General features: G+C 46.4%; 1 protein-coding gene across 1 annotated transcript; it reads right to left on the minus strand.

Annotated features, from left to right (window-relative positions):
- Positions 1-1,094: 1,094 nt before the first annotated feature.
- LOC144479886 (CMP-N-acetylneuraminate-beta-galactosamide-alpha-2,3-sialyltransferase 4-like) lies at positions 1,095-94,377 on the minus strand. Its single transcript, XM_078198925.1, has 11 exons — positions 94,342-94,377; positions 87,229-87,316; positions 86,475-86,522; positions 79,396-79,455; positions 78,867-78,967; positions 68,191-68,251; positions 54,387-54,482; positions 52,438-52,627; positions 17,650-17,781; positions 8,408-8,557; positions 1,095-1,184 (listed from the first exon to the last, which is right to left on the minus strand). Exons 1-11 carry the CDS (start codon positions 94,355-94,357, stop codon positions 1,095-1,097), a joined length of 1,032 nt encoding a protein of 343 aa, XP_078055051.1. The 5' UTR covers positions 94,358-94,377.
- Between the last annotated feature and the right edge of the window lie 49,802 nt (positions 94,378-144,179).

Consider the following 144,179-nt stretch of genomic DNA (forward strand, 5'->3'; position numbering starts at 1 on the left):
GACTGTCTGTGCGGAGTCTGCACATTCTCCCCGTGTCTGTGTGGGTTTCCTCCGGGTGCTCCGGTTTCCTCCCACAGTTTGAAAGACGTGCTGGTTCGGTGCATTGGCCATGCTAAATTCTCCCTCAGTGTACCCGAACAGGCACCAGAGAGTGGCAACTAGGGGGTTTACACAGTAACTTCATTGCAGCATTAATGTAAGCCTACTTGTGACACTAATAAATTAACTTAAACTATTCTATGATCCTCTCACTGCTGGGTTATTCAATGGCATTTGGATTCCAGCCATTTTGTTTCGAAAGCAAGTCACTAATTTTCTAATTTTAATGAACACATTTCTTTGGATACCTGAGAGATAGGAAACATTCCTTCATATCGCTTCCTTCTGAAAGTTAAAGAAACAATCGGGTGGAATCCCCAGTATGATTTCAATTGTTTAACTCATTAAGTTGCATTTTCCATGATTACAGTGTAAAGTTATTGTTAACCTGTTCTTCAGCAGTCAGTGCGCTGTGTTGCTCCATGAATGATCGGAAAGGAATGTTCCATCTCCTCCCTTTGCAAAAAAAGTTTACTACTGCACATATGTTGCTGCCATGTAGTTACTTGTGCCAACATCATTGGTCCTCCAGAAGCCTAAGCTAACGCCCGGGAGGCATGCTTTCAAATTCCACCAGAGCAGCTGCTGTGATACTCTAAAACTTTACAAGTCACCAATTAGTCCCCAGTGGGAATATTGTCATTTTAAATTTTAAATTTAATTAATAAATCTTGTATATCATAAAGTTTGCCTCAGTAATGTTGACAGTTGGAGCTCTTCAGTGAGATCCTTGAGGGAAGAAAGTCCTTACCTGGTCTGGCCTACATTTGATTGGAGAACCAAATTAACGTGGTAAATTTTGAGCTGCCTACAAACCTCAGAATTCAGACACCCTCCACCAGAGTAAGACGCAAACAGGGGCTGAGCAGGGTGGGAATAAGACACTCAGAGTGGTGAGAGTTTGAGTGTGTTGGAGGGGAGGGTATAGATACAAGTAAACTCTAAATTCTCAGCAGCCCTGTTGAAAGCAAATCATCTCAATAATGTAAAGGTGGTCACTGTGCTGCAGTGAGATATTTGATAATGCCAGCATTCCGGAGCTTCTTCAAGATCAAGCCTTCATGGGAGACATTGTGCACAGTTTTCTGAAAAACAAAAGTAATCAGAATGATTAAGTTGGTCACAACTCCAAGTGACTAATGACAAATGTACAAAGGCTGAAGGGAAACCAAGATCTTTGTCAGTTCCGTGAGAAGTCTCACAACACTAGGTTAAAGATCCAATGGGTTTATTTGGAATCACAAGCTTTCAGAGCGCTGCTCAGGTGAGTCACCTGATGAAGGAGCAGCGCTTTGAAAGCTCGTGATACCAAATAAACCTGTTGGACTTTAACCTGATATTGTGAGACTTCTTACTGTGCCCACCTCATTCCAACGCTGGCATCTCCACACCTTTGTCAGCTCTGACGAAGAGTCATCTAGCATTGAAATGTTGGCTCTCCTCTCTCCCCACAGATCCTGTCAGACCTGCTGGGATTTTCCAGCATTTTTCTGTTTTGGTTTCATATTCCAGCATTGCAGTATTTTGCATTTAACTAGGATCTACATACTTTTGGGAGTCAGAGCAATAAACTTTAATGTCCGTGGCTGAGAAAATAAAGCTGCTGTGATACTCTAAAACTTTACAAGTTACCTATTAGTCCCCAGTGGGAATATTGTCATTTTAGCAACCACATTTTCAGAAGTATGTGAAGGCCTTAAAGAGTCTGAAGAGGAGGTTTACCAGAGGAAGACTGTGAATGAGGAACTTCAGCCATGTGTGGAGAGTGGAGAAACAAGCAATGTTGGAGCAGAGATTATAATTTCAAGGGTTATGGTAATGAGATGGTAATGTGTATCATGATGTAACAGGGACATCAGCAGTCATGTGCCAGAGACTCTGTTAGAAAGAAAGATGGAGTAGGCTGCACACAACAGAGATGTACTTACTGAATCGCTTATCATATCAAATGAAACGGTTTTGAAGAAACCTATCTTGTTTCTCCTGAGTCGAGGGAAAAGTTTCCCAGTACAGATTAGGCCACGAGTTAAACTATATAACAAAGGTTAATCCACCTAACCAGCATGTCTTTGGGACTGTGGGAGGAAACTGGAGCACCCGCCCCTCCCACAATCTGAAAGACGTTCTGGTTAGGTGCACTGGCCATGCTAAATTCTCCCTCAGTGTACCCGAACAGTTGCCAGAGTGTAGCGACTAGGGGATTATCACAGAAACTTCACTGCAGTGTAAATGTAAGCCTACTTGTGACACTAATAAATAAACTTTAATAACCAGACGGAACTGATTGAACCGAATTGTCAAAATATTCAACGTGGAGATGAGGGGGATTTTTCTAACACGGGGAGTTATTCTGGTCGGGATTGAACTGGTTGGAAATGTGGTGGAAGCAAATTCAAAAGCGAACAATTCAACATTTCAAAGGAAATGGGACAGATAATAGAAATGGAAACCTTTACAGAGACACGGCTGGGAAGAGGAGCTCGGTTATTCCCATTGGGAAGCTCTTTAGCAGAGATGCTACAAGCACGATGGGCTGAATGGTCTCATCCAGTGCTATAAGATTCGATAAAATTGAGTAGGAGTGAATGCCGCTCTCCTGTTCAGAGATTGTCCAGTTTACTGCCTGTCTCTGAGAACCAGACGCAAACCTCAATCTGCTTTTAATCAAACTGGACCCGACAACAGGAACATTCTAGAACTGCTGTTCAATCAAGCACTGAGCACGTAGGCACTAAAATGAATAGTGTTATGTGGGACTGTACAGTGAGCAGATCAGGTCTCCTGCGACAGAAAGAGTTGATTGGCAGCATTGGCGAGTCACCATCAAATCTAACAAACTATTTGTTCCAAAAATTGGTGTTGTTATAGCCAGGTGTCCAGAGCAGATTGTGCACAGAAAAAGATCCAAGATCAGTATCTAAACTGGTTTTAAAAGAGGAAGTAAATAAGACCCGGGAGATTAAAGTGAGTTTGGAATCACTATTTTCTTTTACGATGATGACTGCCAGAGTTTTACTGTGAAATTATTTATTTTTATTCGAGGCCAGCATTTGTTGCCCATCCCTAAATGCCCTTGAGAAGATGATGATGAATCTCCTTCTGGAACGCTGCAGTCGATGCTGAGTAAGTGAACACACAGCGCTGCTACAGTGAGATACAGGATTTTGACCCAGCGACAGTGATGGACAGCGATATAAATGCAGGTCAGGATGGTACATGACCTAGAGAGCAACTTGTGGGTGGTGATGTTTCCATGTATCTGCTGCCCTTGTCCTCCTGGATGGTAGAGGCTGCAAGTTTGTGAGGTGTTGTCAAATGATCTTGCTGAGTTGTTGCAGTGCATCTTGTATACGGAGCACACTGCTGCCATTGTCACTGTGTACTTTGCAACAATGCTGCCAAGCTAGGAACAAACAAAAACAGCTGCTTCTTTTCAAACCCGCATCACTGTCGCTGAAGTGGAACCATCCTTGTTTGCCTTTCTTGATCGAAATCAATAGCTTTTGGCAACACCATGAGTTCAGTTTCCGCATATCCCCTGATAGTCACTATCTCCCTTTCTGTGTCATGCTAGACTATCCGATCTCCGGTTTTGGGTGAACAATGGACAGACCAATGTCATCATCTTCTGCCTCCGTCACTAAGACCACACAGCCCGTTACCAACTCCATCGCCCACTCGGCCCACTGTCTCAGGCTGGGACGGAGGATCACAGCCTCAGCATTCTGTTTGACCCTGAGCTGAGCTTTAGCCCCCGTACCCCTTTCACCAGAAAACCCAGCAACCTCCATTCCTGCTCTTAGCTCAGCGCAAGAGCCACTGAAACCCTCATCAAAGTTCTTCTTAACTCCACACCCAACTATTATTGTCAGGTCTGCTGGCCAGCTACTCATTACAAACCTGTACAGGGTGTGCACTTTCGGGTAATTGGTGTTGCCTTTTTATGTCTTTGACTTTAAAAAAAAAGCGAAAGTCCAGAAATTCCAGGTGTGTCTGCATGACTTCCCATGAAAGAATGCTCCTTCATGCACACATTTCAGATTTATTACCCTGTTTACTTCACAATTGCAAACATTAAAATCCATTTCAGTGAAGTAAGAGCTTTATTTTTGCTCAATTCATTATGTTTAGATTGTGTCTTTAATTCGTTCCAACACTGAATTTACTTCATGTTTAATAACTGCCCATTATACTATTTTACTACCAATCAGAGCATCAGGAATTAATAAATATATCTGAAAGCAGCTTTAAGGTGTAAGTAACACTCACTAAATTTCAATTTATAATCTTCTCTCCATCTATAGCTAAAATATAGGATAAAAGATTGGGATTGGATGGTCTTATCATAGGGCTAGCACAGACACAATGGGCCAAAAGGCTTCCTCCTTCTATGATGCTCTGGGATTCCATTCACCATCCTCCATTAATGTTACTTCATTCAAAACTCTGTTGCCAGTATCCTGCACCATCATCCAGTCACCATCAATTCTGGCCTCCCTGATCTTGGCTCCTGGGCCCCTGTGCCTCCAGTTTAAAATTCACATCCTTGTGTGTAAATGTCTCCATGTGATTTCCCTTCCCTAACCTTGTAACGTCCTCCAGCCTTCAACCATTCCTAGCCAAAGTCTCTATTCAGCACGTAAGTGTCCCTCTCTTTTCCCGGTCAATAGAGTTTCACCAGCATTTGCCCAGACCCCACACTCTGAATCTCTTTCTTCATAAGCCCATTCATTTTTAAACTAGAATCATAGAATTCCTACAGTGCAGAAGGAGGCCATTCAGCCCATCGAGTCTGCACCAACTCTCCAAGAGCATCTTACCCAGGCCCTATCTATGTAACCCCACATGTTGCCCCTGCTAATCCCCCTGACCTATACATCCTAGGACACTTGAGCATGGGCAATCCACCTAACCTGCACATATTTGGAATGTGGGATGCAACTGGGGCACCCGGACTGAACCCACACAGACGTGGGGAGAATGTGAAAACTCCATACAGTCAGAGGCCGGAATTGAACCGGGGTCCCTGGTGCTGTGAAGCAGCAATGCTAACCACTGTGCCACCGTGCCACCCTTCTGCTCCTTTAACAACCCTCTTTAAATCTCATTCCTTGGACCCAGGTTTTGTCAGCTCCTTCCAATCTTCCTCAGCAACTGTTTTTTCTCAGTGTGTCTGTGAAGCACCTCTGGCCAATTTTGACAGTAATGTTTAACTGAGATCAGTTTTTTAAAAATGGCCGAAATCCTCCTTCCTTGTTTGCGGCTGGGATTTTCCAGTGCCGCTGAAAGTGAATGGAGTCTTGGCTGGGTGGGACGGTAAAATTCTGGCCAAAATTTAAGAAACAACAAAGAGAGACTAAGAAAGCGATAAAGAAAGGAAGGATAGACTATGAAGCTAGGCTAGCAATTAATATAAAAAATGATAGTAAAAGTTTTTATAAATATATAAAAAGGAATAGAGTGGCTAGAGTGAATGTTGGACCCTTGGAGGACGAGAGGGGGGAGTTAATAGTGGGAAATGAGGATATGGCTGAGTCTTTAAATAAGTTTTTTGTGTCGGTCTTCACGGTGGAGGACACAAATAGTTTGCCAAATATTAACGATAGAGGGTTGGCAGCAGGAGAAATACTTAATACGATTAATGTTACCAGAGAGGCAGTGCTGGGTAGACTAATGGGACTGAAGGTGGACAAGTCCCCGGGTCCGGATGGAATGCATCCCAGGGTATTGAAAGAAATGTCAGAGGTAATAGTGGATGCGTTAGTGATTATTTATCAAAACTCGTTGCATTCTGGGGTAGTGCCGGTTGATTGGAAAACGGCTAATGTTACGCCGCTGTTTAAAAAAGGAAGGAGACAAAAGGCGGGTAACTATAGGCCGGTCAGCTTAACGTCTGTAGTAGGGAAAATGCTGGAATCCATTATTAAAGAGGAGATAGCAGGGCATCTGGATAGAAATGGTTCGATCAATCAGACGCAGCATGGATTCATGAGGGGAAAGTCGTGCTTGACGAACATGTTGGATTTTTATGAAGATGTGACTAGGGCGGTTGATGGAGGAGAACCGGTGGATGCGGTGTTTTTGGATTTCCAAAAGGCGTTTGATAAGGTGCCCCATAAAAGGCTGCTGAAGAAGATTAGGGCACACGGAGTTGGGGGTAGTGTGTTAAAGTGGATTGGGGACTGGCTATCCGACAGGAAGCAAAGAGTCGGAATAAATGGGTGTTTTTCCGGGTGGAGGAAGGTAACTAGTGGCGTGCCGCAGGGATCGGTACTCGGGCCGCAACTGTTTACCATTTATATAGATGATCTGGAGGAGGGGACGGAGTGTAGGGTAACGAAGTTTGCAGACGACACAAAGATAAATGGAAAAGTGAATCGTGTGGAGGACGGAGAAGATCTGCAGAGAGATTTGGACAGGCTGAGTGAGTGGGCGAGGATATGGCAAATGGAGTATAACGTTGAGAAATGCGAGGTTATACACTTTGGAGGAAATAATAACAAATGGGATTACTATCGCAATGGAAACAAATTAAAACATGCTACCGTGCAAAGGGACCTGGGGGTCCTTGTGCATGAGACGCAAAAGCCCAGTCTGCAGGTACAACAGGTGATCAAGAAGGCAAATGGGATGTTGGCCTATATTGCGAGGGGGATAGAATATAAAAGCAGGGATGTCTTGATGCACCTGTACAGGGCATTGGTGAGGCCGCAGCTGGAATACTGTGTGCAGTATTGGTCCCCTTATATGAGGAAGGATATATTGGCATTGGAGGGAGTGCAGAGAAGGTTCACCAGGTTGATACCGGAGATGAGGGGTTTGGATTATGAGGAGAGGCTGAGGAGATTGGGTTTGTACTCGTTGGAGTTTAGAAGGATGAGGGGGGATCTTATGGAGACTTATAAGATAATGCGGGGGCTGGATAGGGTGGAGGCGGAGAGATTCTTTCCACTTAGTAAGGAAGTTAAAACTAGAGGACACAGCCTCAAAATAAAGGGGGGTCGGTTTAAGACAGAGTTGAGGAGGAACTTCTTCTCCCAGAGGGTGGTGAATCTCTGGAATTCTCTGCCCACTGAGGTGGTGGAGGCTACCTCGCTGAATATGTTTAAAGCGCGGATGGATGGATTCCTGATCGGTAAGGGAATTAAGGGTTATGGGGATCAGGCGGGTAAGTGGTACTGATCCACGTCAGATCAGCCATGATCTTATTGAATGGCGGGGCAGGCTCGAGGGGCTAGATGGCCTACTCCTGCTCCTATTTCTTATGTTCTTATGTTCTTATGTGTGGAATTAAATAGAGGTCTTTGAAATGTGGATGCTATGGCGGTGGTAGCGCAGTGGTATTGTCACTGGATAAGTTACCCAGAAATTCTGGGACTCGGGTTCAAATCCCACCACGGCAGACGGTGGAATTTAAATTTAATAATGCATCTGAAATTATAAAGTCTAACGATGACCATGAATCATGGGGTTGAGGAAAGTAGTAAGAAGTTTAACAACACCAGGTTAAAGTCCAACAGGTTTATTTGGTAGCAAAAGCCACAAGCTTTCGGAGCCTTAGGTTCCTTCTTCAGGTGAGTGGGAATGAAACGTATCAGGGGAGGCTATGTCTTAGTGGTATTATTGCTAGGCTAATAATCCAGAAACTCAGCTAATGTTCTGGAGACCTAGGTTCGAATCCCGCAACGGCAGATAGTGGAATTTGAATTCAATAACAGATACCGGCAATTAAGAATCTACCGATGACCATGAAACCATTGTCAATTGTTGGAAAAACCCATCTGGTTCACTGATGTCCTTTAAGGAGGGAAACCTGCCATCCTTACCTGGTCTGGCCTACATGTGACTCCAGATTCACAATAATGTGTTTGACTCTGAAATGGCCCAGGTCTGGACAGTAAATTCTGGCCTAGCCAATGATGCCTAAATCCCATAAATGAATTTTTAAAAAGACATTGCTAAGAACTCCACAGACATAAGAGTACCAGAAATTGGAAGAGGAAAAGCAACTCTTATAAACGTGATGTTCAGAAAAGAAAATGTCAGGATTTTAGCCATTTGATTAGAGTTGAAAAGCTACAGAGATGTCTTCGAGTGGACAAATTGGAAGGCCACAGGAAAAGGGGTCGAGCTTGATATAGTTGGATGACGGACATCACAGAGCAGTTGCAGATAAACTTCATTGGATGTAAGACAGGTGAGTGTGAGTTGCCATGACAGCGGATATCCCAGTTGGAACAGCTACAAACAACAACAGTAAGATAGAATGTAAAACCATCCACCGGGATTATTTCCATCTGATACTTACAGACATGTGCCTCATGTACAGTCGATCAAAGTAATGAATCAGTCCATTTGTTTGATTCAGCGGGTAACCAAATCCAGCAACGTGAATTTCATCGCAATAGTTCAGACCCAGCGTGATGGCTAAAAACCCAGTGGTTGGATGGGATCTTCTCTGTGGATGTAGAAAAAAAATTGTGTGGGAATATGTAGCAAAGCTAAAGGCTTCAACAATGTGGCCCTGTCTCCAAATGCTGTTGGGATTTCAGCTAAGTGTAAGAGAGGCAAAAAGGCTGATGGGAAATGTGGCTGAGTGACAGGGACACAGTCATAGAGTCATGGAGGTTTACAGCATGGAAACTGGCCCTTCGGCCCAATTTGTCCATGCCGCCCTTTTTTTTAAACCCCTAAGCTAGTCCCAATTGCCCGCATTTGGCCCATATCCCTCTATACCCATCTTACCCATGTAACTCTCTAAACAGTTAAAATGTGGAGATGCCGGCGTTGGACTGGGGTAAACACAGTAAGAGTTTTAACAACACCAGGTTAAAGTCCAACAGGTTTATTTGGTAGCAAATGCCATTCCACTCACATTGTCTGTATCTTTAAGACCTGATTAGCTGTAAAGATTCACATTCCAATCAGTATTCTGTAACTTGATTTTGTGTCTCTGTATGCCCTGTTTGAGAGCAGTTATCCACTCCATCTGACGAAGGAGCAGCGCTCCAAAAGCTAATGGCATTTGCTACCAAATAAAACTGTTGGACTTTAACCTGGTGTTGTTAAAACTCTTACTGTGTAAACAGTTAAAAGACAGAATTGTACCCGCCTCTACTACTACCTCTGGCAGCTTGTTCCAGACACTCACCACCCTCTGTGTGAAAAAATTGCCCCTCTGGACACTTTTGTATCTCTCCCCTCTCACCTTAAACCTGTGCCCTCTAGTTTTAGACTCCCCTACCTTTGGGAAAATCTATTGACTTTCTAGCTGATCTATGCCTCTCAGACACTTCAAGGATTCACATAGGAATGTTCTGCCGCAGGAAACAAGACAAGAGGAGGTCTCTGCACTTCAAAAGGTGGTCGTTATCAGGTGGGGTAGTTGGGCGCAGCACGGTGGCACAGTGGTTAGCACTGCTGCCTCACAGCCCCAGGGACCCGGGTTCAATTCCCAGCTTGGGTCACTGTCGGTGTGGAGTTTGCACGTTCTCCCCGTGTCTGCGTGGGTTTCCACCGGGTGCTCCGGCTTCCTCCCACAGTCCTAGGTGGATTAGCCATGCTAAATTGCCCCTTAGTGTCAGGGGAACTAGCTAGGCTAAATGCATGGAGTTACGAGGATAGGACTTGGGTAGGATTGTGGTTGGTGCAGATCGATGGGCTGAATGGCCTCCTTCTGCACTGTAGGATTCTATGATTCTATGATCGTAGACAATCACCCACCCATCACATGGGAATGCAAGCAGACACACAGTCCCAAGGAAGAGATAAATATTGTCACAGACGTAGCCAAATTAACGTCAACCTATAGGTAGAATTATTGTGGAAGGGAGCTTGAAGACGGGTGCTGGATCCCCGTTGGTGCCTGGACAGAATGATTAGTCAGTGACATTTCCACAACTTCCCTAGAAGCCATTAGATAAGTATAGTTTGTTTAAACCCATGCTGATGAATCAGTAGTGGGAGCAAAGGAAGGTAGAATCATTTGTGTGTTTTAAACAGGGTATAGTAGACTTTGCTCTTATAGCGATAGGCATTGGGGTTTTATATTTTGTTTAATAAAGAAGTGATAAAAAATGGTGTTGCGTCTGACGATCGACTGGAGCGAGGGGTCTCAGTCAACAACAGAGTATGAATAGGAAAGAGTGAATGAGGGACAGAGAGGGAACAGACAAGACCAAAAAGAGGAGGGATATTTCAAATGATAAAATGGTTCTGATCGACCTGGAATGAGGAGTGCGAGGAATGAAGAAATGAGAAGTGGGACAGCTGAAGTGAAGAAACGCTAAAGAAAGGCCCAGAAGACAGGGCAATGGGAAGGAATAAGATTCAGAAACATCAAGCATTAAGCCATGCTTGGGGTTACAGTTTTCCGGATTAAATGAAGATCAAAGGATTTGGGCATGTAAAGAGATCCATTGTTTTGAGGTTCAGGGAGGAACAAGTAAGTTAGAACGGGCCGAATCTTCCAAGGAGTGGCAACCATTGTCGAATTGTATCTCCACCCTATTCCCTCACCTAACACCAGAGCTCCACTTTTCTTACCCAGAACTGAGCCTGCTGAGAAATGTGGAGCATTCCGACACCTGGAGACCCTCCCTCGTAATGGAGGAGTGTTAGGTGAAACTAAGCTCAAGGGCATGTACCTTTTCACGGCAAGTTCAAATGTCCCAAAGAAATTCGAAAGAGAAGCGAGGGGGAGAAGGTGAGTGATTGAGGGGATAGGCTGGTTAGGGGATCAGAAGGGTTTTGGGAGGTAATGGATAATCCGGAAGGTAGTCAGGGGTTGATGGGGTAGTTGGGTGTTCAGGGGGGGCTAGTCAGCTGATCAGCAGGGTAGTTTGTTGGTTGGAGTGGTCGTCATGTGGTCTGGGGTTCGTGAGGGGAGCTGGTGGTTGGGGTGTAGCCGGGGGTGGGCTGTTGTCAGGGTAGGGTGTTGGAGATGGGGATTTGTCAAGCGGAGTCACGGATTCTAACTCTTTCTGGGTAACTATTCTGTTAAGTGAGTCAGAACCAATCAAAGTTGAAACTTCCCAGGCAATTCCCGTGAATTCCAAGGGATTCCCCAGCGCATCTTCCAGAGCGCGAACATCCAGAACAAATGAGTTTTGACTTCAAAGCAATATGGATATGGCTCAGATCTTACAGCGTCCAGATTTTCGGACAAAACCCATCATAACCTTTCCACTCACAACCCTGTGACCTACCCACCCTCTTACGCAGCAGGCATAATACCCAACCGACTCATTTACCCACTTACCGCACTGTTACGATTCACTCACTCACTCACACCTACTGACACGATGAAAAGCTATTTAAATGCCTCACCTTTTTTTACTGTGTTTGTGAATGGGGTGGCACGGTATAACAGTGGTTAGCACTGCCTCACAGTACCAGGGATCTGGGTTCGATTCCCGATTTGGGTCACTGTGTGGACTTTGCATGTTCTCCCCGTGGCTGCGTGGGTTTCCTCCGGGTGCTCCAGTTTCCTCACACGGTCCAAAGATGTGCTGGTTAGGTGGATTGGCCGTGCTAAATTGCCCCTTAGTGTCAGGGGGACTGGCTGGGGTAAATGTATGGGGTTAGGGGGATAGACCCTGGATGGGATTGTGGTTGGTGCAGTCACGATGGGCCGAATGGCCTCCTTCTGCACTGTAGGATTCTATGACTCTAAGTCTTATCATATTATGGCAGCCATTGCTGTCCGACGGGGTGTGGCGTATCTTTCCCTAAACATCCTGCCCGACAAGGGAAGACTCCAGGAAGGAGCCCCAGCCCGAATTCCATCGTAGTGTGATGCAATAGGAGTGGAGTGGCAAACCAACATTGATACAGCCCCACTTCAAAGAGTAAATCTCCAGCTTCCGATTTGATTTGATTTGATTTATTCTTGTCACATGTATTGATGCACAGTGAAAAGTATTGTTTCTTACGCACTATACAGACAAAGCATACCGTACATAGAGAAGGAAAGGAAAGGGTGCAGAATGTAGTACAGTCATAGCTAGTGTGTAGAGGAAGATCAACTTAATGCGAGCTAGGACCATTCCTGATGGCAACAAGAAAGAAACTGCTCTTGAGTCGTATTCTCAGTCTTTTGTATCTTTTTCCTGACGGAAGAAGGTGAAAGAGAGAATGTCCGGGGTCCTTGATTATGCTGGCTACTTTTCCGAGGCGGCTGGAAATGTAGGCAGAATCAATGAATGGGAGGTTGGTTTGCGTGATGGTTTGGGCTGCGTTCACAACCCTTTGTAGTTTCTTGCAGTCTTAGACAGAGCAGGAGCAATACCAAGCTGTGATACAACCAGAAAGAATGCTTTCTATGGTGCGTCTGTAAAGGTTGGTGAGAGTCATAGCGGACATGCCAAATTGCCTTAGTCTTCTGAGAAAGTAGAGACGAGGAAACTTCCAGTGAGCAATCCCCATGATAAAGAGAGATGAGAACCGTGACATTGGGGAGAAGTTGTGTGCCATGGTATGAGACTAGCACTGAACTCTTGGACACATTCCTGTTTGATTTTTATTTGTCCTGGAATGTGGATAATATTAACAAGGCAACATTTATTGTCAAACCCTAGTTGCCCTGAGGAAATTAAGAGTTAACCACACAGTGTATGACTGGAATTATGTGTTCACCACATGAGGAAGGAGTGGCCAATTTTCTCCCTGAAAGGATATTATTAAGTAGTTAAGCTTTTTAATGACAATCTATCAACGTCAAGCAAATCTATTGTGGCTTCAAGCTAAAAATTAATACATTTACTGAATTTGATTTCACAACAGGTGATGAGGGATTTGAACACATGCGTTAACTCAAACCCAGAGGCCCATCAATGATATTCAGTGCAGGCATAATGGGCCTAATGGCCTCCTTCTGTGCCATAAATATTGGGGGCGATTCTCCCAGCCTGCTGCGCTGCTCGAGTAGCACAACAGGCTGGGAGACATCAGCGGGGACTGTTTCGCGGGCTTCCCATTGGGGGTCACGGCCTCCGCATGTCTCCGGGAACAAGTTTTTTTGGTAATCATTTCCGGCACAGAGCTGCCGAGCATATGGAAATTATAATTTCCATTCTGATTAGTGGGCCTGGGACTGAGGTCTCCGGGCCCGCTAGTGTCTCCCCTCCCCGCCGGCAGTGCTTCACTCCAGCGGCGTTTATTCCTGCTCCCCGCTGATGGGAAACAGACAGCCCGACCCCGACTGGAAGGAAGAGAGGCCATTGAGACTCCACCCCAGGAGGTCAAGAGTAAGGGGAGGTGCCCCTTGGACAGTGCCAACCTAATACCCTGGCACTGCCCAAGGGGCACCTTGGCACTGCCCACCAGGGATCGGGCAGAGCCAAGGGGGCAGGGCCAGAGGGGGCTACTGGAGGGGATGAGGCCTATTGGGGGCGATCGGTGGGTGGGTTTATGTTGCAGCTGTATAAGGTGCTGGTGAGGCCACACCTAGAGTACTGTGTACAGTTTTGGTCTCCTTACTCGAGAAAGAATATACTGGCACTGGAGGGGGTGCAGAGGAGATTCACCAGGTTGATTTCAGAGTTGAGAGGGTTGGCTTAGGAGAGACTGAGTAGACTGGGGCTATACTCATTGGAATTCAGAAGAATGAGGGGAGATCGTATAGAAACATATATTACGAAGAGAATAGATAAGATAGAAGCAGGGAAGTTGTTTCCACTGGCAGGTGGAACTTGAATTAGGGAGCATGGCCAAAAATAAGGGGGAACCGATTTAGGACTGAGTTGAGGAGGAACTTCTTCACACAAAGCGTTGTGAATCTGTGGAATTCCCTGCCCAGTGAAGCAGTTGAGGCTACCCCATTGAATGTTTTTAAGGCAAAGATAGATAAATTTTTGAACAGTAAAGGAATTAAGGGTTATAGTGAGCGGGCAGGTAAGTGGAGCTGAGTCCACAAAAAGATCAGCCATGATCTTATTGAATGGCGGAGCAGGCTCGAGGGGCCAGATGGCCGACTCCTGCTCCTAGTTCTTATGTTTTATTATGAATTATGTTTCTATGTTTCAACAGCAACTCCACTGATCACTGGTCCGATAACAAACTGCTTTGCTGCAGCAGTAGTGACTACAAGGAGGAGAGCCAATTGGGAAGTAACGGATAAGGTCGGGTAAGTATTTACTACTTTTATCTCTTGTTCAAACAAAAAGCTAAAAAAAGGGCTTAGGAGAGCGAGGAGGGGGCATGAGAAATCCTTGGCGGGTCGGATCAAGGAAAACCCCAAGGCTTTTTACTCTTATGTGAGAAATAAAAGAATGACCAGGCTGAGGTTAGGGCCGGTCAAGGACAGTAGTGGGAACTTGTGCATTGAGTCAGAAGAGATAGGAGAGGCGATGAATGAATACTTTTCTTCAGTGTTCACCAAGGAGAGGGACCATGTTTTTTGAGGATGAGTGTGAGATACAGGCTGATAGGCTGGAGGAGGCAGATGTTCTGAGGGAAGGTGTATTAGCAATTTTGAAAAACCTGAGGGTCGATAAGTCCCCTGGGCCAGATGGGATATATCCTAGGATTCTTTGGGAGGCAAGGGATGAGATTGTAGAGCCTTTGGCTTTGATCTTTGGGTCCTCACTGTCCACGGGGATCGTGTCAGAGGACTGGAGAGTGGCGAATGTTGTTCCTCTGTTCAAGAAAGGAAATAGGAATGATCCTGGTAATTATAGGCTGGTTAGTCTTACTTTGGTGGTCGGTAAGTTAATGGAAAAGGTCCTGAGGGATAGGATTTATGAGTATTTGGAAAGATGCAGCTTAATCCGTGATAGTCAACACGGATTCGTGAAGGGTAAGTCTTGCCTCACAAATTTGATTGAATTCTTTGAGGAGGTAACTAAGTGTGTAGATGAAGATAGAGCAGTTGATGTCGTATACATGGATTTTAGTAAGGCATTTGATAAGGTTCCCCATGGTCAGCTCATGAAGAAAGTAAGGAGGTGTGGGATAGAGGGAAATTTGGCCGATTGGATAAGTAACTGGCTATCTCATAGAAGACAGAGGGTGGTGGTGGATGGAAAATTTTCAGACTGGAGACCAGTTACCACCGGTGTACCACAGGGATCAGTGCTGGGTCCTCTGCTATTTGTGATTTTTATCAATGACTTGGAGGAGGGGGCTGAAGGGTGGGTCAGTAAATTTGCTGATGACACCACGATTGGTGGAGTAGTGGATGAGGTGGAGAGCTGTTGTAGGCTGCAAAGAGACATTGATAGGATGCAGAGCTGAGCCGAAAAATGGCAGATGGAGTTTAACACTGATAAGTGCGAGGTGATTCATTTTGATAGGACAAATTTGAATGCAGATTACAGGGTCAATGGCAGGGTTCTGAGGAATGTGGAGGAACAGAGAGATCTTGGGGTTCATATCCACAGATCTCTGAAGGTTGCCACTCAAGTGGATAGAGCCGTGAAGAAGGCCTATAGTGTGTAAGCGTTTATTAACAGGGGGTTTGAGTTTAAGAGCCGTGGGGTTATGCTGCAACTGTACAGGACCTTGGTAAGACCACATTTGGAATATTGTGTGCAGTTCTGGTCACCTCACTATAAGAAGGATGTGGAAGCATTGGAGAGAGTGCAGAGGAGATTTACCAGGATGCTGCCTGGTTTGGAGGGTAGGTCTTATGAGGAAAGGTTGAGGGAGCTAGTGCTTTTCTCTTTAGAGCGGAGGAGGATAGAGGCGACTTAATAGAGGTTTATAAGATGATAAGGGGGATAGATAGAGTGGACGTTCAGAGACTATTTCCTCGGGTGAATGTAGCTGTTACTAGGGGGCATAACTATAAGGTTCATGGTGGGAGATATAGGAGGGATGTCCGAGGTAGGTTCTTTACTCAGAGAGTGGTTGGGGTGTGGAATGGACTGCCTGCTGTGATAGTGGAGTCAGACACTTTAGGAACTTTCAAGCCGTTATTGGATAGGCACATGGAGCACACCAGAATGATAGGGAGTGGGATAGCTTGATCTTGGTTTCGGACAAAGCTCGGCACAACATCGAGGGCCGAAGGGCCTGTACTGTGCTGTACTGTTCTATGTTCTATGTTCAATTTTATTCATTCATGGGACATGAACATCACTGGTTGGCCAGCATTTATTGCCCATTTATAATTGCCCTTGATTGATATCACTGAGTGGTTTGCTCGGCCATTTCAGAGGGCAGTTGAGAGTCAACCACATTGCTGTGGCTCTGGAGTCATATATAGGCCAGACCAGGTAAGGACGGCAGATTTCCTTCCCTAAAGGACATTCGTGAACCAGTTGAGTTTTTCTGACAATCGACAATGATTTCATGGTCAGTAGATTCTTAATTCCAGATATTTTTTATTGAATTCAAATTTCACTATCTGCCGTGGCGGGATTCGAACCCTGATCCCCCAGAACATTAGCTGAGTTTCTGGATTAATAGTCAAACCAAAATACCACTAGACCATCACCTCCCCTAATTATAGTTTGTAAGGTTTTTTTTGTGGTTTATAGTTGGCAAGGACTTCTTCATTGATCATTTGTTAATGAGTGTGATTGTCCACACAAGAAACTCTGGTCACGGGTCCTGTGGGTTCTTGTGTGTCTGATGAGCCCAATCCTAGAACCACATCTTTGACTGCACACTTGGCAGGTGTTTCTGGGAAGTTGACCCTTGGACTCAGGATTGCTGGGATTCCTTTCTCAGGCACCTTTTCCAGGCCTCCTCTTGCCGCTGGATGTCCTTGAAGAATTGTGATCCTTCAATCAGGAGGCTCCTCCAAGTCGATCCACGTCAAATGTCTACACATCCAGTCACCTCTTCGAAAAATTCAATCAATTTGGGCAGACATGACTTCCCCTTAAAACCATGCAGACTGTTATTGATGAATCCCTGCCCCTCCAAATGCAGATTAATTCTGTTTCTCAGAATTGCTTCCAATAGTTTCCCCACCACTGAGGTTAGACTGATTGGCCTGCAGTTTCCTAATTCATCCCTTGCTCCCTTCTTGAATAAAGTTTTAAAGTTTATTTATTAGTGTCACAAGTAGGCTTACATTAACACTGCAATGAAATTACTGTAAAAATCCCCTAGTCTCCACACTCCGGCGCCTGTTCGGGTAAACTGAGGGAGAATTTAGCATTGCCAATGCACCTAACCACACTGCCTGTCCTCCAGTCCCCCGGCGCCTCTGAGGTGACCAGAAAAGATTTGGCACCATTCTGTGGTACATGTTACAAAGCTTTCCAATGTTAAAACAATATATAACAACCAGTTGTTTTTACTGAAGGTAGATGTAAATGTGTTGGGTTCCTGAATCACTGGCAGCAAGGGGTTATAACAAAGAATTGTTTATTCAGGAGCTTCACAGCTGCCTCAATACTTGTGCTCAGCCCTGCACCCAAGTTTCTCACCATGTGACCCCCTTATGTAGCAGCGCCATCAATTTCCACTCGGTCTTTAGCAGATAAAAAATCTACAACCTTTCCTGTGTTGTTACTAACATTTCCAAACTTTTGGAGATTCGGATTTCTCTGGCAATAAACACCACGTTTACAGATCAGGACAGAAACACAACCTTACCCATCTAATCATGTCCGGTTTCTCCAGTAACTTTGCCGCAGCTTGATACATATAAAAGGGGTTCAGCAACCGCACCTGAGCAGGATCCAAATTCTTTACAAAGGCTGGCCTCCTCCAGAATCCTGACGTTACCTAGTGTGAAAAATATTCCTGCATCAGTATTAAAAAGAAACATTAAAATGTGAATGCACGGGCAGACGTGTCCCAGCATCACCTTTCATCCAAATATGTGAGTAACTTGAAGAGAGGGTTCAACCAGAGCTTTGGATGATCCTTGTCTCAGGCGCTCTCACGCTGTCCAACACATGTGCCAACATTCTAAAAAAGTTTCAGTCTTCTAACTGTAATGAAGTGTGCATCCTTCCTGATATTATTGTGTATTGAGACCGGGGCATCTGGATGAAGCCTGCTACAGTCGTACGCCCTGTGACTGAGACCCTATTTCAGAGCATGTTGGGGAAATGGTCAAGCTGGTATATTATCTTCAGGTCATGCCGGGACCTGCCTCACTGGAATGCTGAGCAGAGTTGCAAAGTCAGGCCGTTAATGGGATGGACAACCAACAAAAGAGGCGACCATCGCAAGACTAGATCATGTCTCACAACTAATAAAGCAAGAGATAATCACAAGATGAGATGATGGGTGCAAACGTACTGGTCATTCATGCCCCTCTCCTGCTGCAGCAAAGCCGGAGAATTTGGCATCCACCCAAATCTCCGCTCACTGCAATGAGATGGGAAAATCCAGCTGGCGTGAACGGTGGTAAAATTCCAGCCAATGTCTTAAGAAGAAAGAACTGGTGCTTCAACTGATTGTCGGCGATAACTGTAGAGCAATGCTCATGACGAGAGGACCTCCAGAGACTACAGCCAAGAGAAGAACCCTAATGTGGAAGTGGCCTGGCCAGCTGCCTGAGTACAGATAATACCAGTTAACTCTGGATGACGAACCAGAGATCAATGTGAGCACTTCGACCACTGTAAATGTCATCCACTTTGGTACCTTTAATGCTTAATGTTTACAATAGTGCAGTAAAGCCAATGGACAGGACCTTACAACGTCACTCGTCTCAAAACCATAAAATCCCATCGAGGTCAACGGACATTACTCATGTTCTGCCCCTCGCCCGCTCCGAATCCTGTGGTGGGCGGGATGGAAAAGGCCTGGCCATTATTTGTGCGCTATTGTATACTTGCCTACTTGGTGCTTATCTTGGGCGGCACGGTGACACAGTGGTTAACACTACTGCCTCTCAGTGCCAGGGACCTGGTTCAATTCCCGGCTTGGGTTACTGTCTGTGGGGAGTTTGCACGTTCTCCCCGTGTCCGCATGGGTTTCCTCCGGGTGCTCCGGTTTCCTCCCACTATCCAAAGATGTTCTGGTCAGGTTGATTGGCCATCCTAAATTGACCCTAGTGTCAGGGAATAAGCGGGGTAAATATGTGCAGTAAACTGAGTGGAGCCTGGGTGGGATTGTGGCTGGTGCAGACTCGATGGGCCGAGTGGCATCCTTCTGTACTGTAGGATTCTATCTATGATGGAAACAGTTGCAATTTCACACTGAAATTAAATCACGTCTTGGAATCATTTACCCGATCACGTTTGTTGTCCTTTAAACAAGGAATGTTATGGCAACAGTGAGATAGGAAGGTCTGTCTGAGTTTGTGATGAAAATGTCTGTGAGAGTGTGTGTTGGAAATGGCTGTGTGAGTTTATGATGGAAATGTCTGCGTTAGCCTATGGTGGAAATGTGTATGTGTGTGTGTGTGTGTGTGTGTGTGTGTGTGTGTGTGTGTGTGTGTGTGTGTGTGTGTGTGTGTGTGTGTATGTGTGTGTGTGTGTGATTGAAATGTCTGTGAGTTTATGATGGAAATGTCTGTGTGGGTGTTTGATGGAAGTGTCTGCGTGAGTCTCTATTAGAAATGTGTGTTTGTATGTGTGTGTGTGCGATGAAAATGTCTGTGTGAGTTTATGATAGAAATGTCTGTGTGAGAGTGTGACTAGTTGGGTTGACTGGGGAGAGCTGGTGGACAAGGTTTATTTTGCCTTTCAGAATGTTTCTGATATTGTATCACGTAGCAGATTACTATGTGAAGTTGAAGTGCAGGTGATTGTAGGTAAGGTTGATAGAAAGCTGGTTAGCAGGCCAGAAGCAAGGTTTTTCAATGGGCAGGCAATGAATAGTGGGGTTCCGCAGGGATCTGTGCTGTGACCCCAACTGTTCAAATTGTTTATTAAAAAGTTGAACGAGGAAAGGAAGTGTACTAACTCCAAGTTTGCAGATGGTACAAAGTTGGGTGGGAGGGTGAGCTGTGAGGAGGATGCAGAGTTGTTTTTGTGTGATTTGGACAGGCTGAGTGTGTGGGCATCTGCATGGCAGATGCAGTATAATGTGGATAAATGTGAAGTTATCAACTTCAGCAGCAATAATAGGAAAACAAATTATAAATTGAATGCGTGTAAATTGAGAGAGGTGGACACTTACCTTGGTGTCCTTGTGCATCAGTCGCTTTATGCCAGTACGCAAGTACAGCAGGCAACAAAGTAGGCAAGTAGTCTGTTGGCCTTCATAGTGAGAGAATTTGAGTATCGGGATAGGAATGTTTTACTGCAATTATATAAGGCATTGGTGAGGCAACATCTGGAGTATTGTGTGCAGTTTTGGTGTCCTTATCTGAGGAAGGATGTCCTTGCTATCGAGAGATTACAGCGAGGCTGATTCTTGGGATGGCAGGTCTGTCATATGAGGAGAGACTAAGTTGGTTAGGATTATATTCACTGGAGTTTAGCAGAGTGAGAGGGGATCTCACAGAAACTTATAAGATCCTAATAGAGTTAGACAAGGTAGATTCAGAAAGAGTGTTCCTGATGGTGGGGGAGTCCAGAACTAGGGGTCATAGTTTGAAGACAAGGGGGAAATCTTTTAGAACTGAGGTGAGGAGAAATGTCTTCATCCAGAGTGGAATGGGGGGTTGTACTATAATCAAATAACCAACGGGAGAGTTTGGTGTCCAAGAAACTGCTGGCTACTTTTTTAACCTCACTTTTGAAATCTGGACCGCTCTCTCTGCGAGTCAGTTCGACGGTGGATGGGAAGGTGCCATCCTGATACGTCAAATCCCGTTCGACTTCTTGAATCAGGTGACCTCCTGGCTGGTGAATGCCGGTCCAATGAGACCAGCACCTCTGGGATCCCATGCATCGCAAATGAGGTGCGAAGTTTCTCTCCCGTTATTGTTGTGGTCGTCGAATGCACCCTATGGACGTCCATCCACTTTGAGTGGGCATCCATTATGGCCAAGAACATTGAGCCCATGAATGGGCCTGCATAATCCACGTTCTGCTGAGTCCATGGTCCACCCGGCCATTCTCATGGGTATAGGGAAGCTGCTGGCAGCAACTTTTGTCCTTGCTGGCATTCCTGGCACCGACCCACAAGCGCCGCTGTGTCTGCATCCATTCCGGGCCACCAAACATAGCTCCTGGCCAGTATCTTCATTATGGACACCCCTGGATGGCCGGGATATTGTTCAGCCAGTACGGCACGGCGGCCCTGACTCGGAACTACCACTCATGCCCCCCCCATAGCAGTATTCCATCTTCTACCGTGAGCTGCTCTCTTCTTTCAGGGTGGAATTGGGGCTGTACCGGCCTTTCTGTTTCCCCATCAGTACTAAGTGTTTAACGTTTGCGAGTATGGGGTCCTTTTTTCATCCAAAGACAATTATCATGTGCAGCCACTGGGAGAATAGCCAGAAAATTCATAGCCATTACCGTCTCTTCTCCTTCGGGTACCATCGGTGGGGTGTTTGCTAAAGGTAGCCTACTTAAGACATCTGCAATTGCTACTCGATTTCTCAGCTGGTGCTCCAGCTGATAGTTGTAAGCTGCCAATAATAATGCCCACCACTGGATCCGAGCCAATGCTATCGGTGGCATTGCTTTCCTCTTAATGATCCCAGTAACAATCAAAAATTTCCACCCATAAAGATATTGATGAAATTTCTTCACTCTAAATATTCCCGCCAACCCTTCTTTTTCAATACGGGCGTACTTTCTTTCTGCTGTACCCAAGATCCTGGAGCCATGGGCTATTGGGCATTCCTCTCCATTCTTCCATCTAGGTGCTAAAACTGCCCTGATGCCATATGGAGATGCATCACAGGTTAGCACTAACTCTTTTCTAGGATCATAATATGCTAAGTCATTCGACGATGAAAGCTGTTGCTTTATTCTCTTAACAGCCAGGTCTTGACGGGTCCTAAGCTTGACCCTTTTTTAATAACTGGGGAACCAAGATGGAGGCCCAGTTTGGTATGAATTTTCCATTGTATGTCACCAGCCCGAAAAATGACCCATAACTCCTGGATTGAGGTGGGAGCCGGGCATCTTTAATCGCCCGCACCCAGTCTTCCAAAGGATGTAGACCTGACTTATCCACTTTATAATCCAGGTCAAGATAGATCATGTGAGATACCAGGAAAACACATTTTCCCCTTCTTAAGCACACGACGGCTCTTGAAAAACAACTAAGGACTTCCTCCAGGTTCTGTAGGTGTTTTTGTTTTACCCTTAATGAGAACGTCATCCAGGTAAATGGCCACCTGAGGTAAACCTTGTAACACTTCTCTCCATTGTTCTCTGGAAGATCGAGCAGGGCGACGATACCCCAAAGGGAGTCATGTGTATTGATAGAGGTCCTTTAGTGTATTGACCGCGGCATATTGCTGCGAACCTTCATCAAGCTGCAACCATTCCAGGTGGATTTCTCTCAGCCAGTTTCACCCCATTATGCTCAGGCCCGAGCCCTCCACTACCATTCATGATAGCCTAACCAGTTGCCTTTCGTAAGAGACAGGAAGAATGGTTGTACCCACAACTCTCAGAGGTTCTCCTGTATGGGTCTTGGCGAAGTCTTGGTTAAGTTTAAGAGTTGGAGTCAAGTACGAATTTTACTGAGCACTGATTCTCCTTCCACAGATATGGCTGCACCTGTATCAACCACCATTAATACTGGACACCCATTTAATCCTACGGTTATCTTAATTGATTCCGATTTGGACATTGCTATGCAGTTTAGTTGTTCCTTGACAGATGCAGGTGAGTCTTCCAGGGTGGACACAAGCCTACATGTAATTTTCCGAAATCTAGGTATTGCAAACTTATTTTGCTGCTCTGACTCTGCATACCGGCAGCAGTTACAATGCCTTGCCGGGCAGGATTCTGAAGGGACTATTGGCTGTCTGATCGAAGTTTGGCTTTGTTTTGTGGTTGTCCTGTGGACAGACCTGGGTTTACTTGTATCTGGATCCTTTCTGAGGGTGGCTGTATAATTGGCTGCACTCAGGTGGCAGTCCCCTAACTCAATTGAACTGGCGTGGGTGTCCACTTCCATCAGGATACCTTGCAACTTATATGCCCATGAGCCACCTATTCCAAAGGTAAGTCCAGTTGTCGTGCCTGTTTGTAGTGCAGTCGGGCGTCTTCCAACAGTTGTTTTTGGATAGTCACGTTATTTACCCCCACATACCAAACGGTCTCTTAGCATCTCATTCAGCATCAACCCAAATTCACAAGCTTCTACCAGATGTCTCAACCTTGTTATGGAACTCGTGACAGACTCCCCCATCTCCTGGATTATCAAGTAAAACCGGTACTTTCTCAGGATCAGAGGTGGCTTAATGTCATAATATACCTTCACTGAGTCAGCCAATTCCTAGAAGGTTTTGGTATCTGGTGCCTCCAGGAAAGTTAAGCTGCGGATAACGGCAAATGCCGACAGTCCACAAGCAGTCAGAAGAATGACCCATTTCTTTTCATCTGCCGCAATGTCATTAGCCCTAAAAAAGTAACAAATACGTTCCACATATTGGGCCCAGTCCTCCACAGGAGAGTCAAAAGAGTCCAGTTTCCCAAACAGAGGCACGATGCCTGAAACAACTTACTCCAAGCAAAGCCGGCTGTTAACGAGCAAGTTCTTTTTCCTCATCGCCACTGAAATAACTCTTCAAAGGCCGGTGTCGTTTACCTGATTCTCTTTATTTACAAACTCCATTTCACTCATAGGGTGCTCCTGGTACAATATCAGAATACAGAGTGCCAGATGATCTGACAGTCCAACTTTCATATACACATGAGACTCCCTGATTGGGCAGGCAATTAGGACCTCAATCAGGGAGCTCCTACTTCAAGAGGCCAACCTCTAGTACCTCATTGAAGTCATTACATTCACTACCACAGAAAGCAGTTGGGGCCAAAAGTTTACTGATTTCAAGAAGGAATTAGATATAGCTGTTGGAGTTAACAAAGAATCAGGGTATTGAATTTGATGATCAGGCATGATTATAATAAATGGCAGAGCAGGCTCGAAGGGCCAAACGGCCTACTTCCCATCCTATTTTCCATGCATTTTTCTATATCTGCATGAGTAAGTGATGGAAATGTTTGAGTGTGTGTGTGCGTGTGTGTGCGTGTGTGTGTGCGTGTGTGTGCGTGTGTGTGCATGTGTGTGCATGCTTCGGCCCATCGAGTCTGCACCAACACATGAAAGGCCCTGACCTGCCCACCTAATCCCACTTGCCAGCACTTGACCCATAGACTTGAATGTTATGGCCAGGTACTTCTTAAAGGCATCCCGCCTCCACCACCCTCCCAGGCAGCGCATTCCAGACCCTCACCACTCTCTGGGTAAAAATGTTTTTCCTCAAATCCCCCCTAAACCTCCCACCCCTCACTTTTAACTTGTGTCTCCTCATAACTGACCCTTCAACTAAGGGGAATGGTTGCTCCCTATCCACCCTGTCCACGCCCCTCATAATCTTGTACACATGGAACATAGAACATAGAACAGTACAGCACAGAACAGGCCCTTCGGCCCACAATGTTGTGCCGAGCTTTATCTGAAACCAAGATCAAGCTATCCCACTCCCTATCATCCTGGTGTGCTCCATGTGCCTATCCAATAACCGCTTAAATGTTCCTAAAGTGTCTGACTCCACTATCGCTGCAGGCAGTCCATTCCACACCCCAACCACTCTCTGCGTAAAGAACCTACCTCTGATATCCTTCCTATATCTCCCACCATGAACCCTATAGTTATGCCCCCTTGTAATAGCTCCATCCACCCGAGGAAATAGTCTTTGAATCAGGTCGCCCCTCAGTCTTTTCTGCTCCAGAGAAAACAACCCAAGCCTCTCTTTATAACTTAAATGGCAACATCCTGGTGAATCTCCTCTGCAACGACCCCAGCCACCACCACCCCCCCCCCCACCCCGTCCCACCCCCAGTGCAATCCCATCCTTCCTATAGTGAGGTGACCAGAACTGCACTCAGCACTTTAGCTGTGACCTCACCAGAGTTCTATACAATTCCATCATGACCTCTCTGCTTTTGTAATCTATGTCCCAATTGATAAAGGCGAGTGTGCCATATGCCTTTTTCACTACCCTGTTAACCTGCCTTTCCATCTTCAGAGATCTATGGATAAACACGCCAAGGTCCCTTTGCTCTTCAGAACGTCCCAGAGTCAGACCTTTCATAGTATACTTCCTTGTCAAATTACTCCTTCCAAAGTGCATCACCTCACACTTTCCAGGGTTAAATTCCATCTGTCACTTATCTGCCCATTTGACCATCTCGTCTATATCCTCCTGTAACCCAAGACACTCAACCTCACTGTCAACCACCCGGCCAATCTGTGTGTCATCGGCAAACTTACAGATCCTACCCCCCACATAGTCATCTATGTCATTTATATAAATGACAAACAATAGCTGTGGTACACCACTGGTCACTGGCCTCCAGTCACTGAAACAGCCATCTGTCATCATCCTCTGTCTCCTTTCGCTAAGCCAATTATGAATCTACCTTATCAGATCACCCTGTATCCCATGTGCATTTGCCTTATTAATAAGTCTCCCATGTGGGACTTTGTCAAAGGCTTTCCTGAAATCCATGTAAACTGCATCAACCACACTACCCTCATCCACACACTTGGTTTATGCTCAAAAACTTCAATCAAACTTGTTAGGCATGACCTCCCTCTGACAAAACCATGCTGACTATCCCTGATCAAACCTTGCCTCTCCAAACAGAGATAGATTCTCTCCTTCAGAATCTTCTCCAGTAGCTTCCCAACCACAGACGTGAGACTCACTAGTCTGTAGTTCCCTGGCTTGTCTCTACAACATTTCTTAAATAGTGATCCACATTAGCTGTTCTCCAACCCTCTGGCACCTCCCTGGTGGCCAGAGAGGAATTAAACATTTCAGTCAGAGCTCCTGCAATCTCCTCCCTTGCCTCTCACAACAGCCTGAGTCACAATTCATCTGGACCTGGAGATTTGTCCACTTTTAAGCCCGCCAATACCTCCAGTACCTTGTCATTCCCGATGACAATTTGCTTTAGGATCTCATAGTCTCTCTCCCCGAGTTCCATAACTACCTCCTCATTCTCATGGGTGAAGAGAGATATGAAGTATTTGTTTAACAGCCAACCAAAGTCCTCTGCCTCCATTAACAGATTTCCCCTTTGGTCCTTAATGGGCCCTAATCTTTCCCTGGTTATCCTCTTCCCATTGATATACTTATAGAATATCACAGGATTTTCCCTACTCTTACCAGCCATGTATGTGTGTGTGTGTGTGTGTGTGTGTGTGTGTGTGAGATGGTAATGTCTGTCTGTTTTTGAGTGAGACACAGCCAGAGTGAGGGTGTATTTTTTGGGAATTGGGAGAAGGATGGGTGTTAAACTTGCAAGGCTTTTGTTTTTTTAAATTCTTTCATCTGGTTGACAGTTTAATAAGGTCGCTGACTCAGCTTACTATGTGGCATTTAACTGTCAATCACCTGAAGTCTAAATATGGTCTAAGGAGGTGTAAATTACTCTATAACTAGTGTGTGTCATTCTAGCTCATCTGAATCATCTTTAAGAATGTGCACTTCCAATGGTCCCTTTCTTAATAGAGATGAGGTGAGTGGAGATGATTCATACACTAGTTAAGGTTCAACAGTAATCATCACCTCTACATGCCCTACCTGGGCCTCGGGTAACTGACGGTTAACTGAAACGCAGTCAGCTGAGTCTGCTCCCTTATTAAACTTTTAAACTTGATCTTACAAAAGTTAAAGAGAAAGACCAGGAGGAGGCAATGGCCTCGTGGTATTATCGCTGGACTATTAACCCAGAAACTCAGCTAATGTCCTGGGGACCCGGGCTCGTATCCCATTATGACAGACAGTGGAATTTGGTGTCAATAAAAAAATGTCTGGAATTAAGAATCTACTGATGACCATGAAGCCATTGTCGATTGTCGGAAAAACCCATCTTGTTCACTGATGTCCTTTAGGGAAGGAAATGTGCCGTCCTTACCCGGCCAGGCCTACATGTGAATCCAGAACCACACCAAAGTGGTTGACTCTCAACTCGGGCAACTAGGGATGGGCAATAAATGCTGGCCAGCCAGCGACGCCCATGTCCCGTGAATGAATTTTTAAAAGTTGCTGTTTAATTCTCAATCAACAAAAGCACACACTCACTCATGATGTGCTCTCTCCCACTGCTTGTGTGCAGAGCACGCTGATTGTGCATTTTGTGCACTTCCAATGAGTGAGCTTTACACATAATCAGTGGGAGAGAGCACATTGTGAGCGAGACGCAGCCAAAGATGCAGCCAGTTTTTGGAAATTGGGAGCACAGTGGGAATTCAGGAAAGAGTTGCTGTTTTGGCTTTTGAAATTTTTAATTTTAGTTTTGCACTGCTGCAGGTTAGGGTTAGGGTTAGAAGGGAAAGAGAGCTAATTGGCAAGTATTGGCCGGGTGAATAGGGTAAGTATTTTTGCGCTTTATAGTTTGTACGGGTACGTCTATAAAACTGAGGGGCACAGATAGACCTTTCCCCTTAGCAGAGGGGTCAATAACCAGGGGCATAGATTTGTGTTAAGGGGCAGGAGGAGACTTGAGGAAAACCTTTTTCACCCAGAGGGTGGTGGGGATCTGGAACTCTCTGCCTGAAAGGGTGGTAGAGGCAGGAACCCTCACAACATTTAAGAAGCATTTAGATGAGCACTTGAAATGCCACAGCAGACAAGACTATGGACCAAGTGCTGGAAAATAAGATTAGAATAGATAGGTGCTTGATGGCCAGCACAGACAAGAAGGGCCGAAGGACCTCTCTCTGTGCTGTAAAATTCTGACTCTATTCCTCTAAGGGCTCTATTCTGTGGTAATGAGGACGAGGAAAGTATGACCCTAAAATAATAGATATTATTTGAATCTAAGCATCTTCCAACAGATTTAATTGAAAGGAGTAATTCATAGCACGAGAGCTCAAAGCCATGGTATGCTCCTCATGCTCCATGTGGGAAGACTGGACCATTTCCAGTGCCCTGGGCCAACATGTGTTCAGGAAGTGTCTCCAACTGCAGCTCCTGGAAGCCTGAGTTTCGGAGCTGGAGTGGCGCGTAGGGAGACTGGAGCATCCGCGAGATGGAGAGTACAGTGGGTAGCACATATAGCAAGGTGGTCAAACCGCAGGCTCAAACTCCACAAGTAGAAGGGGAATGGGTGACCACCCAGCAGAGCAAGAGGACTATGCAGGCAGTGCAGGAATCTCCTGTGGCTCTTCCACTGCAAGACAGATATGCCTCTTTGGATACTGCTGAGGGGAATGGCCTCTCAGGGGAAAGCAGCAATGCCAAATGTGTCACACTATGGTTGACTCTGCTGCACAGTAGAGGAGTAAAAAGTGTGAGACTGTAATAGTTATAAGAGATTTTATTGTAAGGGGAATAGATCGGCATTTCTGTGGCAGCAAAGGAGACTCCAGGATGGAATATTCGGCGACAGGACATTCTGGAGGGGAAGGGTGAACAGCCGGTTGTTGTGGTACACATTGGTACAAACAACTTAGGTAAAAAAAAGGGATGAGGTCCTCAAAGCAGAATATAAGGAGTTAAGAAGTAAATTGAAAAGTGGATCCTGAAAGGTAGTGATTTCAGGATTACTCACAGTGCCACCTACTAGTCAGAGTAGAAACAGTAGGATGTATCAGATGAATACATGGCTGAAGCGATGGTGTGAGGGGAGGGTTTCATATTTGTGGAACCTCTGCAAACTGGATGGGTTACACCTGGATAGGATCGGGACTGGTGTCCTAGGGGGAGTATTGACTAGTGTGGTTGGGGAGGGTTTACAATAAAATGACAGGGGGATGGGAACCTATGCAAGGAGTCAGAGGAGGGGGGAATAAGGAGAAGAACAAAAAACAGGAAGGGGAATAGAAAAAGTGGTCGGGAAAGAAATCAACGGCCAGAATCAATTAAAATCAGTTAAAAGTAGTAGGACTGGAACAAGTAATGTTACAAAGACAAGCCTGAAGGCTTTGTGACTTAACGCACGGTGTATCCACAATAAAGTGGATGAGATAATCACGCAAATGGGTGTAAACAGGAATGATATAGTCAGGATTACGGAGTCATGGCTGCAAGTTGACCAGGGACGGGAACTGAACATCCAGGGATATTCAGTATTTGGGAAGGACAGATAAAAAGGAAAAAGCAGCGGAGTTGCATAGCTGGTTAAAGAGGATATTAATGCAATAATGAGGAAAGATATTAGCTCTGACGATGTGGAACCTGTGTGGTTAGAGCTGAGAAACAAACGTTAAGCGGCAAAAAACATTCGCAGATGAACCACTAAACTGTAGTGATGAGTTGGGAATGGCATTAAACAGGAAATTAGAGATGGATGTGATGAAGAAACATCTGTAATTATGGGTGACTTTAATCTGCTATAGATTGAGCAAATCAAATTGGTAACAATACCGTAGAGGAGGAATTTCTGGAGTGTATCTGGGATGCTTTTCTGGACCAATATGTTGAGGAACCAACTAGCGAGCAGGCCATCCTAGACTGGGTGTTGTGTAATGAAGAAAGAATAATTGGCAATCTAGTTGTGCGAGACTCCTTGCGGATGAACGACCATAACATTCTTCATCAAGATGGAGAGTGAAGGAGTTGATTCAGAGACAAGGGCTGTGAATCTAAATAAAGGGAATGATGATGGGTATGAGGCTTGAGTTGGCTATGATGGATTGGGAAACATTACTCAAAGGAATGATAGTGAATAAGCAATGACAAACATTCAAACAGGAAAGTGACCAAAACATGGATTGCAAGGAAACGTAGAGATAGTAATAGATCCAGGTAAGAGGCAAACAAATTGGCCAGAAAAACACAGCAGAGCTGAGAATTGGGAGCAGTTTAGAATTCAGCAAAGGAGGACCAAGGGATTGATTAAGAACTGGAAAATAGAGTATGAGTAAGCTTGCTAGGGAAAATAGAAAGTGGCCAGGATACTACCAGATCACCCCAACCATCGATGGGCAGAGCGAGCCAGTAAAATCGTGCGAGAGCCGAGAAATCAGAATCACGCCCGATTTCTCACCTCTCGCCATCTTACGAGAGCTGGAATTTTGGTGAGGTCAGCCTCTCGCCAGAAATGGGCAAGAGGCTGAATAAATTATTCAAATTTATTATAATGTGAATTTCCATGTGTTTAGTGAGTCTGGAACTCGCTTGCCATTATGGCCTCATCGGGAGATGTTCTCCCCGGTGAGGAAAATACCTGCTCCCCATGAATACGGAACAGTCATGTTGACCTCTCCAGTGAAACCAGAGGCCATTGAGGCCCCCCGGGGAGGCCGAGGGTGAGGGCGGTGTCCCTTGGGCAGTGCCAGCCTGGCAGTGCCAGCCTGATACCTTGGCACTGCCAGCCTGGCACCTCAGTAATGCCCACTGGGCAGTGCCAGTGGGTATGGCCTATGGGGGCAGGGCTAAGGGGCAGGCATATAGGGACGGGACCCATGGGGGTAGGGTTTATAGGGGTGGGGCTTATAGAAGGGGTGGCCCAATCGGGGGGATGGGGGCCGCTGCGCATTCTGCCTTTGATCGGATCAGGGAGGAGGGGGGCCTGGTCTGAATTGCAATCATTGCAGGGGGTGGGGGGGGGCATGATCAGTCTGGGCAGTGGTAGGGCAGCAGGGATTGAATTTCAGGCAGTGTGGGGCTCGCAATCAGCCGCAGGCCCACGCAATTGCAGGGGGTGAGTTCATAGAGGCTGTCATCAGCAGCAGGAGCCTGACAGATCTCTCTCTGTCTGTAAGATCCCCGCTGCTGCTTTGCGCATGTGCAGAATCAGAGGTCTGCACATGCGCAATAGCTCCATCTGCAGGCGGACTGGCGAATTAAACCCCAACCACAGGCTGCAGCAGCTAAAAACAGTCCAGATCATTTTTCCAAGCACTATGTGCACAAGATTGGGTGTGAAAAGTCACCCAAAAAATGGTATGTGATATGGGTATGTGAGGAGAAAGAGATTGGTGAAGACATATATAGATCCCTTACAGTCAGAAACAGGGAAAATTATAATGGAGTACAAAGAAATGGCTGTCCAATTTAACACATACTTCTTCACAAAAGAGGACACAAATAACATTTCAGAAATGTTGAGGAACACAGGGTTTAGAGAGAGGCAAGAACTGAAGGAAATCAGTACTAGTAGAGAAATGATGTTGGGAAAATTGATGGGATTGAAGGCCGATAAATCCCCAGTGCCTGATAATCTACATCCTAGAGTACTTAAGGAAGTGGCCCTAGAAATAATTATTGTATTGTTGGCCATCTTCCAAGATTCTATAGACTCTGGAATGATTACAGATTGAAGGGTAGCTAATGTAACCCCACTATTCAAAAGAGGAGGTAGCGAGTAAAGATGGAATTATGGACCAGTCAAACTGACATTGGTCATAGGGAAAATTCTAGAGTCCATTATCAAAGAGCACTTGGTAAACAGTTGTAGAATCAGACAAGCAGGTCCAATTTTGTCTTTTCAAAAGCGTTTAGTTCCATGAGTCAGATGGCTATGAGGGATATGGACCAAACGCAGGCAATTGAGACTAGTTAGCCATTTAAAAAAAGAAGGGCGGCATGGACAAATTGGGCCGAAGGGTCTGTTTCCATGCTGTAAACCTCTATGACTCTATGAGAGTCAGCATGGATTTGCAGAAGAGAAATCATGTTTGACAAATCTACTGGAATTCTTTGAGGATGTAACTAGTAGAGTTGATGAGGGGGAGCCAGTGGATGTAGTTTATTCAGATGGCTTTTAAAAAGTCCCACGTAAGAGATTAGCATGAAACATCAAATCACATGGGATTGGGGTTAGTGTATTGTGATGGATAGAAAACTGGTTAGCAGACAGGAAATGAAGAGTGGTAATAGACCAGTCTTTTTCTGAATGGCAATCAGTGACTAGTGGGTTGAGGCAGGGGTCAGTGCTGAGACCCCAACGATTCACAATATATATTAATGAGTTAGATGAGGGAACTAAATGTAATATCTCCAAATTTGCAGATGACACAAAGCTGGGTGGGAGGGTGAGCAGTGAGGAGAATGCAGAAATGCCTCAGTGTGATTTGGACAAGTTGAGTGAGTGGATAAGTGCATGGAGGTGCAGTATTATGTAGATAAATGTGAGGTTATCCACTTTGGTAGCAAAAGCAAGAAGACAGATTACTATCTGTGTGGTTACAGATTGAGAGAGGGGAATATGCAATGAGACCTGGATGTCCTCGTATACCAGTCACTGTAGCTAAGCATGCAGTTGCAACAGGCAGCAAAGAAGGCTAATGGCATGTTTGCATTCATAGCAACAGGTTTCGAGTACAGGAGCAGAGCCTTGTTAAGGCCACACCTGGAATATTGTGTGCAGTTTTGGTATCCTTATCTGTGGAAGGATGTTCTTGCTATAGAGGGAGTGCAGAGAAGGATGACCAGACTGAATCCTGGGATGGCAGAACTGACGTATGAGGAGAGATTGAGTGGGTAAGGATTATATTTGCTGGGGTTTGGAAGAATGAGGAGGGGATCTCATAGAAACCTTTAAAATTCTAACCGGACTAGATAGAGTAGATGCAGGAAGGATGTTCCCTATGATGGGAGTGGCCAGAACCAGGGGTCATAGATAAGGATACAGAGTAAACCATTTAGGACTGAGATGAGGAGAAACTTCTTCCCAGAGAATGATAAGCCTCTGGAATTCATACCAAAAAGCAATTGCGGCCAAAATAGTTTATGTTTTCAAAAGCAGTTAGATATAGCTCTTGGGGTGAAAGGGATCAGAGGATATGGGGGTAGGCAGAATCAGGCTATTAAGTGATCAGCCATGATCATAATGAGTGGCAAAGCAGGCTCAGAGAGCCACGTGGCCTACTATGGCTCCAATTTTCCGTGTTTATGTGCGAATGGGCGATGGAATTTGTTTTACTCTTTCACAGGATGTGGGTGTTGCAGGCTAGGCCAGCATTTATTGCCTATCCTCAATTGCGCTTGAGGGGGCATTTAAGGGTCAACTATATTGCTGTTATTCTGGAGTCACATGTAGGCTAGAACAGTAAGGATTGGAGGTTTTCTTACCTAAAGGACAATAGTGAACCAGATGATTTTTTACGACAATCGATAATGGTCATCATTAATTTAATTCCAGATTTTTTGTTGAATTCAAATTTCATCATCTGCCATGGTGGGAATTGAACCCCGGTCCCCAGATCTTACCCTGGGTCTCTGGTTGCTTGCCTAGTGACAATACCACTACACTGCCACCTCCCCACATGCGGGGTGCCATAGTAGCACAGTGGTTAGCACTGCTGCCTCACAGCACTAGGGACGCAGGTCCGATTCCCGGCTTGGGTCACTGGCTGTGCAGAGTCTGCATCTTTTCCCCCATTGTCTGCGTAGGTTTCCTCTGGGTGCTCTGGTTTCCTCACACTGTCCAAAAGACGTGCTGATTGGGTGCATTGGCCATGCTAAATTCTCCCTTAGTGTACTGGAACAGGCACCAGACTGTGGCAACTAAGGGATTTCCATAGTAACTTCATTGCAGTGTTAATGTAAGCCTACTTGTGACACTAATAAATAAACTTAAATGGTATGTGTGCATGCATAATGTCTGCCTTGGATTTTTGTTTCCTTGTTGTGAATACTGAATCGCAGAAAATCCAAACTAAGCAAAACCAACTTGGGTGAAAGCTCCCCAGATGGTCACTCGGGGTGGCGTGGGTGAGTCCTACTGGGAGCTGGGCCTACTGCTCCCAGAAACCATGCAGAGGGGGCCACAGGGCTGTGCAGAAGGTCAGCCCCCAGGTCTCGTATTTCATCCCAGTTTATTGAGATTTAATTTTAAAAACACTCTATTCATAAAAACCCATTCAATACAGTTAAATCCCTTCAACTACTTAATCCCTGATAAAAACAAGCCTTCCATTCAATGCTTAATCCCTAATAAAACAAACATTTGTATTATTAGCCTCACATCCATGTTTTATAACTAGTCATCAGATTGTGAAATGACAGGTATCCAATGGCAATGATAGGTTGGAAAATCAATCATGCAGAACAAATCCTACAATGGCTCAGGCTTATGTCAACTGATGGAGTAAAATAGCAAGCAAGCACTTTTTTAAAAAAGGTACAGTACACTATTTTAAAATTAAAGGATGGGAGATTTAAATGCCTTGACAGCTTCAAAGTTCCAATTGAGTTTATCCACAATTTATGCACATTCATGTCTATTTTAACAATCCTAAAGGTAACCCTAACTGTCCCAAATGGCACTTTACCTTTTAGAAAGAGCAAAGGGGTCCCTGGACCTATCCAAATTAGATCTCAAATGACTAAGCTGAGTTTTATGCATCCCACTGGCACAAAAGTATGAAGGCAGCTATAACTTTCTATGTAAAGTTTATTTATTAGTCACAAGTAAGGCTGATGTTAACACTGCAACAAAGTTACTGTGCAATTCCCCTAGTCGCCACAGTCCGGCGCCTGTTCGGGTCAATGCACCCTAACCAGCACGTCTTTCAGAATGTGGGAGGAAACCGGAGCGCCCGAAAGAAACCCATGCAGACACGGGGAGAATGTGCAAACTCCACACAGACAGTGACCCAAGCCGGGAATCGAACCCGGGTCCCTGGCGCTGTGAGGCAGCAGTGCTAACCACTGCGCTACCGTGCCGCCCCAGCACGTTCCATGCTGGTTCAGCTGGTTCTGTGAGCCACACATGTAGAAACTACACCCCTCCCACCCCGGTAAAAATGGTGCGTGCTGTATTCGATTAAAGAGCTTCTGAATAAGGGCTACGGTGCCATTTAGGCAAAGTTGGAGACTGTCTTTGTTCCCATGAGAATTCCCGCGTCTGTGTGAGTGTACAATGGAAATGTGTGTACAATGTAATTCCCGGATTCTAACTCGGTCAGAAGAGCTCAGCACCTTAACCAATATGATGCCAGAGTCCCAATTCCAGAAGAGCTGCACCCAAACCTGACACCCACCAATCCTGGTGGGGAGTGGGTGGCGAACTGGGATGGGAGGTATTTTAAAAATCTGCAGCACATTTAAAAGTACAGCTACATTGACCTGGTTTCTCATTTGCTTTTAGCATTTGTGGGGAACGATGCGAACTTTCTTTGGAAAGTTCAGGTACTCTTTTGGGATTGTTAATGGTAGATGTAAATTTTCATAAAAGGTTGATGATCTCTGTGGAACTGTGAAGCTGTTAAATCATTTAAATCCCATGCCCTTTAAATCTAGAGAAAGAAAGCAGGTTACTGTGACTCTCAGTAGAAAGAAATTGGTGCTTGCAATTTTAATAGATGATTGTTGACATAAGCCTGATGGTTATCATTAAAGGATTAGTGCTGCTTGATCCCTTCCACATCCTATTATTTTCAGCGGGGGGTGGGGGGGCCTATACGTTCACAGTTTTATTGACAGCTCTAAGTGGTTATAAAGGGATTAGATGTGAATCTATGATTTGTTTTTATATGGAATTAAATACTTAAAGAAATTGAAGTGTATTGAAATTTTTACCATTTTTACCGGGGTGGGAGGGGTGTAGTTTGTACATGTGTGATTCACGGAACCAGCTGAACCAGCATGGAACGTGCTGGGGCAGCACGGTAGCACAGTGGTTAGCACTGCTGCTTCACAGCTCCAGGGACCTGGGTTCGATTCCCGGCTTGGGTCACTGTCTGTGTGGAGTTTGCACATTCTCCTCGTGTCTGCGTGGGTTTCCTCCGGGTGCTCCGGTTTCCTCCCACAGTCCAAAGATGTGCGGGTTAGGTTGATTGGCCATACTAAAATTGCCCCTTAGTGTCCTGGGATGCGTAGATTAGAGGGATTAGTGGTTAAAATGTGTAGGGATATGGGGGTAGGGCCTGGGTGGGATTGTGGTCGGTGCAGACTCGATGGGCCGAATGGCCTCTTTCTGTACTGTAGGGTTTCTATGATTTCTATGAATCAGCTTTCATCAATCAGAGTTATGTATATATAGTGAAGACTGTAATTGATACTCAGTACTGTACTTTATTTCATTTCTACATGCCTCCTGAGGTTTGCCCATGGTGGATGGATGAGTAAGGGAAAAGGATGGTGGATGTGGGGGCAAGCGTTGGTAAGGGTTGCCAACAAGTTGCATAATAGCTCTAAAAAGCCATGGGGATCAATGGTGAGGTCATGGGTTGCCACCCGTTGGTATTAAGTTGGTATTGGGCAATAAATTGCTATGAGGATGAGTGTGAGTCATAAATTTGGCATTAAGTTGGCATGGAAATTATGAGGGATCACGGGGCATAGTTAGAGGACTTTGGCTGGCAAGAGGGAATGGGGGTTAGGTGGGAAGCATGAAGTAACATCAGTTGGTATGGATGGGCCATGGGGATTGTGTAGGTGATGAGGGAGTGTGAGAGGAGAGGGTTAGGGGGATGTTTCTTGTTTTATCGTTTTTATTATCACTGAGTGCTAATGCGTCCCTTTTGCACAGCTTGCCTCAGCACCCTACAACTTCTCTGGTTGCCTTCACATTGTTCCCCAGGACACAGTGAGCAATCCACCACCCCCCTCTCCGCCACCATCCACCCCACCCCCTCCCCTGTCCTCAACCCCACCTGAACAAAAGTCTGATCAGATGTTTAATGGAGATTTCTGTGTGGTGTGTAATGGAATTGGAAATGCCCAATGCCTTCACTAACCTTTGCCAATTGTTAAATGATATTAAACCTCTTGCAGCACTGCATCCGCACCTTCGAGCTTCACCGGTGCCGTTGACTGCAACGACCACCTGCCCCCGCCGTGCTCTGAACCCTTGTCTGGATGGTCACGCTTGGCTTCCTGAGGGAAGAGAATCTGTCTCTCTCGTCCGGTCCACCTCCTGTAACTCCCGAGCAGCCTGGGGTGCACTCTCTGTCCTGTTGCACAATATCTGGTCTTTCCTCAATGCTGCCCAAGTAGGTTCAGCTCCTTAGAATTCATCCCCACTTTGAGAGGGTGCCGATTGCCTGTCAGTGCTGCATATTCACATCAATGCTGCTGGTCTGGCATAAACGTCGTTCGCCTGGCGAGGTTGCAGCTACTCAACAGTGTGTTGACCTCTGGGCTGCATCCCACAGTCATGAAAATCAGCAAACAGCGTGAGGTTTACATGGTGCCTGGATCACTTGCAAAGCACAATCCTAGCCCTGAGTTTAGGAGAGATCCAATTTAGCCCCTCACTCCTGTTTAATGATTATTCCTCATCTCTATTTTGATTATGAGGACAGATAACAATCTGGTCTGAAAGGTGCACCATGTTGGTGATTGAATTCTGATGGGAGCTATAAAGTAAGTGGTAGAACCATCAGATGTACAGACACACAGAGAGGTCTGAGAGTACAGGTCCACAGATCCTTCAAAGTGGCAGCGCAGATGGTAAAAGTGGTGAAGAAAGCATATCATAGAAATCATAGAAACCCTACAGTGCAGAAAGAGGCCATTCGGCCCATCGAGTCTGCACCGACCACAATCCCACCCAGGCCCTACCCCCATATCCCTACAGATTTACCCACTAATCCCTCTAACCTACGCATCTCAGGACATTAAGGGGCAATTTTTAGCACGGCCAATCAACCTCACTCGCACATCTTTGGACTGTGGGAGGAAACCGGAGCACCCGGAGGAAACCCACGCAGACACGAGGAGAATGTGCAAACTCCACACAGACAGTGACCCAAGCCGGGAATCGAACCCAGGTCCCTGGAGTTGTGAAGCAGCAGTGCTAACCACTGTGCTACCGTGCCGCCCACATGGCATGTTTGCCTTCATCAGCTAGGGCATCGAGTATAAAAGTTGGCATTGGCAAAGCCACATTTGGAATACTGTGTCCAATTCTGGTCGCCACACTACCAGAAGGACGTGGAGGCTTTGGAGGGAGTACAGAAAAGGTTTACCTGGATGTTGCCTGGTATGGAGGGTATTAGCAATGAGGAGAGATTGAATAAACTGGGATTGTTCTGCATGGAAAGACGAAGGCTGAGGGGAGACCTGATAGAAGTTTATAGAGTTATGACGGGCATAGATAAGGTGAACAGTTGGAAGTTTTTTCCCAGAGCAGAAATGACAATTACAAGGGGGCACAAGTTCAAGGTAAAGGAGGCCTGGAATGCACTGCCAAGTGAGGTGGTTAAGGCAGACAAGTTAGTGACATTTAAGACTTATCTAGACAGGCACATGAACAGGCAGGGAATGGAGGGATACAGGCGGTTGGTCTGGACAGGACAATGTGATCGGTGCAGGCTTGGTGGGCCAAAGGGTCTGTTCCTGTGCAGTACTGTTCTTGGTTCTTTGTTCATTCTTGTACATCAATTTTTCAGTCGGCATGGGCAGCACTGGGGAATTATCTTGGCCTTTCACAGTGCTGAGATAAGATTCCTTGGCCGGAATTTTCTGGTCATTCACATTCCCCCACTATTGCCAGCGAGGATGGAGAATTTGGCACTCCGTTTACTGCAGTGGGATCTGAGAATCCCGCCGGTGTGAACGGCTGGAGAATTCCAGCCTAGTGTCTGCAGATGCTGACGTAGGGGTGAAGCAAGCTGAAAGTTGCCCTTTAGTTCAGTGGCATTGTGGAGCAGGAACCTGTCAGCTTCTGGAACAATACTTTCCCCTCGTTTCTAAATATCATGACCACCAGAGTGCACTGTTGGCTGGGCTGAACAAATGTCACTGCAACATGCTGGGAATGTGAGGATGTTGCACGCACTCAGACTGCAGTCAGCCTTCAGCAGACAATGGAAATGTCCTGGGGGAACATATTTGAGATGACACAGAGGAGAAGCAGATCTAGGGCACACATGGTGGCATGTGTAACCATCATCTTTCTCCCTCCCAAACAGTTAGACATGCAAATAAAAGCAAAATACTGCAGATGCTGGACATCTGAAATAAAAACAGAAAATGTTGGATAAACTCAGCAGACCTGGCAGCATCTCAAAGAATCCCTACAGTGCAGAAGGAGGCCAGTTGACCCACTGAGTGTATACTGGTCACAATCCCACCCAGGCCTTACTCCCGTAACTCCACACATTTACTCATGGAGACACGGGGAGAAAGTGCAAACTCCACATGGACAGCGAGCCAAGGCCAGAACTGAACCTGGCGCTGTGAGGCAGCAGTGCTAACCACTGTGCCACCGTGCCACCCTCACGCGGTGGAGAGACAAACACAGTTATCATTTCAGATCTAAATCTGTGTGGGTTTCCTCCCACAGTCCAAAGATGTGCAGCTTAGGTTGATTGGCCAAGTTAAATTGACCCTAGTGTCAGGGGGATTAGCAGGGTAAATGTATGGGGTTACGGGAATAGGGCCTGGGTGGGATTGTGGTGGGTTTATCCAGCATTTTCCATTTTAGTAATTGGATAGCGAATTACAGGGGAGGGAAGAGTATCCATTGGAACATAAAATACTCACCGCTATTTTCCTTTACATACTTTGCGCAGGTGATTCTGTACAACAACAAGACAATTAAAGGGAAGGTTTTCCCCAGAATTGGATGCTCAAGTTACTGAGATTGGACGAGGCCCTGAAGTAAACTCCTTAATGAAGAGAGATGAAGAATTGGAGACAAGGAGTGGGGGAAGGGGGAGAGGTTCTCCAGTCCCCCCCCCCACCCCCCCCCCCCCCCCACCGCGCCCCCCCCCCAGCTAGTGGCGAGAATTGCAATGACGCGGAGAATCAGGAGTTGGACAGATCATGTCGCTCCCGGCCTGCCCTTCTGGTCCCGCCCACAGTGGGAGGCAGCCCGTACACCAACCTGCTAACCATAATACAGTTAATGGGATTGACAGCCCATTCACTGAACACCACCCCCCCAAACCCCCCACCTCCCCCCCGCCCACCATTCACCCAGCCCCCCCCCCCCCCCAGCGGGAACTGCAGTGGCAGCAGGTTTTTGAAACATGTTTCCATTGACAGGTCAATAGATTTCCATTCAGCCTCCAGTCATCTGAGTTTATTTACATTTCACTTCAGGCTTGAATGCATCTCAAGTACTTCCATTGTTCCTAACCACAATGTTTACAGAGACTCTACGCCTGATTGACAGCTGTGATAGACAGGAATGGTGATTAGTCATCACCAATGTGGACATGGTGTGCTGGACCTCAAGGGTCCAAGGAACTGCCACCAACCCCTCAAAAAAGAGGGGCAACTCCACCCACCACTCAAATAATGGGTCGTCCCCCCCCCCACACCATGTGGGCATGAGGGTGACCCGACCTCAGCCTCCCTCCACCCCCTCTACCCCCAAACCCCCAGTCAGGCCCCCTACACTGTCAGACCCCCCATTCAGGCACCCCTTTAGTCCACATGCCTTGCCAATGCTAATGGTGCACTGTCCCCTGGCAACGACAACCTAGCCCCTGATACCTTGGGCCCTGGTTGGGGGGGGGGGGGTGGTCAAGAAGGTAGGTCCAGTGACCATTTGCCCCTCTGACACTACCAGACTGCAAAGAAAGGGGCCCTCAAGGGTACAAGGGTTTGGGTGGGCTCAGACTGGGGGCAAAGAGCTCGATTAGGCCCATAGTGGGAGCCAACCTGCTAATTGTTGTAAACCTGCTAACTGCAACACCACTAGCGGGTTTGACTGCCCAGTCACCACCCCCTTCGTCACTCACCCCAGGATGGGGATCTCGTGGCTGGACTCCCCCTTCTAGCTTTGGCAAGCCTGAAGATCACCCCTGGCATGGTGATTTCAGTAAGAGTTTTAACAACACCAGGTTAAAGTCCAACAGGTTTATTTGGTAGCAAATACCATGATAGGTTTCAGGCAACCCTGTGATCAACATCTGCAATCCTGCTTGTCAGCTGTGAAAATGTCGAGGACTTTAAAGGGGTCTGCTCACACCTGCAGCTTCTGACAGGAAGAAAGGAAAATCCCTGCTGCAGAATGGAGTGCTGCAGTGATTTAAAATCCTGCCAGGTGACCGGAGGGGGGTAGTAGTGCTGAAGGAGGGCATAAAGATTAATGTGACCACTTTAGAATTTTCCCAGCTGACAGGCAGGAATGTAGATGTCCAGCACAGGGATGCCTGAAATGACCATGCCAGCGGTGATCTGCAGGTCTGTCAGGGCCAGAAGGGGCAGTTCAGCCACGAGACCCCCATCCAAGGGGCAAATGGTCACTGGACTATGTTTTTGACCATGCTCGGGGGCCAAAGTGCCAGCTCAGTGTGTTAATGCCAGGACAGGCCAGGGAGCAGTGCACTATTGGCACTACCAAGCTGCGAGGCCAGATAGCGGGTCTGGTTGGCGGTCGGGTGCCGAATGTTGGTCTGAATGGGGGTCTGAGTGGGGAAGGGGGCTGAGTGGGAAGGGGACTGCAAGGGGAGGAGTGATGAGTAGGAGGCTGAGAGGGTGGTCGGATCACCCTTATGCATGCATGGTTTATGGGGAAAACCTGTTATTTGTGGGTTGGAGGGGGGGAGGATACCGCGTTGATGCGGGGCGGGTGGTGCTCCCCTGATCAGGGGGGTGGGGGGGTCACCATTTCATATCTGGGGGAGGGGGCCTGTCTCTGAGCGCGGAGATTGGGGTTTGCCCTTTAAACAGGAAACCTGATCTCTGACCAGCCCAGCTGGGTGGCAGCTTTCTCAGAATGCATGAATTTACATTCATCAGGTGGGTGAATCCCACCCGGCATTCACTGCCAGTGCCAGAAACACTCTTGTTATTCACTGACATGGGAATTTAGTCCCAACCCGGGAGAATCACAGCCATGACCTGCCATAACTGAGAAACCCATTGAATAAGAATCTGTCCCTTACAAAATCTATGTGATGAGAAAACCTGGCGCAGAGTCGCTGAGCAGAAACTGATAGCCAAGTTCTGCACACACGAGGACGGCCTCAACCGGGATATTGGGTTCATGTCACACTATCTGTAACCCCCACAGTTGCCTGGACCTGCAGAGTTTCACTGGCTGTCTTGTCTGGAGACAATACACATCTTTTTAGCCTGTCTTGATGCTCTCTCCACTCACATTGTTTTGTTTCTTAAAGACTTGATTAGCTGTAAGTATTTGCATTCCAACCACTATTCATGTAAATTGAGTCTGTGTCTTTATATGCCCTGTTTGTGAACAGAATTCCCACTCACCTGAAGAAGGGGCTTGGAGCTCCGAAAGCTTGTGTGGCTTTTGCTACCAAATAAACCTGTTGGACTTTAACCTGGTGTTGTTAAACTTCTTAATGAGAAAACCTGACAGGGTTAACCTGGTTAGAATACTCAGCTTGTTTGAATTTAATCTCAGTTGTTTGGGGTTAAGCTCTGTTGTTTGGATATAATTTGGATATAATCCGCTCTGTGTTCCTGCTTTTTAAACTTCTTTCCCAGTGCACTCTGAGGAAGGGGAAAAAGGGTTCGGTGTTCCATTGGAGCAATTCTTTTTCTTTGTAGCAGTAAGTTATATGGAGGGGATGGAAGTGAAGGCAGTGCAATGTACCTCCTGCAGAATGTTTGAGGTGAGGGACACCGTCAGTGTCCCTGCTGATTACACCTGTGGGAGGTGCACCCATCTGCAGCTCCTCCAAGACCGCGTTAGGGAGCTGGAGCTGGAGTTGGATGAGCTTAGGGTCATCAGGGAGGCAGAGAGGGCCATAGACACAAGCTTCAGGGATATAGTTGCTCCAGGGAATGAAAATAGATGGGTGACAGTGAGAGGGGCTGGGAGGAAGCAGTCGGTGCAGGGATCCCCTGTGGTCGTTCCCCTTAGCAACAAGTATTCCACTTTGGATACAGGTGAGGGGGGGCAACCTACCAGTGGTAAGCCGCAGTGACCAGATCGCCAGCGCTGAGTCCGTCCCTGTGGCTCAGAAGGGAAAGGGGGAGAGCGGTAGAGCTATAGTTATTGGGGACTCGTTTGTTAGAGGGATAGATAGGAGGTTCTGTGGCAACAAGAGAGACTCACGGATGGTATGTTGCCTCCCGGATGCCAGGGTCCGTGACATCTCCGACCGTGTCTTCAGGATTCTAAAGAGGGAGGGGGAACAGTCACAAGTCGTGGTGCACGTCGGCACCAAAGACATAGGTAAGAGAGGGGACAGGGATTTAAAACAGGAATTCAGGGAGCTTGGGTGGAAGCTGAGAGCCAGGACAAAACAGGTTGTCATCTCTGGTATGTTGCCGGTGCCACGGGATAGCGAGTTGAGGAACAGGGAGAGAGTGCAGTTAAACACATGGATGCAGGGACGGTGTAGGAGGGAGGGTTTCAGCTATGTGGATAATTGGAACACTTTCTGGGGAAGGTGGGACCTGTACCAACAGGACGGGGTGCACCTGAACCAGAGGGGCACCAATATCCTGGGAGGGAAATTTGCTACAGCTCTTCGGGGGGGTTTAAACTAATTTGTCAGGGGGATGGGAAAAGGAGTTGTAGTCCGGAGGTCAGTGAATGTAGTGAGGTACTGGGAAGGGTATCATGGTCAAAGGTGGGTACCAGCAGACAAGAAGGTGGGTTGAAGTGTGTCTACTTCAATGCAAGGAGCATCCGAAATAAGGTAGGTGAACTTGGGGCGTGGATTGGCATTTGGGACTACGATGTTGTGGTCATTACGGAGACATGGGTAGAACAAGGACAGGAATGGTTGTTGGAAGTTCCGGGGTATAGATGTTTCAGTAAGTGTAGGGTAGCTGGTAAAAGAGGTGGAGGAGTGGCACTGTTAATCAAGGAGAGTGTAACGGCTGCAGAAAGGCATTTCGAAGGGGATCTGCCTACAGAGGTAATATGGGCTGAGGTTAGGAATAGGAAATGAGCGGTCACGTTGTTAGGAGTTTACTATAGGCCCCCAAATAGTAATAGAGATGTGGGGCAAGAAATTGCTAAGCAGATTATGGAGGGTGTGGAGGTCACAGGGTAGTTGTCATGGGGGAGTTTAACTTTCCAAATATTGATTGGAGCCTTTATAGGTCGAATAGTTCGGATGGGACAGTTTTTATGCAGTGTGTGCAGGAGGGGTTCCTGACGCAATATGTGGATAAGCCGACAAGAGGTGGGGCCACATTGGATTTGGTAATGGGAAATGAACCGGGCCAAGTGTTGGATTTGGTTGTGGGAGAGCACTTTGGAGATAGTGACCACAATTCGGTGTCTTTTGTTATTGCAATGGAGAGGGAGAGGGCCATGCGGCAGGGCATAGTTTACAATTGGGGGAGAGGTAATTATGATGCAGTCAGGTGGGAATTAGGAAGCATAGGATGGGAACAAAAATTGTCAGGGAAAGGCACTAATGAAAAGTGGAACTTTTTCAAGAAACAATTACTGCGTGTCCTTGATAGGTATGTCCCTGCCAGGCAGAGAGGAAATGGCCGAGTGAGGGAACCATGGTTCACAAAAGAGGTGGAATGTCTTGTCAAGAGGAAGAAGGAAGCATATGTAAGGTTGAGAAAACAAGGTTCAGTTGGCTCGATGGAGGGTTACAAGTTAGCAAGAAATGAGCTGAAAAAGGGGCTTAGGAGAGCTAGGAGGGGGCATGAGAAGTCCTTGGCAGGTCGGATCAAGGAAAACCCCAAGGCTTTTTACTCTTATGTGAGGAATAAAAGAATGATCAGGGTGAGGTTGGGGCCGGCCAAGGACGGCAGTGGGAATTTGTGCATGGAGTCAGAAGAGATAGGAGAGGTGATGAATGAATACTTTTCTTCGGTGTTCACCAAGGAGAGGGGCCATGTTTTTCAGGAAGAGAGGGTGTCACAGGCTGATAGGCTGGAGGAAGTAGATGTTCGGAGGGAAGATGTACTAACAATTTTGAATAAACTGAAAGTTGATAAGTCCCCTGGGCCTGATTAAATATATCCTAGGAGTCTTGGGGAGGCAAGGGATGAGATAGCAGAGCCTTTGGCATTGATCTTTGCGTCCTCACTGTCCATGGGGGTGGTGCCAGAGGACTGGAGAGTGGCGAATGTGGTTCCTCTGTTTAAGAAAGGGAATAGAAATGACCCTGGTAATTATAGGCCGGTTAGTCTTACTTCGGTGGTCGGTAAGTTGATGGAAAAGGTCCTCAGGGATAGGATTTACGACCATTTAGAAAGATGCAGCTTAATCCGGGATAGTCAGCACGGATTTGTGAAGGGCAAGTCTTGCCTCACAAATTTGATAGAATTTTTTGAGGAGGTAACTAAGTATGTAGATGAAGGTAGTGCAGTTGATGTCATATACATGGATTTTAGTAAGGCGTTTGATAAAGTCCCCCATGGTCGGCTTATGAAGAAAGTAAGGATGCGTGGGATAGAGGGAAGTTTGGCCGATTGGATAGGTAACTGGCTATCTAACAGAAGACAGAGGGTGGTGGTGGATGGAAAATTTTCGGACTGGAAACCGGTTACCAGCGGAGTGCCACAGGGATCAGTGCTTGGTCCTCTGCAATTTGTCATTTTTGTAAATGACTTGGAGGAGGGGGCTGAAGGGTGGATCAGTAAATTTGCTGATGACACCAAGATTGGTGGAGTAGTGGATGAGGTGGAGGGCTGTTGTAGGCTGCAAAGAGATATAGATAGGATGCAGAGCTGGGCTGAAAAATGGCAAATGGAGTTTAACCCTGACAAATGCGAGGTGATTCATTTTGGTAGGACAAATTTAAATGTGGATTACAGGGTCAAAGGTAGGGTTCTGAAGAATGTGGAGGAACAGAGAGATCTTGGGGTTCATATCCATAGATCTCTGAAGGTTGCCACTCAAGTGGATCGAGCCGTGAAGAAGGCCTATAGTGTGTTGGCGTTCATTAACAGGGGGTTTGAGTTTAAGAGCCGTGGGGTTCTGCTGCAACTGTACAGGACCTTGGTGAGACCACATTTGGAATATTGTGTGCAGTTCTGGTCACCTCACTATAAGAAGGATGTGGAGACACTGGAAAGAGTGCAAAGGATATTTACCAGGATGCTGCCTGGTTTGGAGGGTAGGTCTTATGAGGAAAGGTTGAGGGAACTTGGGCTTTTCTCTTTGGAGCAGAGGAGGTTGAGAGGAGACTTAATAGAGGTTTATAAGATGATGAGGGGGATAGATAGAGTGAACGTTCAAAGACTATTTCCTCGGGTGGATGGAGCTATTACAAGGGGGCATAACTATAGGGTTCATGGTGGGAGATACAGGAAGGATGTCCGAGGTAGATTTTTTACTCAGAGAGTGGTTGGGGTGTGGAATGGACTGCCTGCAGGGATAGTGGAGTCAGAAACTTTAGGAACATTTAAGAAGCTATTGGATAGGCACATGGAGCACTTCGGGATGATAGGGAGGAAATAGCTTGATCTGGGTTTCAGACAAAGCTCGGCACAACAACGTGGGGCGAAGGGCCTGTTCTGTGCTGTACTGTTCTATGTTCTAATACGATAAAGAGGATTAGCTCCATGTCCCTGGATACTGTTACCGACTGAAAATCAATTGGTTTCAGTTTTGAACATTTCAATTGATGCAGAATTCACAGTCCTTTAGAGAGAGAGATCCTGAACATTCTTATCTTCTTGTGTGAAAGAGTTAAGAAACATAGAAACATAGAAAAACTACAGCACAAAACAGACCCTTCGGCCCCACAAGTTGTGCCGAACATATCCCTACCTTTTAGGCCTACCTATAACCCTCCATCATAGAAACATAGAAAAACTACAGAAACATAGAAAAACTACAGAAACGTAGTTCTTCTGGACGTCACTCCTAAATGGTTTACCTTTAATTTTAGTATTGTTGTCCTTGTTCTGGGTTCCTCACCAGAGGACATAATTCTTCTACATTTTCCCTACTGAATGATTCAAAATTTCACAGGATGGACAGAACAGAAATAAGGCATTCAGTTCAGCGAGATTGTGCGAGTGTTTATGTAACCAGCAGAGAGGATGTAACAATAGGGTTGATGAGGAGGAGCCAGTTCTCGTGATTTATTGGGACAAGAGTCCTGATATCCCAGGAATCAGTCTGGTAAACTTTCAGAAGTCTTTCAACAAAGTCCTGCTTAAGAGATTAGCGTGTAAAATTAAAGCACGTGGGATTGAGGTAGCATATTGAGATGGATAGAAAACTGGTTGGCAGACAGGAACCATGGTGCACGAAAGCTGTAACGAATTTAGTCAAGAAGAAAAGAAAAGCCTACAAAAGGTTCAGGGAGCTAGGTAATGTTAGAAATCCAGAAGAGTATACGACTAGTAGGAAGGAACTTAAGAGGGAAATTAGAAGAGCAAGAAGGGGTCATGAGAAGGCCTTGGCAGACAGGATAAAGGAAAACCCCAAGGCATTCTACAAGTATGTGAAGAGCAAGAGGATAAGATGTGAAGGAGTAGGATCTATCAAATGTGACGGTGGGAAAGTCTGTATAGAACCGGTAGAAATGGCAGAGGTACTCAATGAAAACTTTGCTTCAGCATTCACAGTGGAAAAGGATCTTGGTAGTTGCAGTGCAGACTTGCAGTGGACTGAGAAGATTGAGCATGTGGACATTAGGAAAGAGGATGTGTTGGAGCTTTTGAAAAGCATCAAGTTAGATAAATCGCTGGGACCGGATGGGATGTACCCCAGGTTACTGTGGGAGGCGAGGGAAGAGATTGCTGAGCTTCAGGCGATAATCTTTGTGTCATCAATGGAGACGGGAGAGGTTCTGGAGGATTGGAGGATTGAGGATGTGGTTCCGTTATTCAAGAAAGGGAGAAGAGATAGCCCAGGAAATTATAGACCAATGAGTCTAACCTCAGTGGTTGGTAAGTTGATGGAGAAGATCCTGAGAGGCAGGATTTATGAACACCTGGAGAGGAATAGTATGATCAGAAATAGCCAGCACGGCTTTGTCCAAGGCAGATCATGCCTTACGAGCCTAATTGAATTTTTTGAAGATGTAACTGGACACGTAGACGAGGGAAGAGCGGTAGATGTAGTTTATATGGATTTCAGCAAGGTGTTTGATAAGGTGCCCCATGCAAGGCTCATTGAGAAAGTGAAGGGGCATGGGATACAAGGGGACATTGCTTTGTGGATTCAGAACTGGCTTGCCCACAGAAGGCAAAGAATGGTTGTAGATGGGTCTTTTTCAGCATGGGGGTCGGTCACCAGTGGAGTGCCCCAGGGATCTGTTCTGGGACCCTTGCTCTTTGTGGTTTTTATAAATGACCTAGATGAGGAAGTGGAAGGATGGGTTGGCAAGTTTGCTGATGACACAAAGGTTGGTGGTGTTGTGGATAGTGTAGAGGGATGTCAGCAGTTGCAACGAGACATAGATAAGATGCAAGACTGGGCGGAGAAGTGGCAGATGGACTTCAACCCAGATAAGTGTGTGGTGGTTCATTTTGGCAGGTCGAATAGGATGAAAGAATATAATATTAAGGGTAAGACGCTTGGCAGTGTGGAAGATCAGAAGGATCTTGGGGTCCGGGTTCATAGGACGCTCAAAGCAGCTTTGCAGGTGGAGGCTGTGATTAAGAAGGCGTATGGAATACTGGCCTTCATCAATAGAGGAATTGAGTTTAGAAATTGGGAGATAATGCTGCAGCTGTATAGGACCCTGGTCAGACCCCACCTGGAGTACTGTGCCCAGTTCTGGTCGCCTCATTACAGAAAGGATGTGGAAGCCATAGAAAGGGTGCAGAGGAGATTTACAAGGATGTTGCCTGGATTAGGTGGCATGCCTTACGAGGATAGGTTGAGAGAGCTAGGTCTTTTCTCCTTGGAGAGGCGAAGGATGAGAGATGACCTGATAGAGGTGTATAAGATGTTGAGGGGTATTGATAGAGTGGATTCTCAGAGGCTTTTACCCAGGGCTGAAATGGTTGCCACAAGAGGTCACAGGGTTTAGGGTTTAGGTACAGAGGAGATGTTAGGGGCAAGTTTTTCACTCAGAGGGTGGTGGGTGCGTGGAATCGGCTGCCGATAATGGTGGTGGAGGTGGATTCGATAGGGTCTTTGAAGAGACTTTTGGATAAGTTCATGGAAGTTAGTAAGATAGAGGGTTATAGGTAAACCTAGTAGGTAGGGACATGTTTGGCGCAACTTGTGGGCCGAAGGGCCTGTTTGTGCTGTAGCTTTTCTATGTTCTATGTTCTAAGGAGTAGTAATAAACAGGTCATTTTCCAAGCGGCAGGCAGTGACTAGTGGGGTTTCGCAGTGATCAGTGCTGGGACTCCAGGTATTCACTTTTTATACTAAGGATTTAGAAGAGGGAAATAAATGTATTATCTCCAAATTTGCAGATGACACAAAGCTGAACTGTGAGGAGGACGCAGAAATGCTTGAGTGTGATTTGGACAGGCTGAGTGAGTGGGCAAATGAATGGCAGATGCGGTGTAATTTGGATAAATGTGAGGTTATCCACTTTGGTAGCAAAAACAGGAAGGCAGATAATTATCTGAAGTTAGAAGAGGAATGTGCATCGAGACCTGGGTGTCCTCGTATACCAGTCACTGAAGGTAAGCATGCAGGTGCAGCAGGCAGTTAAATGATAAATGGTATGTTGGCCTTCATAGTGAGAGGATTCGAGTTCAGGAGCAGGGATGTCTTGATGCAATTATACAGGGCCTTGGTGAGGCAACACCTGGAATATTGTGTGCAGCTTTGGTCTCCTTATCTGAGGAAGGATGTTCTTGCTCCAGAGAGAGTGCAGAGAAGGTTTACCAGACTGATTCCTGGGATATCAGGACTCTTGTCTGAGGAGAGACTAAATTGGTTAGGATTATACTTGTTGGAGTTCAGAAGAATGAGTGAGGATCTCATAGAAACCCATAAAATTCTAACAGGACTAGACAGGATAGATGCAAGAAGGATATTCCTGATGGTGGGGGTGTCCAGAACCAGGGGTCACAGGATAGACCATTTAGGACAGAAATGAGATCAACCATGATCATAAAGAATGGCGAAGCAGGTTCGAAGGGCCGAGTGGCCTCCTCCTGCTCCTATTTTCTATGTTCCTATGTGCTCTATGAGTTTCCACCCATTCCTTCCTGACTTGGCTTGCCACGTCAAAGTTTTGTAGACAAACACTGGATGCCCTCAGTTGCTGCACTCTTCTTGGAACTGTCCTACTTTCATGGTCTCTATCTGTTCCTTGAGTGTACTGACTCTCTGACAGAGTATCTTACCCAGCCCCTGTCCCCCACCCTACCCGCCCAAACCCCAGACAGATACCATGGCTAATCCCCCTAACCTACACATCATGGGACAATTCAGCATGGCCAATCCACCTCGCCCGACCCCAGCCTTTCAGCAGATCTTTCTATTCCCCTTTCTTCCATGTACTCTTATGATTTCTTTCAAAAGCACCTCAGCTATTTGACTCAACACCACCTGTGATAGTGCACTCCATATTCTCACCACTCTTTGTATAAAGAAATTTCTCTGAATTCCTAACTGTGTTTATTGGTAACTTTCCTGTTTATCATGCTTCTAGGTTCGGATGTTTCCACAAGTGGGAATGTCCCCTCAACATCTCCCCTGTCTAACCCATTCCGAATTGTGGAGACCTCTATTAGCCTTCTCTTTTCTAAAGAAAAATAATCAGTCAAAATTTAATCCCACAATGGTGAAACGCTGGAATTAAAGCTGAACCTGCCACTACAACAGAAGCTGAGGTGGGAATTGTCTGAGGAAAAGCCGTCACTGTTGTTTGCAAGGATCATGCTCATTGCCTTTCTTGGCTCACTGGGACCAATAGCTAAAGACAACCCAGAGTGCAGAGGGTCAAATGCAGAGCATGTGACCGTCTATTGGGCGGAGGTTTTAGCAGGAATTCTACCTGTAAAAAGTGAACAGCTTTAGCTTGGATGCGATGTTAAACTTTTAAAATAAAATCTGAAACCGTGACTCTAACCTGCCCACCTCCAGCATTAACAGAGAATTTGAGTGAGTAATTGATAGAAAATGGTTACAACTGCTCAATGGTCAGTTCACAAGGTGCAAAGATTCAGGATGAGTCCTGACATCAGATAGTGGAGGTTAGAAAGAAATTTTACTCGCAGAGCGCTTGGGTCAATGAATTACCAAATGTGGCTTAGTTGAAACACAACTAGTCATGACATATTGAAGGGAGTTAGAGAAGAACAGTAGAGAAGCAATGGAAGGACCAGATAGAGACATGGAACTAGGACAGTTCCAACAAGAGAGAGCAACCGAGGGGTTCCAATGTTCGTATACAAATCTTTGACATGGAAAGGCAAGTTGAGAATGAGTTTGGGAGACTCACGAGTGTCACATCCTTGATCAAAAGAACCAGACAAAGATAAGGTGAAAATATTTTACACAGCGTGCTGTTATAATCCAAAATACATTTACTAAAAGGGTGAGGGAAGAGGAATCAATATTCACAAGAGAATTGGATTGTAGAATTTGAAGGTAACATATTGACAGGGCTGTAGGGGAAGAGTAGGGGATTGGGATTAATTAGATCAATGCACCTAAGTGGGTTGGCACGGTGGCACAGTGGTTAGCACTGCTGCCTCACAGCCCCAGGGACCCGGGTTCAATTCTGGCCTCGGGTGACTGTCTGTGTGGAGTTTGCACATTCTCCTCGTGTCTGTGTGGGTTTCCTCCGGGTGCTCGGGTTTCCTCCCACACTCCAAACGTGTGCGGGTTAGATTGATTGGCCATGCAAAATTCACCCGAGTGTCGGGGGGATTAGCAGGGTAAATATGTGTGGTTACGGGAATAGAGCTGGGTGGGATTGTGATCGGTACAGACCCAATGGGCCAAATGGCCTCCTTTCGGACTGTTGGGATTCCATTCTATGAAGTGCAAACAGAGGTAGAATGGACCAGGTGTCATAGAATCATAGAAACCCTACAGTACAGAAAGAGGCCATTCGGCCCATCGAGTCTGCACCGACCACAATCCCACCCAGGCCCTACCCCCATATCCCTACATATTTTACCCGCTAATCCTTCTAATCTACGCATCCCAGGACACTAAGGGGCAATTTTAGCATGGCCAATCAACCTAACCCGCACATCTTTGGACTGTGGGAGGAAACCGGAGCACCCGGAGGAAACCCACGCAGACACGAGGAGAATGTACAAACTCCACACAGACAGTGACCCAAGCCAGGAATCGAACCCAGGTCCCTGGAGCTGTGAAGCAGCAGTGCGAACCACTGTGCTACCGTGCCGCCCTACCTCTGTTCTTTGATTTGCCCCTCCTACCTCCTCTGGGCGTTACCCAGTCTTCACTTACCAATGTGACTGAGTCATTGGGTGTAAATTCGCCGCCTCCATGTCATGAGGCAGCAACTAAGGCACTTAGCCAATTGGGTGAGGGTTTTAGCGCACCAATGGTTGGGTGCAACTTTTAATCACTCCATGAACAGAGCAGAACCCGGGTCCCTGGCACTGTGGGCAGCAGTGCTAACCATGGTGTCACCGTGCCGCCACTGTGGCTGGTGGGAATCATTAGCATTCCAATCCAGGATACCTACTTTTGTTTCATTGTACACGATCGCCTTTAACCACTGGATGTCAGCTGTCTTAAATGGAACGAGCACAAAGAGGGTATCGGGATTGTTTTCAGCTCTGGGATCTGCAGCCACTGATTCCGGGTAAAATATCCTTAGAGTTGTTTTGTTGCCAACATCATTTTCATAGCCTCTCACTGGAGCATTGTTTAATCTGGGAACAAAGAGCATTTTAGTCAAATTAAGGTGACATTAGAATGTGTGTCACTGGGAAGTTCAGGAGAATGACGTTCTTGGCAGAATTTTTCTCACAAATAAAAGGTACTTTTACGAAACAAAGGCGAGCTGCTTGTTTGAACCCTTATTATATCCATCCTGTGAGTAATGCTCCTTGCTGGAATTCTAAGTTGTAAAACCACACAAGTAAAGTCTAAATATCGCTGTGTTCTTAGTAAATAGCAAAGTCGTATAATAGTACATATCATAAAATTGATTGGTTTATTGGACACAATTACTGGGACGTAATGGAAAAAGGCAGTGGCATAGTGATATACTCACTGGATTCTAATCCAGAAACCTTGGGCAATACTCTGGGAACTCTGTTTCCTGTTTCACCACGGCAGATGGTGATTTTGAATTCAATAAAAATCTGGAAGTAAAAGTCTATTGGTGACCATGAAACCATTGTCGATTGTCGTAAAAACCCATCTAGTTCACTAATGTCTTTTATGGAAGGAAATCTGCTGTCCTCACCTAGTCTGGCCTACATGTGACTCCAGACCCACAGCATTGTGGTTAACTCTCAACTGCCCTCTGAAATGGCCCAGCGAGACACTCAGTTCAAGCGATGGGCAGCAAATGCCAATTATGGCCACATCTCAGGAACAAAGGGAGAACATGATAAACCTCTGAGAGTCTAAATTCCTCATAAGCTCAAAAGTGAAGTTCCAAAAGAAAGTTAAGGTCAAAAAGAAACTGAAGGTTTGTCAATATCACAAAAGAGCAAAGTGTGTCAGGGTCATTGATTAAGATAAATCACTCAATGTCACAGTTCCAACCATTAAATAGAGTTGGTAGTCAAAAGACAGGGTTCACAAAGTCAGAGATGTTGGGTGGAATTTTCCCATCTCACCCGCCATGGCAATTGTAGCAGACCATGGGGGCAAACCATGCAGAGGTCCTGTGACCTCATCTTGGGGCAAGAGCGGCCAGAAAATCCCGCCCGTTGAGAGAATGGCACTAAACTACGGGAATGAATAGAGATATCCAGACAGAAAGAGAAAGAAGCCAGGTCGGTCAATAGAGAGTATGTAGGGCAGCAGAAGAGAAAAGGTATTCTTTTTCATTATTTCTCATCAAATTATTTATTTTTTTGATGTGGAGATCCCAGTGTTGGTCTGGGGTGGGTACAGTAAGAAGTCTCACAACACCAGGTTAAAGTCCAACAGGTTTATTTGGAATCACGAGCTTTCGGAGCGCTACTCCTTCATCAGGTGAGTGATGAAGCACTCCAAAAGCTCGTGATTCCAATTAAACCTGTTGGACTTTAACCTGGTGTCGTGAGACCTCTGACAATGATTTTTTTTTTGTTAAAGGCATACTGGTCTTAAGAAAAATAATTTTTAGCAAATGACTGAAATATTCATCATATATATTTTAGTTGCAATTACAGTCACAACACATTTGGAACCCAACTTGTTCAGCTTGCTTTATTAATCATGGCTCGGTTGGTAGCAACCTTGCCCTTGAGTCTGAAGGTTGTAGGTTCAAGTCTCACTGCAGTGCCTGGCTTAAAAATTCAGATTCAAACTACAGTCCAAAACTGAGGGGATGCTGCACTGTGGGAGTTTCTCCTTCACTACTGAACTGAAGTATCAGCTTAAATGATTATCCAACAGCAAATACGCAACCACTGAGACACTGTTGACACCAAAATGATACAGTTGTGATTAAAGCATCTGCACGTCACTCACCGAATAACAACATCGTATTTGTTGATTGTGTCTCCGAGGGAGCTGTTCCTCAGGGTGTTCCCGTTGCCAACAATCACACATCGTTTACAATTTAACCTGACAAAACAAACATCCTCATTGAAGAAGCACGAGTAAATGTTGTAGTATTCTTTTTATTAAGTCATAATGAAAAGAATACTTTAAAATTAAAAAGTGCCGCTCATGAGAAATTCAAACCCGTTTAAGTGGCAAATTATCTCCATGGAATGTGCTCGGGTCAACAGAGTGTGACAGGTAAATAATTATGCAGGACTTGGGATAGATTCCAACAGAACAGGCTTACTATCTTAATCAATAATTTAAAATATCTCCACATTTCTCTCTGTGGTTGCTCCTACTAAATTGGCCTATATACTCCCAATTAATCCAAGTTCTCAAGCAAGGTACATTAAGCACTAGCCTCTTATGATTAATTGGGATTTCAGATCTGGGTAATTAGGTTTTTAATGACGAGATTAAAATGAGTAACAGTCATTGGGTAAGTGTTCAATACGCACATTCAAACGACATGTTTGCCCAGTCCAAACTTGCTGCGTGTTAAAGCGAAAAGCAGATTGTGCAAGTGTTCTTTTGATTGTGTGTGTGATTTACCCCCTTGGTTACTTCTTACGAGTTGCCTGCTGCAACAGTGTACAAGACAACAATAACTACAACAACAATCTATTTCTGTAGTGTTTTCAGCATAATGAAACATTGCAAGGCACTTCACAGGAACATTTAAAACAAAATATGACCCTGAGCTGCAGAAGGACATATTAGATCAGATGATAGAAGCTTGGTCGGAGAAGGTTTTAAGAGTGTCTTAAAGGAAGACATGAGATAAAGAGGTGAGAGGTGTTGGGAGAGAATTTCAAAGCTTAAGGTCTAAGCAGCTGAAGGCACAGCTGCTAATGGTGAAGAAATTATAATTGAGAAAGAACAAGAAGTCAGGCTTAGAGGAGTGCAGGGGCAGCAGGGTGGCACAGTGGGTTAGCACTGCTGCTTCACAGCACCAGGGGCCCTGGTTCGATTCCGGGCTTGGGTCGCTGTCTGTGTGGAGTCTGCACATTCTCCCCGTGCAATAGTAAATTCTCAACCACCTGCATTAATAAATGACCAGATGTCCGGGTGCTCTGGTTTCCTCCCACATTCTGAAAGATGTGCTGGTTAGATGCATTGACCTGAACAGGCATCAGACTGCGGCGACTAGGGGAATTTCACAGTAACTTCAATGCAGTGTTAATATAAGTCTTACTTGTGACTAATAAATTAACTTTATCTCAGATGTTTGTGGGGATGGAGGAGTTTATGAAGATAGGGAAGGATGGGATCACGGAGGGGTGTGAAAACAAAGATGAGAATTTTAAAATCACCACTTTGTCCAGGAGCCAGTGTAGATCAGCAAAGACAAGGGTAATAGGACAGGGGTAATAGGAGAATGGATCTTGCTGCAAGTTAAGACATGGGGAGCAGAGCACTGAGCTAATATATTGGAGGGTCAGTCCTGAAAAAGTTCTGCAATGTCAGAGGATCAGCACTGAGTGAGTGCTGCACTTTTGGAGTTGTTGTCTTTAAGATTAAATCATGATATAATGTTGGAGAAGAGCAGGAGGCTTTCTCTCCCCGTGCAATAGTAAATTCTCAACCACCTGCATTGATAAATAGAACATAGAACATAGAACATTACAGCGCAGAACAGGCCCTTCGGCCCACGATGTTGCACCGACCAGTTAAAAAAAAAAACTGTGACCCTCCAACCTAAACCAATTTCTTTTCGTCCATGAACCTATCTACGGATCTCTTAAACGCCCCCAAACTAGGCGCATTTACTACTGATGCTGGCAGGGCATTCCAATCCCTCACCACCCTCTGGGTAAAGAACCTACCCCTGACATCGGTTCTATAACTACCCCCCCTCAATTTAAAGCCATGCCCCCTCGTGCTGGATTTCTCCATCAGAGGAAAAAGGCTATCACTATCCACCCTATCTAAACCTCTAATCATCTTATATGTTTCAATAAGATCCCCTCTTAGCCGCCGCCTTTCCAGCGAAAACAATCCCAAATCCCTCAGCCTCTCCTCATAGGATTTCCCCTCCATACCAGGCAACATCCTGGTAAACCTCCTCTGCACCCTCTCCAAAGCCTCCACATCCTTCCTGTAATGTGGGGACCAGAACTGCACACAGTACTCCAAGTGCGGCCGCACCAGAGTTGTGTACAGTTGCAACATAACGCTACGACTCCTAAATTCAGTCCCCCTACCAATAAACGCCAAGACACCATATGCCTTCTTAACAACCTTATCTACTTGATTCCCAACTTTCAGGGATCTATGCACACATACACCTAGATCCCTCTGCTCCTCCACACTATTCAAAGTCCTCCCGTTAGCCCTATACTCAACACATCTGTTATTCCTACCAAAGTGAATTACCTCACACTTCTCCGCATTAAACTCCATCCGCCACCTCTCGGCCCAACTTTGCAACCTGTCTAAGTCTTCCTGCAAACTACGACACCCTTCCTCACTGTCTACCACACCACCGACTTTGGTGTCATCAGCAAATTTGCTAATCCACCCAACTATACCCTCATCCAGATCATTAATAAATATTACAAACAGCAGTGGCCCCAAAACAGATCCCTGAGGTACACCACTTGTAACCGCACTCCATGATGAATATTTACTATCAACCACCACCCTCTGTTTCCTATCCGCTAGCCAATTCCTGATCCAATTTCCTAGATCACCCCCAATCCCATACATCTGCATTTTCTGTAGAAGCCTACCATGGTGAACCTTATCAAACACCTTACTAAAATCCATATATACCACGTCCACTGCCTTGCCCCCATCTACCTCCTTGGTCACTTTCTCAAAAAACTCAATAAGGTTAGTAAGGCACGACCTACCTGCCACAAAACCATGCTGACTATCACCTATCAATTCATTACTCTCCAAATAACTATAAATCCTATCCCTTATAATTTTTTCCAACATCTTGCCGACAACAGAAGTGAGACTCACCGGTCTATAATTCCCGGGGAAGTCTCTGTTCCCCTTCTTAAACAATGGGACAACATTCGCTAACCTCCAATCTTCTGGTACTATACCAGAGGCCAACGACGACCTGAAGATCAGAGCCAGAGGCTCTGCAATCACTTCTCTTGCCTCCCAGAGAATCCTTGGATAAATCCCATCCGGACCAGGGGATTTATCTATTTTCAGACCCTCCAGAATATCCTGCACATCCTCCTTATCAACTGTAATACTGTCTATTCTACTCCCCTGCAACCCAGTGTCCTCCTCAGCTATATTCATGTCCCCTTGCGTGAACACCGAAGAGAAATATTGGTTCAATGCTTCACCAATCTCCTCCGGTTCCACACATAACTTCCCTCTGCCATCTATAACTGGCCCTAAACTTGCCCTAACCAACCTTCTGTTCTTGACATACCTATAGAACGCCTTAGGATTCTCTTTAACCCTATCCGCCAAAGTCTTCTCATGTCCCCTTTTAGCCCTTCTAAGCTCGCTCTTCAACTCCCTCTTAGCCAATCTAAAGCTTTCTAGTGCACTACCCGAGTGCTCACGTCTCATCCGAACATAAGCCTCCTTTTTCTTTTTAACCAACAAAGAAACTTTTTTGGTGCACCACGGTTCCCTAGCCCTACCAATTCCTCCTTGCCTGACAGGGACATACCTATCACAGACTCGCAGTAGCTGCTCCTTGAAAAAACTCCACATGTCGGACGTTCCCAGTCCCTGTAATCTCCTAGTCCAACCTATGTTTCCTAATTCTCTCCTAATAGCCTCATAATTACCCTTCCCCCAGCTAAAACCACTGGCCCGAGGTTCATGCCTATCCCTTTCCATCACTAAGGTGAACGTAACCGAATTGTGGTCACTATCACCAAAATGTGGTCACTATCACCAAAATGACCAGATGTCCATCGTGTTGCTGGTGTTGGAAGCACTGAGCACTAATTGGGTGTTGTGTTTCCAATACTGCAACAGTGACTATACTTAGAACCATAGAATCCCTGCAGTGCAGAAGGAGGCCATTCAGCCCATTGAACCTGCACTGACTCTCTGAAAGGGCATCTTTCTCAGGCCCACCCCATGCCCTATTCCCCTGTAACCTCATGCATTTACCCTGGTTAATCTCCTTAACCTAATTTAGTATGACCAATTTTCACCTAACTTGTAACTCATGGTGAGCATTAGCAGACTGACCAGACCCGGAAGACCATCCTGGTGAGACAAACCAGAGATCAGAACCAGCGCTAAAAGAGAGCAAATGTCCAAATCGATGGCTGCAGACCCTGAAACATCAACCAACCCACAACGACCAAGGAACAGCCTATCCCAGCCCTACTGAATGGGTATTACCAGTCTTTTTAACAACAGTTCAAATATAGTGACAAGGTGTGGGTAGGGTGTAACGAATCCTCAGAAGCCCGTTGTGGGATTCTTTGTACGGTCTGCTTCAGTTCATGCAAAAGACTTCACTTTAAGATATTTCTGCCTATGTAACTAACTATGCTAAGCTTTAGAGCTAACTTGGCCACATTTTAACACTCAGCAGGCATGCTGGGATGAGCTTAGAAATTGACTGCATTTTTGAAAGGTAAACAAGCTTTTCATAAGCCAAAACAAAGCTTTTCATAGCTCAGCTGCAAATTGGCTGTGAAAGTTAGAGACATAGTTTGTATAACAATTTCAATAACATAGATATGAATGAACTTATATTGTAGAGACAGATCTATGTTTAGTCAGTTCAATCCAGAGTATGTTTGACCAGTACAATATTGGCTTTTGCAAGTCTCTCTCTCTTCTCTCTCACTCTCTCTCTCTCTCTCTCAAGTAAACCTTTTTCGCTTTCTGTAATGTTAATTTTAAGTTTTATTCAATAAAAGAAGTTTAACTTTGTATCAGTTCTGAGGAATGAATAGCCCCTGCACCCGTGTTAGGAATCAATAGCTACTTTAGATTTGAGACTATTTAGAGATTTAAGACTGTTTTCTGAAGAATCCTGCAAAGAGATTGTTTTGCGTTGATAAAGTGTTCAATAAAGTTGTGTTCGATCTTCACCTGACTCTTATCCCCTTTGTTTATCTCATTATGTAAGCACCTGAGTTAAAAATGGTTACTGCAAACTGGTCGAGGTTAATCAGGGTTTACCCATATTTTTTCACTCTACAACACTTGAAAATAAACACTAGTTAAAGCTTGAAAACCAACAACATTCTGCATTTATATAGCTCCCCTCACGGAGCAAAGCATCACAAGCTATTTCACAGCAGTGTGATCAGACAGAAAACATTGATCCCAAATTATAGACATGATGTGGAGATGCCAGCATTGGACTGGGGTGGGCACAGTAAGAAGTCTCACAACACCAGGTTACCAAGTCCAACAGGTTTATTTGGTAGCACAAGCTTTCGGAGTGTCGCTCCTTCTTCAGGAGAGTCTCACTTGAAGAAGGAGTGAGACTCTGAAAGCTTGTGCTATCAAATAAACCTGGTGGACTTTAACCTGGTGTTATGAGACTCCTCACTGCCCAAATTGTAGAATCAGACATTAGGACGGGCGGCCAGAAGCCTGGTCAAAGAGCGAGGATTTAAGGAATGTCTTAAGTGGAGAGAGAGAGTGGGGCATGAAGAGGTTTTGGGAGTGAGTCCCAGAGCTTGGAGCCCAGGCAGCTTTTTATGCAAAGCCCCCGATGGTGGAGAATAAGAAGTGGGGGAAGAAAGCCAACCTGAAGGGAGGGAGGTAGAGATTCTGGAAGGTTCTAGGGCTGTTTCATTTATACTATTAAAGGCTGATGTTCTGCATGGATTTACTAAACAGTGCTCAGTGTCAAACAGCTGGTGAGGAAGTCTGGGCTTCATATGTGGGAGATCTTATCGAAACATATAAGATTATGAAAGGAATAGATCGGATAGAAGCAGGGAATTGTTTCCACAGGCAGGTGAAACTAGAACTAGGGGGCATGGCCTCAAAATAAGGGGGAGCAGATTTAGGACTGAGTTGAGGAGGAACCTCTTCACCCAAAGAGTTGTGAATTTGTGGAATTCCCTGACCAGTGAAGCAGTTGAGGCTACCTCATTGAACGTTTTTAAGGCAAGGATAGATAGATTTTTGAACAGTAAAGGGATTAAGGGTTATGGTGAGCAGGCGGGTAAGTGGAAAAGATCAGCCATGATCTTATTGAATGGCGGAGCAGACTCGAGGGGCCAGATGGCCTACTCCTGCTCCTAGTTCTTATGTTCTTACATTGGAACTGGTGATGTGATTTTGAATGATGCCATTGAATCCTGTCAGAGTCAACTTGTACAAACAAAAAATTGGAGCCACACTTCCAACGTTTGTTACAGACAATATAAAAGCTCCATTGTCAAAGGAGGTCAGTTGGCCGGAGAATTTGCCAGGAGAATGAATTGAATTGAATTGAATTATTATTGTCACACATATCGGAATACAGGAAAAGTATTGTTTTTATGACCTGAAAGATCAGTGCTTGAACAAAGGATTACAACAGCAACAAGGTGAAGGCAGGAAAGCAGATCAATAAAGCCTGGACACAAGGTATGAACAAGTTGTTAATCTATGTGGGGGATGGTAATTTGGAAACTTCTGGAACATTGAGTCACGTCCACTGCGTCGATAGTGGAGACATTGGCCGCAGTTTAATATTGCTTCCCAGCGGTGAGTTTGGAGGTGGGGGGAAGGGGAGGGTGGGGATCCCGCTGCCTCCCCGTCTCTCCCCGATTGAGTCTGGGATGAGAAGCCTCGTGGATTCGCTTCCTGCGCAGATGCAAACTGACTTCCTTAATTGGGTGATTAGTGCCCACTTAGTGGCCTTATTTTGCCACCACTGGTATTCAACCAGCCAGGGGGTTACCCAGACGGCAGTACAGAGAGGAAGACCTACCGATTCTTGGTTGGATGAACTAAGATGTTTACATATATTTATTATCTCACAATCTCAACCTAATAATTTCTGTAATACAACACATTGCTATCAGTCTAGTGCACACATCATATCTAAATCATTATAACCTTATGGACCAGAGATAAGATTTATTATCAACTGAACCATGTTCATTATATTCTTCTAGAAATCAATAGGCAACTTCCTCATAAATGATCCATGACAGAGAAAAGGTAAAAGTTGGCATTAAATATAGAGATTGCTGGCGAGATTTATCTTCAAAAGATTTTATTTTCCTGCCGTCCACATCTCAGTGTTCTTTGGAAATTGATGAATTAAATTGCGGAGGGCAATGGCTTAGTGGTATTATCGCTAGACTATTAATCCAGAAACTCAGTTCATGTTCTGGGGACCCGGGTTCAAATCCCATCACAGCAGATGGTGGAATTTGAATTCAATAAAAAATATCTGGAGTTAAAAGTCCAATGAAACCATTATCAATTGTTAGAAAACCCTGTCTTGTTCCCTGATGTCCTTTAGAGAAGGAAGCCTGCCCTCCTTACCCGGTCTGGCCTATATGTGACTCCAGAGCCACAGCAATATGGTTGATTCTCAAGTGCCCTCTGAAATGGCCTAGGATGCCATTCAGTTCAAGGGCAACTAAGGATGGACAATAAATGCTGGCCAGCCAATGATGCTCATATCCCTTAAATGAATTTTTAAAAATTGCATAATGAAGTAATACAGCATATCATTCCTTTCAAAATACCTGGTCCATTTTTATTCTAGGAATGTTTGTGATGCGCGATTAAATCACTCGGGAGGCTGGATCGTACCCGGGAAATAAAGGCTTTTATTAGTAACAAGAATGGAGCACACTATATAACAATACAATCCCAGACTAAAGGGTCACCAGGCAGTGCAGTGACCTTTATACTCCTACAGGTAGGCGGAGCCAACTGGAGTGTACCACAGAACAATACCAACGGGTAGAACACCCCAGCCCTAACCCCAACAGTGACAACAGTAACATATGTACAAGTACCCATAGTGATAACCATCTATGGTTCACCACATTCACCCCTCCTTTAAAACAAAGGCCGGCGGGGCAAAAAAAAACCAGAACGAACTGTCCATATATTCACAAGTTCAGTCGTATTGGAGGGCCGCACTGTCTCTGCGACCTCCTCAACACTGGCGGTAGCGCCGGTTCTGGTGACCGTGATGACCCTCTCTCCAAGGCGGTGTCCAGTGACTCCTCCAGTTCCTCATGGACAGGTGGACCACGAGGTGGCGACAATCTCCTGGACTCAGGCAAGCTGTACATGAGAGTAAGATGATTAAGTGGTGGTCCCGATACTGCCCGCGCCGTGTCAGGAGGGGAGATAAAGGTCAAGGGGTCCCTAACTAGGGGTGTGGGAGCGACTGGGGTTTCCAAGTCCCCTGCAGGCGCCAGATCTCGAATAGAGACCGTGTCCTCTCGCCCGTCAGGATATGCCACATAGGCATATTGAGGGTTGGCGTGGAGATGGACCTGTTCAACCAAAGGGTCGGACTTGCGGGTCCTAACATGCCGCCGCAGGAGGACAGGTCCTGAGTACATCAACCAAGACGGCAATGAGGTCCCAGAGGAAGACTTCCTAGGGAAGGAAAACATCCGCTCATGCGGAGTAGCATTGGTTGCCGTACACAGGAGGGACCGGATGGAATGGAGCGCATCAGAAAGTACCTCTTGCCAACGGGAGACTGGAAGACCCTTAGACCTCAACGCCAGTAAGACAGCCTTCCAGACTGTAGCATTTTCTCTTTCAACCTGCCCGTTACCCCTGGGGTTGTAACTCGTAGTTCTACTTGAGGCAATCCCTTTTGAGAGCAGGTATTGCCTCAAGTCGTCACTCATAAACGACGAGCCCGTATCACTGTGGATATAGCTGGGGTAACGAAACAGGGTGAAAAGATCCCGCAATGCTTTGATAACCGTGGCAGCGGTCATGTCTGAACAGGGAATGGCAAAAGGGAATCGGGAGTACTCGTCAATCACGTTGAGGAAGTACACGTTCCAATCTGTCGAAGGAAGGGGGCCCTTGAAGTCCACACTCAGTCTTTCAAAAGGGCGAGTGGCCTTAATGAGGTGTGCCCTGTCAGGTCGGTAGAAGTGCGGCTTGCATTCAGCACATACCTGGCAGCTTCGAGTTATCGACCTGACATCCTCTACGGAGGAAGTTATATTCCGGGCCTTTACAAAATGGAAGAGCCGAGTGATCCCCGGATGGCAGAGATCATTGTGGAGGGCCTGTAACCGATCCTCATGCACACTTGCACATGTTCCACGCGACAGGGCGTCTGAGGGCTCATTGAGCTTCCCCGGACGGTACATGATATCATAGTTGTAGGTGGAGAGTTCGATTCTCCACCTCAAGATTTTATCATTTTTGATCTTACCCCGTAACATGTTGTTGAACATGAACGCCACAGACCGCTGGTCCGTGAGCAGGGTGAATCGTTTTCCCACCAAGTAATGGCGCCAATGCCGGACGGCCTCCACAATGGCCTGAGCCTCTTTTTCCACTGCGGAGTGCCGAATTTCAGGGCCTTGGAGGGTGCGAGAGAAAAAGGCGACAGGCCTGCCCGCCTGGTTAAGTGTGGCGGCCAGGGCGAAATCAGATGCATCACTCTCCACCTGAAAGGGGATGGACTCATCGACAGCATGCATCGTGGCTTTCGCGATGTCGGCTTTTATCCCTTCAAAGGCTAAGCGAGCCTCTGCTGCGAGGGGAAAAGAGGTAGACTTTATGAGCGGACGGGCTTTGTCCGCATAATTGGGAACCCACTGTGCGTAGTACGAAAAGAAACCTAAGCATCTTCTCAGTGCTTTGATGCTAGTGGGTAGGGGAAGTTCAAGAAGGGGACGCATACGGTCTGGATCAGGGCCAAGGACCCCGTTTTCCACCACGTATCCGAAAATTGCTAGGTGGCGCTTGCTAAATACACACTTCTCCCTGTTGTAGGTCAGATTCAGGTGAGACGCAGGGCGTAAAAATCTAAGGAGATTGGCATCGTGGTCCTGCTGGTCATGGCCGCAGATAGTGACATTGTCCAGGTACGGGAAGGTAGCCTGTAGCCCGTTTTCGTCCACCATTCGGTCCATTGCACGCTGGAAGACCGAGACCCCATTCGTGACGCCAAAGGGAACCCTTAAAAAGTGGTGAAGACGACCATCCGCCTCAAAGGCCGTATATTTTCGGTCCTCTGGGCGAATGGGGAGCTGGTGGTAAGCTGACTTCAAGTCAATGATGGAGAACACCCGGTACTGCGCAATCTGGTTGACCATGTCAGATATGCGCGGGAGAGGATACGCGTCCAGCTGCGTGTATCTATTAATGGTCTGACTATAGTCTATGACCATCCAGGGTTTGTCTCCAGTTTTAACCACCATGACTTGCGCTTTCCATGGACTAGGGCTAGGTTGAATGATCCCTTCCCTGAGGAGCCGCTGAACTTCAGATCGAATAAAGATCCGATCCTCAGCGCTGTAACGCCTGCTCTTAGTTGCGATGGGCTTGCAGCTTGGCACGAGATTCTCGAATAAAGATGGTGGGGTGATTCTGAGTGTCGAGAGGCTACGCGTGGAGCGCGCTCGGCAATTTGGAGGCTGCTGTTCTCCCACTGAAAGTGGAGGGAGTGGCCCATCGTACTGCAGGGTTACACTCCTCAGGTGGACCATAAAGTCTATTCCCAGGAGTATCGGAGCACAAAGGTGCGGTAACACGAGGAGCCTGAAGTTCTCATAAACTGTGCCCCGCACCGTTAGGTTGACCACGCAGCTCCCAAGCACGGTAACAGATCGGGACCTCGACGCCATCGAAATTGTCTGTCTGACAGTCCGTACTCGGAGACCGCACCGTTTCACGGTGTCAGGGTGAATGAAACTCTCCGTGCTCCCGCTGTCAAACAAACAATGTATTAGGCGTCCATTTACCTCTATGCCCATCATGGACTTGTCGAGTCTGTGAGGCTTGGCCTGGTCCAGGATGATTGACGCCACCGTTGGGTCTTGAGTGCAACTGCAGGCAGCTGAGATGGTTGATGATGATGACCCCTGCTGGTCGTCTGCGGTCGGTGCTGACCAAAATGGCTGCGCCCATGGATCGCATGTGGTCGGTGGCGCTAAAATTGGCGGCCCCTGCAGGTCGCACGTGTCTTGCGTCTTCGTCGTCAGGAATGGCGGCGCTCGGGAATCGCACGTGGTGGAAGACCTCGAAGAAGCTGGAGACAAGGAGACAGGCTCTGGAGAATCACACGCCGCGCTGCTATGCTTCGAGGGTGGTTTAGCCCTGCATACTTTGGCATAATGCCCTTTCTTCCCACACGCGGAGAAAAATACCGTTCTAGCTGGACATCGCTGCCGAGGGTGTTTCACCAATCCACAGAAATAGCCTCCTGCCGCTGTCGTCAGGTCCGAGGTTGAAAGCACAATCGCGCAGTTTTTCGGAGCCGCTGGGTAGAATTGAGTCGGTGGCTGTACTTGCCACGATGTTCCCACGTGGTCGGTGGCGTATGTTTCTAGACTTCTGGAGGCCGTTTCCATCGTGTCAGCCAATTCCACCGTCTTAGCTAGGTCTAGGTTACCTTGCTCTAGCAGCTGCAGGGGAATATAAGATGAGCCGATTCCCGCCACGAACGCATCTCGGATCAAGTCGTTAGTATACTGGGCCGCCGACACTGGCTTGCAGTTGCAGGCTCTGGCTAGCTGCTGAAGTTCGCGCAGGTGCTGTCCCGTCGTTTCACCGGGCTGCAGCCGTCGAGTGGCTAGAAGGTGTCGAGCATGGATCTCGTTTGGCGGTTTGTTGTACAGTTTCTTAAGTAGTTCAATGGCCCCTTTGTAGTCTTGGGCATCGCGGATTGATGAGTATACGGTGTCGCTTACCCTTGCGTGGAGGACCCGCAGTCTATCGGCGTTGTTTTGAATGGCTGTTGAGGCATCGATATAGTCTTGAAAACACTTCAACCAATGGTCGAAAGTGTTCGACGCTCCAGCTACACGTGGATCTAAGGTCAGCCGATCGGGTTTTAACATTTGCTCCATGGTTTTTTTTTACCAAAATTGTTACTAATAAAATTGATGCGCGATTAAATCACTCGGGAGGCTGGATCGTACCCGGGAAATAAAAGCTTTTATTAGTAACAAGAATGGAGCATACTATATAACAATACAATCCCAGACTAAAGGGTCACCAGGCAGTGCAGTGACCTTTATACTCCTACAGGTAGGCGGAGCCAACTGGGGTGTACCACAGAACAATACCAACGGGTAGAACACCCCAACCCTAACCCCAACAGTGACAACAGTAACATATGTACAAACACCCATAGTGCTAACCATCTATGGTTCAGTACCCATAGTGCTAACCATCTATGGTTCAGTACCCATAGTGGTAACCATCTATGGTTCACCACAGTTTGAATGTTTTATGAATATGGTTTATTCAAATCTTGTGTAACCTTCAATCCCAATGAAGTTCAGTAAATACCCACTAGTTCTGAAGAAGAGTCATACGAATTTGAAATGTTAATACTGTTTCTCTCATCACAGACGCCACCAGATCTGCTGGTCAAAATCTTCCAGCCATTCCCACCAGCAGGCTAGCGAACAACGGGAAAACCCAACAACAGTGGGGGGACAGGAGGATCCCGCCCCTGCCACTGGCAGCCCAGCTCCACTACCACAAAACGTACCACCATGGGGGAAGTGGGGAGGGGGGGCAGAGTGCCAATCCTGCCCGCTGAGTTTTTACAGCATTTTTATCCCTGATTTCCAACATCTGCAGTATTTTCATAGAATCCTGGAATCCCTACAATGCAGAAGGAGACCATTCTGCCCATTGAGCCTGCATCGACAACAATCCCACCTCAGGCCTTATCCCCGTAACCCCAGGTATTTACCCTAGCTAGTCCCCTTGACACTAAGGGGCAATTTTAGCACGGCCAATCAACCTAATCCGCACATCTTTGGACTGTGGGAGGAAACCGGAGCACCCGGAGGAAACCCACACAGACACGGGGAGAACGTGCAAACTCCACACACACACAGTGACCCGAGGCCGGAATTGAATCTGGTTCCCTGGTGCTGTGAAGTAGCAGTGCTAACCACTGTGCCGCCCATGGCTTCTAGGCTTCAATAAGAGTTCCGCAGAAACTCTGGGACAAAAAAACGTACCAGAGTAGTTACAAAGCAGGACTGTCCATTCCCGTTCCAGGTCCAGGGAAATTTTCAATGGTCAGAACAACTAAACACCCAGGAGGTAATCACAGTGCCTCCAGTATGATGGGATGAATGAGAAAGAGCAACAGTTCACAGAGCCTCTACCTCTCAGCCCTGACAATGGGACAGCGGATCGATTCTGTGCGTATGCTATAACTCCCAGTCAGCATGCCAAAGCTGCAAGAAACACGGGAACCTGACAGCCGCCTACCACTGCTGACAACAAAAATCAGAGATGAGCGCAACACTAAACATTATTCTCGCCACAGGAACACTCTTCCTCGGCCACACAGGACATTGGGATGACCCACAGATCATAACTTAAGTTGATAAGGCCGGACAGACTTTCCCAGGAGCCATTGTCCGGGTTATTTCCTCCATCACACAACATGAATACATCGGGAAATATGGACAACTGCCACTCTATCACGCAATTAACCTCATTCACTGTCCAAAGGTGCTATGTCAAGGCGGTCGAGCCTCCACACAGGGTTATGTTCACTGACATGTTCGGCTCTGCACTGTGAGGTCCAAAGTAACAAAACACATTTGGAACATTGCCCTGAAAAGTAGGATGCTTTTACCTGTCTATCTCGTCTGGCATGTTGGATTGTGTTCGGATCAATATCTTTTTGACAACCGCTTCTGGAAGGTAAAGGAAAGGTTTACCCTTATTACAATGAATGTTTTGGAGTGCGTGTTAACTCCCCCTCTGATTGCTCCTTCTCATCCTGGTAGTTTTACACAAGCCGCTGTTTATGTCATAGTCCTGAAAGTATCCACCACGTTTCAAACGTGATGCAGTATGATGGGATGAATGAGAGATTTGGACACCCTCGGGGTATCACACTCCAAACGTCACATCCCAGATGTCACAGTCCAAAGAGTTAAACAGGTTTTCAAAAAAGAGAAATGAAGACTCGGGCCGGGATCTTACCCCCGTTCGCGCCCGGCAGGATTTTTTCCCATCCCGCTGCAGTGAACAGAGATTTGACTGGCCGCCAAATTCCCCGACTTTGCTGCAGCGGGAGCGTGGCGCGAACGGCAGGTAAGATCGTGCCCTTGCTGCCTCCATTCTGACTTGGGTCATTTTAGCAGCAAACCTCATGGGCAATAAATTAAACTGGGACTTGTGATGGTTTTCCCACAGTGATTAGTGGGGGAGATGTCTCTTCAACAACTGACTAGGCAGCTCACTGAAAAAGTGGCAGAATTGACAATAAAGTATGGTGGCTAAAACTGGCTTAAAAACAGCTAACAGAGGGTGATTGTTCTAAGCAGGTAATTTTAACATTAGTGCGCAGGTTAGCCTTTGCTATTTAATCAGATAAGGGCCCAGAATTTACTGTGGATATAACAGAGGCTTACTGTTATCTCTGTATTATCAGACAGCAAATTCAGTCTAAAGCAGTAGCAAATTCCAGAATCCCAGCTATTCTAGGTTCTGGCTCAGCTGACGGTGCTGCATGTGACATTTATCAAAAGACCAAATCATTAATGTCGCACTAGAAAATGCAAAAACAATGTTGTAAAGGAAAGGCGTGGCTGCCTTTATTCAGGCACTTGGTATGTCATTCTGACCAGAGAGACTGGTGCAAAATATGCACTGTTGGATTAGCTGCCTGACTGAAGTCAGTGGAATTGAAAATCGGGACAGATGTACCAGGCAGCAGATAGTGTTCTTTGATCAAAGGCAAAATTCCCTCCTGTGGAGGAATAGCAAATGGGGGTTTGAGTGAACAACCGGACAACACGTTAGTATTGCTGTGGGTGCAAAATCATGGCGAGCAGTGGACGGCGGAGCTGGAACTCAGGAGCAAGGAGCTTGCAATAATCTATCCATTGCATCACTCCATCGCTCAGACTGCCTATTTCCACCTCTGTAGGGATCACCCATGTCTGTCCTGCCTCATCTCACCTGCTGCTGAAATCCTCATCCATCTGTTGTCTCTGGACTTGTCTCCTGCACTCCTGTTCAGCCTCCCACATTCTCATTAACTTGAGGTTATCCAGTGTCCTAAATCCCAGCACGTCCCATTTCCCTATCCCTCCTGTGCCCTCTGACCTACACTGTCTTCCGGTTAAGCAATGCCCCAAATTTAAAATTCTCCTCCTTGTTTTCAAGTCCCTGTATGGTCTCACTCCTGCCTAACTCTCCCAATGCACGGCCCTCTGGGATATCTCTGCTCCTCCAAATCTCACCTCCTGGGCCAATTTTGATCATTGCACCATTGGCGTCCATGCCTACAACTGTCCAGCCCTAAATTCTGGAATGTTCTCCAGTTTTCCATCCAGGCTATCACCAGAACACTATGTGATAGCCTGTGCCCACAGGTGGCCAACATTTGAGACATGTGTGCACTATTGAATCATTATATTCCCCCTTAGCACAACCTTCACATAATCCTTCCTTTCTTTTTATTCTAATGCCATCTACATAGATTGGTAAGGGGAGTCAAAGGTTACGAGGAAAAGGCAGGAGAATGGGGTTGAGAAACATGGGGCGGGGGTGGGGAGAGAGAGAGAGAGAGAGCTAATGTTCTGGGAACCTGGGTTCAAATCCTACTACAGCAGATGGTGGAATTTTAATTCATTAAAAAAAATCTCGAACGAAGAGTCTACTGATGACCATGAAACCATTGTCGATTGTCAGAAAAACCCACCTCGTTCACTAATGTCCTTTAGGGGAGGAAATCTGCTGTCCTTACCCGGTCTGCCCTACATGTGACTCCAGAGCCACAGCAATGTGGTTGACTCTGAACTGCCCTCTGAAATGGCGTAGCAAGCCATTCAATTTCAAGGGCAACTAGGGATGGGCAATAAATGCTGGCCAGCCAGCGACCCCCATGTCCCACGAATGAATTTTTTAAAAAAGCTACAGTCGAATGGTGGAGCAGACTTGATGCGCTGAATGGCCTAATTCTGCTCCTATATATTATGGTCTTATCCGTCTCTCTCTATCCTTTACACATCTCATTTATCCTTTCGACTGCGACATCCCGGACCCCATGTATCAAATTAGTTCAACCTTCCCTCTCAGAGCGGCACAGTAGCACAGTGGTTAGCACTGCTGCTTCACAGCTCCAGGGACCTGGGTTCGCTTCCTGGCTTGGGTCACTGTCTGTATGGAGTTTGCACATTCTCCTCGTGTCTGCGTGGGTTTCCTCCAGGTGCTCCGGTTTCCTCCCACAGTCCAAAGATGTGCGGGTTAGGTTGATTGGCCATGCTAAAATTGCCCCTTACTGTCCTGGGATGCGTAAATTAGAGAGATTAGCGGGTAAAATATGTAGGGATATGGGGGTAGGGCCTGGGTGGGATTGTGGTCGGTGCAGACTCGATGGGCCGAATGGCCTCTTTCTGTACTGTAGGCTTTCTGTGAGAGCTCGCAAAATGTCTCATGAGTATATTGGTCCCAGCCCTGTTGAGGTGCAAACTATTTGATTTGTACAGGTTCCATCTCCCCCTGAATAGATCTCAATGTCGAAGCCATCTAAAATATTTCTTCCTGAAATATCTTAGAAGTCTTAAAAGTCTTAAAAACCCTACAGTGCAGAAAGAGGCCATTCGGCCCATCGAGTCTGCACCGACCACGATCCCACCCAGGCCCTACCCCCATATCCCTACATATTTACCCACTAATCCCTCGAACCAACGCATCCCAGGACACTAAGGGGCAATTTTAGCTTGGCCAATCAACCTAACCCGCACATCTTTGGGAGGAAACTGGAGCACCCGGAGGAAACCCACGCAGACACAAGGAGAATGTGCACACTCCACACAGATAGTGACCCAAGCCGGGAATCGAACCCGGGTCCCTGGAGCTGTGAAGCAGCAGTGCTAACCACTGTGCTACCTCTCTCAAACCACAGTATTCACCTTCTATTTCTAAACTCACACACATGTGGCTTATACTCCCCAGAGGGACCATCGTACTCACTGGCACTCAGAATGAATACTGAAAGCAGGATGCACTCAGGCACTCCTGCATTTCCTATCTCTTCCTTCTTGACTGTTTGGCGGTTCCCTGTTCACTGTCTGCTGCACATCCTTAAGCTGCACATCTAGAAATGTGGGCCGCGATTCTCCCATTTCGACCCGAAACGTTTCTGGCAGGTCGGGGTGGGAGATACGCGTTTCCGGCCTTGTTCCGGGATTTGCGCACCTGTCGGGAATGCATGCGCATCTCCCAGAGTCGGCGAACAGTCGCCGGTCAGACCACGCTGGAAACCAGCAGGAAGGCAGGTAAGTCATTTAAATCTGCATTTAATATATTTTAAATGTAGTTTGAATGTAATTATCAGGAACTTACCAGTCCCGATTGAATCTCCAACCCCGCCAGGATTACTTCATTCCAGCGAGGTTCAGACTAGCTCCCCACATTTGGGGAACTAGCGGGAGACTCCGCCGGAATGAAGGGGGGGCAATCAGGGCCCCCCAGGGGATCGGGAGGTGGTGGGGTGGTGCACCCTCGGTATGGGCACCCTGGCACTGCCAGCCTGTGCCTCTGACACTGCCCAAGGGGCAATGCTGCCCATGCCCAGGGGGCACCTTGGCACTGCCCACCGGTCATCGGGCAGTGCCAAGGAGGTGGGGCCTATTGTGGGCGGGGCCTAGGGGCAATTGGTGGGGGTGAGGGATCCCGCTGCCACTCTGCAGACAGGATCGGTCGGGGCTGGAGGGAAGGCAGCGATTGGGGCGGGCTGGGGGGGGGGGGGGGGGTGGTCTGCCAGGGGGGGCCTGTCTCTCCTGAAGAGGGGTCTGACCCCAGGGTGAGGGGGTGGGGGGATCGCCACTGCTGGAGGGGGTGGGCCGGACATCGGGCCATCCAGGGCGGGGTGGGGGGGGGGGCGGGTCAGGGCTGGCCCGGGAATTGCTGTGGGGGCCATGATTGGGCAGTGGGGGGGCTGGAGGTGTAGCACTGCGGGGGTCCCGGGCTGGTCACCGATCGAGCTGGCCAGCAAATGGGGAGTCTGACAGTTTGGGGCCACTGCGCATGCACAGAGTTCGTGCACAGAGTTCATGCACAGAGTTCCAGAACTGTCAAACTCTGGTGTGAATAGGCTCCGCCCCCTGGGAGATTCACAATTGGGACCTCTGCAGTGCACAGAGTGGAGGACTTGGGTGAGAAATTGAACTGACAAAACAGTTGGGATCTAGAACAGTTTTCCTGCCAATTCAGCACTTTTGGGAGAATTGCGGCTGTGATATCCCGGTAGTTTAAGTTTATTCATTTGTGTCACAAGTAGGCTTACATTAACACTGCAATGAAGTTGCTGTGAAAATCTCCTGGTCGTCACACTCCAGCGCCTGTTCGGGTACACTGAGGGAGAATTTAGCATGGCCAATCCATCTAACCAGCACATCTTTCGGATTGTGGGAGGAAACCGGAGCACCCAGAGGAAACCCACGCAGACACGGGGAGAATGTGCAGACTCCGCACAGACAGTGACCCAAGCCGGGAATTGAACCCGGGTGCCTGGTGCTGCGAGGTGGCAGTGGTAACCACTGTGCCACCGTGCCGCCTATTCCAAGCTTCATTGTTGCTGTAATGACACCAGCTGCCACTCAACCTGTGAAATCCAGAGCCTGAGACCATTTCGCTGATAATTTTCTGAAAATATGGTTGTTCAAGGCACAAACTATATCTGGAGTTCCCACATGGTGCAGGTTGTGCACACTTCGGGACTGTGGTGCACTGCTATCCTTCAATTATTGGGTTATTTACTAAATTAAGATTAATAAACTTCAGATCCAAATGAACACGCACCTTTTACAAACAAATCAGCTTTTTTTATTTATGCTGTCGTCACTTTGTTTTACTGGGAGGTTAACAAATATCTTTATTTATTATATATACGGGTCAGATTTTAATTTATTGAAAAAATACTGAATAACGAGGGTGAACGCACGGGGTTATGGGGATAGGGCATGTGTAGGATTGTGGTTAGTGCAGACCCGTTGGGCCGAATGGCCTCCTTCTGCACTGTAGTGATTCCATGATTCAAACTCCTCTTTCTGGCTGTCAGAGGTAGTAGTAGAGGCGGGTGCAATTTTGTCTTTTGAAAAGCATTTAGACAGTTACATGGGTAAAATGGGTATAGAGGGATATGGGCCAAATGCAGGGCCTGTTTCCATGCTGTAAACCTCTATGACTCTATGACTCTTCTCACTTCAGTTTAGCATGGTCAATGTACCTAACCCACACGTGGGAGGAAACTGGATTACCCGGAGGAAACCCACGCAGGCACGAGGAGAACATACAAACTCCACACAGACAGTGACACAAGCCAGGAATTGAACCCAGGTCCCTGGCGCTGTGAGGCAGCAGTGCTATCCACTGCACCACCGTGCAGCTCAGCCAAAACTCCATTCACTGCAGCGGGGCTGGAGAATCCCAAGCCCCGGGCAAGGTTGGAAAATTCAAGCCGATGTATTTTATCAAATTGTCTTACTTCAACTTTTGTACCAATAATTAATCTAGTGAGAGTCTGTATAGTTAATCTCTGAGTTGTATTAACTTCCAAATTTGCATGTCCCTTATCTTTCTTACAGGTAAAACAGCTAGCTGACTGTGATATACCAGAGGGAGTGCGGAATGAGGCACACAGCCAAAGGATGAATTCAATATTAAGTCCTTGGCAGCATGGATGACAGGAGGTCAGCTTAGTCACAGGTTCTGGAAGTCATCCAATTTTTAATTTCAAACTTAAACATTTCCTCTTATTTTACAGCGTGTCTCACCAACCACCTCCAGACCCAGGGGCTGAAAGAGAGGACTTTCAAGAAAGAACTGAGAAAACTGAACAATATCCAGGATAATTCAGGATGTGGAGATGCCGGTGTTGGACTGGGATGGGCACAGTAAGAAGTCTCACAACACCAGGTTAAAGTCCAACAGGTTTATTTGATAGCATGAGCTTTCAGAGCGCTGCTCCTTCATCAGGTGAGTGTAGAGTTGGGTTCACAAACAGGGCATATATATTCACAGACTCAATTACAAGATAATGGTTGGAATACAAGTCTCAATAGGTAATCAAGTAGTTGTGAGACTTCTTACTGTGCCTAGGATAATTCAGAACCTCAAAAATCAGACAAACCATCCAACCTTGAGGGTGGAATTTTCCAGTCCTGTCCGCCACGGGAATTGTAGCAGGTGGGACATGGACCATGCAAAGGTCCATTGACCTCAGGTAGGATTTTCCAGCCTCGGGGCGAACGTGGCCGGAAAATCCTGTTCAACATTTCTGGATTTTAACTATGTTTTTTTCTGCACTTTAACCGTGTCGTTTAACTGTTTCATTTTAGGTGTTTAACCATTTATTTCTTATACTGCACCTTAGATAAAATTGGGAGGTCAAAATCAGGTGAACGATCCCGTATCAGCAATGTAACCAGTGTTCATGTTTATGATAGCTGGAATTTAACCTTCTTGCATTACAACGGTGCGTATTTTTTTGTTTCTGCCCTGTTTATTTGAGTTTTATTTCATGTATTGTGTGTTTTATGCTTCATACAGTACAGGCCTAAATCTTCCAGTCCCAGCTGCCGGGGCAATTGTCAGGATCGGACAGAGAATTTGACGGACAAGCAAAAGTCCATTAACCTCAGGTGGAAATATCCGATCCTGGGGCAGGTGAGACTGGAAAATCCCGCCTTCGGAAATTGTTTTTTCACTGAGTGGCACTCACGCGAATCAAGTGAAGAGGCTTTGACAGCTGCTCAGGGAACTGTACAACAGAATCTACCAACTCATTTTCATGTGGGGCCTCTCCCCAGTAACGTCTGGTCAAAGGGGTTTCTCTGCATAACTTTTCCTGCAAGGGATAGATGGCGTGGCATGGGACAGATGGCACGGCACAGTGGCTACAAAAGCAGGTCAAAGGCTAGGAATCATGCAGTGAGCAACCCACCTCCAGACTGCCCAAAGCCTGTCCATCACCTACAAGGCACAAGTCAGGAATGTGATAGAATACTCTTCACTTGCCTGGATGAGTTCAGCTCCAACAACACTCAAAAAGCTTACAACATCTAGGACAAAGGAGCCCGCTTGATTGGCACCATATCTACAAACATTCAATCCCTTCACCACCGACAAGGTAAAGGGGGGGAGGTTTAACACAGATATCAGAAGGACATATTTCACACAGAGGGTCGTGGGGGCCTGGAATGTGTTGCCGGGCAAGGTGGTGGAGGCGGACACACTGGGAACGTTTAAGACTTATCTAGACAGCTATATGAACGGAGTGGGAATGGAGGGATACAAAAGAGTGGTCTAGTTTGGACCAGGGAGCGGCGCGGGCTAATTGTTCCTTGTTTCTCGTTTCAAGGCTTCATTCTATGATCATCTTGCTGGTGCCAGTACAGAGCGAGACTGCGGATAGTTGGGAACCTGTCTCGGGGGCAGGGAATTCATATGGTGTTCATGGAAGTGGAAATGACTAGGGTTGGGAAGCATTTTCCGATCAGGGCCATTGTGATCTCCTGGACTCGTTTCGATCGCCTCAGGGGGTCGGAGAGGAATTTCCCAGAATTTTTTTCCCCATATTGGCCCTGGGGTTTTTCACTCTGGGTTTTCGCCTCTCCCTGGAGATCACATGGCCTGGAATGGGGGGGTGGGGGTGAGTTAATAGGTTGTAATGAACAAAGCATCGTAGCTATGAGGGACAGCTCGGTGGATAGGATATTGGTATGTAGATAGGCTGGAAAATTGGGCGGGGATCCTGGATTCAGGATTCAATCCTGGACCGGGGAGCGGCGCGGGCTTGGAGGGCCGAAGGGCCTGTTCCTGTGCTGTATTGTTCTTTGTTCTTTGTTCTTGACACACAGCAGTAGTAATGTGTACCATCTACAAGACGCATCAGGTCACAGTATATCTTCCTTATGCCTTTCTCAACTCCTGGTTCACCATCAAATAACTATCTGGCACAATGAACATAACTGATCAACCATGGACCCCTTCCTCCCCTTCCCATACCCCTTCACTCGCACTGACCCTTCCCTCTGATTGGCTGTTTCCTGCCTCCTGCCCAGCCACAAAGGCCCAAAGACGAAAAGAGAGAGCGTCTGCTACTGATACCCTCAGCCATGTTTTTGCTAACGTCACACCAGACTATTCAAATGCTCCCCTGCTGTGCCTCCCATTACCTATCCTCAATGAAGCTGAACTTATTGAAATGCCCGCTGCTAATATCTTAACTCCACACCCACCAGCCCTGTGCTGACTGACCCACATTACCCCTGGCCCACCAGGACCTTAATTTAAAGACCTCTTTCTCATTTTGAAACTCCTCTTTGCTCCCTCCCTTTTCAATCCGAACTTGAAAGTATGAGCGCTGTGTGCTCACTGTCCTTAGCAATATTCATCTGGTACACTCTTTGGCCATCAGAGTGTTAACACTGTGTATTCTCTGGGATGACAGTACTGTGGGTCTGCTGACATCAGTAGTGCCGGTACTGTGTTCTCAGATCTCTGGAGAGTTTGCAATGTTCGGAAGACAATAGTTTTATTGCTGATGGTTTCCTGTAAGCAGTACTGTTAACATTGTCTTGTCTGAAATTGTTTGATTTAGCTTTATCAAATCACACATTGCAATCAAAGTGACAATTCTTGTCATTCCAGTTGGCAAGATTAGGAAATGTGAACATTAACAAAAAGTAAACAGACACAGGTCAAAAAGAAAAACTTTACATTTATATCACACACTGAAAGTCGCAAAAGGATTTCTCGCCAATGAAAACCTTTTAGAATTCTCATCGCAGTTATAATGTAAGAAATACAACCACCAAATCATACAGACCTATTTCCCACCACAAACAATACGATAAGGAACAAATATCTTTTAGATATTGGCTGCAGGATAAATATCAACCTGGACACCAGGGAGGACTCCCAGTGTTCTTCCTGGGATAGTACAAAAGATCTTTACATCCATCCAGGGGGCTCTTGTTCTAGCATCTCATCTGGAAGAGGTGCCTCTGACAGTTCAGCAGTCCCACAGAACTGGGCTGGAAATATACAGCCTGGATTTGTGATAACATCTCTGGCAAACATCCACCTCTACAATTTATTGCCCTGAAAGCTCTTCCCTTGTAGCAACATGGTGGAATCTTTTTAATGTGTCAAATTATATCCACTGACCCAATGCCATTATCCCTTTAGGACCCAACTTGATTGTTTGAAAGAAGCTGCGGGGTGAGGGGCTGGGATTGGGGGGCGGGGGGTGGGGGTGGTGTTCTTGAATGTGTGTAGAGTTTTGTCCTGGATTGGGTCTTTTTCTGTCTTTTTGCCTACACCTTGTCATGAGTCAGCATCACTCGTGATTGGGAGGGGGTGATGGTGAGTGAGGTCAGTACTGAGGAGCCTCAAAGCCTTTTCTCACCTTCCTTTTCAGATTTTCAAAACTAAACTCAATTTTCAGCTAACGGCCTGGAACACGCTCCATGTCCTTCCTGCTGGGCTGAGACAAAGCGAGAAGCTTACAACTTGGGGGAGGCAGTGGAATAGTGGTATTGTCACTGAACTAGTAATCCAGAGGCCCAGGGTAATGGTCTGGGGACTTGGGTTCAAATCCCACCACAGAAGATGGTGAAATTTGAATTCAATAGAAATCTGGAATTAAAAGTCTCAAGATGACCATGAAACCATGATCAGTTGTTGTAAAAAACGATCTGGTTCACTAATGTCCTTTAGGGAAGGAAATCTGCCGTCCGTACCTGTTCTGGCCTACGTGTGACTTCAGATACACAGCAATGTGGTTGACTCTTAAATGCCCTCAGGGATGGTCAATAAATGCTGACCCAGCCAGCGATGCCCACACCCCATGATTGAATATTTTTTAAAAACTCAAAAGGAGGCCATTTGAGTTGTCACGTCTGTACTGGTTCTTTCCAAAGCAAAACTAATCCCACTTTCACGGCATTTCACTCCAGTCCTGCATCCTCTTGTATTCTGAACATTCTCAAGTTTTTCCTTTAAAAGATGAAAAGGTTTCTGTTTCGCCCTCCCTGTGACAAAGGATCCAGTGTCTGTGCAGAAAAACACCTCGAAACCTCACTCCTCTTCGGGGCAATATTAAATTGAGGACTAGCCCCCATCCCACCCCCGTGTCACTGAGCTTCACCCTATCAAAACCCTGCCTCATTTTTTTAAAAAGCCTTTATTATTTGATTGGTGAGGTTTATGATTCAGACAGTGGAGGAATTCTATCATTCTTCCCTCCATAAGAAAGACTAAACAACAGGGCATCGAAAGGTTCCTCACCATTTCCCTTAATCCCATATGGCAACGTGTGAAACAGATAGTTTGGTTTTTGCCACCAGTCACCATCAATGGTTAAAAATAAATTGGTATTTCGAATAAATCTGAAAAAGAAAACACAAGATCAGGAGGTGAGAGATTAGAATCATAGAATCCCTACAGTGCAGAAGGAGGCCATTTGGCCCATCAAGTCTGCACCGACCACAATCCTTCCTCCCCAGGCCCTATCCCCACACATTTATCCTGCTAATCTCTCTAATGTACACAAAGACACGAGGGGGCAATTTATCAAGGCCAATCAACCTAACCTGCACATCTTTCGGACTGTGGGAGGAAACACGGGGAGAACGTGCAAACTCCACACAGAGAGTGACCCAAGGCCGGGAATCGAACCCGGGTCCCTGGCTCTGTGAGGCAGCGGTGCTAACCCACTGTGCCACTGTGCTGCCCTGGAGCAAACCATAGTTAGAATGGAGCAGACAGTCAAAATGTAGAACAGTTTAAATCCCGAGGAAGTGAATAGGCAGCTTACTTTGGGAGGGTTTGTTCACTGCGATTGTTTGAGTCCCAGGACGGACATTGTGTGTCTTGGCTGGAATGAAACAAAAACAGGTTTATGCATAAAGAGTATTTGCTTCCTATCTGCTATCACAAGTTGGATGTTTTAACCACATTCACCCACAGCAGAACGAACGGCCTCCCATTTCTAAGCTGCAGTGTGATTACTCCACCAGGCTTTGTCCAGCTGAACTCTGAAAACAATGGGCAGAATCTTGCCATTTTTTGGCAAAGTGCCACCGCGGATAGGAAGGGCAGAGGGGTAGCCCGCTTGCCGTGCCGCCGGCTTTTCCCTACTGATCTTCGGCTGCGCTCGCCCCAATGCCGGAAAATCCCGCCCGAGGTCAACGGACGTTTGCATGGTCCGTGTCCCACCCGTTACGATTCCCGTGGTAGGCGGGAAAGGAAAATTCTGCCCCTTGTCCAAAAAAAAGTGAAGGGGTGGATCTTACGCCAACAGGGGGTGGGGGGGGGGGGGGGTGGCGGAGGGGGGGGGTGGCGGAGGGGGGGGGTGTCAGTTTTTATAAGATTGAACTGCTGTTTTTTTTAAGGGCTCCCTGTTTTAAAAAGGCAAAAAATAGAAACCCCCTCCCCCCCCCCCCCCCCCCCCCCCCCACAGAGCTGTCTCCTGTTCCCCCATCCCCCCCCACCACCACGTGTCCTCACGCCAATGTGAATGGACAATTTATGGTGGGGGGTGGGGGGGGGGGGGCGGTGGGGCTACTATCAGACATGCCCTGTGGATCCAGGACTGGCTTGCCCAAAGGAGGCAGAGAGTGGGTATAGATGGGTCTTTTTCTAAATGGAGGTCGGTCACCAGTGGTGTGCCCCAGGGATCTGTTCTGGGACCCTTGCTGTTTGTCATTTTCATAAATGACCTGGATGAGGAAGTGGAGGGATGGGTTGGTAAGTTTGCCAATGACACGAAGGTTGGTGTGGTTGTGGATAGTCTGGAGGGATGTCAGAAGTTACAGAGGGACATAGATAGGATGCAAGACTGGGCGGAGAAGTGGCAGATGGACTTCAACCCAGATAAATGCGTAGTGGTCCATTTTAGCAGGTCAAATGGGATGAAGGAGTACAATATAAAGGGAAAGACTCTTAGTACGGTAGAGGATCAGAAGGACCTTGGGGTCCGGGTCCATAGGACTCTAAAATCGGCCCCGCAGGTGGAAGAGGTGGTTAAGAAGGCATATGGTGTGCTGGCCTTTATCAATCGAGGGATTGAGTCTAGGAGTCCGGGGATAATGATGCAGCTATATAAGACCCTCGTCAGACCCCACTTGGAGTACTGTGCTCAGTTCTGGTCGCCTCATTATAGGAAGGATGTGGAAAAGATTGAAAGGGTGCAGAGGAGATTTACAAGGATGTTGCCTGGATTGAGTGGCACGCCTTATGAGGATAGGCTGAGGGAGCTCGGTCTTTTCTCCTTGGAGAGACGTAGGATGAGAGGAGACCTAATAGAGGTATATAAGATATTGAGAGGCATAGATCGGGTGGACTCTCAGAGGCTTTTTCCCAGGGTGGAAATGGCTGCTACGGGAGGGCACAGGTTTAAGGTGCTGGGGGGTAGGTACAGGGGAAATGTTAGGGGGAAGTTTTTCACACAGAGGGTGGTGGGCGAGTGGAATCGGCTGCCGTCAGTGGTGGTGGAGGCAAACTCAATAGGGTCTTTTAAGAGACTCTTGGATGAGTACATGGGACTTAATAGGATGGAGGGTTATAGGTAGGCCTAAAAGGTAGGGATATGCTCGGCACAACTTGTGGGGCCGAAGGGCCTGTTGTGTGCTGTGGTTTTTCTATGTTTTTATGTTTCTATAAAATCCTGATAGACATATTTAAGTTGATGCAAATGGGAATCCCAACTTTTAAAGATGGGGGAGGGGCAATCAATCAGGGAAATCCCACCGGTGTGAAAGCTATTTTGGAACTCCCACTCAATTCACCGCCTCCTCCACCATCCCTGCCCCAAAACCACATCTGAACACATTTCAATTCCCACCCTGTGCTCCATCATTCTCACTGCTTCAGAGTAGTTACGGAAAGTAAAGTAAAGGGACCTCACACTGACCTACAGATAAAGTAATCAGGAAAGAGGATTTCTAATTGTTAACAACTTTGTGATTACCCAGAGCATTCGCCTGAGAAACTGAGAATGTCCACCCTACCCCAAGGAGCTCTGCAACATTCGCAATGGCGGCTGGTTTTGCATTTTAATGAATCGTAGAATGGTTACAGCACAGAATGATGCCCTCATGCCCTCAGGAGTAACAGTTCATCCAGTGACACTCCCCTGCTTTTTCCCCATAGTCCTGAAACCTATTCTCTTTCAGATAGTGATCTGATTTCCTTGTGAAAGACTCAATGGAATCTGCCCCTACCACACCCCCAAACCATGCATTCCAGATCCTAACCATTCACTGCGTGAAAACATTTTGCCTCATGGCCTCATTGCATCTTCTGACAATCATCTGAAATCTGTGCCTTCTCAACCCTTCCACCAATGGGGATGATTCCTCCCAATCTACTCTGTCCAGGCCCCTCTTGATTTTGAAGACCTCTATCAAATCTCCTCCCAGCCTTCGTTTCTCCAAGAAAAACAATCCCAACTTCTTCATTTCATCCGTGTAGCAGGAGATCCTCATCTCTGGAGCCATTCACATGAATCCTTTCTGCACTCTCTCTAATGCCTTCATATTCATCCCGAAATGCGGTGCCCAGAACTGGATGTAACACTCCAGCGGGGGGTGAACCAGATTTAACATAACCTACTTTTGTTGGAAGGAATGGGGCAGAGACCATTGAAGAGGTTATAGCTGGGCACTTTGAAAAACTCAAGGTAATCAGGAAGAGTCAATATGGTTTTGTGAAAGGGAAATTATGTTTGACCAATGTATTGGAGTTCTTTGCAGCAGTGACATGTGTAGTAGATAAAGGGGAGTCTGTAGACGTACTGTACTTGGATTTCCAGAAGGTATTTGATAAGGTGCCGCATCAAAGTTTATTGCAGAAAATAAAAGCTCATGGTGTAGGGGGTAACATATTAGCCTGGTTCAATATGGGCTGGCTGGCAGAAAACAGAGAGTATGCATAAATGGGTCTTTTTCCCATTGGCAGGATGTGAGGAATGAAGTCCCACATGGGACTGTGCTGAGGAAGTGAAGGCGTGGCAGCTAAATATGCAGATGACACAAAGGTAGGTAGGGAAGTATGTTGTGAAGTGGACATAAGGAAGTTTCAGGTGGATACAGATAGATTGAATCTGTGGGCAAAGATCTGGCAGATGGAGTGTAATGTGGGAAAAAATGAAGTTGTTCACTTAGGCAGGAAGCAGAGTATTACCTGAACAGAAAATGGCTGCAGAATGCTCAGATGTAGAGGGATTTACTGTTCTAGTGCATGAGTCACAATAAGTTAGTATGCAGGGTTATAGCACGTTATCAAGAAGGCTAATGGAATGCAATGTCACGCCGACTGTCTAAACTACCTTACAGAGGCTGAGCGCCAACTCTCAGATTCTTCTTCCTACCTCTTCCAGGACCTATCCCCACCGCCGAATATCAAGCCACTTTTTCCAGGTCTCTCTAAACAAGCGATCAACATTCTCCTCCATCTTGATCCCCTTTTATAATCCAAATTATTTTGTCCCATACTGCCCCCACCCCCCAACTATCATCCAACGACCTCTTTCCAACCCAACAACCCTCCAACCCCCACAGCTCACCTCCACATGGCCATCTATTTGTCTCTTGTTCTTAAATTTTGCTTTCACAGAATACTGACCCTTGAGTATTAACACATTCTGCTGTCTTATCCTTATGCAGCTATCAACACCTTCTTTAGTCTTTAAAACCATCATTAACACTCCCTTTTTCTTGTGCCCATGTCAGCTTTGTCAAATCTCTCCTGGCTTCCTACCTATCACTGATCTTCCATTTTGCTTCACCGACTCTAGGCCAGACCCCCGAGATGTTGGTAGGATCTGGTCAGGGATCAATCATGTAGACAGAGTTTGAAATTTAAGACACATGCTCAGATAATAAAGCCACAAGATTCCAAACAAAAGTAAACTTCACTGTACAAGGTCAGAAAAGATAACACTATTTATAATATCTATTGTTATAATGTAACCAATGATAACATTGGAATCTGTTATAACCAATGGCAAAATGATGTGCTGGTCACCTGGTATAAATAGAAAGCAGATGGGGATTGTGAGGAACTTGTGTGGCCCAGGGCATGGCCTGTGTGTTGGTGTAATTAAGTTTCTTTATTAAACCTTTTTCTCCGATTTACTTTGTGAAGTTAGTTCTATTATTGCTTGCAACTGAAGTATCCTTATTGCTGGATGAATATCAATCTTTGCTCTAATATTCAAGGGTTAATATGAATTACATGTGAATTAACAGGCAAACTGTGGTCGAACACACAGCACTGTATATTATGTACCAAATGCGACCAAAACAGATCCATGGATTTGTCAACAATCCACCCAGATGTCAGTAACACTGCGATTCAACCAATCTCACTGAAACCCTGTCTCTCTCACAAGGGTTTCCAATCTTCACCTTCAAAGATCTCGCCCAAGAATTCCCTCCGCAGATCACTCCAAGTTGGACAGCTTCACCAATGGCAGCATTTCATTCTTGTCTCCTGCGATTTTGTTGCCGTATTCTGATAAAATTGCAGCTGAATTGTTTCTTTTATGAGTGTAGTGACGGTAAAAAGATTCTCAGGGAGACTTCCTAAAGCTTAGTGTTGCCAGGACAGGACTTTCCAGCTGTTTCTGCTGGCAGTATCTTTCAATCCCGTGAATTGTGAACCTCGCTGTGGGTTCCCCCAGTGGTGAAGAGTGCAACCAATGGGAAACCCCCCTGACAGAAGCAGGAGCAGAAGATCCCCCCCCCCCTCCCCCCCCCTCCCCCCCGCCGGTCAATGACAGGCTGCCTCCGCCGCCGCAAAACATGCCGCAAGTGGGCAGAAAATAGTCAGTGAGCGGGATTGTCTCAACAATCACCAGGCAAGACTGTTCTCTTCCTGTGGGGGAGCACTTCAGCAGTCACGGGCATTCAGCCTTGGATCTTCAGGTAAGCGTTCTCCAAGGCAGCCTTCACAACACACGACGGCGCAGAGTCGCTGAGCAGAAACTGATAATGTGGAGATGCCGGCGTTGGACTGGGGTAAACACAGTAAGAAGTTTAACAACACCAGGTTAAAGTCCAACAGGTTTATTTGGTAGCAAAAGCCACACAAGCTTTCGAGGCTCTGAGCCCCTTCTTCAGGTGAGTGGGAATTCTGTTCACAAACAGTTCTGTTTGTGAACAGAATTCCCACTCACCTGAAGAAGGGGCTCAGAGCCTCGAAAGCTTGTGTGGCTTTTGCTACCAAATAAACCTGTTGGACTTTAACCTGGTGTTGTTAAACTTCTTACTCAGAAACTGATAGCCAAGTTCCGCACACATGAGGACGGCCTAAACCGGGATGTTGGATTTATGTCACATTATCAGTAACCCCCACAGCTTGCCTCCTGGGCTTGCAGAATCTCACTAGCTGTTTTGTCTGGAGACAATACACATCTCTTTAATCTGTGTTTAATGCCCCCTCCACCCACATTGTCTGTACCTTTAAGACCTGGCTGGCTGTAGGATTCGCATTCTAATCAGTATTCTGTAACTTGATTTTGTCTGTTTGCACTGTTTGAGAGCACATTTCCATTCCATCTGACGAAGGAGCAGCGCTCCGAAAGCTTATGGTATTTGCTACCAAATAAACCTGTTGGACTTTAACCTGGTGTTGTGAGACTTCTTACCGAATTCAGCATTCTCAGAGGAATGGTTAGACTCGCTTGCTCGAGATGGCTCTTGCCAAGCATTTATGTGACATGAATAATACCTACCATTTGTCAGCCCCCAAACCAGAATGTTTTCCAGATTTGCTGCATTTGTATACGGACCAGTTCAGATTGAAGAGTTACAAATGGTACCGAACATTGTGCCACTGTCAATGAATATCTGACCTTACAATTGAAGGAAGGTCATTGATGAAGCAGATGAAGATGATCGAGCCTAGGATACCACCCTGAGGAACTCCTGCATGTTGAGAAAGTTAACTTCCAACAACAAAAGCCTTCTTACTTTGTGCTAGTTACAACTCCAGCCAGTTTTACCCCTGATTCCCATTGTCTTCAATGTTGCCAGGGTTTCCCGATGCCACACTCCACCAAATGCTGCCTTGAGGTGACTGTCTGTTCACACATTTCCCAGGAGGCCAAATCTTGGTGGCTCATCCCCAGTAAATTATTTTGTGCAAAGGAAAAGTAATAAAATATAAAAATGTCAAAATATCCTGAGTAAATTTGATCAACTGTTCGAAGGCAACAAGAGGAGTACAGAGACCTGCAAGTTTAATTTCCACAGTATAAGGAAATACTTAGTCTCTAGAAGTTTTACGAGATACTGGGGTTCATGGAAAAGCAATGTTTGGATACATAGGCTGGGATTTTATCGTTCTGCCCGCCACAGGAATCGGAGCGGGTGAGGGGCGGACAATGGAAAAGTCCGTTGATCTTGGGCGGGATTTTGCGATTTTGGGATGAGCGAGGCCATAAAACTCCACCCATAATTCTTCAACGAGGGAGTGGGCTAGAGATTAGGTATAAAATCCTCTATTTTCCCTGTTCATTCAACTTCAATCTGAGGAGTAAGCCTAGCTCAGGAGAAGGAGAGAATGCAAGATTCTATCTTCAGGGGGCGGGATTCTCGGCTTCCCCCAGCGTGTTTTTCGGCAGTGGGAGGAGGCCTGCCGATGGCCGGTGGCGAGATCTTCTGGTCCCACCATTATCGATGGGATTTCCCATTGAATCTTCCCCCACCATCAGAAAAAACCCACCACCGGGCACGTCGTCAGCAGGACCAGAAGGTCCCGCCGGCATGAACAGCCGGAAAATCTCGCCCAAGGCGTCTGCTGCACTGGATGGTTTAAACTGTACAAAGTTTATAAACAGCGATGGCAAAAGGGAAGCAACTGAGAATGACCAAACTTGTTTGTACTCACAGCGGGAGCCTGATCTTCATGTAGAATTTGTTCAGCTGAAAAGAAGACCTAAAAGGCACCGAATATTGTCCGTCAGACACAAGTTACAAAAGTGAGGCAAGGGCAAATTTTTATTTTGTATTAAATAGCAATAAAGAGTCCAAAACATATCTCATTGGTACATTCAGAATTCCCCCTCAGAATTACAGATTCTTTTAACCACCCAATGATGCTGAGAAATAACCTGAAGAATTTTAAAAAAATTGTTTTTCAAACTAAGCTGTGTCCCCGGACCGTTCCTCTTCAACAGCGGAAAACTGAGACTAGGCCGACTGTCCAACCTCCCCATGTCCCCAGAGCCCTACATGTTTACCCTGCTAATCCTCCCAAAACTAGGGTCAATTTATCGTGGCCAATCAAACTAACCCACACAACTTTGGACTGTGGGAGGAAACCGGAGCACCGGGAGGAAACCCATGTGCAGACTCCACACAGAAAGTGGCCCAAGCCAGGAATTGAACCCGGGTCCCTGGTGCTGTGAGGCAGCAGTGTGCTAACCGCTGTGCCACCCCAATCTTGAATCACTGCTCATTGCTATACAACATAACTGCATCATTCCCAAGTCAACTTCCTGAAAAAGAACTTCCTAATTTGGAATTATCAATAAATAACAGAAGTATTGCTTAAAGGTACACTTAACCAGTGCCATCGCTATTTCTGCTGAGCACCAGAAAGGGAGATGTTTACGGATAAAGAAACATTTGAAAGGACTTACCCGAGGAAGTCAGTCTGATGAAAGGCCAAAATGAATAGGATCAGCATGACGTAGACAAAATGAAAGAGACATTTATTCATATTGCAATCTATAAACAAGAGAAAAAAAAACACTTTGTACTTCCGCACACACTCTTCTATATCATATTCACAAGGACACACAAGAAATAGAAGCAGGAGGGGGCCACCAGGCCCTTCAAGCCTGCCCCGCCATGGCTGATCTATTCCAGCCTCAACCCTTTTCTGTGCCATTTCCCCATAGCCCCTCTATTCCTCGATCTATCAAATATTTATCCACCTCCACTTTGAATACTTTCCTACCATCTGCAGTCAGATAATGAACAATAAAATCCATACATCAACCCTTGCAACACCGTAATGTGTAAGGGCACATCCCCTTAAACACTGAACTGTGATTGGTCCACTTCATGTCACAGTGATTGGAAGTGAAATGAAAGTGGGAGATTTGATTTGATTCTGAGTAAATTGTAGAATTAAAATAAGTCTTCAGATCTCACCGGTCGACACCAGCAGTGGCCTTCCATGTCTTATAGAGACTGCGGAGAAAATGGCCGGTATTTTACCGCCACGCCCGCCCTGGAATAGGGGCGGACGCGGCTCGCTGAACAGAATTCTCCGTTGGCCTCGGGGGGGATTTTATGAGCCTCGGCCAAGTGAGGTCGTAAAATACCAACTAAGATGTTGATACTAACCTCTGTCAATCTTGGCCAATAATAAATAGTTACCAACTTTCTTAGGACAAATAATATTAATTGTGGCCAACACTTTGGATGGTGTGACAGCATCTATGGTTCCCTCAAGATAGAAGGTATGAAACATGTATTACACTGCTCCTCATCTCCTCAAAAACATCATCATCATTTTCTGGTTTGTCAATCACCTCTTGTATATATTTCTGACAGGTTACCGATGGTTATTCTTGTTGCTTGAAGGTATCCATTGTGTTTGGTCTGTTTGGATCAGCGCACATCGCTTTGTAGCTGCAACAGGCTTTGCTGTAGTGCACTGATGCTGCTAATGGCCCTTTCCGCACATGCCTTTAAGGATTGATGGAAAGCTGGGAATGTCCTTGGTGCATGCAGAAGGCACCACTTTCCACATGTCTTGCTAATGTCGTTGTGAATGCGTCAACAATTAGGTTTGTACCAAGAACTGTAAGCTTTGTCGATCTGTGAGGATAACTTTGTACTTATGTCCATCCTTAAGTGGCTTCAATGCTGTACGTTTTGGGTGTGTATCACAGATCTTTCTAAAATGCTTCCATGGGAGTGGATGTGATCACCAACTCAACAATTCTGTCTGCTTAGTTCTGCATTTAAAAAATCACAATTGGTGCCCTTTACTCTGCCTCTGCTGATGGAGTGGTCTATGGATTCACATGAACTCTGGTCAATGAATATAGAAATTAAACCTGATTCTGAACTGGTTTTCTAACGTAGTCCATTTATAGAGTCATAGAGTCATTAAGGTTTACAACTTGTCCATGCTGCCCATTTTTTTTAAACCCCTAAGCTAATCCCAATTGCCCACATTTGGCCCATATCCCTCTATACCCATTGTACCCATGTAACTATCTAAATGCTTTTTAAAAGACAAAATTGTACCCGCCTCTACTGCTACCTCTGGCAGCTTGTTCCAGACACCTACCACCCTCTGTGTGAAAAAATTGCCCCTCTGAAGACTTTTGTATCCCTCCCCTCTCACCTTAAGCCTATGCCCTCTAGTTTTAGACTCCCCTACCTTTGGGAAAAGATATTGACTATCTAGCTGATCTGTGCCCCTCATTACTTTATAGACCTCTATAAGGTCACCCCTCAGCCTCCTATGCTCCAGAGAAAAAAGTCCCAGTCTATCCAGCCTCTCCTTATAACTCAATCCATCAAGTCCCGGTAACATCCTAGTAAACCTTTTCTGCACTCTTTCTAGTTTAATAATATCCTTTCTATAATAGGGTGGCCAGAATTGCACACAGTATTCCAAGTGTGGCCTTACCAATGTCCTGTACAACTTCAACAAGACATTCCAACTCCTGTATTCAATGTTCTGACCGATAAAACCAAGCATGTCCACTCTGTCCACCTGTGACTCCACTTTCAGGAGCTATGAACATGTACCCCTAGATCTCTTTGTTCTGTAACTCTCCCCAATGCCCTACCATTAACTGAGTAAGACCTGCCATGGTTCAATCTACCAAAATGCATCACCTCGCATTTGTCTAAATTAAACTCCATCTGCCATTCGTCAGCCCACTGGCCCAATTGATCAAGATTCCGTTGCAATTGGAGATAACTTTCTTCGCTGTCCACTATGCCACCAATCTTAGTGTCATCTGCAAACTTACTAACAATGCCCCCTATATTTCCATCCAAATCATTAATATAAATGACAAATAACTGTGGACCCAGCACTGATCCCTGAGGCACACCGCTGGTCACAGGCCTCCAGTTTGAAAAACAACTCTCTACAACCACCCTCTGGCTTCTGTCAAGAAGCCAATTTTGTATCCATTTAGATACCTCACCCTGGACCCCGTGAGATTTAACCTTATGCAACAATCTGCCATGCGGTACCTTGTCAAAGGTGCCTTCCCAAATTTCTTTTGGGAATCCTTTAGCTCTTCTGCTGTTAATCCTGACATGTTCAGCCTGTGTAGGTCTTCATCATAAATTGCTAGGCAAATTTTATGGCTTGCTTGCCTGGTTCAGACACACTTGAATCAAGGGTTATAGCTCTGTGCGCTGTTTAAACATTGGATAGTCGGTCAGCAGCATCCCAGTTCAAACTGGGGAACTTTGTGGACATTTTGACAACATCCCTTTGATCTTTCTTCTTCTGTAGTGCCTGGCCAGAGTGTCACTGTCACTGTTTTTCTGTGCTCTTCCCATTATACACACAACCTTGCCTGGCCCAATTCTTATAGTGGTTTTGCATTGTTTGCCTTTCCATTGTTAGCTATCTAACTGGCCCACACCCATTTTACTCAGCTTACCTGACTGAGCTAACCCAGTACTAGCCCTCTCAATGCACTGTCCCACTCACTGAACTGGGAGGCTATGTACTGCAATCTCACCACAAGGGATCCCACCTCCTTACGTGAGTGCTATTTCACTGTGTCTTCAAAGCATTTCTGACCTGCCAGCATTCTGCATTTGCAAAGCTCTCCAACAGTGTGACAATCTGACCAAAACACTGAGGATTGCCTCATTTTATGTAGCATGATCTCTATGGCAGGACTTTTACCGTCCCGCCGTCCACAGGAATCGGAGCGGGCAAGGGGTGGACCATGGAATGGTCTGTTGACCTCAGGCAGGAATTTATGTTTGTGTGTGTGTGCCCGTGCGTGCATGTGTGTTTGAGTGCGCGCGCACACGCTCTGCTGAAAAGCAAAGGTAAAACTGAGACTGGATCACATGACACACTTACCTTCTGGTGATGGTCTGCTGCTATCCCATAAAGGCAAATTACAACCCAGTCCCTCTTTACTAACTGAAATGAGCAGGAATTTCTTCTCTCAGAGGCCCATGAATCTTTGAAATTCTCTTCCCAAAGGGGCAGTAGAGGCTGGGTCAATGAAGGCTGATTTGGATAGATTTTTGATCTACAAGGGAGTCAAACTTTATGTGGGGCAAGCAGTTAAATGGGGTTAAGGTCAAAATCAGATCAGCTATAATCTTACTGAATGGCTGAGCAGGCTTGAGATTGAGAGGCCAAATGGCCTATTGCTGCTCTTGTTCCTTATGAGAGTGAGGAGGGCAGCTCACAGTAATGAAGATGTCATTTAGAATCATAGAACTGATTCAGCACAGAAGGAGGCCACTCAGCCCATCTTGTCCAGGCTGACCCAAAGACACCCAGGTGTCCCTTCTAATCCCATCTTCCTGCACTCGGCCTGTAGTCCTGTAGTTTATAGTACTTAAGGTGAAGATTCAGGTACATTTTAATGAGTTTAGAGTCTCTGCCTCCACCACCAACTCAGGCAGTAAATTCCAGGCACCCACCAGCCTCTAGGTAAAAAAAGCTTTTCCTCATGTACCCTCTGATCCTTCTGCCAATGCTGGGCCATTTCAGAGGGCAGTTGAGAGTCAACCACATTCTCGTGGCTCTGGAGTCACATGTAGGCCAGACCAGGTAAGGATGGCAGATTTCCTTCCCTAAAGGACATTAGTGAACAATAGTGAATTAATGTCTGACATAGCTTCATCATTATATCCCTTGTTTTGTATTCTATACCTCTGCCAATGAAGGAGAGCATTCCATATGCCTTCTTTACAACCTTATCTACCTGTACTGCTACCTTTAGGAACCTGCGCACTGGCACACCAAGATTTCTCCCTTCATCTTCCCTTCTCAGTATATTCCCGTTTATTATGTATTTCCTTTTACTGTTTGACCTCCCAAATGCATTACCTCTCACTGATCAGAGTTGAACTCCATCTGCCACTTTCCTGCCCACTCCACCAAACCATCTATATCATTTTGGAGCTTACAGCTATCCTCTACACTATCTACTACATGACTAATTTCTGTGTCGTTTGCAAATTTCCCAATCGTGCCCTCCAGGTTCAAGTTCAAATCATTAATTTGTGACTGGATACAACCCGGAAATTAGAATTACTCATTTTTAAATGCAATCTTCATTCTTGAATAGGCTACATGACTGTATTTTCCACAGCCCACGGAGAATGTCACTGACTCAGAAGCCAAGGAGGTTAGTCAGGGAGACTCCTCAAGTTTAAACAAATAATCAATTCCAATACAAGAATGCAAGAAATCGCATCAGGAGTAGACCATATGGCCCATCGAGCCTGTTCTATCTTTCAATATAATCATGGCTGATCTCAAGCTTCAACTCCTGTCTGCTCCACGTATCTCTTGATATCCCCGAGTGACCATACATCTCCAACTCAGCCTTAAATGTATTCAACAATGGAACAAGGACAATTTCTCCTCAAGTCAGTCCTAAAAGATGGGTCTCTTATCTGGAAGCTGTGTCCTGCACCACACCACCCTCACCCTTCAACCATGTCCTGTGTTCTAGATTCCTCAGCCTGTGGAAACAGCCTCTCACTGTCAACCTTGACAGCCCCTTCAGAACCTCATATGTTTCAATAAAATCTCATTCTTCTAAATTCCAAACACTATAGAGCAGTTGACCCAGCCTTTTAAGTTTATTTATTAGTGTAACAAGTAGGCTTACATCAACGCTGCAATGAAGTTACTGTGAAAATCCCCTAGTCGCCACACTCTGGCACTTGTTCGGGTACATTGAGGGAGGATTTAGCATGGTCAATGCACCTAACCAGCACGTCTTTCAGGCTGTGGGAGGAGACCAGAGCACCTGAAGGAAACCCACGCAGACACGGGGAGAACATGTAAACTCCACACAGACAGTGACCCGAGTCGGGAATCGAACCCGGGTCCCTGGCGCTGTGAGGCAGCAGTGCTGACCACTGTGCCACCGTGCTGACCCTAGGAAAGCCCCTCAGCCCCAGGGATCAATTTAATTAACTCTCACTGTACTGTCTCAAGTGCAAATATATCCTTCCTTAAATATCACAAAGCTGCATATTAAATATAATGTTTTCTGACACTTACATTTCACTAAGCGAATAACAGAAGTAAGTGTTGAAACACTTTTCATCGACACATCTGACTGCTGAACAAGTCCATCGTTGTTGGGATCTACTCTTTGATGCTATTTTGACAATCAATACATATATTTATTTCCATTCTTGTGATACCTCCCTAGGACCCAGCAGCAATATAAAGATTATTGCCTCAAATATCTCCTCTTTTGTCACTTTCTGAGACAATGATCACCTCCCTCTGGTTTTAATAGTTTTGAGTCGCTTTGGAATGTCCATCCCCTATGTTGACATCAGTTCTATTTTGGTAATCATTAGATGGCAGTGACACCAACCAAGAATTGAAGATTAACCTCCAGGTCACTGCCAGTAAACCTGGAGGAAAATAATGGGATCAAATAAACTCGAGTGTGGTGTTTTTCATTTTCCTTTTAACATCCTTGTTAAATAGTTCTAAAAATATTGGAGTTGGGTAATTATAACTGCTTCACTAATGATCATCATGACTTCAATCTGGTCCATTTCCAGTTGGTGTGTGGGGAAGGGGGGGCAGGGGGAAGGGGGTCATGGCAGGGGGTTGAGGCAGAGAGGTGTGGGAAGGGGTTGAGGAAAGGGGTGAGGGAAGGGAGAAGAGGGAAAGGGGTCATGGTATGGGGTTGAGGCAGAGGACTGTGCGAAAGGGTTGAGGAAAGAGGTGAGGGGAGATGGTGAGAAGACAGAGTGAGGGAAGGTGAAGGGCAGGTTGCGTGGGGACAGGTTGTGAGGAAGGCGTGAGGGGAGGTGGTGAAGTGAGTCAGTGTGTGGATGGGTGTGTAAAAGCAGAAACAATCAATAATTTCCAATGGAAATTAAATGGGTACTTAAAGGAAAAAAATAACTTTCCAGGGTTGTGAAGATGTAGTGGCAGAGTGGGACTCACTGGATTCCTCTGTGGGGAGCTGGTATGGATTTAATGGGCCACATTGTCTTGTTCAGTGCTGTAAGTAACTGCGATGAGGGGAATGTTGGATGGTCAAAGACGCTGTCTTTGGTGTGAGATATTGGACCCTGTTTATTCTGTCAGCTTCAGCTAAAGGATCAGTCAGCAGTTAGTTCAAACAAGCACAGCTGAGTTCACCATTGTGTCCTGGCCAATATTCATCCCTCAACCAAAATCAGTTAAATGGATTACCTGGCCATTATCACATTGTTGTGTCAGAACGTGTGATCAAATAAATTGTGACATTTATATTACAACAGTAGGTTCAATTCAGAAAGTACTTGATTGGCTGTGAAGCACTTTGGGATATGCTGAGGTCATGAGAGACACTATATAAATGTAAGTTCTACCATTGTTTCTCCACAAGAATGCTGCATTGGTCACCCCGCACCATCTCATAGCTATACGGTAGCAACAAGCTCCACATGTGTCACCATGGTTACCCATCAATTAAAGTACAAAGTTTCAATAACTCGACAAACTAAAGGAAGACAAAGTCAGAGGCCGTGTTACAAGAAAATCTTCCTACTTTTTATGCACTTCATCGTGATTGGCCAGTCAAGCAACAGCAGAATTCTAATTTCCTGGGATTTACGGGAGATTTCACCTGGAAAAGAAAAAAGGGATTTTTATTTTAAAAAGTTGCCAAAGCAACACAACTTTAGGAATCATAGAGTCATTGAGCAATCAAGTCATTTACAGCAAAGGAGGCCATTCAACCCATTAACTGCATGCTGGCTCTTCACCAAGCAGTCCAGTCAGATCCACTCAATCCCCGTATCCCCCCAGATTTATTCCTTTCAAGTGTCCATTCAATTTCTTCCTGAAATCATTAATTCCTTCTGCTTTCACCATCCTTTGGGGCAGTGAGTTCCAGGTCATTACCACTCATTGCGTAAGAAAGTTCCTCCTCAAATTCCCATAAGACCATAAAATATAGGAGCAAAATTAGGCCATTTGGCCCATCAAATCTGCTCTGCCATTCGATCATGGCTGAGACATTTCTCAAACCCATTCTCCTGCCTTTTCCCCTTTGATCCCCTTACCAATCAAGAACATATCTACCTCCGTCTTAAATACCTTAAATCTGTGTCTCCTACGCCATGTACTGTCAGCTGATGGGATCAGTATTTCTTTGTCTACCTTATCCAAACCCGTCATAATCTTGTACACCTCCATCAAATCTCCCCATCACCTCCTTTGTTCCAAGGAGAACAACCCCAGCTTCTCCAAGCTAAAGCTAACCTTGTAACTAAATTCTGTCAACTTTGGAATCTTTCAGGTACATCCCTCTTGCACACTCACATGCTTTTTAAAAATTTATACATAGGGCCATGGGTGTCACTGGCTGGCCAGCATTTATTGCCCAAGTCAGGATGGTGAGTAGCTTGGAGGGGAAATTGCAGGTGATGGTGTTCCCATATATCTGCTGCACTTGTCCTTCTAGATGGAAATGGTCTTAGGTTTGGAAGGTGCTGTCTAAGGATCCTCAGCTAATTTTTGCAGTACATCTTGTAGATAGTACAGACTGCTGCTACTGAGCGTCAGTGGTGGAGGGAGTGGATATTTGTAGATGTGGTGCCAATCAAGCGGGGCTGTTTTTTCCTGGATGGCGTCAAGCTTCTTGAGTGTTGTTGGAGCTGCACCCATCCAGGCAAATGGGGAGTATTCCATCACACTCCTGACTTGTGCCTTGTAGATGGTGGACAGGCTTTGGGGGAGTCAGGAGGTGAGTTACTTGCCGCAGTATTCCTAGCCTCTGACCTGCTCTTGTAGCCGTTGTGTTTATGTGGTGAGTCCAGTTGAGTTTCTGGTCAGTAGTAACTCCAAGGATGTTGACAGTGGGGGATTCAGTGATGGTAACACCATTGAATGTCCAGGAGTGGTGGTTAGATTACCTCTTACTGGTGATGGTCATTGCCTGGCATTTGTGTGGCATGAATGATACTTGCCACTTGTCAGCCCAAGCCTGGATATTTGCCTGTTGCATTTGAACATGGACCGCTTCAGTATCTGAGAAGTCATGAATATTGCTGAATATTATGCAATCATTGGTGAACATCTCCGCTTCTGACCTTATGATGGAGGGAAGGTCATTGATGAAGCAGCTGAAGATTGTTGGGCCTAGGACACTCCCCTGAGGGACTCCTGCAGAGATGTCCTGGGGCTGAGATGACTGACCCTCCACAACCACAACCATCTTCCAATGTGCTGGGTATGACTCCAACCAGCGGAGAGTTTACCCCCTGATACCCATTGATTCCAGTTTTGCTAGGGCTCTTTGATGCCACACTCGGTCAAATGCTGCTTTGATGTCAAGGGCTGTCACTCTCACCTCACCTCTGGAACTCAGCTCTTTTGCCCATGTTGGAAACCAAAGCTACAATGAGGTCAGGAGTTGAGTGATCCTGGCAAAACCCAAACTGGGCATCACTGGGCAGGTTATTGCTGAGCAGGTGCTGCTTGACAGCATGGTTGATGACCCCTTCCATCACTTCACCAGGTTGAAACCTCATTTTTAGGTAGGCCTGGTGCTTCTCCTGACATGCCCTTTTGCACTCTCCATTGAACCAGAGTTGATCCTCTGGTTTGATGGTAATGGTTGAGTGGGGGATATGCCGGGCCATGAGGTTGCAGATTGTACTGGAGTACAGTTCCGCTGCTGCCGATGGCCCACAGCGCCTCATGGATGCCCAGTCTTGAGTTGCTCGATCTGTTCAAAGTCTGTCCCATTTAGCGCGGTGATAGTGCCACAAAACACGATGGAGATTATTCTCAATGGGATGGTGGGACTTTGTCTCCACAAGGACAGTGTGGTGGTCACTCATACTGTCATGGGCAGTATGGCAACTGGAACTGGATACAAGATTCTAGTTGCAGCCTAAGCAGGGCTTTATAAAAGTTCAGTATAACTTCCTTGTTTTTGTACTCAGTACCTGGATGTGTGAATCACAAGATGCTAATTGGGGCGGCATGGTAGCACAGTGGTTAGCACTGCTGCTTCAGAGCTCCAGGGACCTGGGTTCGATTCCCAGCTTGGATCACTGTCTGTGTGGAGTTTGCACATTCTCCTCGTGTCTGCGTGGGTTTCCTCCGGGTGCTCCGGTTTCCTGCCACAGTCCAAAGATGTGCGGGTTAGGTTGATTGGCCATGCTAAAAAATTGCCCCTTAGTGTCCTGAGGTGTGTGTGTTAGAGGGATTAGTGGGTAAATATGTAGGGATATGAGGGTAGGGCCAGGGTGGGATTGTGGTCGGTGCAGACTCGATGGGCCGAATGGCCTCTTTCTGTGCTGCAGGGTTTCTAAGTTTCTAAGTTAATTGCTTTACTAATCACTCTCTTGATATGTCCAGATACCTTAAAAAAAATCAATGCACATGTGCATTCTTTAGAAATGTGTCATCAAGTCTATATTGCCTTTCCCTATTCATTCTGCCAAGATTAATCATCTCCCACATGTCCATACTGCATGAAATTCCATCTGCCACTCCTTTGCCCATTCTGATAACCGATGTATGTCACATTGCAGTTAATTCATATCCACCCTCACTCCTCCACTCCTCCAAGTTTGGCATCATCAGAAAATTTTACTTCTGTAATCCAAGACCCAAGTTATTTACATAGAGCAAAATAAAAAGCAGCTGTCCTCCCACTGAACCCTTGGGGAATTCCATTGCCTCCCATCCTCCGTCGTCAAAAACAACCATTTACCTCCACTTTCTCTTTTCTGTCAAAGAACAATACAGCGCAGGAACGGGCCCACCAAGCCTGCGCCGATACGTGGTTTCTACCCCTCTGTTCGCCTCCCATTCTCATGTCTATCAAGATACACCTTGAATGTTGCTAATGCGCCTGCTTCCTCCACCTCCACTGGAAGTGTATTCCAGGCGCCCACCACTTTCTGTGTGAAAAACTTTCCCCACACGTCTCCCCAAAACCTTCCACCTCTCACCTCAAACCTGTGCCCTCTTGTAGTCAACCCTTCGACCCTGGAAAAAAACCTCTGACTATCCACCCTATCTATGCCTCTCATAAATTTGTAGATTCCTATCAGGTCACCCCTCAGCCTCTATCTTTCCTGTGAAAATAATTTGTTTTTGCCCAACCTCGTCTCATACCGAATACCCTCCAGACCAGACAACATCCTGGTAAACCTTTGCACCCTCTCCAATGCATCCCCATCCTTCTGGTAGTGTGGCAACTACATAGTGTGAAGACCAAGTGTAGTGTGTCAAAATTCGCAGATGACACTATGATGAGTGGCAGAGCAAAGTGTGCAGAGGACGCTGAAAGTCTACAAAGGGATATAGATAGTCCAAGTGAGTGGGCGAGGGTCTGGCAGATGGAGTAGAATGTTGGCAAATGTGAGGTCATCCATTTTGATAGGAATAACAGCAAAATGGACTATTATTTAAATGGTAAAAAATTGCAGCATGCTGCTGTGCAGAGGCACCTGGGTGTCCTTGTGCATGAATCACAAAAAGTTGGTTTGCAGGTGCAGCAGGTAATTAAGAAGGCAAATGGAATTTTGTCCTTCATTGCTAGAAGGATGGAGTTTAAAAACAGCGAAGTTATGTTGCAGCTGTATAAGGTGCTGATGAGGCCACACCTAGATTACTGTGTACAGTTTTGATCTCCTTACTTGAGGATATACTGGCACTGGAGAGGGTGCAGAGGAGATTCACTAGGTTGATTCCGGAGTTGAGAGGGTTGGCTTATGAGGAGAGACTGAGTAGACTGGGGCTATACTCATTGGAATTCAGAAGAATGAGAGGAAATCTGATAGAAACATATAAGATTATGAAGGGAATAGGTAAGATAGAAGTGGGGAAGTTGTTTCCAATGGCGGGTGAAACTAGAACTAGGGGGCATGGCCTCAAAATAAGGGGAAGCAGATTTAGGACTGAGTTGAGGAGGAACTTTTTCACCCAAAGGGTTATGAATCTGTGGAATTCCCTGCCCAGTGAAGCAGTTGAGGCTACCTCATTGAATGATTTTAAGGCAAGAATAGTCGGGTGGCACGGTGGCACAGTGGTTGGCACTGCTGCCTCACAGCGCTAGGGACCCAGGTTCAATTCCCGGCTTGGGACTCTGTCCGTGTGGAGTTTGCACGTTCTCCCAGTGTCTGTATGGGTTTCCTCTGGGTGTTCCGGTTTCGTCCCACACACTAAAGGCGTGCTGGTTCGATGAATTGACCCGAACAGGCACCGGAGTGTGGCGACTAGGGGAATTTCACAATAACTTTTTTTCGATAAATTTTTGAACAATAAAGGAATTAAGGGTTACGGTGAGTGGGCGGGTAAGTGGAGCTGAGTCCACAAAAAGATCAGCCATGATCTTATTGAATGGCGGAGCAGGCTCGAGGGGCCAGATGGCCTACTCCTTAGTTTCTTATGTTCAAGAACTGCACGCAATATTCCAAATGTGGCCTAACTAAAGTTTTATGCAGCTGTAACATGACTTACTAACTTTTATACTCGATGCCCCAGCCAATGAAGGCAAGCATGCTATATGCCTTCTTGACCACCTTATTCACCTGTGTTGCCACTTTCAGGGATCCGTGGATCTGTACGTCCAGATTCCTCATGTCAATGCCCCGAAGGGTTCTGCCATTTGCTGTATAATTCACACCTGAATTTGATCCTCCAAAACACAGCACATCGCATTCATCTGGATTAAACTTCATCTGCCATTTCTCTGCCCAGGTCTGCAATCAATCTATATCCTGCTGTATCCATAGACAATTCTTGTCAATATCTGCAACTATGCCAATTTTTGTGCCATCCATAAATTTCAACTAATTTTTATTCAATGGGACTGTAAGATGAGGTAAATCCACCTTTTTATGGACAATACAAGATGTGGAATATGGACAAAGCTGGCTGAAATACGGACAAACTTAAAATTCTGTGTTTCAAACACATGCACTTAAACTGGCTGCAAACGAGACATCAACAGACAAAGCGATACACAGCCTTATCAAATCCATCTGGGAGTTGCTTGAACTCACAAAGGACAATGAGTCATAACCGGCCAGTTATGCAAATATGGACCTGTGGTGAACCATCGTTGGTTCCCACTGTGGGATTGTTCTAATGTTGTTGTTGGGCTAGGGTGTTCACACTGTGGGATTGTTCTAATGTTGTTGTTGGGCTAGGGTGTTCACACTGTGGGATTAATACACCTGTGGTTGTTACTGTTGTGGCACATCCCAGTCGGGCTCCGCCTCCTGGGAGAGGTATAAGACCCCCTGCTCGGGCGGGACCTCGTCAGTCTGGGGTGGTGTACTTACGTTCTAGTAGTTCCATTGTTAGGCAATAAAAGCCTTCAGTTACCGAAGCCTTGTGTCTTGAGTTCGATTGACGTGCATCAATTTTATTGCCTAACACTAAGCTCTCGACGGAAAGGAGAGTATGGAACAAATCCTAAAGCCAGAGCGTCTGACGCTGGATCCACGTGCGGTCGGCGCCTCTAACACCTTCGACCACTGGCTGAAGTGTTTTGAGGACTACCTGGCAGCCTCTGCAGCGGTCATCACAGATGACGACAGACTCCGGGTCCTCCATGCGAGGGTAAGCGACACTGTCTACCTCGCGATCCGTGCGGCCACCACTTACCCGAGGGCCCTCGAGCTTTTAAAAAAGCGCTACACGAGACCTCCCAACGAGATCCACGCTCGTTACCTCCTCGCTACACGACGTCGGCAGTCGGGCGAAACCATGGAGGATTACGCCAATGAGCTCTTGCAGCTTGCCAGGGGCTGCGACTGCAAAGCTGTGTCGGCTGAGCAGTACATGTACGACCTCGCCCGAGATGCGTTTGTGGCAGGGGTAGGGTCTTCGTACATCCATCTCAAGCTGCTGGAAAAGGGGAATCTCAACCTGACCCAAGCTATGGAGATGGCTGAAATGCTTGAGGCGGCTTCGAAGAGCTTGGTCCTGTATCCGGAGGACCACGTGGAGACAACGTGGCAGGAGCAGTCACAAATCCCTCCTCGCCCCACGGGCTCGAAGTGCAGTGTTATGGCGTGCTCCCGTGTAGACCCGACGACGGCGGAAGCCCCAGGCGGCCCGCGGTGCTACTTCTGCGGAGGAGCCAAGCATCCACGACAAAAGTGTCCTGCTAAAGCGGTGGTCTGTAATCAATGCGGTAAAAAGGGGCACTACGCGAAGGTGTGCAGATCAAAGCCCAAGAACGGCAGTGCAGCCTGTGACCCTTCAGAACGGGGATCATCACCATCGACGTCGAAGTACCCACGGGGTTCGTCCACGTGCGAGTCCAGGACGACGCCATTGTGGTCGACGGAGTCGGAGGAGGATGACCACCAGGAGTCGCTACGCTTGGCGCCCTCAACCATGTGCGATTCATGGGGGCGGCCATTTTGGTCGATGACGAACAGGAGCGACCAGCAGGGGTCCTCAGCATCGACCTCAGCTGCCTGCAGTGACGTTCAAGGGCCAACGGTGGCGTCGATCACCCTGAACCAGGCTAAGCACCACAGGCTTGACTGTTCAATGATGGACATAAAGGTAAATGGTCGTGCAATTTATTGTCTGTTTGACAGCGGGAGCACTGAGAGCTTTATTCACCCTGACACTGTAAAGAGGTGTGGACTCCAGGTTCAACCTGCCAAGCAGACAATTTCTATGGCATCACGGTCCTGGTCTGTCCCTGTTCAAGGACGTTGTGTGGTAACTCTGAAAGTGCAGGGCACAATTTACGAGCGATTCAGGCTCCTTGTGCTGCCGCATCTTTGCGCACCAATTCTCCTCGGACTAAACTTTATGGTCCACATGAAGAGTGTGATCCTACAGTACGGTAGGCCACTCCCTTCGCTGACAGTAGGGGACCAGCTGCAGCCTCCAAATTGTCCAAAGCGCCCCGCATGCAATCTTTCCACATTAAAGATCACCACACCCTCTTTATTCAAGAATCTGGTACCAGGCTGCAAGCCCATCGCTACTAAAAGTAGGCGTTACAGCGCTGAAGATCGGATCTTCATCAGATCTGAGGTTCAGCGGCTCCTCAAAGAAGGGATCATACAGCCCAGTGTTAGTCCGTGGAGAGCACAGGTTGTGGTGGTTAAGAGCGGGAACAAACCCCGGATGGTCATTGATTACAGTCAGACCATTAATCGATATACGCAGCTGGATGCGTATCCTCTCCCGCGCATATCTGATATGGTCAATCAGATTGCGCAGTACCGGGTGTTCTCCACCATAGACCTTAAGTCCGCCTACCACCAACTCCCCATCCGCCCAGAGGACCGACACTACACGGCTTTTGAGGCGGATGGTCGTCTGTATCAGTTTCTTAGGGTTCCATTTGGTGTCACCAATGGGGTCTCAGTCTTCCAGCGTGCTATGGACCAAATGGTGGACCAGAACGGGCTGCGGGCTACCTTCCCGTACCTGGATAATGTCACCATCTGCGGCCGTGATCAGCAGGACCATGACACAAATCTCCAGAACTTTTTACGCACTGCATCTCGCCTGAATTTGACCTACAACAGGGAGAAGTGTGTATTCCGTACGCGCCGGTTAGCCATCCTGGGATACGTAGTTGAAAACGGGGTCATTGGCCCTGATCCCGACCGTATGCGCCCCCTTGCTGAACTTCCTTTGCCCGCTAGCGCAAAAGCACTGAGGAGATGCCTAGGCTTCTTCTCCTATTATGCGCAGTGGGTCCCCAACTACGCGGACAAAGCCCGTCCGCTTATTAAGTCCACGACTTTTCCACTCATGCCAGAGGCCCAATTGGCCTTCAAGGCATTGAAACACGACATTGCGAAAGCCACGATGCACGCGGTGGACGAATCCATCCCTTTTCAGGTGGAGAGCGATGCATCTGATTTCGCCCTGGCCGCCACACTAAACCAGGCAGGCAGGCCCGTCGCGTTTTTTTCCCGCACCCTCCAAGGTCCCGAAATTCGGCATTCAGCGGTGGAAAAGGAGGCCCAGGCCATTGTGGAGGCCGTCAGACACTGGCGCCATTACCTGGCGGGGAAGCGGTTCACCCTGATCACAGACCAGCGGTCCGTGGCGTTCATGTTCAATAACACGCAGAGGGGCAAGATCAAGAATGACAAGATCTTGCGGTGGAGAATTGAGCTCTCCACCTATAATTACGATATCATGTATCGTCCAGGGAAACTCAATGAGCCCTCGGATGCCCTCTCGCGCGGAACCTGCGCTACTATGCAGGAGGATCGCTTGAACGCCCTCCATAATGACCTGTGCCATCCTGGGGTCACTCGGCTCTACCACTTTATCAAAGCCCGCAACCTGCCTTACTCGGTGGAGGACGTCAGGTCAGTGACAAGGAGCTGTCGGATTTGCGCGGAATGCAAACCGCACTTTTACCGACCTGACCGGGCACATTTGGTCAAGGCCACTCGCCCCTTTGAGAGGCTGAGTGTGGATTTTAAGGGCCCCCTTCCCTCAACAGATCGGAACGTGTACTTTCTTAACATCATAGACGAGTACTCCCGGTTCCTGTTTGTTGTCCCCTGCGCGGACACGTCGACTGCCACGGTGATCAAGGCATTCCGTGATCTCTTTACCCTGTTCGGGTACCCCAGCTATATACATAGCGACAGGGGCTCGTCGTTCATGAGTAATGACTTGAGGCAATTCCTGCTCTCATACGGGATTGCCTCTAGTAGGACCACGAGTTACAACCCTAGGGGTAATGGACAGGTGGAAAGAGAGAATGCTACAGTCTGGAAGGCTGTCCTATTGGCGCTGAAGTCCAAAGGCCTTCCAGTCTCCCATTGGCAGGAGGTCCTCCCAAATGCGCTTCACTCCATTCGCTCCCTCCTGTGTACGGCAACCAATGCTACTCCCCACGAGAGGATGTTCTCATTCCCTCGGAAGTCGTCCTCAGGGATATCTTTACCAGCCTGGTTGACGTACCCAGGACCCGTCCTTCTGCAGCGACATGTAAGGGCCCGCAAGTCCGACCCCTTGGTCGAACAGGTCCACCTCCTCCATGCCAACCCTCAGTATGCCTATGTGGCATATCCTGACGGGCGAGAGGACACAGTCTCGATCCGAGACCTGGCGCCCGCAGGGGACGTAGCAACTCCTGTCGCTCCCATACCCCCAGTGACGAATCCCTTATCCCTTATTTCTCCCCCGGACGTGGCGCGGTCAGCACCGGGACCAGTGCATAACAGTTATACTCCACTGTACAGCTTGCCTGAGACCCGGAGATCGGCGCCATCGCAGAATGTACCGGGATCCCCTGCACTACTGCTTCATCAGGGTCAACCGGCCCGTGAGTCCGCGAGAGGACAGCCGGACGCTGTTTTGGAGAGAACGCCACCGCAAGCACCTGCTCCGGTGTCACCGCCGGTATTGAGGAGGTCACAACGACGGTGCGGTCCTCCAGACCGTCTGGACTTGTAATCTGTTGACTTTTTTTTAGTCTGTTTTCGCACCCCGCCGGCCTTTGTTCTCAAAGGAGGGGTGAATGTGGTGAACCATCGTTGGTTCCCACTGTGGGGTTGTTCTAATGTTGTTGTTGGGCTAGGGTGTTCACACTGTGGGATTAATACACCTGTGGTTGTTACTGTTGTGGCACATCCCAGTCGGGCTCTGCCTCCTGGGAGAGGTATAAGACCCCCTGCTCGGGCGGGACCTCGTCAGTCTGGGGTGGTGTACTTACGTTCTAGTAGTTCCATTGTTAGGCAATAAAAGCCTTCAGTTACCGAAGCCTTGTGTCTTGAGTTCGATTGACGTGCATCAGGACCCTGCTAGACCGGGCTCGAAATCAAAGAACAATGCCTCCTATAACATCTATGGACAGTACACATTATAGACTCCAAGTTGCCTGTGGAATCCAACAGGTTTGGTTGCAGGCTGTGTCTTGCAAAACCATCTTGTTGGGAAAGCGACCAACACCTCCTGAGGCCTATCCAAACCATTTCACACCCCATCAGCTCCAAGCACTTTCATCAAATTCCACCGACCGTTGGGAGAAGCCCACCAGAATTTCAAAGGCAGCATCTTTTAAAATTGAATAAGACAGAGGACACTCGACTTTTAGACAAGTTCACTTCATTTTCTTCACGACTACAGCCAGGGCTCTTCTCCAGCCTACCACAACCAAAAATAGCTGGCAACAAGGCCTGAAGATCGGACACCGTGGAAGAACCAAAGAAAGAAATTCAATAAGCGGCACGGTAGCATAGTGGTTAGCACTGCTGCTTCACAGCTCCAGGGACCTGGGTTCAATTCCTGGCTTGGGTCACTGTCTGTGTGGAGTTTGCATGTTCTCCTCGTGTTTGCGTGGGTTTCCTCCGGGTGCTCCGGTTTCCTCCCACAGTCCAAAAATGTGCGGGTTAGGTTAATTGGCCGTGCGAAAAATTGCCCTTAGTGTCCTGAAATGCGTAGGTTAGAGGGATTAGTGGGTAAATATGTAGGGATATGGGGGTAGGGCCTAGGTGGCATTGTGGTCGGTGCAGACTCGATGGGCTGAATGGTCTCTTTCTGTACTGTAGGGTTTCTATGTTTCTAAGTACTTACCATGAAAGATCCAAGACACAAGAAACCGTCGCATCTGCGGACACAACCCCAGACAGAAGGCCTGGATTGTGCTGCAAAGACTTTGACACCTACCTGGTCAAGGTGCGTGTCTCTTAAAGGCAAGACGGCCCTGACTTTTTCCTAAAGACAGTACTGTCTCCTTTGACCACCGGTGAGTATAATCTACAGTCCCCAGAAATCCCCAATTAGCCAAGTGCTGAGGAAGGGTGGTTGGGAATTGTGTAAAATTGTGTAAACCTAAATATGTCTGTTGTGTTGTTATAGTCTTTTCCTTCCACAGCACAGTAACTGGGGTTGTGTGTGCATGTTGGCAGGTCGGGTTAATTTCGTTCCTTCTTAAATAAAATTTTGCCTTTTGAGTCACCCAGTCGTCTCTCTCTTTTCATTCTGGTCGAGTACAAAGCTAGAACATAATTCCAGAGCCTAGAAACGACAGGACAGTAACCTTCCAATGCATGAGCCTCAACTTTTTTTTAACCCAGCCTTTTATATGGTGCATTGTCAAACATTTTCCATAGAGATAATATTCATTTCATTGCCTTCATTAACCTTCACAAATACTTCCTCAAAGAAATTTTGGATTAGTCAAGCGTACTCTGCCTTTTACAAATTCGTGTTGGGCTCTCCTTAGATTGTTCAAAGCTCTCCAAGCATCTGTTGACATTTTCCCCCAACAATTGTTTAGGAAAATTCCCCATCATTGATGTTAAAGTAGAAGTCGCTAGCACTGTCCTTGCATCCATTTTTGCCACTCCAATCTTCTGACACCTGCCCTGTATCCAGCATTGGAAGATTATGATAAGCTCTTCCACTATCTCCATCCCCACTTCCTTCAGCCACCTGGGATGGTGGAATAGATCTTGAAAGGCGTGAAACTTTCAAATCTTAAAGTTCAGAGGGACCTGTGTTTACTCACACATAGAACATAACAAATTAACATGCATGTACATCGAGGATTGAGACATGTTGGCCTTTATTGGGAGGGGACTGAAATACAGTAATAAAGAAGTTTTTTTATTGCCCATCCCTAACTGCCCTCCATTTCAGAGAACAGTTGAGAGTCAATCAACTCCAGAGCTGTGGCTCTGGAGTCATATATCGGCCAGACTATGTAAGGACGGCAGATTTCCTTCCCTAAAGGACATTATTGAACCAGATGGGTTTTGACAACAAACGACAACTATTTCATTGTCACCATTAGACTTTCAATCACACATTTTTATTGAATTCAAATTTCACCGTCTGCCGTGGTGGGATTCAAACCTAGGTCCCTGTATCATTGCCCTGCATCTCTGAATTACTAGCCCAATGACAATGCTTGCGCTGGAGGCGGAGTATAAAAGTTCACTGAACTGGATCCTGGGATGAGTAAAGGCTGCGTAAATTGGGCCTGTGGTCTCTGGTTGGTAATCTCATTGAAACATACAAGATATTGAAGGGGCTGGACAGGGTAGACGTGAAGGGTGGGATTTTCCTGATCCTGCCCGCTGGCCAGATCATCCGGTCCTTCCCGAAGTCAACGGACACCTGACTTTGGGCAGCCGAATCCCCTGTGGCAGCTCCCACCCACCACAACGGGGCAGGAAAATCCCAGCCTGAGAGACTGTTCCCTTTGCAATGCCCACCCTATGTTCATATTTTAAAAAGTTACGCGCGGGCATCTTCCACTTAACATATTTCAAAACCCATTACACCTTCGTGGAAGCAAATCATCCTCTATCCTCAGAGATTGGCTCTAAGCTGAGGAAGACTACTCACTTGCTACTGGAGGTTTGAAGACACATTTGGAGACTTTCTGAGGCACTTTGCAAGAACTCACCACAGGGCGGCACGGTGGCACAGTGGTTAGCGCTGCTGCCTCACAGCGCCAGGGACTCGGGTTCGATTCCCAGCTTGAGTCACGGTCTTTGTGGTTTGCACGTTCTCCCCATGTCAGCGTGGGTTTCCTCTAGATGCTCCGGTTTCCTCCCACACCCCAAAGACATGCTGGCTAGGTGAATTGGCCATGCTAAATTCTCCCTCAGTGTACCCGAGCAGGTGCCGGATTGTGGTGACTGGGGGATTTTCACAGTAACTTCATTGCAGTGTCGATGTAAGCCTACTTGTGACTAATAAATTAACTTTTTTAACTTTAACAACACTCCACCATACCAGAACTTAGTTGACATCTGCATCTAAACACTGTAAGGGTTTATTTGAACAAGGGAAGCCAGTTTGAAAGTATGGGTTTACCATACCTTCCCAGCGTTCTGGCTAAGTGATGGGGCTATTATGATTTGAAAAACCTCCAGGTGCTGAAACCCACATCTGCCTGGTTAGCACCCATGCACTGATAAGCAGTTTATCTGGAGCTGTGTATGCAGGGTTCCATATAACCACTTCCATCCCAGATGTAGGCCGGAATTCTCCAACCTTGCCCACAGCTGGGATTCTTGTCCCGGTCCCGCTGCTGTGAATGGAGATTTGGCCGAGCGCTAAATTCTCCGTTCTCGCTGGCAGAGACTGGAGAATTCTGGATGTAGAGTCTGCAGGCTGTGAGAGATGGAAACAGGGAAGGATAGTTCAGAAAGTCTGAGTGGGGAGGCCAGGTTTTCGGACACAACTCTGGAGGTTCTGGTGAAGGAGGCAAAGAGAAGAAGTGACGTTCTTGATGTGTATGGGGAAAGGAACGCACAAGTAAGGGGTTGCCCATTTAGGATAGAAATGAGGAGGAATTTCTTCTCTCATAGGGTAGTGAATCTGTGGAATTCTTTACTGCAGAGGGCTGTAGAGATTGAGTTATTAAGTATGTTCAAGGCTGAGATAGACAGATTTTTAATCAGTAAGGGAATCAAGGGTTATGGGGATAAGGCGGGAAAGTGGTGTTATCATTTCAGATCAGTCATAATCTCATCGAATGGTGATGCAGACTCAATGGGCTGAATGGCCTACTTCTGTTCCTATCTTTTATGGTCTTATAGAGGTGAATAATGCTACATATGCGGGAGAAGATTGCCCAGGCGATCGCAGCCAAGAACACATCCTCCAAGCCATGGCTCCAATGCTGCAAGAAATTAAACCACTTGACACAAATAATCAAAGTAAGATCCCACCTCACAAATGCACTGCTTCATCAGTGCATGGTCACTGATGTCACCACCACAATGAATTGAATTCATGATCTATCTAAACGCCATGTTGTTGTACCCTAGACAGGTTCTACCGCAAATACATCTCAAACTCTTCAACCATGTAAGGCATTATATACAGAGAAAGATGCCAGACATTCACTTCACCTGACATCGAGAAACGGCTGACAGCACTGGATACGGAAGAAAAGCTATGGCCCTAACAACATGTAGCAGTGAAGATGTGTATTGCAGAACTAGCCACAACCCTAACAAAGCGACACTAACACACTGGAATCTACGTAGCAATGTGGAAAATTGTCCAGGTATATCCATCGTCGACTGTCGTAAAAAACCTATCAGGTTCACTCATGTCCTTTAGGGAAGGAAATCTGCCGACCTTAGCTGGTCTGGCCTACATGTGACTCCAGACCCACAGCAATGTGGTTGACTCTTAAATGCTGTCTGGCCGAGCAAGCCACTCAGTTGTACTCAATGGCTACAAGTTTAAGTTTATTTATTAGTGTCACAAGTAGGCTTACGTTAACACTGCAATGAAGTTACTGTGAAAATCCCCTAGTCGCCACACTCCAGCACCTATTCGGGTACACTGAGGGAGAATTTAGCATGGCCAATGCACCAAACCAGCACGTCTTTCAGACTGTGGGAGGAAACCGGAGCACCCAGAGGAAACCCATGCAGACACGGGGAGAATATGCAGACTCCGCACAGACGGTAAACAAAAAGGAATTAAACCAGGCATCGACCTAGGCACCAGAAACAATGGCAAACCCAACCCTATTGACCCTGAAAAGTCCTCCTTAGTAAACATCTGGGGGTTTGTGCCAAAATTTGGAGAGTTGTCTCGCAGGCTCGTCAAGCAACAGCCTGACATAGTCATACTCACAGAATCATGTTTGACAGAATATGTGCCAGACACCACTATCACCATTCCTAGGTATATTCTGTCCAACCAGCAGGACAGACCCAGCAGAGGTTGTGGTACAGTGGTATCCAGTCGGGAGGGAGTTGTCCTGGGAGTCCCCAACGTCAACTCCAGGTCCCAGGAAATCTCATGGTATCAGGTCAAACATGGGCAAGGAAACCTGCTGATGACTACATACCGTCCCCCCTCAGCTGATGAATCAGTAGTCTTCCATGTTGAACGCCACTTGGAGGAAGCGCTGATGGTAGCAAAGGGCGCAGAATGTACTCTGGGTGGGAGATTTCAATGTCCATCACCGAGACCTGGCTTGATTGCATCACAGTCCGAGCTGGCGGTCCTAAAGGTCCTAAAGGGATTGTGGCAGGTGGTGAGGGAACCAAGAAGAGGGAAAAAGATCCTTGATCTCATCCTCACCAATCGGCCTGCCATTGATGCATCTGTCCATGACAGTATCATAATAGACCGTCACACAGTCCTTGTGGAGACAAAATCCCATCTTCACATTGAGGGCACCCTCCATCATGCTGTGTGGCATTGCCACTGTGCTAAATAGGATGGACTTCAAACAGATCTCGCAACTCAAGACTGGGCAACCATGTGGCACCGTGGGACATCAGCAGCAGCAGAATTGTAGTCAAGCACAACCTGTAACCTCAGCATATCTCCCACTCTACCATTACCACCAAGCCAGGGTTCAGTGAGGTGTGCAGGAGGGCATGCCAGGAGCAACACCAGGCATACCTAAAAATGAGGTGTCAACCTGGTGAAGCTACACACACATGACTACTTGTGTGCCAAACAGCGGCATGGTGGTACAGTGGTTAGTCCTGCTGCCTCACAACTCCAGGGACATGGGTTCGATTCCCGGCTTGGGTCACTGTCTGTGTGGAGTTTGCACGTTCTTCCCGCGTCTGCGTGGGTTTCTTCCGGGCGCTCCGGTTTCCCCCCACAGTCCAAAGATGTGCGGGTTAGGTTGATTGATCATGCTAACTTGCCCATAGTGGTGCGGGGATGTGTAGGCGAGAGGGATTAGCGGGGCAAATGTGTGGGGTTGTGGGGATAGGGCCTGAGGTGGGATTATGGTTGGTGTAGGCTCGATGGGCCGAATGGCCTCCTACTGCACTGCAGTGATTCTATGATTCTATGGGTTTCTATGAGAACCAGCAAGAAATAAACGGAGCTAACCGATTCCACAACCAACGGATCAGATCTAGGTTCTGCAGTCCTGCCATATCCAGCTGTGGATGTACAATTGAACAACTTACTGGAGGAGGAGGCTCCACAAATATCCCCATCCTCAATGACTGAAGAGCCCAGCACATCAGTGCAACAGATGAGGTTGGAGCATTCACAATAATCTTCAGCCAGAAGTGCCGAGTGGATGATCCAGCTCGGCCTCCTCCAGAGGTTTTCATGAAGAAATGGCTGACGGCATTCGATGTTGCAAAGGCTATGGGCCCTGTCAATATTCCAGCAATAGTACTGACGACTTATGCTCCAGAACCTGCCATGCCCCAAGCCATGCTTTTCCAGTACAGCTACAACACTGACATCTACCCAAGAAAATTGTAGAAAATTGCTGAGATATGTCCTGCACAAAAGAAACAAGACAAATCCAACCCAGCCAATTATCACCCAATCAGTCTACTCTCGATCATCAGTAAAGTGATGGAAGGGGTCATCGACAGCGCTATCAAGCAGCACCTGCTCAGCAACAACCAGCTCAGTGACGCCCAGTTTGGGTTTCGCCAGGGTCACTCAGCTCTGGACCTCATTATAGCCTTGGATCAAACATGGACAAAAGAGCTGAATTCCAGAGGTGAGGTGAGAGTGACAGCCCTTGACATCAAGGCTGCATTCGACCAAGTGTGGCATCAAGGAGCCCTAGCGAAACTGGAATCAATGGGTATTAGGGGGCAAACTCTCCGCTGGTTGGAGTCATACCTGGTACATAGGAAGATGGTTGTGGTTGTGGAGGGTCAATTGTCGTCTCAGCTCCAGGACATCTCTGCAGGAGTCCCTCAGGTTAGTGTCCTCGGCCCAACAATCTTCAGCTGCTTCATCAATGACCTTCCCTCCATCATAAGGTCAGAAGTGGAGATGTTCGCCGATGATTGCACAATGTTCAGCACCATTCGCGACTTACTAAAGCAATCCATGTTCAAATGAATTATAGAAATATAGAAATATAGAACCGTACAGCACAGAACAGGCCCTTCGGCCCACGATGTTGTGCCGAGCTTTATCTGAAACCAAGATCAAGCTATCCCACTCCCTATCATCCTGGTGTGCTCCATGTGCCTATCCAATAACCGCTTAAATGTTCCTAAAGTGTCTGACTCTGTGCGAATGCAACAAGATCACGACAATATCCAGGCTTGGGCTGACAAGTGGCAAATAACATTCATGCCACACAAATGCCAGTTAAGACCATCACCAATAAGAGACACTCTAACCACCGCCCCTTGACATTCAATGTAACTATCACTGAATCCCCAACATCCTTGGGGTTACCATTGACCAGAAACCCAACTGGACTCACCAAATAAACACAGTGGCTACAAGAGCAGGTCAGAGGCTAGGAATACTGCGGCGAGTAACTCACCTCCTAACTCCCCAAAGCCTGAGGTCACGTACCAACGGACTCAAGAACAGCTTCCACCCTGCTGCCATCAGACTTTTGAATGGACCTCCCTCACATTAAGTTGATCTTCCTCTACACACTAGCTATGACTGTAACACTACATTCTGCAGTCTCTCCTTTCCTTCTCTATGTACGGTATGCTTTGTCTGAATAGTGCACAAGAAACAATACTTTTCACTGCATACTAATAATAAATCATACTAAATAATAAATCTTCAGGTCCTGAAGAAGGGGCTTGGAGCTCCGAAAGCCTGTGTGGCTTTTGCTACCAAATAAACCTGTTGGACTTTAACCTGGTGTTGTTAAACTTCTTACTCCAGATTTCAGATCACGCTCCCTGGTCTTACATTCCCCTGAAATTAATCAGTCATCTACCTCATTATGCATCCTTCATTACACCAGTGACTGTAATTCCAAAGAATTTAATTGACTGTAAAGTACTAAGGTCATAAAAAGTTCTATAAAAAGTCGTTCCTCCAGTCAGTCGTTCTTTGCGGTTTGGGATGTTATTGAGTGTAAAATGGTTATGTCTTTGTCTCTTAGCACAGTGTCTGCAGCTCAAGTCAGTCACAATATGGGAAACTCTTTGAGATGTGATAACATAAACACAATTATTTCTTATGAAATTCAACTGTTCAGAGTTAAATTAGTCCATTAACACAGTGTTCATTCTAATAGTATCCAGGACATTATTCCCACATCACAGCTCCTGGTCTCATGCTGCCTTCAACTAAAGACTCCACATGCATTTGTGAGGAATTCATTATCTCCGAGACTTCAAGATCACCTTCTCCCAGTAACTGAGTATTCCTTTGTTGAAAGACTTAAAACAGTTCTATCTCCCCTTTGCGGCCCTCTTTCCCTCCCTCACAGCCCCCCCCCTACCCCTCTCTCTCTCCCTCAAAGCACCCCCCTTCTCTCTCTCTCTGTCTCCCTCACAGCTCCCCCCCCTCTCTTTCTCTCTCCCTCACACACCCCCTCTCTCTTTCACTCTCCCTCACACACCCCCTCTCTCTCTCTCCCTCACAGCCCCCCCTCCCTCCCTCAAAGCCCCCTCTCTCTCACTCTCTCTCTCCCTCACAGTCCTCCTCTCTCTCTCTCATAGCCCCTTCTCTCTCTCTCTCTCTCCCTCACAGCCCCCTCTCTCTCTCTCCCTCACAGCACCCCCTCCCCCTCGCTCTCTCTCTCTCCCTCTCAGTTCCCTCTCTCTCTTTCTCTCGCTCTCTCTCTCATAGCCCATAGCCTTGAATGTTATGACGTGCCAAGTGCTCATCCAGATACTTTTTAAAGGATGTGAGGCAACCTGCCTCTACTACTCTCCTAGGCAGTGCATTCCAGACCATCACTACTCTTTGGGTAAAAAGGTTTTTCCTCACATCCCCCTAAACCTCCTGCTCCTCACCTTGAACTTGTTTCCCTTTGTGACTGATCCTTCAACTAAGGGCAACAGCTGCTCCTTATCCACTCTGTCCATGGCCCTCATAATCATGTACACCTCAATCAGGTCGCCCTTCAGCCTTCTCTGCTCCAATGAAAACAACCCAAGCCTATCCAACCTCTCTTCATAACTTAAATGCTCCATCCCAGGCAGCATCCTGGTGAATCTCCTCTCCACCCCCTCCAGTACAATCCCATCCTTCCTATAATGTGGCGACCAGAACTGCACTCAGTACTCTAGCTGTGGCCTCACCAAAGTTCTATACAACTCCAAAATGACTTCCCTGCTTTTATAATCTATGCCTCAATTGATAAATGCAAGTGTCCCATCCTGAAATCCGTCTCCTGCCAGCATAACATGGTCATCTGCGCATGCACATTGGTCCGTGATGATGTCACTCCCAAAATATAGGTTTTGTAGGCAGGAAATGTATGCAGGTTCTAACGTCTTAAGTTTTTTAATGTTTTGTAACTGCAGATAAATGGCAGAAAAGTGATTAAATAATTACATTCCCACAGAGTGTTGGACCTGCATGGGCACCAAGCAATAGCTGCCACGCCTGTATCCTCTGAATATTTTAATTCCATCAAATAATTGTCAGAGAGCCACCATTAACAATCCACAAGAAAAACACGAAAATATTGCTAATGCTGCAACTGGGAAACAGAAAACTCTGGAGGCTGCCCCAGAGTCTCGGAGATTTTCTGTTGTTAGTTTTCTGCTGTAAATTATCCACTTGCCATCTGCGTTGAAATGATGCCAAATTTAGTTCTGATTGAGGCTGAATGAATTTCAGTCGAGCAAGATCCGGTCTATAAAATCCCGCTTTGCTCCCAGTCTGATACATTGAGCTCCCGACTGCGTGATTCTGGACAACAGTAAACATGGTGGAGAAACAGCAGAGCCATGCATGTGTGGCATTGGCAGCAAGTGAGACCGCAAGAAACTACAAAAGCTCGTGAATGTAGCCCAATCCATCACGCAAACTGGCCTCCCATCCATTGACTCTGCCTACACTTCCCGCTGCCTCGGCAAAGCAGCCAACATAATTAAGGACCCCACGCACGCCGGACATTCACTCTTCCACCTTCTTCCGTTGGGAAAAAGGTACAAAAGTCTGGGGTCACGTGACTCAAGAACAGCTTCTTCCCTGCTGCCATGAATGGACTTACCTTGCATTAAGCTGATCTTTCTCTGCACCCCAGCTATGACTGTAACACTACATTCTGCACTCTCTCGTTTCCTTCTCTATGAACGGTATGCTTTGTATAGCGCACAAGAAACAATACTTTTCACTGTATGCTAATACTGGTGACAATAATAAATCAAGTCAGATCAAATCAAAAGCACAGACCATCCTGAAACCTGCCATTGTGAATCAGCCAGTCAACTCCATTCCTTCAGTGGGACTAAAGTCAGGAATTATGACTCTATGAAAACAGCACCTGTTGAGGAAGTACATACCAGGCTTGCAAACGTGTTGGATTTCATAACTCCAGGCAAATTCAAATCATAGCGATCTGAAATTACCTAGCCTTCCAAACAGGTGTGTCTTTACAACAGGTATTTAATTCCCTCTTAGTCTCTACTTTCTAGCGTGATGCGAGGACCAGCCAGCATGGTGTATGGTTATAGGGCGTAGGGTGACCAGCCAGCATGGTGTATGGTTATAGGGCGTAGGGTGGAGGTCGTAGGGCGGGATTTTCCAGCCACGCTCGCCCTAAGACCGGAAAATACCGCCTAAGGTCAATGGACTTTTGCACGGTCCGTATCACACCCGCTACGATTCCCGTGGTGGATGGGATGGGAAAATTCCACCCATAGAGTCATACAGCGCAGAAAAGGCCCTTCAGCCCATCGAGTCTGCACCAACAATAACTATCAGCAAAGTCGCACTAATCCCATTTTCATGCACTTGTCCCATATCCTTCAACGTTTCAAGTGCTCATTCAAATACTTTGTTAAAGATTGTAAGTTTAATGTCATGTGTTAGAAAGATTTCTTTACTTTCAAATGTTTGAGAAAGAAAGAACATAAGATTGGTGTTCGCCCACGACCACTACCACCTAGAAAGACGACAGGCACATGGACACACCACCACCTGTATGTTCCCCTCCAAGTCACTCGCCATCCTGACTTGGAAATATATCGGCGTTCCTTCACTGTCGCTGGGTCAAAATCCTGGAACTCCCTCCCTAACAGCATTGTGGGTGTACCTACACCACAGGGACTGAAGCCATTCACAGAATACAGCTCACCACCACCTTCTCAAGGACAATTAGGGATGGGCAACAACTGTTGGCTGAGCCAGTGACGCCCACATCCCTTAAATGAATGGAAAAAAATGAATACTTTGTTAGGGACCAGATCAGAAACGTTAAGATATATAATGAAGTCAATCTAGACCCTAACTGTATTTGATTTTGGCATTAGTGTGAGCATTAGATGTTTCACTCCAGGTGTGAATCTATTAATCCACGAGGTAGTTTTTATTAAAACAAATTTTATTTAAGAAAACAGTTTGATTATGACAAAAAGAATTAGCATAACTTTTACCAATTAAAATACTTAAACATGACAAAGTATAATTCGTAACAGCTATCCATCTCTATAGTTCCAATTTAAGCAATATTCCCTTAGACATAAATCCTACTTCAGAACCAATTAACACCAAAAACAGATATGCTCACGTGGATGCTAGATTTCCAGCCTTTTAACCCCTCTGGACAGATACAGAAAGGCAACTGCCTTCTGACTCCCATACAGCAACATCCAGAGAAAGATCGACATTCAAACAGCAGAACTTCAGAGAAAGAGACCTATTTCCTGGCAGATACCATTCTCCAATCTCCAGGGAGAGAAAGAGACAGAGAGAGGGAGCTGTTACTTCTCTCTACAGATCCCATACAGCAACTGAACTAAGTTTCTCACTGTGAGCCTAGTCCTACCCAGTCACATGACTGAAAAAAAACAGCATGATTTACTCCAGTTTTTACCCGAATTCAAAACTTAGAATTGTTTTGGGCGAATCGCCCCCCCATATGTTTCAATGAGATCCCCTCTCCTTCTAAATTCCAGTGAGTACAAGCCCAATCAATCCAGTCTCTCTTCATATGTCTCGCTTCAAACGTCAGTCCTGCCTTTCCTGGAATCAGTCTGGTGGACCTCAATAGCAAGAATGTCCTTCCTCAGACTAGGAGACCAAAACTGTTCACAATATTCAAGGTGTGGCCTCACCAAGGCCCTGTATAAAATGCCTCTTGGCATCCTTCTCACAGCACACAATTTCACCTAGCTTAATGTCATCTGCAAATTTGGAAATATTGCATTCAATTCTTTCGTCCAAATCATTAGTGTCTATTGTGAATAGCTGGGGTCCCAGCACTGAACCCTGCAGCACTCCACTAGTCACTGCCTGCCACTCTGAAAAGGACCCATTTATTCCCTCTCTCTGCTTCCTGTCAGCCAACCGGTTCTCTATCCATGTAAATACATTATCCCCAATACCATGAGCTTTAATTTTGTTCACTAATCTCTTGTGTGGGACCTTGTCAAAAGTCTTTTGAAAGTCCAGATGCACAACATCCACTGGTTCAGCCTCGTCCACTCTACTGGTCACATCCTCAAAAAATTCCAGAATATTTGTCAAGCACGATTTCCCTTTAGTGAAACCATGCTGACTTGGACTGATCCTGTCACCGCTTTCCAAATGCTCGGTTATTACATCCTTAATAGTTTCCTCCAGGTGATCCGGTTTCCTCCAAAAATGTGCAGGGTAGGTGGATTAGCCATGCTAAATTGCCCTCTAGTGTCCCAAGATGCATAGTTTAAGGAGATTAATAGATTAGGTTATGGGAATAAGATCTGGGTAAGGTGCTCTGTCGCAGAGAGTCGGTGCTGACTCAATGGGCTGAATGGCCTGCTTCTGCACTGTAGGGATTCTATGGTTCCATGACACAGCCTCCACCACCTTCTGAGGCAGAGAGTTCCAAAGTTGCACAACCCTCAGAAAAAACAATTCTCCTCATCTCTGTCCTGAAAGGGCGACCCCCTCATTTTGAAACAATGCTTCTGAGGAATCACCCACCCACGTGGAAACATCCTGTCCACATCCACCTTTCAATACCACTCAGAACCTGGTTTACTTCAATCAAGTCACCCCTTACTCTTCTAAACTCCAGTTGAAACAAGCCCAGCCTCTCCAGCATTTCTTCATAAGACAACCCACTCACTCCATATCAACCTCCTTGAACCATCTCCAATGCACATGCATCCATCCTTAAATAAGAGGACTAAAACTGCTCATAATATTTGAAATGTGGTTACACCAATGTCCTGTGTAACTGAAGCATAATATCCTTACTTTTACACTCAACTTGCCTGGATGAGTGCAGCTCCAACAATACTCAAGAAGCCCAACATCATCCAGGACAAATCAACCTACTTGATTGCTACCTCTTCCACAAACATTCAATCCCTCTGCTACTGATGATTAGTGGCAGCAGTGTGTACCACCCAGATAAATGCGTCGTGGTCCATTTTGGCAGGTCAAATGGGATGAAGGAGTACAATATAAAGGGAAAGACTCTTAGTACTGTAGAGGATCAGAAGGACCTTGGGGTCTGGGTCCATAGGACTCTGAAATCGGCCCCGCAGGTGGAGGAGGTGGTTAAGAAGGCGTATGGTGTGCTGGCCTTTATCAATCGAGGGATTGAGTTTAGGAGTCCGGGGATAATGATGCAGCTATATAAGACCCTCGTCAGACCCCACTTGGAGTACTGTGCTCAGTTCTGGTCGCCTCACTATAGGAAGGATGTGGAAAAGATTGAAAGGGTGCAGAGGAGATTTACAAGGATGTTGCCTGGATTGAGTGGCATGCCTTATGAGGATAGGCTGAGGGAGCTCGGTCTTTTCTCCTTGGAGAGACGAAGGATGAGAGGAGACCTAATAGAGGTGTATAAGATGTTGAGAGGCATAGATCGGGTGGACTCTCAGAGGCTTTTTCCCAGGGTGGAAATGTCTGCTACGAGAGGACACAGGTTTAAGATGCTGGGGGGTAGGTACAGGGGAGATGTTAGGGGTAAGTTTTTCACACAGAGGGTGGTGGGCGAGTGGAATCAGCTGCCGTCAGTGGTGGTGGAGGCGAACTCAATAGGATCTTTTAAGAGACTCCTGGATGAGTTCATGGAGCTTAATAGGATGGAGGGTTATAGGTAGGTCTAGAAGGTAGGGATGTGTTCGGCACAACTTGTGGGCCGAAAGGCCTGTTTGTGCTGTAGTTTTTCTATGTTCTTTGTTAAAATTCGCTGCAGGAACTCACCAGAGTTCCTTAGGCAGTACCTTCTAAACCCACAACTACTACCATCTAGAAGCAGGTACCTGGGAACACCACCACGGTTCCCGTCTAAGTTACTCATCATCCTGACTGGGAAATATATTGCTGTTGCTTCACGATCAGTGAGTCAAACCCCTAGAACTCTCTCCCTGACAACACTGTGGGTGTCCCTATGACTCAGGGACTGCAGCAGTTCAAGAAGGCAGCTCACTAACACCTTCTGAAATGCAAATGGGGATGGGCAACAAATGCTGGCTGAGCCAGCGATGTCCCACATCCCATAAAAATGATTTTTAAAAAAAAACTTCAATTCCCTTTGAAATAAAGAATCACATTCCTTTCGCCTTCTTAATTAATTGCTATACATGCGGACTAACCCTTTGTGACTCATGCACTATAATACCCAAATCCCTCAACTTCAGAATTCTGCAGTCATTCTCTGCTAAGTAATTCTCTACTTTCTGATTCTTCCTGCCAAAGTAAATAACTTCACATTTTCCCACATTATACGCCATCTGCCAGATTTTTACCCACTGACTCAACCTCTCTATAGTCCATCTGCAACCTCTTTATGGTCTCTACGCAACATATTTTCCCACCTATTTTTGTGTTATCTGCCAAGTTAGCTACCATACCTTCACTCCCCTCATCTAAGTCATTGATGTAAATTATAAATGGTTAAGGCACCTGTGGGATCCCACTCACCACATCCTGCCAATCAGACCCATTTATGCATACTCTATGTTTTCTACCTGTCATCCAATCTCTTATTCATACTCACAGGTTACCCATACACCATGACCTTTTTTTCTGCAATAATCTTTGGCATATTATCAAATGCTTTCAGGAAATTCAAGCACAGTACACCTACAGGGTCCCCTTTATCGACAGCACATATATTCCTTCAAAGGATACCAATAAGTTGGTTAAACATGATTTCCCTTTCACAAAACCATGCTGATTCTTCCCGATCATCTTAAGTTTCTCTAAGTGCCCAGCTGTAACTGCCATAGTGATCAATTCCCCATAGAGGCGGCACAGTGGTTAGCACTGCTGCCTCACAGCACCAGGGACCCGGGTTCGATTCCCGGGGGCACGGTGGCACAGTGGTTAGCACTGCTGCCTCACAGCACCAGGGACCCGGGTTCGATTCCCGGGGGCACGGTGGCACAGTGGTTCGCACTGCTGCCTCACAGCTCCAGAGACCCGGGTTCGATTCCCGGGGGCACGGTGGCACAGTGGTTAGCCTGCTGCCTCACAGCACCAGGGACCCGGGTTCGATTCCCGGGGGCACGGTGGCACAGTGGTTAGCCTGCTGCCTCACAACACCAGGGACCCGGGTTCGATTCCCGGGGGCATGGTGGCACAGTGGTTAGCCTGCTGCCTCACAACACCAGAGACCCGCGTTCAATTCCCGGGGGCATGGTGGCACAGTGGTTAGCACTGCTGCCTCACAGCACCAGGGACCCGGGTTCGATTCCCGGGGGCACGGTGGCACAGTGGATAGCACTGCTGCCTCACAGCACCAGGGACCCGGGTTCAATTCCCGGGGGCATGGTGGCACAGTGATTAGCACTGCTGCCTCACAGCACCAGGGACCCGGGTTCAATTCCTGACTTGGTCACTGTCTGTGCGGAGTCTGCGCATTCTCCCCGTGTCTGCGTGGGTTTCCTTCAGGTGCTCCGCTCTCCTCCCGCATTCTGAAAGACGTGCTGGTTAGGTGCATTGGCCATGCTAAATTCTCCCTCAGTGTACCCGAACAGGTGCTGGAAAGTGGCGACCATGGGATTTTCACAGTAACTTCGTTGCACTGTTAATGTAAGCCTACTTGTGACACTAATAAGTAAACTTTAAACTAAACATCAGATGTCCAACCAACTGGGCAATCGCTTCCTGTTTTCTGCCTTCCTCCCTTGTTGAATAGAGGGGTTAAATTTTTATTATTTTCCAGTCTGATGGAATCTTTCTGGAATCAAACAAATATTTTGGAAAATTAACATCAACTCACCTACTATCTCATTCGTCACCTCTTTTAAGTCCCTAGGATGAAGTCCATCAGGACCCAGAGACCTGTCAGCCTGCAGCTCTATCAGTTTGCTCAGTACCACTTCCCCAGTGATTGTATTTTAACCAAGTACCTCTCCTCCTTCCCCCTCTTGATTTGTAGCTACTGCTGGAATGTTTTTGTATCCTCTATAGTGAAGACAGAAGTTATATATTTCACCTGCCATTTCCTTATTATCTACTATTAACTCCCCATTCTAACTCTCCAGAGGACCAAAACACTCACTCTCCTTATTATCTTCCCCTTTTCAATACCTGTAGGAACTCTTGCAATCCATTTCTACATTTCTAGCCAGCTTCCTCTCAAACATTTCCCCATTTAACCTTTGATTCATTCTCTGCTGTTCCTTATATTCCGACCAATCACCTGACCTGCCTCACCTTTGTGCAGTTGTATGCTTTTTCCTTAAGTTTGAAGCTTTCCTTAACTTTTGTACTTAACTGCGGCTACCCTTGGAATTTACTTTATAGTAGGAATATGCTTATTCTGAAATATTCGCTTAAATTTCTGTCAGTTCCAGCAGAAGAGTTTGAGAAAAGCACCCTCAGAATTATCGGCCAGGACGTTTCACTCCCATTAAACAACAAAAGAACAAAGAAAATTACAGCACAGGAAATCGGCCCTCCAAGCCTGCACCGACCATGCTGCCCGACTGAACTAAAGCCCCCTACCCTTCCGGGCACCATATCCCTCTATTCCCATCCTATTCATGTATTTGTCCAGACACCCCTTAAAACTCACTGTCGTATCTGCTTCCATTACCTCCCCGGATTAGTATCAGGTGGGTTCAGCGAAATATCGAGAGAATGCCAAGGTCGTGTTTAACGTCAGTGAGAATGTTGCCACAATCGTCCCCTCTCCCATCAGTGGTGGGCCGCTACCTCGGGAACCTCATTTCCGTATAGTAGCATCTCATAATCGGCCCTCTATGCGGGAATCAATCCCCTCCCCCCCCCCCCCCCCCCCCCCCCCACCCCCCCCACCCCCCCGCCTCCCCCGCCCCACCCCCAGCAATTGAAAATTCCACTCACGGTGGTGTGATGTCATGACGGCGCAAATCACGACTGCTTTTGAAAGGTGTGTATCTGGTGAACAGAGATCCGAGGGGAGTTCAGAAGTCAGCGCAGCACTCGCGAAGCAGCACTGCTTATTCGTGGGAGAGAGGGCACTAGTCAAAGGCCTCAGGGGTACAAGCAAAGACCTCGGGGATACCAGCAGATGCCCTGTGGTGAGGCACCATGACTCAGGACTACTGGGGAAACGACAGTGTTTACTGGGGGATGAGGCAGGGTTGAGTCGGGTCACTGGGGGAAGACTCAGAAATAAGGGGGAATAACTTAGGGCTACTGGGAGATGAGTCAGGGACACAGGGGGGATAAGTTGGGGGTGAGGGGGTGATGGCTCGGGGTTGAGGGACCCTGATCTCAAGGGAAGCCAGGGTGAATGTTGAGGGCTGCTGGGGGGCAGATTCCAGGGTGACCGGGGGAAGACTGAAGGCCGGCAGGGGGAAGACAGCCTAGTGTGAAAATCACCATTCCTGAGGCTGCCTTCTGCTCCTGGGCCGCCACCTACTTGGAAAGGGAAAGGAAGCCTGGACAAGTGTGGTGGGTGGATGGCCAATCATCTTGGACTGGCGGATTCACTCAAATGTTGTGCGGGGAAATCTGTAACCTCGTGCATGACAAGGGCATGTCCATTGGTAAGACATTTCAGTAATAATGGACTTGATGGTTTGAGTTATAAGGGGAGGCTGGATAGATTGGGACTAAGGAGGCTTAGGGGTGATCTTATAGAGGTCTATAAAATAATGAGGGGCATAGATCAGTAGATCGTCAATATCTTTTCCCAAAGGTAGGGAAGTCTAAAACTAGAGGGCATAGGTTTAAGGTGAGAGGGGAGAGATGACAAAAGGACCCAGAGGGGCAATTTTTTCACACAGAGCATGGTGGGTGTCTGGAACAAGCTGCCAGAGGCAGCAGTAGAGGCAGGTAGAATTTTGTCTTTTAAAAAGCATTTAGACAGTTACATGGATAAGATGGGTATAGAGAGATATGGGCCAAACACGGGCAATTGGGACTAGCTTAGCGATTACAAAAAAGAGGGAGGCATGGACAAGTTGGGCTGAAGGGCATGTTTCCATGCTGTAAACCTCGATGACTCTATCTATGACTATACGCCATTGCAGCTGAGATTATTCAACTACAACTCAATTAATATTGGGTAAGTTTAACTGCTCACCTAACTATGCCCAATAAATCACTAATAATGTGTGTTCGTGGCAATGATAACCACTCAGCATTTAACCCTTGGTGTGCTGACTTCCAAAATCAACGACAGCTATGGTTTCCATAGCAAAAAAACCATAGATTCCATAAGTGCAGGGGAGGCCATTTCAAGTCTGGACTGACTCTCCAAAAGAGTCCCAAGCCCACCCCTACACCCTATCCCTGTCACCCCACACATATACCATGGCTAATCCACCTAATTTACACATCTTTGGACACTAAGGGGCAATTCATCATGGTCAATCCATCTACCCTGCACATCTTTAGACTATGGGAGGAAACCGGAGCACCTGGAGAAAACCCACACAGACACGGGGAGAACGTGCAGACTCCACACAGACCGTCACCTGAGGCCAGAATTGAACCTGGGTCCCTGGCGCTGTGAGGCAGCAGTGCTAACCACTGTGCCACCGTGCTGTCCTAAAGTGATGGGTCTTCCTTGAAGCCGGAATTGAAGCAGTGGCCTAAGTATGTCAGTTTTAGTGAATTATATTCCTCCGCTCTCCCAGCTGAGCAATCGAAGAGGAGCACAAATTCCCTGCACCATTGGCCAACTGGGCAAGCAAATACATTTCACTCGTTGGCAAGGGCACATTGCCTGAGGAGAGCACTCCGAACCATAAGCTTTGTGCTGAGGTACATCCAGCTGTCTCTTGAGGGGAGGTGTCAGAGAACTTGGGAGCAGCCTTCCTTACCGTTGACCAAGGAAATGTGGTTGGTGACTACAGGGGTGGCCTCTAAATGTAGTGCCCTCATTATTAGCATGCTGATGGCATGACAGGTGAACCAGAGGCTGTCTGCCAACAATCCGGTATAAATCCTGTGGTCTCAAATTCTTTTGTCTCAGCGCTTAACATTGTGGTGAAAAAAAACCCACCATCGCCATTGATGGACTCCTTATCAGGTCATATTGGAACAGAAGAAAGAGAATGAGGGTGGCACGGTGGCACAGTGGTTACTAGTGCTGCCTCACAACGCCAGGGACCCAAGTTCAATTCCAGCCTGGGGTCACAGAGTCTGCACGTTCTCCCCGTGTCTGTGTGGGTTTCCTCTGGGTGCTCTGGTTTCCTCCCACAGTCCGATAGACAAACTGGTTAGATGGATTGGCCATGCTAAATTCTCCCTCAGTGTACCCAAACAGGCGCCGGATTGTGGCGACTAGGGGATTTCCACAGTAACTTCATTGCAGTGTTAATGTAAGCCTACTTGTGACACTGATAAATAAACTTTAAGCAGTAGCCAGAAAAGGTCACCAACTGTCGTGAAGAAAAGTCTCAAAACATTACCTCACTTTCTCGCTCCATAGATACCGCCAGACCTGCTGAGTTTTCCCAGTACTTTTTGTTTCTATTTCAGATCCCGCGCATCTGCAGTATTTTCTTTTAACACTTCATCAAAACCTCCATCAAAACGTCCAATTTTCACCACAATCCAACCGCAAACCAGACCCTTCTATTCTAACTCTCTGTCAAAGCCGACCCCTTCTGTATTCTAATTCTCTATGAAAGCCCACCTGTTAATATTCACCTCCTCAAATGCTACCCATCAAATAACTAAACTCTCATCAAATCCCATCCCTCTCATACTCAAAGTTTTTTTTACCAAAAGTTATCTTTTTTCGTTCTTAACTCTGCCATTTAAGCACATCTTTCTTGTACGCTAACTCTCACATTGAAACCTATCACCTCAGCACACTAACTCTCCCAACAAAACTCCAACCCTCTCGGACACTAACTGCTAACCCTCTATCAAAACCCATCTCTTTAGTAATCTAACTCTGTCAAAATCCATCCTGCCAGTATCATGACTTTGCATCAAACCCATTTTTGAAATATCCTAACTCCATTAAAACACAACCCTGTGAGTAACCTACTGGTCATTTTGAACCCTTTCCCTCAAATATCCTCACTCTTCATCACAATCTATCCTTCTAGTTCCCTAATGACAGCTCCCTCTCATTTTCACAATCGCCTTGAAATCCGATTCTTAATCAAAGTGTCTTCAGCTGGGATCAATTTCATTGATTCCTCTCCACTATGTGGAGAATTGTAGGTTTGGTGTGGGGACCACAATTGCGCGCAGCCTCCCTACTGCACTCTCTGTTTCAGCGCTTTCTGCAACATTAACAAGTCAGTATCTCGCTCCTCTATCCCTGATTTCCTCAATTGCAGCACTCTGTGCAAATCTCCAACACAGACAAGTAATTTCATGATCAAAGACTTAAGAGAACGTTACAATTGATTTTCAACGCGAAAGGGTAAATTTCATATTTAGCTGTTCCAAGCACAAACACTTTCAACTTTCTCACAACCGGCTCTCTGAATCTGTTGCTGCACAATTTGATTGTAGTTTTTCTTGCTCCTTTGGTATTTTGCTTTCAGCATCTACAGTAAAACTACACATTTACAAACTTGCTCATTCCTCAATTACAATATTATCACGTCTCGATTTAAAGAATACACAATAGTCTCGATTGTACCTTCCCTCTGAATATATTTCTAACAACTTTACCGCTACACCCTGCAGGTGCTTTTGGAATTTTGTGAAACTGTTATTCCTCCTTTGTTATTTCCACAGCTTTTGTGGTTTTTACTTTTCTTGCTGGTTTTTCTAAGCAATCTTTTTATTAACACAACGCTGTTCCTTACCTTATTTAATGAGCAGGGCTGCCAAATGAAAGGAGCGAAACTATTTGCCTTTTAAAGATTTGAACTGGTTTTTGTCCCACTTTATGGAAGATAACTTCGCCTTCGGGTCTACTCCCCCGACTGAACGCTGAGAGACACTGAAACAGGTTCCTCCACATCCCCAGACAGACTGTCAGCTTCACTCAGCTCCCTGGACTGAGTTTATATTACACTGTTTGCACAGGTCCCATTGTTCCTGCTGCACTTTCTCACGGGCTAGTGAGGAAGTTTCAAAAACTGTTTACCGATCACTTGACTTGGAATATTACTTCACTTTATGACGCAAATTTAAAGGTTGAACTCAGTTGGCAACAAGACTGCAAATATACTTTCTCAGAAAATTGAATAAAATGTTGCTAGCTGTATCTCTGCAAGAGCGGAGATATCCCTCAGAGTAAATTTTCTTAATGTCAGTCTGTTCCCATGTAGCTGAAGTACAGTTTATTGTATTATTTCTTAATTTCTCAGTGTTATATTTCTCTACGCTGAAAGTATAAGTTGAATTGAAGTTGCTGTTTTTATTATTTTTTTGCAATTAACAACCTCCATATCATCAAATTGAGTCTCTGGCAACAGTAACATAGGGACAGGGGTGAGTTATTCAGCCCTTCGAAACTGCTTCACCATTCAGTTAGATTGTGGCAGATCGGCCCCTCACCTTCAATTGCCCGCCTTTGGGACAAATCCCTTGATAGCCTTACAAAAAAATCTTAGACTGGTTACAGCACAAAGGGAGGGCATTCGGCCCATCGAACCTGTGTGACCATTCTGTAAGAGCAACTTAGCTAGTCCCATCCCCCCTCCCTTGTCAAGTCACTTGGAGAACCTTCCCCCTTCTGTGTCCTAATTTCAGGATTGAATCTGTATCCGCCACACCCTCAGATAGTTCATTTCAGATCCTGACAGATTCTTTTTTCAAAGTCTTTTTCCCATGTCAACTTTGGTTGTTCTGCCAATCACTTCGAATCACTGGCCTCTGGTTCTTAACCCTTCTGCCGATGGGAACAGTTTCTCTCTATCTACTCTCGCACCTCCCATGACTTTGAACACCTCGAGCAACTTTCCTCTCAACCACCTTGCCTCCAAGAAGAACAACTCCAGATTCACCAATCCTTGTCGCTGAAGTCCTCCCCCACTCTTGAATCTTTCTTGCACTTTCTCTAAAGCCTTCACATCCTTGTTAAACATCCTGCTCCCAGAATCCAACACAAAAATCCAACTGAAGCCAAGCCAGTGATTTACGGAGGTTTATCAGGTCTTGTATTCTGTGATAGGTTCTCATCCTTTTGGCTAAGATCAAGCGTCAGATCAAGCCCAAGATGCGGTGCGATGTCTTGTGAGCTTATATCTTGTTTGCCTCTGTGTGGGGACCATGAATTGGATTCAATTGGATTTTGAATTTGGTTTTGGAGCAAGCAAGGAATGGACTTGCGTTTGCCCGCTCCATTCTGAGCATTGGCTTTGTAACTTTAAGGATGGAGTAAAAATAATTTTAATGATATTCTGTGCCTTAACACAGGCTTGTGTTAAAATTATAAGGTTTGTTTTGCATGATGTTAATTATATTGAAATTAAATATATAATGAACCTATTGATATATTTTTAGTTTCTCTTTTATTACTGGTATTTTATCCTTTTCTTCCACTGTGAAAATAAATACGAGTATTTGTTTAATGATAACTACCATAATTTTTTTTATCATCGTAGTAAGAGCAGCATTCCATAGAATCATAGAATCCATACAGTACAGAAAGAGGCCATTCAGCCCATCAAGCCTGCACCGACCACAATCCCACCCAGACCCTATCCCTATAGCCCCACATATTCACCTTATTAATCCCCCTGACACTGAGGGATAATTTACCATTGCCAATCAACCTAACCCACACATCTGTGGAGTGTGGGAGGAAACCGGAGCATCCGGAGGAAACCCATGCAGACACGAGGAGAAAGTGCAAACTCCACACAGACAGTGACCTGAGCTGGGAATATGAACCCGGGTCCCTCGCACTGTGAGGCAGCAGTGCTAACCACTGTGCCAACATCTTTATTAGCCAGCCCCTTCCTCTTAACATAAGACAAATACTTTTACTATTCGCTTTTATGTTACTTGTAAGGGTTTCGCGTTCCCTTATGCAACTTCTAACTTTGCGTTTCTACTTTTCGCCCAGTGTGGAATTTCCACCAGATTGGCATTTTTGGCACCCAATAAGCCGTAACAGTTTTCCTCGTAAAGCTGTACAATATAATCTTCCTTTTGTTCTGTAACACACCTTACTTCCTGCATTGAAAGGGGAATGGAGTATAAAGTAGGGAAATCTTGCTACAACTGCAGAAGGCATTGATGAGATCACACCTGAAGTATTGTGTGCAGATTCGGTCACCTTACTTAAGGACATATTCACATTGGAGGCAGTTCAGGGAGGATTTACTAAGCTGATTCCAGAGATAAAGGGGTTGTCTTAGGAGGAAAGGTTGAGTTGGCTGTGTCTATACTCATTGACGTTTCAAAGAATGAGAGATGTTCATATTGAAACATAAGATTCTGGGGGAACTTTACAGGGTAAATGCTGAGAGGATGGTTCAAATCGTGGGGGAATTGGGGGCACAGATTCAGAATAAAAAGCACTGGACTTTATTTCTACAGGGTTAGAATGGAAGTACAGGGAAGCGATGCTAAACCTGCATCAAACTTGGTTAGACCACACTTATTGTATTGAGTACAGTTCTGGTCACCATGTTATAAAAAGGATACAGCGACTAATGGAGAGGGTGGGTGGCACTGTGGCACATTTGTTAGCAGTGCTGCCTCACAGCACAGGGACCTGGGTTCAATTCCAGCCTCGAGTGATTGCCTGTGTGGAGTTTGCACACTCTCCGCGTGTCTGCCTTGGGTTTCCTCCAAGTGATCCAGTTTCCTTTCACAGTCCACAGATGTGCAGGTTAGGTTGATTGACCATGCTAAATTGCCCCTGAGTATCAGGGGGATTAGCAGGGTAAATATTTGTGGTTACGGGGCTAGCGCCAGGGTGGGATTGTTGTCAGTGGAGCCTTGATGGGTTGAATGGCCTCCTTCTGCACTGTAGGGATTCTATGAGTCTATGGTGCAGAGAAGATTTACAAGGATGGTGACAGAAATGTATAGTTATTCAGATCAGGAAAGGGTTGACAGGCTAGAGCTCGTCCCCGCACAAGAAAAGGCTGCAGGGTGATCAAGTTTAATTTTCTTTTTAAAAATTAATTTACGGGATGTGGGTGTCACTGGCTAGGCCAGCATTTATTGCCCATCCCTCATTGTCCTTGAAGAATTAGCAATAAATGCTGGCCAAGCCAGCGATGCCCACATCCTGTAAATGATTTTTTAAAATAAAAGATGGAGGCAGAGTGTTTCTTCTTGTGGGGAAGAACATATCTCGAGGCCACCAGTATGAGACAGTCAGATAGTCACCAAGAAATCCCATAGCGAATTCAATAGATTTCACCCAGAGAGTTGTGAGAATGTGGAAGTCACTACTGAAATAATTATTGAGTGTGAATACCACAGAGATTTTTAATAGCAAGTTACACAAGCAGAGAAATATTATCATACTTGTTGTAACTCATAGTGAGTCCTATAACAGTTGTAGTTCATACAAAGTGTACTGTAACAGCCATAGATCATACACTAAGTACTTTAACCCATATAACCTTCAGTAGACCTCAAAAGCAACATTATAGGTTGGTTACAGTCTAAAAGAAAACTATTGAAATTCTGGGTTTACTCATAAAAAAATACAGAATATAAAAGCTATGAAGTAATTACGCTTTTATTTAAAATACATCAGTTCTTTCATGGAATGTGAGCTTCTTGAACCGTTCCAGTCCATATCGTGTAGGTACACCCACAGTGCCGATAGAGGAGGGAGCTTCAGGAATTTGACCCAGGGACAGTGAAGGAACGGCAATATGGTTAAAGTTAAAGTTTATTTATTAGTCACAAATAAGGCTTATATTAACACTGCAATGAAGTTACTGTGAAATTCCCCTAGTCGCCACACTCCGGTGCCCGTTTGGGTCAATTAGCACGTCTTTCACATTGTGGGAGGAAACCGGAGAACCCGGAGGAAACCTGCGCAGACACAGGGAGAATGTGCAAACTCCGCACAGACAGTGACCCAAGCCAGGAATCGAACCCGGGTCCCTGGCTGTGTGAGGCAGCAGTGCTAAACACTGTGCCACCATGCCGCCCAGGTTCCAAGCCAGGAGGTGAGTGGCTTGGAGGGGAACTTGCAGGTGGTAGTGTTCCCATGTATCTGCTGCCCTTGTACCTCAAGCCATAATGGTTGTGGGTTTAGAAGGACCCTTGCTGAGTTGCTGCAGTGCATCTTATAGATTGTGCATATGGCTGCCATTCTGCATTGGTGGTAGAGGGAATGAAAGCTTAAGGTGATGATGGGGTATCAATCAAATGGGCTGCTTAATCCTGGATGTTGTCAAGCTTCTTGAGTGTCATTGCACTCATCCAGGTAACTGGAGAGTATTCCATCATGCTCTTGATGTTTGCCTTGTAGATAGTGGACAGGCTTTAGGGAGTCAGGAAGTGGGTGACTCACAGAAGCAAAATTCCCAGCTTCTGACCTGCTTTTGTAACCACAATATTTATATGACTGGTTCAGTTGAGTTTCTGGTCAATGATAACCCCCAGGATGTTGGCAGCCAGGGACTCAGTGATGGTAACGACTTCATACAAACATACAAAATGGGAGCTGGAGTAGGCCATTCAGCCCCTCGAGTCTGCTCCACCATTTGATAAGATCAAGGCTGATTTATTTGTGCTTCAAGTTTTACATTCCCATCGACCCCCCGATAATGTTTGCTTCCCTTCCCTAAGAAAACTTTATCTATCTCGACCTTAAAAATATTCAATAACACATTTCCACAGCCCTCTGAGAGAGTTCCAAAGTTACACAACCCTCGGAGAGAAAAGAAATTCTCCTCATCTCTGTCCTATAAGGACGATGACTAATTTTGAAACAATGCCCCCTAGTCGTGGACTCACCCACAAGATGAAACATCCTTTCCATGCCCATCTTGTCAAGGTCATTCAGGATCTTATGGACTTCAATCAAGTCACCCCTCATTCTTCCAAACTCCAATGGAAACAAGTCCAGCCCTGTCCAACTGTGAAAGACTCCAGTTTTGCTGGGCTCCTTTATGCCACACTCAGTCAAATGCTGCCTTGATCTCAAAGTCAGTCACTCTCAGCTCGCCGCTTAAGTTGATTCATTTGTCCATGTTTGGACCAAGGCTGTAGCGAGGTGCAGGGGCTGAGTAGCCACACTAAGTGCCAATGAGCAGGTTATTAACACTGTCAACAACATCTTCCATCACTTTACTGATGACTGAGAGTAGACTGATGGGGCCGGGTCGGATTTGCGCTGCTTTTTGTGGACAGGACATACCTGGGCAACTTTCCACATTTCCAGGTAGATGCCTGTGTTGTAGCTGTACAGGAACAGCTTAGCTAGAGGTGCAGCAAGATCTGGAACACAGATCTTCAGTACTATTGCTGGAATGTTGTCAGGGCCCATTATCTTTGCTGTATCAAGTGCCTTCAGGCGTTTCTTACCATTACATAGATTAAATCAGATTGGCGAAAGACTGGCGTCTGTGATGCTGGGACCTCAGAGGGAGGCCAAGATGGGTCAATCACTTTCCACTTTTGGCAGATGGTAGTGTCCAGAACTATATGAGATGAACTGTGCTAGTTGGTTCAGTGGTCTAAGGCGCTGGCTTTTGGGTGCAGTTTGTGGGGAGGCTGAGTTTGAATCTCATTGCAATCCAAATAATTTGTCATTTGGTGACATGGTGGCACAGCGGATAACACTGCTGCCTCACAGTGCCAGGGACCCGGGTTCAATTCCGGCCTCGGCTAACTCTCTGTGTGGAGTTTGCACATTCTCCCCGTGTCTGCGTGGGTTTCCTCTGGGTGCTCCGGTTTCCTCCCACACCCCAAGGATGTGCAGCTTAGTTGCATTGGTCATGCTAAATTGTTCCTTAGTGTCCCATGATGTGCAGGTTGGGGGAGGGGGGTGGTTTGTGGGGTAAATACACGGGTTTATGGGGATAGGACCTGGATGGGATGATCTGTCCAGAGTGTCAGTGCACACTTGATAGGCTGAATGGCCTCCACTATTAAAAGAAACTGATAAGTCATCGGGACCAAATGAGATCCATCTGAGGATATGGAGGGCAGCAGGGGTTTAAATTGAGGAGGTTCCGGCCATAATTTACCAATCCTCCTTAGATATAGAGGTAACGCCAGAAGACTGGAGAATTGGAAATTGTATGCCCTTCTTCAAAAAGCCATATAAGGATAAAAACAGGCCGGTCAGGTTAACCTCAGTGGTGGGAATACTTTTTGAAATGATAATTCGGGATATAATTAACAGTTATTTGGACAAGCATGGATGAATGAAGGAAAACCAGCACAGATTTGTTCAGCATGAGTCATGTTTAACTAACCTGATTGAGTTTAATTGCTGAGGTAACCAAGAGGGTTCATGTGCAGTTGACATACAGACACTTCCAAAAGGATTCTGATAAAGTGCCACATAACAGGCAAAATCAAAGCTGATGGAATGAAAGGGACAGTGGGCAAGGTGATACAAAGTTAACTGAGTTACATGATATAGCACGGAATGTTTGTTTTAAAGATGTTATTAGGAAGATAGATGGAAATCAGTAGATGGAATTGTCATAGTTTTAATCATAAAGGGCAGCAAGGTGGCACAGTGGTTAGCACTGCTGCCTCACAGCATCAGGGACCCGGGTTCGATTCCCGGCTTGGGTCACTGTCTGTGTGGAGTCTGCACGTTCTCCCCGTGTCTGTGTGGGTTTCCTCTGTGTTTCTTCAGAAGAAACTCTTCAAAAGCAGACAATAAAAATACAACAAAACGTACTCCAACTTATAAATCAAAGAAAGTGTTTAATAAAGAAACTTCATTACTCCAAACTTGAGGCCTCACCCTGGGCCATTCCAAGTTCCCCACAATTAGCAACAAGTTCTTATTTAGGGTGAGTCAGCTGGTCAGCTGACCATTACATCATTCTGTCATTGGTTCCATGGTTTACTGGGTCAGCTGACTCTTACATCTTGTTCCCATTGGTCACATTACATCCAATAAAAAGTTGTCACCGGTTACATTCGAACAGATTCCCTTTATTTTTTTTTTCAAAATAATTTAAGACAACCATCCTCCAGTATTCTTAATAACTTTCCAGTACCTGAACCCCTTTTTGTAAAACGGTCGCATACCTGTAGATTTACACCAACCCAGTTAAGTTTGCAAACTTCTTTGTTTTCCAGCATTTGCTTAATGCTGGCCAAATCAATTCTTAGTCACGTTTCTGTTACACTTTCTATTGAGTGAACATTGTCCCATAAAGACCGATTGTCCACATAACACTCAATTGGTACTTTCTTATCTCATATGCCCATAAAAATAATTCTGTTAATGTGTCAGACAAATATATCCCCATATCCAATGCCTCCACTAACGCTAGGGTTTCAGCCGCCAATGTGCTTTTCACTACCCTTTTTATTTTCTTTGCTTCCCAGGCCAAGGGGCAACATTTTCCTTCCTTACCCACCAGGGATATTGTGAACCCAGCACCGCTCGAATGTCCGTCTGGTAGATTGGCATGTGAAGCATCACTAAACGCAACCAATTTCATATCTTCCAGTTCTCCTAATGCTGGGAATTTAATTACACATTCCTCTAAGTTTAGCTTTTTTAATGTTTTATTAGCCTGCAAGATCTCTCTGACTGTGGCATGCCTCAACATATTACTGAGCTCTAGGACATTATAGCTCCCATCTGGTCTTGTCTGTGTGCATAGCCAATCTAGCTGTCCTATCACACTCCTCATTCTGTTTCTTTATCGTTGGCCCGTTCCTCTTTTTCCATTGGCCATTGATGGGAATGGGATCAATAGTGTTTAGATATCCCTGTTGACTGATCGTTACACTAGATGTACTTTGTCGGATATCAAGACCAAGATATCGAAAAGCACCAGCAGCTTGAGTCCCTACTTTAAATTCTGTTTTCAGCTTCTCAATTATCCTTTTTTTCAAAAATTCTAATTCTTCTGAGCCACCCCATAGGGAATCATCCCCATGCATCACAAAAATTCCAGCTAATTTTCCTTTAGCCTTCCAGTAAAACATTGTTGGATCTGCCTTTAACTTCAGCAATACAGAACGTACAGAGAAATACCAAACCCTTGATGCATCACTAAACCCATATACGCATTTGTTCAGTTTCCACAGCTGTCCCTGTGTATTACCTGCTTCTTTGGGCGGCCTCGAAAAAACTTTTCTCTGAAATGTTTCACCCTGCAGAAATGCTGCTTTGGTATCTATTAATTTATACATCCAATTAGATGCTAGAATAACAAAAAAAAATTTCAGTGTCACTTTCTCTGCTGTGGGTGAATCAACCTGAATGTCTCTCCCATCCAAATGTTCTTCATACCCACGGGATACTAATCTGGCTTTCGTTTTATACATTCCATCTTGCAAAATTTTCTCTGTGCAAACCTACCTATGGGACAAAGCAGGCTGTCCTTCATCTGGTACCTCGGTGTACCCTCCAAACTCTTTCTAACTCTCTTTGTTTGGCCTCTCTTAGCTCAGCAAGCTCCATTTTGTTTGCAGCTATCAATACTTCCTTATTATGGGGGCTTCTGCTCCTATTCCTATCATTGGTGTGAATACCAGCCTTCCTCGCAAAGCTCCGGCCTCGACTGCCATGTCTGTTTCTATAACACCAGGTTAAAGTCCAACAGATTTATTTGGTAGCAAAAGCCATTAGCTTTCGGAGCGCTACGTTTACCCCAGTCCAACTTTACTGTGTTTACCCCAGTCCAACTTTACTATGTTTACCCCAGTCCAACGCCGGCATCTCCACATCATGTCTGTTTCTGTCAGAGCTGCTACTCTCAGACCGCTGTTCTTTGTTGACACAACTTTGGTCACCGATTCGCAACTTTTTCCTGGGTTCACGAATGTTTACTGTCTCATCCTCAGGACTTAGGCCTCACTTTTCTTTTCCATCTGTCCACCCCATTTACCCAATCTATTGCTTTGGCTTCTTGCCCTCGCTCTTGGATGTTGAGCCAGTGTTTGTACTTTCCTGAGGCCTTTCCTGCTTTCCCGATTATAGTGGCCTCCCTCCACTCTCTTGACCCTTCGGGTATGTATGATACCACTGTGCCAACTTTGGGTAGCTGAACCTTTGAAGTAGCAGCTTCATCCCCTGCTTCACTGGTACTTTGTTGATCATCAGATTCCCTCTCATCTATTGTTGACTGATCCTCATAATAACTCAGGGTATGTGCATGTGAGGTACAAGGTGCCTCCTGTGCTCCTGCATCTTGCTCAGATGCTCCAAATTCATACCCAATTCTCACTACTCTTGAAGCGTGGGCTCACACTGTGTGGTTACCGTGTTGTACTATAACTACCTTGTTGTCTGGTCCAATCACTTTCCCAGGCCCTTTCCGCTCTTTTTGGCCCTCTCTGTTATAGTAATCCCCTTTCTCAAAGTATACCCCCGATGATCTTATGCGATGCCTTAAGGCCCTTCTTATCCGTTCTGAAACCTCAGCCTTAATGAAGGCCTTTCTCCCTGCATGCATAGTGTTTAAGTGTGCAGAAAACATGGAGTTAACGCTTGATTCTTCTAGCGCCGGGAGAGCATCTGTTAATACTGACGGCAACTTTGGATTCCTCCCGTATACCAACTGGTATGGACTATAGCCCCCCACCATCTATGAATAATTTTTCACGTGCACTGCCCGTGCTAATGCAACTTGCAATTTACAGCCCGGTTGATCCGCCAAAATTTTATGCAACATGTCATCTATAACTGCGTGATTCCTTTCACAGAGGCCATGGCTGAATGGGCTCTCTGCTGCAGTGTGCATTATTACAATATTTAAAGTTTTGCACATATCTTGAAACTCATCATTTGCGAATTCGCCCCCATTATCCGTCAAAAATTTAGACGGTGCCTCCAATCCTGTTCCAATCCAGTGGGTCATAATTTTATCTATAATGGTCTTTTTATCTTTGCTGTAAATCACCATGGAAGTGCTAAACTGGGTGGCCATGCCCACAAGGTGCAATAGATAGATGCCTTTGTCCTTGCCCCATAGCTTTAGATCCATCGCCACTACATCATTGAAATCTCGTGCTAGTGGTAGACTCACGACTGGATGCAGGGTTGTCCTTCTATATTTTATGCAAATTTCACACTGGGCTGATATTTATTCTACGAGATCATTATATCCTTTGTCCAGCACACCTGCATCCTGCAGCAGTGCTCTCAGTCTCTGTGGTACTGGATGACCAAACTGCTTATAGAGTTTCAGAATAAACTTCTTTTTGTCCATTATCTATTAGCGACAGTAATGCCTCATGAATCCTTCGATCTGATCATTTTGGTTCGCTTAAAGGAAGACAATAATGGCCAAATCTTGTAAAATGTAGGTCCACAGTTTTCCCAAATCCCACAGCTTTATCCTGTTTCAAATCAATGGTCATCTGAGCTTTCTTCATCGCAGACCTGCTTAACAACAAAGGGATGTCACTGGAAACTACATCTGTACTTATAAATAAACTGATTCCCCCAATCTTACAGGGAAGTATCACCCTTTTGGAGAACATTAAAATATTGTCATCTCCAGATCTAAAGCAGGTGGGACTATCATGCTCTTTTACTTTCTTTCGGTCTTTATGATCAAGAGACCCTAAATAATAATCCAGCCAATCTTGGCCGCAGACAGTGGATGTACATCCACTCTCTAAAACAGCACAGTTGAAAGAGTCTATCATCAGTACGCTCGTTATGAGACTCAACTTTTCTGCCACCAAAACAATGCCTTCTTGGTCCTTATCCTCATCACTGTCGGTTTCCACGTATTCTGTGTCACATGTGGTTTCAAAGACACGATTTCTTCTTGTTGGACAGTTGACAATGTAGTGGTCTGGGGAATCGCATTGGAAACAGTGACTCACAACCCCTCTGGCATTCCTTTGATTTAAACGTCTTTTATCAAGATCCCATGTGCGTCTTCTTTCCCCATTTTCAAATCGGTTATAACCGTTTTTGACACTAAGTCTGTTATTAATGTAACTGTCTCTGTTTAAAGGCCTTCATGTACCATTTAGTCTGGCACGTGGCTGAGTCACCATTGACTCCTCCGTTCTGGGCGCGATGGCATTCCGGTCTGTATTGAACAAGGTGGCGGGGAAGGATTGTTTCCCGAAAATTTTTTTAATGATGCTGCCACTTGATCAAAGAGAGGCTCTGTTCCCTTAATTGTGTTCCAGTCATTACTAAAAGAGTATCCATATGCGACAGACATGTGCAGTCCAACAACTTAAAGGCCAATTCTGCATCTGGAATCTCCAAATTAAATTTCATTAGCCTGATATGGTCCCTATCAAAATTCATGATATACTCTTCCACGGACTGGGTATCTTGTTTCCTAATTCTGTCAAACATCACCCATCCTTCATAATTCTCCAAGAACTCATCTTTCTGGTAAAATTGATCTAAGTATTGTAGCAGGAGCTGTAGCCCTTCTCCTCTCTCTAGGGCATCTGCCGTCCAATCAGAAAATACTTGCTCCTTATCTTGCTCCTAATTGGGAATGACAAAGCTAATGCCAAACTTTGCTTTTCTTTTTGGTATCGAGGTAACAAGGGTCCACATTTTCACCTCTGCCTTCCATTGCTGATATGGTTCGGCATCTGAAAAGACAGGGGGACAGTCCAATCCCACTGGTTTACTTCTACCTTCTGCCGTGTTACACCAGGTTACGATGGGTTTTCCTCTGCTACTAATATTTCTTCAGAAGGAACTCTTCAAATGCAGACGATAAATATATAACAAAACTTACTCCAACTTATAAATCAAAGAAAGGGTTTAATAAAGAAACTTCATTACTCCAAACTTGGGGCCTCACCCTGGGCCACTCCAAGCTCTCCACAATTCCCAACAGTGAGTCAGCTGGTCAGCTGACCATCACATCATTCTATAATTGGTTCCATGGTTTACTGGGTCAGCTGACCCTTACAGCTTGTGACCATTGATCACAGTACGTCCGATGCAAAGTTGTCACCGGTTACATTCTAACACGCCGGGTGCTCCGGTTTCTTCCCACAGTCCAAAAGACGTGCTGGTTAGGTGCATTGGTCATGCTAAATTCTCCCTCAGTGTACCCAAACAGATGCCCCCGGAGTGTGGCAGCTAGGGATTTTCACTGTAACTTCATTGTAGTGTTAATGTAAGCCTACTTGTGACACTAATAAATAAACTTAAAACTTTAAAAAAACTTTAATAAAAGGCATACAGGATTGAAAAAATATGTTGTGGGTTCATTTATTTAAACTAGACACATAAGAACATATATACATGGATAGAAAGTTTGAAGATATCAGCAGCAGAGCTGTGCGTGCTGTGTCCTGCTCACAGACCAAAGTGAAACTTAGACTGGATCACATAGCATACTTTCTTTTTAATGAGGGCATGCTGCTAACCCTTAGAGGCAGGTTACAGTAGTAATACATTTGAATTTCCAAAAGACATTCGAGAAGATGCCAAACAGGAGGATAATACACAAGCTCAGGGCTCCCTTGCGAGGGAACCTGGGACATAGGGGCATAGCCTCAGGATAAAGAGTCAAACATTTAGGACAGGGACGAAGAGAAATTTCTTCACTCAAATGGTTGTGAATCGTAGGATGGCGTATTCTGTTCCAGAGACTAAATGCAGTGAAGTGTGGCTTTGGCAATGTATTTTTCGCTGGGTGGGCAGCTGAGAAATCATGTCCAGTCTCACGTTTGGAAGCTTGTTAGTTATGAATTGGTGAACAAAGAGTAAAGAACAAAAAAAAAATTACAGCGCAGGAACAGGCCCTTCAGCCCTCCAAGCCTGCACCGACCATGCTGCCAGGTAAGTATCTCTCCGAGTTGCATGGTATCGCGGGGACTAATTTGATAAGGCTCCATTGAAGAAAAAAGCTACTCCCAGGTTGAACAATCACCCCCTTGATGTTCTCATCTGTGGACCCGAGCACTGGGATGTGCTCTACCCAATGGATGGCACCAGGATGTGCACCAGCCTCACTTCACCAGCCTGGGAAATGCCATCCAGACCAGGATGAGGATGAATGACCACCAGGGTAAGTCACCCTGCCGCTCGCTCCAGTCTCACACTCTCACAATGGCATCACGCACTCAAAGAGTTATTCTACCCAGGGATCTCACACAACATCAGCGCTGACTGTCTCACAGACACTGTGAACCCCACCTGAGTGTTCCAGCTATTGGACGTGCATCTTTAGGATTCCAATGGTCTACTCGATGGTGGCTTGTGTCAAACTATTCACCATGTTGTATCTCTCTTCTGATGCACTCTGAGCATGTCGCAGGCATGTCACGAACCACCATTTGAGCAGGTTCACTTATCCCTAAGCAGCCAGACCTGAGGCCCTTTAGAGACACCAGGCAGTGCCTCAGGATATGAGATTGCAGGTAGTGTCTTGAAATGGATAGAATCTCCTACCAGTGGAAACATCTTCCCATGTCCACTCTATCCAGGCCTTTCAGTATTCTGTAACTTTCAGTAGGATCCCCCTCCCCCATCCTCCTAAACTCCATCGAGTACAGATCCAGAGTCCACAAACACTCCTCATTCGTTAAGCTTTTCATACCTAGGATCATTCTCGTGAATCTCCTCTGGACCCTCTCCAAGGCCAACACATCCTTCCTTAGATACGGGGCCCAAGATTGCTCATAATATTCCAAATGTGATCTGACTAGAGCTTTATAAATCCTTATGATGGTGGTGATCTGATTGAGGAGGAGATGTAGGACCTAGTGCTGCCCACAACGGCTTCAAGAGGAAGCCCAGCCTGAGGTCCATGGACCAAGTGTGTCCCAGCAACACTCAGAGGATAAGGAGGTTAAACCAATCCCACGGAGCTGACTCGCATGACCAAGGGTCTACTGAACAAGACTTTCCTATCTGGGGATGAGCACAATAGTGTTTATGAAGTGATGTGCGTGGGATTATATCTGTCAGTTCTGTGGGAGAATTTAACGCCCCATGGACTGGATGGCCAACCCCTGCCAGTGCCCCTGATGGTCACTGCTGTACGCAATTCTTTTGCCAACAGATCATTCCAGAGGATCCCACAGGCGACCTATGTGGTACCTAATGGTCGTCAACACATAAATGTAACAAGGAGATGACAGGTGCCCTCTGCAATATGGATCATCATCATGTAAAGTTCACACTTGATGATGTTCGCCAGAATGCTAGATTTCTGGGGTATGCAGCCATCTCAGATTCGCCGAGAGTGTAGGGTGCAATTGACTGCATGCATGTGGCATTGAGAGCTCCACAGCAACAGCCCCTGATGTTCATTAACAGGAAGGGGATCCAATAATTGAATGTTCAACTGGTGGGCTTTAATAGGAAGTGTATGATCCATGCTTGTGCTCGGTACCTTGGAGTTCCCATTACTCATAGAAACATAGGAATATAGAAAATAAAAGCAGGAGTAGCCCATTCGGCCCTTCGAGCCTGCTCCACCATTCATTTTGATCATGGCTGATCATTGAATTCAATATCCTGATCCCCCTCTTCCCCCTATATTTCTTGATCCCTTTAGCCCCAAGAGCTATATCTAATTTCTTCTTGAAATCAGACAATGCTTTGGCCTCAACTGCTTTCTGTGGTAGTGAATTCCATACATTCACCACCCTCTGGGTGAAGAAATTTCTCCTGACCTCAGTTCTAAAAGGTTTACCCCTTATCCTCAAACTATGACCCCTCGTTCTGGACCCCCCGCCTTCAGGAACATTCTGAATCTACCCTGTCTAACCCTGTTAGAATTTTATCAGTTTCTATGAGATCCCCTCTCACTCTTCTAAACTCCAGTGAATATAATCCTAACCGATTTTAAAAGTTAAAGCTTATTTATTGGTCACAATGAAGTTACTGTGAAATTTCCCGAGTCGCCACACTCTGGCACCTGTTCGGGTCAATGCACCCTAACCAGCACGTCTTTCAGAATGTGGGAGGAAACCGGAGCACCCAGAGGAAACCCATACAGACACGGGGAAAACATACAAACTCCACACAGACTTAGTCTCTCCTCATATGACAGACTTGCCATCCCAGGAATCAGTCTGGTAAACCTTCACTGTACTCACTCAACAGCAAGGACTTCCTTCCTCAGATAAGAACACCAAAACTGCACACAATACTCCAGGTGTGGCCTCTCCAATGCTCTGTACAATTGCAGTAAAACATCCCTTTCCCTGTTAGGTGAGATTCTGACTGAGAGGCGTTCAGTCATAATCCCACAGGTGGTAGCTTCGCACCATTGTATCTTCAGCCAAGCACATACACCAAACGTCTGAACCTGCAGTTCCTCTCATACTGAGCAGAATTATTATTGTAACAACACTTTATCATCAAAGAAATAGAAATCATAGAAACTCTATAGTGCTGAAGGAGGCCATTCGGCCTATCGGGTCTGCACCGACAACAATCCCACCCCAAGCTCTATCCCCACGCCCTGGTAACCCCTCTAACCTACACATCCCAGGACACTATGGCTACGTTAGTGTGAACACAGTAAGAAGTCCCACAACACCAGGTTAAAGTCCAACAGGTTTATTTGGTAGCAAACACCATTAGCTTTCGGAGCGCTCCGAAAGCTAATGATGTTTGCTACCAAATAAACCTGTTGGACTTTAACCTGGTGTTGTGAGACTTCTTACTGTGTTCACCCCAGTCCAACGCCGGCATCTCCACATCATGACTGCGTTAGTGTGGCCAATGAACCTAACCCGCACATCTTTGGACTGGGAGGAAACCGGAGCACCCGGAGGAAACCCACGTAGACATGGGGAGAACATGCAAACTCCACACAGACAGTGGTCCAAGCCGGGAATTGAACCCGGGTCCCTGGAGCTGTGAGGCACCAGTGCTAACCACTGTGCCACCGTGCCGCCCATCAGTAGGGTAAAACTAACCTGTCTCACAATGGTCTAAACCCAGCTCACATTCCCTATGCTCAAATCCTCTCACTATGAAGGCCAACATACCATTTGCCTTCTTTACTGTCTGCTGTACCTGCGCACTTACTTTCAGTGACTGGTGCACCAGGACACCAAGGTCTCAGTGAGTATCCACCTCTCTCAATTTACACCCATTCAAGTAATAATCTGCCTTCCTAGTATTGCTACCAAAATGGATAACCTCACACTTATCCACACTATACCGCATCTGCCACACATATGCCCACACACTCACCCTGACTAAATCATGCTGAAGCATCTCTGTATCCTCCTCACAGCTCACCCTCCCACCCAACTTTGAACCATCTGCAAATTTGGAGATAATACATTTTGGTTTCTTCTTCCAAATCATCAATATATAACGTGAACAGTTGGGGTCCCAACACAGATCCCTGCAGAGCCCCATTAGTCACTGACTGCCAATCAGAAAAAGACCCATTTATGCCAACTTTTTTCTTACCTGCCAACCCGAGGGCACAGCATCAGAGTAAAGGGGCAACCCTTTAGAACCAAGATGAGGAGGAATTTCTTCAGCCAGAGGGTGGTGAATCTGTGGAATTCTTAGTCATAGAGGGCTGTGGAGGCCAGGTCATTGAGTGTATTTAAGACAGAGAACATTGGTTCTTGATTGGTAAGGGGATCAAAGGTTACGGGGAAAAGGCGGGGAATGGGCTTGAGAAACTTATCAGCCACAATTGAATGGCGAAGTGGGCTCAATGGGCCAAAGGCCTTATGTTGCTCCAATATCTTATGGTCTAAGAAGGCAGCATTGAACATAGGTTCCATTATTCTGGCCCTGCCCCTCCCTGGAGCAGCACTACAAAATTCATACCATGCAGACTCCTGTAGCATGGCCCACAGAACTGCCTTTAATCCCTCACCCCACCTCTAGGCCTCTGATCAAGGTCTGTAACTGTCCATCAATGAGCTCATCCATTCCTTCATGACTGATCACAACACTTCCCTCCCGGCCCCCCTTGAGTGTCTGTGCAACCCATCCTTCATATGCAAGCCTTCACCCCACTCCCACCTCCATGAGTCTTTGTGCAACCCATAACCCACCCCTGACCACACTAACAATAACCCCCTCCAATTCCGGGGTATGCATCCCCTCCCATTCATACGGTTCGATTCCCATGCATCCTTTTTGTATCTGCTTTCCAGTCTTCCATGTCGGGCTTTCCCCACCCTCGTTCTCCTCTCTGCCTGCCATTTTCCCACCATTACCCCATTGGCTGTAATGTCTCTGTTATCCTTCCCCAAACGCACCCCTCCCCCCACCCTCCCGCACATTCCCCATGCCCGGTGACAATGCTGGCCCAACTGCAGCCATGCCTGAGACTCACTGCATTAAGTGCTGAAACTTGAAGTTTATTTGTTTATTAGTGTCACAAGTAGGCTTACATTAACACTGCAATGAAGTTACTGTGAAAATCCCCCAGTCGCCGCACTCCGGCACCTGTTCGGGTACACTGAGGGAGAATTTAGCATGGCTAATGTACCTAACCAGCACGTCTTTTGGAGAAGAAAACCGAAGCACCCAAAGGAAACCCATGCAGACACAGTACAGTACAGCACAGAACAGGCCCTTCGGCCCACGATGTTGTGCCGAGCTAGAATGTGCAGACTCCGCACAGACAGTGACCCAAGCCGGAATTGAACCCAGGTCCTTGGCGCTGTGAGGCAGCAGGGCTAACCACTGTGCCACCGTGCTGCCCATACCATACACCGTAAGAAGTCTCACAACACCAGGTTAAAGTCCAACAGGTTTATTTGGGACATTAACCTGGTGTTGTGAGACTTCTTACTGTGCTTACCCCAGTCCAACGCCGGCATCTCCACATCATGGATACCATACACCGCCAGCAGAGTGGCATGACACTGGCATCTCATTGAAAACCCACAGCGGTGCTGTTCCAGGTAGACTTTGAATGGTGCACTCATCTCAAAGTCATGAGCAAAGTGAGGGTGGACAACTGCATGCCACTTATAACCAGTCGAGATTTACACTGGTCTAATTTCCCGCTAGCGTGACAAGTAATTGGGAAGGGGGAGGGGTGGGGTGGGGGGGGGGGGGGGGGGGGGGCGGGGAGAGACGTGATTCCAGTGAGTATCTAATGACATGCTAGTGCATGCAAATGGAGGTTCCAAAATGGACCCGCGAGAAAC

Source organism: Mustelus asterias, chromosome 27 (assembly GCF_964213995.1).
Source record: "Mustelus asterias chromosome 27, sMusAst1.hap1.1, whole genome shotgun sequence".
Taxonomy (NCBI): domain Eukaryota; kingdom Metazoa; phylum Chordata; class Chondrichthyes; order Carcharhiniformes; family Triakidae; genus Mustelus; species Mustelus asterias.

Excerpts from the sequence above, each read along its gene's own strand:
- LOC144479886 (XM_078198925.1), bottom strand. Across the intron at positions 17,782-52,437 it reads TCGTGTACAATGAAACAAAA|GTAACGTCAGGATTCTGGAG; the intron begins GTAGGTATCCTG and ends TTTTCACACTAG. Across the intron at positions 8,558-17,649 it reads AACCGGACATGATTAGATGG|AGAAGATCCCATCCAACCAC; the intron begins GTAAGGTTGTGT and ends CTACATCCACAG.